This window comes from Odontesthes bonariensis, chromosome 3 (assembly GCF_027942865.1).
Source record: "Odontesthes bonariensis isolate fOdoBon6 chromosome 3, fOdoBon6.hap1, whole genome shotgun sequence".
Classification (NCBI taxonomy): Eukaryota; Metazoa; Chordata; class Actinopteri; order Atheriniformes; family Atherinopsidae; genus Odontesthes; species Odontesthes bonariensis.
In genome coordinates, this window is record NC_134508.1 from 22,360,887 (window position 1) to 22,505,065 (window position 144,179).

A 144,179-nucleotide genomic window follows, 5' to 3' on the forward strand; every position below is an offset into this window, starting at 1 on the left:
CCAAAGCCTGACTTCAGATCACCCAGATACTGTACATTAGGGATGGCCCGTTTGACACGGACGCTTCGGCGCTTGTTTCATCTTCGTGAAGCAGAGTGGTTCGGCACAATGTTCCGGGGCGTGTATCAGATGGCGGTGATCACGTGATTGATGACGTCCGAAGCGCCGAATGCATTGTTTGGTTGAACCACGGTTCAGAGGTCTCTCATCGTTTGAACACTTGGGCGCGCTATTCTCGAAAAAAAAGGAGAATGAATCCCAAACTGGTTTCCCAACCAGTTCTGTTGCCCTGTCAGAATTGAATTGAATTCATTGCTCTTTTCCATGGCTTCTGGCAAGAGACGTTCTGTGGCTTGGGATCACTTCATCTTGGTTTCTCCTAATAAGGTGATACTATTGTACAATATACTATTGTGTGATGAAAGATGTTTGCTTGTTTTCGTTTTTCAACTGTAAATATAAGCTTTATTATTATTATTATGGGTATGCATGCTAATATAGTTCTCTTCTTAAAATAAGGGGGCAGCACATTTAAGAATCTAAGTTATGTAGGACAATACATTAATTTTGGACTTGTTTATTTAGCGCACATCACAAACAAAGCGCTCACGGCCATTATTACACAGCTGTGTCCCGTGTACCAAACGCCTCTCTGTCTGTGTTCTGACAGAAAGGTGTGTTTATTACGCAAAGTGTCTCTGAATTATTTAAAACAACTAAAGTGTACTATTATTCTTAGCTATTGATGATGTCTTTAACTAGACATGATGTGGATGGTGAATGTAAATCGTCACTTAACTAATGCTCAGTGATTAGCTCAGGGATTTTTGCATCCAAAGGTTATGAGTTCGAATCCAGCATTTTACAAGTTTGCCCTGCGTTTATTTTCTTGATATGCAGAATTTTAGTTTTGTAGTGTCAAGGAAGAAAAAGCTTGATTCTGTGTTGGTGGATATGATTGTAATGGATGCGCAACTATTTTCCATTGTGGAAGATAAAGGTTTCAAGGTACGGTGGCTAGTAGTTCTATAGCATTTATAGTATCAATGCATGTTTACCTAATGAGCTGTATTTCATTTAATGTCATCATAAGCACACCCCCCTCTCACTTTATACTTATTATTCACAATGTAACACAAGCACTTCTCATATAAATCACATTTTTTTTTCTTTTACGCTTTTTATTTTGTACATATTAAAGTATAACAAGGACAAAGAGGCTGGTTGAAGCAGATGATACTTGCAGTGCACCACCAGATGTCGCTGTTCTGTGTGGTTTCAAAGCCCCAAAACTTTGGTTCATTTTCTGGCACAATCAGATGAACCCTGTGGAAGCTTCATGAGGCTTCACCGGCCATCCCTACTGTACATTACATTACATTAAAAAATTTCACTTTAAACGTTCTCAGTCATAGTTTTAAAAGTAAAGCACATTAAAATGTTAAGTTATTGATAAAAACACCGAAAACTGTGATAATATTTCACATCGACTATGCAGCTGTCACAATATTTCCAGTTACATATTTTCTTCAAAATAAAGTGTGCTACTGCACCGTGTTAGCTGAGGTAAACGTGCATTTTGTTTTCCAGTTTCCTGAGATTGTGAGAATCTTTCTATTGAAGTTGGACTTTGTTTTACGCAGTTAGGCACTTTGATGCCATTCGAGGACAAACTCCCTCCTTCACTCCTCATACTGCTCATTACCTTCAGTTACCTGAGAAATGACGTTTACAGGTACATTATTTTTTACGTCTGAAATGAGAACCTCTCAGTAATAAACAGCATGGCTGAAAGAGCTGGAGCTAAGCGATGGCTACACATTAAATCTATAGATAATATTATTTAATTCCAACATTTTCCAAAGGAACAAAAACCAAGTGAGATGAGTGAGAGTAAGAAAAGGAACAAAAGGTTATAGATGGAAACATTCCTTTCTACAGAAGCAAAATTAGAATATGATATTTGTTTCGTACGATTTTAGAGAGCAAATGGACTGAAGCTGCCGAGCTCTCTGAGAAGTAAAATATCCGGTGTGTATCAAATAGGAAAAGACCGCAGAAAGGTTGGATAGTAATACTGGAAGCTGTTTCCTGTTTCTTAAAATAAACTAATGATAATTAATTAAAAAAAAAACCTGTGACAGAAGTTAAAACACTAAGCCTGGTGTATTTTAGTAAAAACATTTTCTAATATTTCCAAAACTGCATTAAAAAAGCATTGAAATTTCACAAAAAAGAGCAGCTCTCAAACTGTTTAGCACAGCAGTATGTCACCAATCATGCTTCGGGTTTGTGTTGCTGCAAGTGCAGAACAATTATCCTAAACAATAATTAAAAATGTTACATTATCTGAAGCTCCCTGACTGCGACCAGGTGAATCCACACAATCTGTGGATCGAATTCGAAACAGAAATGCATTAAAGACGGCTGAAGAATCTCTCTGAAGAATGAATGAAAATGGAAGGTTACAAAGTATTAACAAGGCAATGTTTGATATTTTGAAATAACATATTTTACCCTCATGCTCTTAGTTATTCAGGTGATCTTATGAACTTCTGGCCGTAACAGAAATTTTGACCACTTTAGCACATCTTTGTGCATGGTGAGCTCTGTGGGAATAAATGAAGAGTTTATATTCAACAAGTGACACTAAATAGAACAAGACAAACCCTTTTTCCCTGTTCTAACATAGTAAAAGAGAGAATTGAATTCTGCAGGCTGCTGCTACCAGCAGAGGTGAACACACAGCTCAGCACAAAACCCTCAGTAAAAACAACTATTTGTGATTTCACTGTTTCTTGATAACAGAACGAGATGATAAGACAAGTAAATAAGTTTGAGAGGTGCCAGAAGGTAGACTTTGTCTACTGTCTAATCACAGGAAAGTTTGGTGTTCAAACACAGACGAGAAGGCAGCAACCCTCCACCACAAAGCTAATAAGCAGGCTTCTCAAAATGTAAAACTTTCGCTTTAATCATTCGCTAAGACGAAAAATCGAAATCAAACTCATTACTAAAAAACATAAAACAGCAGCAGCATCTTATACTGTAAGTCCACCTGTACAGTTGCACGTTTTTTCATGGTCTGAGGTGTGGGTTGTGCTTATGTTTGGACTTTGTCCTTTGGTTTTTGATGTTGTTTGAGTTAAATTTACTTCCTGCTTGATTTTTTAGATTGTGTTTTTTGTGAATTCTGCACCTTTTCATGATTCACATTTTGTTTCAGTTTACATATTGTCTTCTGTCAGTCGTTACCTTTCCTTGTGTAGATGCTGTCTGTCATTCTTTTTGACCAGCCAGATGGTAGTCGTACCTTGTGTCCAAAAACACCCAGTTTAGTCCTGTTCACATCTTCGGCGCTCTACCTGTTTGTTTTCAGAGTACATATATTTTCCCTGCCCTGTTTTCCAGTATGCTTTGGACTTTTGGATGAACTACCATGCAGAACTTTGTGTTTCTTTCTTTATATTCTCACTAAAGCCCTGTGTGTTTGGGCCCTCCTTTAAACTATAACCACGACATATTTATGTCAAACTAGCTTGCAAAAACTTTCTGAAAAAGCAATGGCAAAAGTCAAAATAAGCCACACATGGTAGAAAACAGTTTAATTGACAAAAACAGGAGCAGAGTAAAAGAGACAATCCAGTGTTTGGACATCAGTGTTATAACACCATGACTGACGTGGTAGTGTTGATCCTTATGGCATGGAATTTATACATTAAGTTCACATGGTTTGTAAAAATGGCGTCAACAAATATCACATCAATCCGACTGACAACGGTAACTCATGAAGGACATTTCCTCCCGAGCATCAATAGTGATTCCTACTTACATTTCAAGATGTGTATTTGATTCATTTACAGGCCACTCTGTACAGAAAAAAATGGATTACAGCTCAAATAGAATCGCAGCACAAGACTGCGTATTTTTTTTCTTTTTTACAAAAGACAAAGCTCTGCTTCTAATCTATAAAATACAGCTGTTTAGTCACTGAACTCAAAACAAATGATACAATGAAGAAATATGAGAGCGTCTGTAAAAAAAAAAAAAAGAAAGAAAAAAAAAAGTGCTCCCAGTGATTTACCAAAACATAAGGATGTATCAAAAGTCCTTTGAGTCCTCTGCACATGCAGTTTCGACCTCTTGAAAGCTTTCAGTCTGTGCAGCTGTTCCTTCTGGAAACAGCCCCTCAGTGACAAAGACATAGCTTACGTGGAGCGTCTGTTAACAGGCAGATTCTTTCTCCTGTTTTTCAAGTTCAGTTCACCGTTCTTGAACACAAAAAGAGCCTCGGCGTCTGTGAACGACCCGCACTCAACCGTCCTGTGCCTCTTTGACATTTCAGCCACGTGACATAACTCAATAACCTGAGTGTGACCTCCTCAAGCTGGCACAGACGCCAGCAGCTCACACAGCAACCGGAGAGACAACACAAAACGGTTCCGCATGAAAAAGGAAATTTCCCTGAATGTTTGCAAGTCTACGATTAAATGACCCAGGCCAACAGCACGACATCTTTACTGTTCCACGGCCTTCAAAACAATACATTTATCCTGGAACCAGAACAGAAAAAAAAACAAAAAATCTACAAAAATGGAAAATATCATTAATAAAAAAAAAATAAAAAAACGACCACCAACCAATCTGGGCAGTTAATCAAAAAAAAAGTGCATTGCTTCAAGTATGTAAACAAAACAAATTCTTTAAAGGGAAACTTTTTCTGTCAGTGTGCAGTAACTCCTGAAGTTTGGCACACACACACGGACTCACACACACACCCACTCACGGCAATCATGAAGACGAGGGGGAATTCCTTCTTTTCCTTTTTCCAGCAGACTTCAAGGAGAGGTCCGCTACTTGTGGCTTTCAGTCACTGCTGAGGAAGGATGCTCTATGACCTGCAAAGACACACCTCTCCGTCAGCGAGGTCACATGCAGGTGTTGCAGTGGCTGCTGGGAAAACAGGGAGGTGTGACGAGGTGAAGGAGGAGGGTGAGGCCAAGATGGAGGGAGAGAAGAATGCAGGAACAACACAAGGAGGATGCAAAAATAAATGAAAATAAATTAAAAAAAAAAACGTGAAGTGAAAGACTTCCACACAGACAAACACACATACACACAACGTGGGGGGGCGGGCGATGCACCGTTCTGAAGACAGTGATCCTGATTGTTTTTAAATGAGGATCAGAGCTTCATGGTATAAAATTAAAGAATAAAAATCTGTGATTTTTGGAAAGAGAAGGGGGGCAAAGAAGATTAATTAGTAACTATGATTTATACAGTATTTTACTGTTAGTACGACCATATTAGTGCATTGCAGGTACTTTAAAACACCTTTTTGATACATGTCATTAAAAGACACAAATACACAAGTTCATGTCGACAAATGGGGTTCACGCTGTGTCTCCACTACGCGTCTTCAGGAAGTCCTGCTCTACTTTATACATGCTGCTCATTTTTAACAAGACAAGCTGTAGCGAAAGGGTTTTGTGTGAGGCAGTCCTTTAGTTTCATCTAAATGTCAACGCAGTAAAACTGTAGCGGGGGCGGAAATTCTGGAAAAGGTTGGAGGACATTTCAGATACTTATAGACTAAAAAGTAAAGTAAATAAGTAAAATGATGCAAAAACATTTTTGTCCTGAACATTATATTTGTTAACAGATGTCTCGTCTTATTTTTAATCTAATCAGACCTTTTATATGAACCATAATTTAAAAATGTTAAGCTTCAAATGAAAAAAAGAGACACATTTGTGTATAAAGCCACAGGAAAATGTTCACATCCTGTCTGTATTTTTTCCTTTCTCATCAGTCTACACATATTCTCCACAATGATCTCAGATGCTACCCATGAATGACTCTGCTATGACTACAAATCTACACACAATTCTCAGCCATGGAGAACTGTATGTAGATTGATGAAGAAGACTGAATAAAAACTTTTTTAAACTGAGTCTGAGAAAACTTGTCTGTCTGCACTGCAGAATCTTAAACCTGCAGTGATAGGCCTACTGAGAGGCTCTGCTCTCTTATTCACAACGGGAAACAGCTCAGTTGTTTGCAACGTCAGGCTGCTTTGGTGGTTTGTATCGACAGCGTTGATTCAAGCTGCACAATCGATTTGGATCAAGCAGGTTCAGGCAGTGATAAAAAGCTGGAGCTGCATGTCCACAAAACCGGAACTTCTGTGTGCTTCATAAGCACGAAATACAAAGTAGACAAGTTCTGAATTATGAATAATACATTATTTGTCCTTTAAAATATACTCACATTGCTTCTAAGTTTTGAGTGCAGTGAAATTAAACCGTTATTACAGGTTTCTACACACTGGTTTTTAGTCTGTGGGGGGAGGAGTGCTGTCTTCATTTGGCTTCACATTAGGAGTATAACATGAAGATGAGACAGACTACCAACAAGTACAATCAAGGGGGGCGGCGGCACAAACTATATGACGCAGACAGCTGGACAACATTGAATGAGTGAACAGTTATACAACAGGGGAAACACTGACAGGCAGAAAACAACACTTAGGATTTAACGCTTTTTCTTGCAGTCCTCGTCTGATTTTGGTGTTTCGGATCAAAGCGTGTGCTGATACTCACTCTGATCCTGATGAGTCACCGTCCACCGTCCCCGCCTTGATGCGCAGGGCAACGCCGTTCAGCTGATCAGGCAGACCGGGTTTAGCCGGACCGGCTCGGTTATCACTGGAGGAGGATCCCTGTGGGGATGCTGATCCCGGAGCGCTTTCACACAGTTCATTGTGGATACGATGCAGACCGTTCCTCTCTACAATAGGAGAAAGCTGCTTCTTCTTTAGGATTCCTGGACAGGATTAAAATAAGATGCGATGTGTCAGTGCAAACTCAGCGGTAAGGTTTGGTTTACTTTGCATGTGTAAGAAATTCAATCTATTCATTCTTAAAAATCTATTTATTCCCAGTATTACAGACGTATCATGGGCAAAATCAGCCACCAACTGCAATGACTGAGAATTTGTCATCAGACAATCGAGGTCAGACAGCTTGTATGTTCTATGTTGACTGTTTTCAGGAAGCACTGTTGAGGTGGGGCTCTAAAGTTAACTTGCATGCACTGTGAGAAACTGATGAAACAAGAAGCCAGCAAGCTAGAAGGAGAAGTTAGCACAATCTGGATGGAGAAGACAGTACAAGCAAACCTGTGTAAGGAGCTGAGCGAGCCAGGCGAGCTGTGGGAGCCGGCAGCTGGAAGAGAGCTGGACTGCTCAGTCAAGAGCATGAGAGCCACGAGCTTGGCTAAGAACTAACTGAAGGGTTGTTAGCTTGTTGGCAGAATAAGCTGGGACCTTAGTGCTGAGTGCTCAGGCGGTAACTAAAGAGCGAACTGGCTCTGAAACTAGGTCTGCTCTTGGCTCTTGGCTGTCAAGCAGTGCCTTTTTAATACAGTTGAAAGTCAAAACTTTATCATTTTGATGCTTCCACTTGCACGTTATCTTGTGAAATTGAACTTTTTCTTGAGAATCACTCTCTTTTTTAAACATTACAGCTTAATCACCCCGATATTAGCAGAGATAACCAGAGGAGAGTGTAAAATAAACAGTTAAGAGCAGTGTGAGGGGAGGAGATGAGGGCGGGGCTGATTAGTATATTCATAGATCCCAGATCACTGAAGGACCAAGACGGTGAAGAGTTAGTGCAAATTACTAAGACCATGAGAGGGTTTCTTATTTATTTGTTTTTCTTTTTTTGGAAAAAAAAAAGTAAAAAGTGCAATTTCGAGGAGCACAGATGAGTTTTTACAGGGATTACAAACTGCTGGACAGGGGCTTTAATATCCATTGACATTGAAGTCCTGTCATCAAACTTAGTATTGATATTTAAAAAAAGGTTTGAAGCGTACGTAATATATTCAGGTGTTTAATTTGGGTGCAGATCTACCTCTGTGAGGGTGTGTGCTGAAGATTGGCAGGGTAGGCAGCAGCAGGGAGTCCTGCGACCTGTCGTCTGATAAAGTCCGAGAGTTTCGGCTGAGGATGGCATCTGGAGTTTCCATCTTAAGTCTGTCTCCACCTGCACGTTCACCGTCATCCACCACTGCTGTGTAATCTCCAGGCCAGTACATCTTACTTAAATTGTTGTCTGGAAAACATAGACAAGGAGTGAAATAAATCTCTTAATCTCAACAGTAAGAATCCAATTTCCTGAAGAATGAACATCAATCAGCACTTTTAAAAACCCAAAGAACTTGCTGCATTTCAACTGGTATTTACAAGCTCCTAAAAAAGTCTTACAGAATGTCTGCTGGCTTTGTAAAATGTAAACTTAACATTTGACTTTGCATTAAAAGAGGAAACATTGTGCAGCTTGCACGAAGCAATTTAATTCTGCCAAACTGCTCGAGAAATATTGAAATTATTACTATTTGGTTTTCCTGATCACTCAGAGAGAGTAACTATGTCAATCAGATGATTTCACATTAGAGATGATAAATGAGAAACAGAAGCTGTGAGAAAATTCAGATAGCCATCTTTACCATGTGGTTGGGGTCTCTTGGCACCATTGGAAGCCATGTTTTCCCAGCATTCCTCTGGTGGGAGTGGACCCTCGTCCTCACTGTCGGACGAGTGCGTGGAGGCGTACGAGCCGCTCTGGTCATCCTCTAGAGACAGATCACTGTCTGAGTCGCTGTCGTGATCTATGCTCGAGATATAAATAGGGATAAAGTGACTCCAGTGACAGAAACAGAGCCGGTGAGGTAATTCACAGATGACATATGGCAACGCTACCATTCAAGTGCTCCTTTGTTTCCTGGAAGAGTGACGTGTGGTCATTCAGAGCGATGTGCGCCTGGCTGTTATTCAATCCATCATCCCTGAATGAAAAGATTAAATAGACTAATGTTACTCCTTCCCTCAGTCAAATTGTACAGCACATTCACGTTATTCTGAAATGGGCTCCCCACCGGAGGACAAATGGCACGTAGCTCTGCTGGCTCTTGCCACTCTGCATGGTGCCGTTCAGAGATAAACTGGAGTCGCCAAAGGGAAGGTGGTACAGCCTGCCGTCCGTGTAGTTTGTGTTGGATTTATAGCCCTAATAACAGGATAACATTAGAATAACAGGATTACCATTTCATCATTTAGCAGATGCTCTTCTCATGAATGAGAAAACAGTGAGAAAACAACAAGTCAAAATGAATCTATCTAAATAAGAGTTTAAGTAGAACAAGAACAGAAGCAAGTCAAGTGTGTTAAGGTGTTGGAGTTGTTTGGAGAGGATGTGTTCTCTGAAGAGTTGAGTCTTCAAGAGATTCTTGGAGGTTAGGAGAAAGCAACGCTAACCCCTCCTCTGATCACTGAGCACTTTCTAACACTGTAGAAGCACAACTGAGATCAGTCTCAACTGAGACTGCCTTGTGCTGAAGGCGGTACCAGACCCTGTTCCTGAGAGGAGTGGAGTGGTATCTTACCACTGATGTAGAAACATCTTACCTTGACACTGATCTGTATGAATTTAAGTGGTTTAAAGTTTGCTGCCAAGTAAATAAAAAAAAGTGGACACTTTTCTCTCTTGTATCGTGTGGCTGACAGAACATAACCCGATTGGAGAAACGTTCACGATCACACAGACATGCAATCACATGGAAAAGTAGCAGCAAAGGTTTTGGCATTCTTTTTAACCGTTGACACAAAACCACAGACAGTAGATGAATGTCATTACAAATAAATTCATCTTAAATTATGTACAATTTAAATAACACAGTGTGTCACAATTAGATGTTTATTTTCTTGGAAAATTGGTTATTTATTAGTTTCCATTAATTTGATGGTAATAAAAACAATATTTATGGGTACTTTAGTGTTTTTTTTTAAACAAAACCAAATAAATAAATGAATTTTAAATATGATTAAAAAACAGGAGCAAAACTGTGTTTTCTCAAGGATGTTCGGGATTAAGCTCAAACCTCAATCTGCTTTTGAAGAACTGATACTAATACTAATGATATATCAACGCTACCTAACTGTTTGGTACACAACAGATCCATTTAACAGTTTTGATTTTTTTAACTGAAATTCCAAACACAGCTGAGCTCTACACCCAAAAAGTGTTGAACTGAGAATATTTCCTCAGCGTTTGTGGATAGGAACTCACAGAGGTTTTGGACTTGACCATGTGATCCGGGCGCTTGCGGCTGCAGCAGTATTTCATCGCATTCCTTGCTTCCTTATTGAAGACGACGCGGAAGAAGAAAACAAAAGGACCCTGAAATGGCACGAGACGAAACGGAAGAAAGTCAGCACAACGACAAATATCTGCCTTTTAAGATGCTCCAGGGTGAATCTGAGGGCTCACCTGCACACAGTTGAAGCCTGCGAACAGGTAGTGGAAGATGATCATGTCGCTGTTGACGGAGAGGAGCGCCAGAAAACATGTGACGGAAACCAGGAGGAGGATGCCGCCTGCGGTCTTCAGGCCTGAGCTGCAGGATAAGGATGAGGCACAGAGAATTTAGTGAGGAGCTGTGAGGAGGACTCATAAACACGTATCTGAAGATGGAGGCTGACGTTGAACGACCAGAAGGCACCGAAACAAACATCAGGGGTTCAGTAACATCAGACTGAAAAACAGCCGCATTATTATAAACATTGCAAATACTTGATATAAGTAATGTAACTTATTATAAATGCGAAAAAAACAACAACTTTTAAAATGAAAACAAACTAACATCCATGGCAGCAATGATAATCAGACAGGTAGCATGTCAACGGTGTTGGCTGCAGGGCTGAGATACTCACACACGGGGCTCTTTCTTCTCGATGCTGTGATGTCTCTGTGAGCACGAGGCTCTGGATGACAGGATGTATAAGAAGATGTTCATCTGTGGATACAACACCCAAACACATCACAACTTACAAAACAGCAGGAGTTTGTGACAGGGATGAACCATATGGATTTTGTACTACTGTTAAACTGTACGTGAATAATGACGAGTCTAAACTCACCGACACCACCATGGCGATGGGTCCAGCAAAGCTCCAGATCAGGGTGTCGTACATGGACAGCCAACAGAAGTCAGGGTTCCCGTAGCCTTCAGGGTCCAGTCCCACCGCCAAACCTGGAGACAACGACACAAAAAGCTTTAGTAGAACCAGACAGCTTACTTGTCAGCTTACATCTTGATAAACGGTTAGCTTAACAGCTAATTCTTAATAGACAATTAAACCCTGTTTTTTAAAAAATTTATAATGGAGCATTTTTCACACTTTCTGACTGTATATGACGGCTTGATTTGATTTGAACAAATGATCTATATTATTGCTGCCGGGAAGCATAAGCATAACTTTGACTAAATGATAAAGGAAAGAAAGAAAACTTCTCATTAGAAATAATGTTTTAAGACAGTTTAAATCAAGACAGTAAAGTGAAAGTGATAGTTAGTTTGGGGCACGATCAAACGTAAACAGGATTAACTTTTGATGTGGATCCGAATCTGGAATCAGGATTATTTTAATATCTAAATGCAGTCTCGGTCTCATGTATTAATTTTTGTTTTTTTTGTCTCATTTCTGCTCTGACAAGTATTAAACTAAAAGACATCTCCATTTTATTTTGGTTTACATTATATATTTCTGTCACATTTCCTGTCTCTATAAACCTGCTTGACTGTGTCGAGAGTCAAACCGTAACCTGCTGCTTTTATTTTACAGATTAAAGAAACTTTGCGGCAAAAACAGGATGAAGGATTTTTCCAGGCTTTTTCCCATGTGCAGCAGACCCATTACTTTGTTTTGAAGGGATATAGGGAGGGTCCAACCTGTAATGAAGGCTGGCACTCCCCAGCCAATCAGGTAGTAGAATCTCATTGGTCCATAGTTGATGTCTCGCACTTCGCTGATCATGCGGTAGACGTGCAGCCCCTCCAGGAAGAGCCAGGAGAAAGAGCAGAGGTAGAAGAAGTGCAGGAGGATGGCGATGACTGTGCAGAGAAACTGCCGGAAAAAAAGGAAAGATAAAAGTTTTCAGACCTGGAAAGTTATCAGGACAAGAGGAAGGAGAAACGAGCCGACAAGCTGAGTTATTACCGGGTTGTCAGCCTGGTTAATGCCCAGGATGAAGATGAGCTCGGAGAGGAAGAGAGCAGTGGCTCCGTTGTTGATTATACTTGTCTTGTTGCACTGCATGGCTCTCAGACACAAGAGGAAGATTGTGGTGAGGAAGAGGAAGCCCAGTGTCACACCAGCTGTGCTCCATGTCAAGATTTTGATGGGCAGGATCTCCCCGTTCTGATGCAAACATCACATTCAGCTGATCAATTACACAAAAATTAGAACAAATTTTGGTTATTGGTGACGTCTTGTTTCACTCACCTCCCTCCTGGAGATATCCATCAGCACAGCAAAGCTGGTCATGTGATAACACTGGCAGCTGATGTGGGTACTGTTTCTGAAAACCACCTCACAGCCTTTTGCTGACCAGCCGCCATTTCCAGCTCTGAGGTGACACACAAGGGCCACAGCACAACGTGAGAAGAACACAACTTCATACAGCCCACAGCCATTAATGGAGTGCGTGTCCTTGTACTCACAGTATGGTGTGGTTCCAGAAGACACAGATGGGTTTGGAGCGCTCCTCAGTGGTGATCAGCCGGAACTGCACATTGATAGGTTTGTCCAGTGCGTGTTGCAGCAGCTCATCGTTGTCGTGCACGGTGATGCTGACCACTGGTGTGTTGATGACCGGACGCTTTGGTACTCTGTAAAAAAAAAACAGAACAACATGTTTTAAATGTTTAATCTAATCGTGTGTTGTACAGTATTTCTACTTTATCATTTTGTTGTGTTTTGCACATCAGGTTCATTGTACATTTCCTCCAAGACAGTTAGAGGGCAAAGAATTAAAACAGCTCAAATTTTTTTTCGAAGCTTTAGAAATATAATTTGAGAGAACAGAACTTTACAAGACTTCTCACCGCAGACTTCTCTTGTCTGGATCATAGCTCTCTGGTAACAGCGAGGCGAGGCTGTGGAAAATGATGATGCTGGCAACGGCATCCTGCTGACTGTCATCAGGGTGGCGTCTCTTCCTGTTAGCCGAGCGGTTCCTCAGCGAGGACTCCGGGAAGACATCCAGGTGTCTGTGGCCCTTGGTATCCAGCGGTGGTTGAAAGACTGAATCGGGGAGGGTGACGGCCGTCTCCTGGTCGGCAGGACGCGGGCCCCTGAGGGACTGGTACCGTGGGAGTTTGGCTCCAGCAAAATTCATCTTTTTGAGACGGTCCACAGAGATGACTGTGGAAACAAACGTGTAGAATCAGCTTCAAAATGGACTCGACTGTTTAACCGGAGATTTCTTAGAGCGCTGACAAAAGAGATGCTCCTGGTTTATGTCTATTAATGTTGTGTACAAAATTTTACTAAATCAAACAATGTTCGAGCGATCAATCGACTTTTTATTTTGTGCCCATAATCTGAAGGAAAAGTCTGACAAACATTCAATTTACTGACCAACACAAATATTAGTAAGAAACATGCAGATTTATCAGCAATGAAAATAATCCCTTTACACTGCAAACACTGTGCTCACCTATGTTTGGTGTGACTATGGTGAAGGGGCTCAGGTAGGTCTTCCTCATGTTCTGTGCTAATGCATTTGCGTATTCCTCAAAGTGGCGCAGCAGAGCCGCAGTGCCGCCCTCCGTGTGCTGGATGAGCTCCCAGTGTGGCCGTGTGTCTGGAGACAGGATGGCGCTGCCCACGCGGACCAGATTCTGTCAGAAAAGCAGCGAGAGTTCAGTTTAACAGGATACGACAGCAGAGAGCGAAACGAAGTGTGATGTTGTCCCTGCAGATACTACAATAAAGGCTGTGATGTCCAACCAGGCAGGAGTTCTGTTTACTGCAAGAATCACAACAATGCAAAGTTACAGTTACAAACTGCGCGCTTGTTAGGGGTTTCATACGGTTGTTCACCTCAGTGAAGTGGACGTCCTGCGTAGCCGTGAGGTTGAAGCCCTGCTGGCCGCTCTCGTGCTGCAGCAGAGTCTGTGTGAGCCGGTAGGCCAATTTCACATCGCTGCCGTAGAACATCTCTGTGTGCAAGGTGGCGTTGGCCAACATGGCTGCCGTCTGCTGAACTTGCCCAGAGTCAAGGAGCGTTGCGTTACGGGAAAACCTTTCAGACTGGAGGAGGACATTTTAAAACAACCATTTAGTGTCTTAAAGGACAATTGTATCATTGGCCTAAAGAAGGACACTTTCTCCTTGTCCAATCAAATTAAAATATCTCAACGATGAATCCCACTCATTTTGATGACTCCTTAACTCTCCTCATTTCTCAGGTACACAATTCCAATAACTTTTTTTCTCCACGCCTTAAAGGATCATGACGCGGAAGTTTTAAGTTCATTCTTACACTGGCAGAGGGAGACCGCTCACCTGGGCTTTCAGCTTGATGAAGGCGGCTGAGGTACAGTTGAAGAGATTGGGAGGCAGCCAGCCCTTGTGCTCATCACAGTGTCGGATGGCTGTGCCTAAGAAAGAAGAGGCAGAGTCTTCACATGAGGGGTGAGGAACAGGCTGCGGCCGAGAGACGGCTTGAGGCAAGTTTCATATATTGCCATTATTATATGGTAATTAGAGGAGCTGCCAAAAAAACGTCATACCGACAGTTCCCTTGGGACAGAGGACCGCTGCGGGGAGACCAAACTTAGTCCTGGGCCACCATATTCCCGCCTCGATGGCCTGAGGGCAGCTGTCATAGATTACTGAGCAAGAAGGAGCAGGCAGGGTGGAGAGTTGAGGGAAAATAATGAAGATTCTCTAATATACATATGTGTCTATAAAGAAACAGTTCTTAAAACTAAGCCATTTCAGTGATTGTCAGTTATGGGTTCTGACCTTCGCAGCCGTTAGCAGACACCTCAGCGAACGGGTTGTCGCAGCGATCACACTGACGTCCGATGACGCCAGCTTTACACTGACACTGGCCCGTTTCTCTGTCACAAGCTCTGGAGAAAGAGCCGACCGGGTAGCAGTCACACAGCAGGCAGGTGTCACTGCCTTCCAGCCGGTAGTGGTTGTCCTGGAAACGAGATGGGAGACACAAGTTTTTCTTTTTTTAGGGCTGGCCTTCTTCTTTTTTATATACTTGTCAAATTTCCCCCTATGGGACAACTCAAGCTCCAACTGCTTGTTAAAATATATATATATATATATATACATATATATATAAATACATATATATATATATATATATATATATATATATATATATATATATATATATATATATATAAATATCAGATTTTCCCTCTGTTCAATGCAAAACAATATGAAGCAAGTCCAGGTGTTTCTGACTGAAAATGATCAGTTTGTGAAAGGTTGAAGAAGTTCAAACACTTGTTCAAACTACTAAATGTTTTGTAGATTTGTGCTAAAACAAAGGAAACCATGACATCGATTTGCATCGAAGTGCACTGAGATAAATCTATATAACGTCACCCATCATCTTATGCAGTGTGATATAATTTCTTTCAATGACACATCATTTCTGTGCTGATCTTTATGACAGCGAGCAGATCAGATTTGTGTGTCCAAACAACACCAGAGACATCTAAATAGGTTGCTGTGACATTAATAAAAGTTCCAGTAATAACCTTTGTCAACTGTTGACATAGCTTTATGACAAAGAGACTGGCACAGAGCCAGGAGACAATTTATTTTCACAATCTGTCAGTTTTCATGCTCCATGGCGTCAACCTCTGCTTGTAACCGCAAGACTCAGCACTGCTGTCACGTCATCGGTACATGTTGGGCTGCGAGTGACAGAGGACGCTCCAGCCAGAGTGGAACTATAAAAGTCCAATCTTATCCATGGTGAAGATCACCTCTAAACATGCTTCTATAAGTTCATGAATTCAAGACAAATGAGTTCAGACTCTTAAAAAAATCAATCTGGATTAACCATTAATTGTCCTGTTCTACTGTTTGGCAGATCACGGATTATTCAGTGACTACACAGTATCTTGTTAAAAATATGTGAAAGTAAACCGGGCAGAGACATCTCAACCACTCGGTTTAGGTATGCAGTGAGTATATGTTATGACATTAGTTTTTTTTTTATTTTGATCCTTTTATCGTGAGTTGACACCTCAATTAAACCAAAAAGTAAAAAAAATATATACATATATATTCATATCACGATTGCCCCAAGGAAATGAAAAAAATCCAAAGAAACATTTTCCTATTGCTTCTTTTCTCATAGAACAGAACAGATAAACATCACATTAAAGAGGGAATACTTCAGACATTCATATTGCTCGCCCTGTTGTGATATCTGTAACACATATTCTTTTCATATTGTAATTTTTTTCCTTTTCATTTGGGTGATGGAACCGGTAGTGTGTGTTACAGATGAATAATTCAGAGCAGCACACTGACCTTACAGCGGCACTCTCCACTTGTCTTGTTGCAGTCAGAATCAAACCCTTTGTCTGTCGGACAGTTACAGGGGCCGCAGGTCTTGTGACCCCACCAACCTCTTGGACATGGCAAGTCAGTCCTGTAGAAACAAACGCTCTCAGTTTACTCTATCTGTAGAGGAATGAAACACGCAGTGCATCATACATGTCCTTTGATATGAGTTTAAGATAAATGTGGACAGCTACTTTTTCTCGCAGTATCGGCCGAAGTAGTTTCTGGCACAGTCACAGTTGTAGCCGCGAGAGGAGCTTGGCTTCCTGGTGCACCGTGACCCATGTTCACAGGGGTTCAGTGAGCACACGTCAGTGCAGTTGCTGCCGTAGTAACCTGCAGAGAGATCAACATGAGCAGAAAAAAAGAGATTTTGCAGCCTTCCAGGCGTGGAAAATGTAATCAGTTTGGGAACATGTTGTGCAGACTGACCGCTGAGGCAGGTGCAGGAGTAGCTGTCCCAGTCGTCACTGCAGTAGCTGTTGGCAGGACAAGGGTTGGAGCTGCAGGGGTCAGGCACGCTGCAGCCCAGCTCCACATTCACCTTCCTCGCCTGAGACAAAGTAAGAGCCCCACCGACACGCAGACCCTGCAAGGAAACAATGGCACATATGCATTTAACTAACAAATATCCTATTCGTCTCTAATGACGTATGATCTGGCATGCTGGCACGCACTGGGTTTATGGAGAGGACAAACCTGTATACAGCCACGGAAGCCATGCTGTATCTTCCCATCAGGCCTTGCCAAACCACCGACGCTTACTGTCTTAAGCTTGGAGTCCCGCAGCTTCCCATCTACCTCCATACTGGCCTGAAATGGAACATGAGTGTATTTTTATGTATGAAAACTCCAAGAATTTTATTTCAAGTGTTTTACAATCACAAGTATTGAGCAACTCACTAGGTAGAGCCCGTGATCTAAAGACAACACTGCCTTGTGGTGGCTCGCTGCTCCTCCCAGACTGCTAATATCCAGCTGCAAATGATGCCAGTCTCCATCGTTCGCCAGCACCTCCTCCACACGGGAGAGAGTGGAGTCCTCCCCCCTGTGGAGCCCCATCAACACACTCCCACCACGTAGCTGCAAAGGAAATAAGAGAAGGAAGTGACAGCAGGAGGGAGAGGGGCAGAGGAGGATAAAAAGACAGCTCTGCATCATATGGTTTACAGAAACTGAGGGCTGACAGGTTGTTTTTTTCTTTTTTGCACATCCTGGTTCACAAGTTCAAACTTAGTACTGCTGCAAACCCTAGGTGTGAAGGAGGATATACTGTTGAAGAGTTAAAAGATCAACAACAAAGAGGTGTCAGTCTAGACGAGCTCAAAAGTAGCCAAGAACAGAGCTAAAAATGTTGCATGAGCCTTTTATCGTGGTGAATCTTTTCTCCAAACATCCTTTGTGATGCAACTTGGCCCCTTGCAGACCAAAGTGAAGCCAGAAAGTGTTTGTATCTTTTTTTTCTGTGTGTTTAACTATATGACACACTTACCTGCAGTGTGAGGTTGTGCTGAAGGCCAGAGGAGATGTGAACCAACGTGGCGCTGGATTGACGAGTGCGGAACATGAGCTCTATGTGCCAGAGGACTGAGGCCGCCACCGCCTCCAGGTCGTTCCACTCCAACAGGCTGTTACCCTGGAAACGCAGCGGGCTAGCCATGACTACAGAAAAAGGACAGACAGAGAGAAAGGATGATAAAAAGCACATCAAATACTCTGTGAAAAGAGGGAAAAGCTGGAGAAAGAGGTGAAAAAGAAAAATGAGGAAAGAGAGTTTCTTTTGGATGACATGAGATAGTGAGCCATTTCTGCCAACCAGCAAGTCCAGCGTGTTCTCATATCTTGTCCAAGTTGTCAAAGTTGAAGTCTCATTTTTTGAAGAAAGAGAGGAGACACAGAAAGAGTCCCTCATTTGAAAAAGAAAAATGTAAGTGCTGGTAATTTAGCAGGGGATTTAGATAGACACAGAATATATATATATAAAAGAAGGGGTAATTTGTCACAGCTTTTCTTGCACTTTCTTTGCATCTCTGATATAATTTCTGCCCAATTTCCACCGCAAATCAGAAGAAAGTTGTGATATTTGTCTGAAAGGCAAATTTTATGTTCTGAAAGAGAAGCTTTCAGGCTCTTATGCAAGTCAAGAAAGAAACACAAAAGACACACTTGCGTGATGCACTGCAGTTTTCCTCACATTAAGCTGTCTCTGTGTGGAGATCGAACTGATCGATTAGTAATGACAAATAAACCTGACGCACGGCGGCTGTTGGCTGGAGAGAGATGCAAAAGCAGGAACTGCAGTTAGTGTTTCCAGTTTACAGAAAAAGATTCAAAAGAAAAGCTGTCACACCATTAACACAGCTTAATTAGTTGCACACATAATAATAATAAACACACATCTTCCGTTTACATTTGATTAGTCACATACATTAGACGGGCACCGCAATGGAGCTACAGTAACAGCGAGGGATTATTTTTATTTCATTACCTCTTATCTTGATAAATGTCAGACAGTTAATAAGCAAAAATAATTGCAGCAGCCTATCAGATTAAAAATGTCTGATATTAAACATTTGTGTCATCTGATAAACAATTAATATGACGTGAAATTCTGAGTTATGATCACACAAGGCAAAGAAAAGCAGAAAATCGTCTCATATATTAAGCTGTAACCCCTTTTTTGCCTTTTGCTTTAAACTTACTCTACAGCTGTTTGTCTCCCCCTTCTGGCCTGAGAGTAAATACACAAACACTACTGATGGACCTGAGCTGCAAAAAGCAACAAGATCAAACAAGCACCTGCATTTTCAGAAATAAGAAAAAAAAAAGAAGATGAAAACATTTCTAAACAAATGTTTAAAAAGAATCTTTTCTGCTGTGTTTTTTCCGTTGTCTTGTTATGTTTTATATTATAAATTCAGAAAATCTGCTGGATTTAAAAAATGTTCCTGTCATGTTTTGCACCGGAGGATCACCTCAGTAACTGGACGCCCGTCTTCTTTTACTCGCGCCCCTGTATTCTGAATGTCAGACACATGAACATGAATGTTGAAAAACATTCACTAATAAGTCTTTTTGCTTCTTTACTTTACACTGAATACTACAGTCACGTCTCATTTCTCACATGCCTTCAAACCATAAATTAGCTCAAACAGCAGCTGCAGCAGATGAGGTGGAACAAAAGCAAAACAGACACAGGAGAAGAACCCGACACAAACACATCATAAGCTGAAAAGCAATTAGTCTGAAACTGGTTCAACACGATATAAACCAGAGAAAATTTCATTCACACAATGAGCTTGTATCACAGATTTGACACATAGCAGTCACTGCTCCGCACGCACTTGACCGTTTACTTCAGTCTGGTAGATCCCAGCTTCTCATTCACTGACAAATTAAGTCTCTGGTCACAAACAGGGAGCCAAAGTCTTGGGTCAAATTGGTCTTCGCAGTTGACTCACCTCTCTCGCAGTTCTGTCCTCCGAATCCGAGCGGGCAGTCGCAGCTGAAGGAGCCCCACAGGTTCACGCAGGTGCCTCCGTTCAAACACGGGTTATTGTTGCAGAAATGTCTCTTGGCAGAACATCCTGGGAGGGCAGGAAAGTAAAAGAATAATCTGTTTGATCTATCCCACCTCATTATTTCATCACAGAAGAAAACAATGAGAAGGTAATCAACTATTCATCGCAGGAACAGCCATAATTTCCCACTGACTCTACCTTCCAGCTGGGCTCATTACAGTCAGTGTTATTTCCTCTGCTTGATTTTCTTCACTTGGCTGATCTAACAGTAATCACTGTCTCACTGGAAAGAGATAAAGTTGAAAATAATACAAACATAACCGAGCTGCAGAACACTGCATACCTGGCAGAGTGCCGTTGTTAGCGATGAAGCTGGCCATGTCTATGTGCTGGTTGTCAATACGCAGATTCTTCATGCATCCCACAAACTGCTGGTTGCGAACAGGAAAATCTTCGGGGAGCTTAGGGACTCCTCCGAGGAGCAGGGGGCCGGTCAGGTCCAGAGATCTGAGAGAACAGAAAAAACTATTTATGCACCCAGACTCCTACTCTGTCTTAACCAAAACACATTATTCACGCTAATGCCTGGGAAATTGCATGAAAAATTCATTATTGATACTTTTGCTGTGCTATTTCCCCCCCAGGACATAGAGAACAGATAAACAGGATAAATATCACAACACAGGGAAAAATTCAGTTTCTCATCTCTAACTCCCTACAGATTAGGAAATTCCTTTCATAATGAGGCAAGTGAACACAGATAATCACTGAAGTCAATATTAAAGTAAAGGCAGAACACATAAAGCAGTTCAAAAAAATTGTTTATTGAATTTGTTTAGCACAATTGATCTTCCATTTTTTAAACTTTTGCTGATCTTAACTTACTTTTTGGATCCCGACTGGCTGCCTTGAGCAGAGCAGGTGTAGTTTTGGATCATGTGACCGAACCTCAGCGCCACGGAGGTGTCGCAGTTATCCACCGTCACCACGACGACCTTCTGGTCTGAGGGGCCCTGCGGCAAGCCGGCCTGGTTCAGAATTGGCTACGGAAGAAACAACTCATGAACACAGAGCATCTTTCCAGTGTTTACACAGGACATACGTCTTGGAGAACTTTCGAATGCTTAAAGCACTTTATGTGCAGTTCAGCACAACAGTCGAAACATTTTTCTTGACAATGGTTGATGGGAGAAACGCTTTAATATGAAAAGCACTTGAGAATTCTTGGGATCTGTCAGCATAAAGATCAGAAAACACTGAGAGGCAGCGAAAAAAGCATAGCCATGAAGCTATTTTTAATATTGTGAGGTATTTTTTCCCTTTTTCACTTTCAAAAAGGTCTCAGAGATGGGTTGTCATAAAAAAAAATCTCATTCTCTCTTCCTTATACAATAGAACTGTGGAACTTAACTGCACACCGATTTATGACCCAAATTCAAAACTCAAACTTTCAAAGTGAAAAACAACAGCCAAACAAATGATATGTTGCATCACACTCAGTTTAAACTACACCCACCCACACACACACACACACACACACACACACACACACCAACACAATAGAGGGGGTTGCTTTCTGCAGGTTATCCCCCCTGACGACAAAGCATCATCTTCATTGTCTGAGAAATCAATAGTGGGGAGTCACAAAAGGAGGAGGGGCCTGTGGGGGAGAGAATGATGATCCTGTCAATAAAAGGTCGTGACCTTTTTACACACAGGCCAGCTTCTCCGAGGTCACGCAGGGCTCATATTAACCTTAAGTGTGGGTTCAAGCTGATGTCGCGAGCTGAGCGCCCTCACACACAGTGGACTGACTCTACCATCGTTGGGCCTGCGAGGGGCCACAGAGCGGTCAGCTGGTCAGACAGGATTTAGACAGAATTAACTCGTCTCATGTGAAGACATAATAAGAACTGAAATTAGAACTTTACTGTCTCGATATTTATCTCTCTATAAGGTTCAATTAAAGTAGATTCCTTTCAAACCATCTGCCCCAGTCTGAGGAATTATAATTTCCTGACTGCTCTGCTGTTATGACTCCCTTTGTCTTTGCTGTCTGATCCCTTCACTTAAAAGACACTCAGCAGGAGATAGACTTTAGATATTGTTGGCCGATGCAACATATTTAGCAGCTATATCAAAGCAGGTTTATTAAGACCAAACACACTATCAGGAAATCCAGTAATGACTGATATAATTTTAGCTCAAGGCACCGCCGCAATCTCACATGATTTTCACATTGAGCAGATTAGATTAATTCTCTGTGAGCCTCCAGTAATGCAATCTGTAACTGAGACGCTGCAGTTGTTTGAATTCCTGCAGTCTTGTGATCGCAATGTGCCCAGTGTTAGCGATATGAATGGGATGGGGCCAATAATAGAAGCTTAAACCCTACGGCTGAATAATCCGTCATCTTACAACACCTCACCTGAAAAGCTTCACAACACTAGGTGGGACCCACGTGTCGGTTTCTCACTGAGCTGCAGTGGAGGGGAAGGACTGCAAATGACACTATGACCCTTCAGAGGGGAAAAGCAGCACAAGAAAAAAAACAAAAAACAAAACATACACGTCATAGGTACTTCAGTATTTACTACTACTCCACAACTGTTCCGAGTGAAATCCTTAGATTTATTTAACTCCTGGCTACTTTGCAGATAAAGATACGAAATATTACAGAAACCATCCATTAGGTTCATAAAATTCTACATCAAATTTACTGAAAGAAATTTAATATGATATTTATAACTGTGTTTTCATTTGGGTACCATTCCCTGAAAAAAAGGAACTGTCGTTATTATCTTTAACGTAGAACAAGCCCTTACCAGTTGGTGCATGAATTTCTTCTCTTTTTAAGGTTTTCAAAAGCAGAATGTGCCATAATCTGCCTCTGACTGGCTGACGACCTCTCATGAATATTGATTGACTTTCCCCATCCACCCCAAAAACAGTTAATTCACAAAGGTGTGGGTCCTCTTCTTGACATATGGCAGGCTGCACTGCTATTCGTGTTTTTTACTGCCACACACGTGAAAGAGGAGGATGAGGGAGGAGGTATTCAGTTGGTTGGGGGTGTCCCAGCAAAAATGCCCCAAACAGGGACACCTTTTCTGTGCTTGGGAGCATTTGTAATTCTGATAGACAGGTTCAGACGGTAAGAAATGTCCTTGGCCAGGTCCTGTATGCTCTTTCATACGGTGAAAAACGAGATTCAAAGGTTATTGAGCGTAATTTGTCTCCAAATTTGCATGTTTGCAGAAAGCTTTAAGACCTTTCTCAAAAGAGGCCCACCCCATGGAAGACAGGGTGGAATGGCTCACCTCCACACACTAAAACCGGCAGCTATGAAAAGAGCTGTGAATTCAGAATTGAAAAGGTAGCCATTGTTCTCCATCTAGGTATTTTGACAAAAGCATGCCACAGACATTTCATTATCACATCATGAAATTGTGTGGGCTTGCAAAAAAAGGGCCAAGTAGGCGTTCTTTAAGGCCAGATTTTGATTTTGAGTTAAAACTAACTTAGCTGTCAGCAGTGAGTGAATTGCATTTGATAAAATGTCCTAAAACAAGCCAAGTTGTTCAACTGTCATCATAGCACATCAAATCTGAGTGAGTAAATCTTCCTTATAAAGCTCTGGATGATCCATTTATACAAAAACAAAGCTAACTGGATTTTAAAACCCAAATATGAAAGATTACACAAGCATCAAGCTGCAGCTTTTTCAGTTTTCTAACCTTCTAACCGTCACATTTCCGATGTCTCTGATCCTCTGCTTAACCTAAGTTTTATTTTAGCTGATTAGAACTACAGAAAATGACAAAGATTACACTCTTCCCAGGAAACACTGACAATAGATTGCTCCCCCCTGAGAGTTTACAGGTAACATTGCAGCTGTTGAAGAAGACCGGACCAAATTCAGATTTCCTAGGAACCGATGAGCAACTGGCAATGCAGGACATGAAATGATCAACACTTCTTCGGTGATAAGAAAGAAGGACGTTCACTGAGAGGAAAAAGTGAGGCAATCTTACGTGGAGCAATAAATACAGTTTTTTTATAAAAGGAAATAGAGTATGCAACATATATGGTAATTAAAGATAAAGTTTGAGTGCTGATTTATATAAAAACCAAATGGCAAAATGTTTTGTTGTGCAGCTGCAGACAAATAAAACTTAAATTCATCTATCATCTACCAGTATAAATGCTGATTGTATCGTGATTGCACAATACAATGGCAACAAGGAATTCTCTACTTTATAATAATAATTAAAAAAAAAATGCAATTGCCAAAAATTCTAATGATTTTTTGAAAGATTTTATAATCTTTCATTCTTCTTTGTGTGCTTTAATCCAAGTAAACACTTTCAGGACCTCTTCTACATATGGGTATAATTATAAAGTGTTAAACAGAGCATATTCGTAAACAACACAAACAGAAAACGATGCATAAAAAAATCTAATACAACATAAAATGCAGCGGGACCTGGATCTGAATTGAAATGCTGACCACACATGGAATAACAGATGGAGCAGTACTTCTCAACCTGAGAGGATAAATGGTGAGAACTGTCAGTGAGGATGCTCAAAGCTTTAGGTCTTGTCATGAAGGCAAACACTAGGCTCACTAAGATTCATCAGGAGCATCCTCAGTACTCTGCCGGCCAATCTGCAGCCAGCTTTTTGTAGACCGACTGACTCCCTTTAAAAAGGTATATGGTGAAATATGAAGATCGAGCTATTGTGTGCATTTCTTGGGAATATGGTTAATGTTTTCAGAGAAGCTTAATTGATAGTGTAGAACAGCACAGGGCCTGTTATCGAGCACCTTTCCCAGAGGAAGCCACAATACGCTGTGAAACTCCTCATCACTCAGGGCTGAAATGTTGAAAAACAGAATCTGAGGCTGAGGGAGGTTTTTGCTTTGCAGTTTATACTCTTGGAGGCCAATTTGTTACAAATTCGTTGATGATGAAACAAGCAAACATGTTGTGTGAACTGCCAAAGGTGAAATCATCCGACATGCTCTTTTCCACGGTTTTCCTTCTGCACTGACAGCTCTGAACCAGGCAGCGCTCCAGCTTGGACGCTCCTTTCACTGACCTCTGCTGTCATCAGTCACGGCTATTGACTCGCCAATAATGACTGTCTGTCAGGACGTCTCTCAGCTGAACAAAACACCGTCCTGTCAGAGCTGATTGGAAAGCACATATTTGCTCTGCAGCACATTAAACACTGCTCTCGCCTGCCGCTACAGGGGATTATGGGAATATGAATTCCCTGCCACAAGGGTGACAGGAGTGCAGGCGCAGGAGGAGCATGGCAGTAAGCAGCACAAATATGGGATCTTAAGATTGACTTGAAAAACCATAGCAACTGGAGAGGTCGGTCCTGAAGCGCAGCGTCCCCGTTCAAGCCCGAGTCAATACTTCTCCATGCTTTTCTTTACGCTCCTTTTCGCAGCTCTCCTGCTCAGCTTTTCTGTCTTCGCTGGAGGACAGAGAAGGAGAGGGGCACCTTCCCCGGGGCCGCATCATTCACTGCCCGTGGTCTCAAAGGAAGCAGAGCCAAATACAAAGGCAGCGGTCATTGCCATTCTCCACAGTCCCCCACTATCCTGAAAGCCACATTTCAGCCTGGAATGCCCCCTCCCTGACTCAACCTGCCCCACCCCCTGCGGACAGGGACGGGTCAAAGTGGGCCACCGTGGGATACCTTCAGAAGGAGGAGCTCTGTTTCTACCTCAGCGACTCACAGGAAGTGAGAGGAAGGCAGAGGATTAGTTCAGCTAGAGCTGGAGGAAACCCCAGACACTGCTGGGATGTCTAGTAAAACAGACCTTCACAACAATTAATACACATTAAAAGGGATTTAACTGCACAATATAATAATCTCCAGTTGTTTATAATAACAAAAGCTGCAAAATGGTTTTAAAGAACCAACCTGGATATATCATTATTTCCTGTTGCTGGAGTACCTTGAATCATATAACTATCTAAAGTATGTCACCAAACAGGTGAAGGCCAGTTTCATGGAGAGGTGCATTTGAAATTAGAACAGTACCTGTTCTCATAGATATCTCAAACTATTTTTATCACCCTGGCAGTCAGACGTGGCACACTTGTCTTAAAACTGGCAGGTTAAAGAAACCACAGAGGAACCGGTGAACCATTAGATTTGGGTATTTTGTACCAAAGTGATTAATGAGTCTTTAATGTCTGCAGGCAAAGAGTCAACAAGTTTTCATCCAACGCTCGACAAGATTCTCCCCTTCTTCACTTCTGCCGGCTAAAATCTGACATGGTCATGTCATCATACACACTGAATAGAAAATGTGCACGGTAGGGGGGTTGCCTGGCAACATCTTTATGATGCAAAGTGACTTTCTCAATAGACAAAAATGTGACATCCTGTGTGTGAGTTGGTCCTGGGTGGGAAAGTAGCAAGAGAGCACAACAAGGGCTCCATACATTCCTGAACTGATTGAGCTGTTGGGATATGCTTACAGAGATATGTACCAGTTAAACATTTTTCGCCCAATCAGAGCGTGCGTGGAAAAACAATGTCTTCCCACTCTGACCCCCCCCCCATCTTTTCTGTCTTGTCTGAGTCTCTTCCTCAGCCGGAGTCTATTTGGCACGTTGGCTCTCTTCCAGATCATCAGCCTGTCAGCAACAATTCTTTCGTCTGATAAAGCAGCAGCACTAAGGAAACAGAACAACTAACTTACACAGCTCACAGTTTCTTGTCTGCACACTGGTTTACACCCACTACAATCGCCCCTTTATGAATATTCTGAAGACCACAGTGAAAGAGTGGCAGCTGCCAGTTATCCCTGCATAAAATGACAGCTACGGTCTGTCGTCTGCAGAGGATGAAAACTTCAGTGACTATAGTCTGGTATGATGCAGCCGCAGCTGACAATGAGTGCAGCTTCACACATATCCTCATATATAATTAACACAAAAGGTACCCTTTTTATGTCTCCTCAACTGATCTAAATGTCACGGTAAAATAACAATAAAATAAAATAACTGACAGAATCCGTCTGTTCCAGTTCTTTATTACATCTGCATGGTGATTTAGCAGAGAAACACTCAAGTAAAAGCTTTTACTTTCCACCTTTTGTTAATTTAATATTGCCTGATGGTAGCCGCGATAGGCCCCAGCTGTTATAGAATATAAATAGAATAAATGAATGTTCATTGAGTAAATGATTTGTACAAGAGAGGCAAATTTCTTTAAAGGAAACACACGGAACCCAATTTAAACCTAAGCACTTGTGTCTTTTAGAAAAGGAAAATCAAATAGAAATATGCTACACATCTACCATCAATCAGTCTGATCTATTTGGACGTTTTAAAAGCTTTACATTACAGTTTGCTGGCAAATATATTTATAATGATAAATCCACTGTTGGCCCACTACCTGAATGAGAAAAGAGATAACTTTAAATATTTGCTCTCTCTTAGCAGAAAGACTGGAACAGGCTTATGAGTCATACAACTTTCATGGTAAATACTATGTAAAGCTTCCAGCTACAACCGCAGCTCATTTAATGTTTTTTTTCAGTGCAAATGATCAATAATTAGTTCATTTGTCAGCTTCAGAGTACCTTCTGATATTGTCACTTTTAAATGAAACAAGCCCATAATTACTCTAAGAATATTAGAAAGACACCGATTTGATTTGAAAAAGTAAATTATCAGAAAAACATCTCCAAAAACAAACATTGTTAGTCCCCACTCACCTTGTTGTAGTAGTGAACCTCCACCATGTGCCACTGGCCATCACTGACACCTCCCAGGACAAACGGGGAAACTGTTGTCTTGGTTTCTCCTGAGAAACAAATGAAGAGATGAATGACTGTGCAGCACTCAAGAATAACGAGGTAGGGAACTTTAAACAAGACAAAATAACAGTAAAAGAAAATAAAATGAGAAAATTGGAAACCCATATTTATAATGCAGTGTTCTACCTGCAGAGAAAGTGAGCTGTATTTGTTCATTGATGATTTCCATGGCGATGAAGTCGTGTTTCTCGTTGAAACGGCCGTTGTAGAACAACAAACCATCAGACTCTTTGGTTGCGAATCTGAAAAAAGACAACTTCGGGTAAAAAAAAAAATTTCACTGCCTGATCCTGTCCAACAAATGTCCCACGAAGTTGATAGAGTTGGGACCAATGCATAATTGAACTGAAAGTAAAATAAAATCATTTGCAAACCGTTTAAAGTCAATGTAAAAATGGTAGAAAAAACCCCAAAAAACATTGTATCAAAGGTTGAATTTATTAAATATAGTTCTTATTTTAAAGATACGTTAATTCTATGCCAGCAAACGTTATGTTTCAAGAACTTTTGGACAGGGAAAGCTGTGTTAAAAATAACAACATGAAAGAACATCTTACGACTAAACAGAATAATTGGAAACAGTTCACTAATATTCTGTAACTCTTACAACAACAGCTTTAAAGTAAAAGAGTCTCGGTGCTAAACTGGCCTGTCTGCTGTCCAGCTCTGCTACACACAGAAAATAGATCAAAGGAGGTCCTGAAGTGTTCAGCGACTTAAATCTTACATCAAGCAAGGATGGGAAAACCTTTGACTTTCAAAACTCCATCAGGTGGTCCCCTTCGCTCCTTTTGTTAAAGGAAGAGGGGATGCAACACAGCAGTGAATACTGGCATCGAATTCAAATGAAGGAAATATTGAAAAAAAAAAATAAAATCCCAATTTCAATATTTAATGTGCTCCCTCTGTACAATATGTTAATACAATATAATTATGTATAAGGTATATTTGTGAGCTATAAATATAAGCGAATGTCAACAAATCCCAGCCGAATCACAACTAAGAATGAACTAACTGTATCAACTACAGTAGTATTACATGGGTAGTTTCAACTCAGTTTTGGGTGACACGTTTCTTTATTCTGAACTGTCGCTTGCAATTAGTTGACAGCTATAAAAAAAGATTAGCTCTTGCCTTTAAGCATAACAAAATAAGACAACAACTGATGCATAGTGTAAAAAAAAGCATATTATGCTGGCAGCCATGCGGGAGAAAGGAAAAAGGGCAGTGGTCTGATTTGACCTATTTACCAACATCTGCACTATTTTCTCCATTTCACCTTACTAGAGTGCACCTATCTCACAGAGATAAGTTAACGTCAAAAGGATGAGCTGAAGGTTTAAAAGAGCTGAGGTTTATGAACATTAACCAAGCACATAAGGAGGTTTATTGGGAGCACGAGTCAGGGGTTAAAAAGGGAATTTTCAGCACAGACAATCAAGGAATATGTGTGCCGTGGATAGATGTAGAGCCACATTAAATGTTACACTACAATACAGAGATGAAAACTAGGGCAAAGTCGAAGCAGCAGGAAGGGGGGGAGGGGGGGCAGTACTGCAAGTAGGGAGGAAGCAAAGAGTAATGCAGTTCAGAGTAATGACAAAAACAGCTTCAAAATATTATCTCCTCATGGAAGACGGTGCAGACATCTGCCGGTGCTCTAACCACAGCGTCTCAGTGTCAGATTTGTCTTTCAGTCTTGATGGTAGAATCAGAGCCCCTGGAGCTTTTGTGCTGGATGATCCTCGCATATCAATACGTATTTCAGTACATCTGAACACAGTTTAAAACGTAACAGCAGCAGCTTTTTCTACATGTGACCAAGGTGAGCTGTGAACATGCAGCGTAAAAATATCATCCTTTACAGGTCAGAGTGGGTCTGTGGTTGTGTATCTGTTAATGTGGAAATGGGTTTTATAAAAAAAAAAAAGAGTCCATACCAACCACTACATTTATGCACCCCAGAGGGGACCAACAATGTCTGTCCTATGCGCCTCTGCCAACTGAGAAGCATGTGTGAATTTCTGGCTTTTTTTCTTTCTGATCAGTCACTCCACTTCAATGCAGCTTCCTCAGAAAAGCTCATCAATTTCTCTCTCACAAAGGTCACTTTGTGACTGGCTCCGTAATTACTGCGACTCTTTTTCTTTGCTCTAATGGAGCTGCTGCCTCCCTGTGAGCTTTTTTTTCAAAGAAAGATGCCATTCAAACATCCACATCCATATCTATACTTGATGTTAGACAATGTGAGCAGCCTCACCTCTCTTCTTTTCCAGTCATGAGGGTTTGAGGGGACATTTTGCACGATGCTGTTAGTGCAGTATTCTTGGGAGGAAGAGCAGCCAGAGGGCATGGCAACACTGACCTGCTTATTGAGAAAAACTATAATCATGACCTCTGAGAAAAGAGGATGCCGATGCTCCAGCAGATAATAACGGAGGAGAGAGAACAGGCAGGGCAGTCGGGCTGCGTCCACACATGCAGCAAAAAGCACAGAACGCCAAGGAGAATTTTCTATGTCTGCCCTCCGGCCTTTGACGTATCAATTTAAAAGGATGCTCCACATTGTGCCCCCAAGCCCTCTGAACTATGAGGGTAATCAGCCAGAACTAAATAGTGACTTTACTGGCATCACTGTGTGTCACGTTAGGCACCCATCAGTAAAAATAACAACCAGTCTGCCCTTATGTGGGGAACCATGTCACGCTATGCTAACATGCTGTAATGCTCATGATGTGTGCGGTGGAGTGGAAAGAGAAAGATCCTTCGTAAGTGAGAAATAACACAGATTTACTGTATGTCAAGTGAAAAAAAATGGCTTTCCGTAGGTGTTCAACTCATATAACACTCACTATCATCATTTTGTGCTATCGTCATATTTTTTTGTCTTTAAAGATCAATGAACTGTTTGGGATCAAACTGAAATATCTCAACAACCATGGGATGAATTTCCATGAAAACCACCAGATAAGGAGGAGAAGATGAAGATAAAGATCCTGCTGATTTTTTTTCTAAAGGATCAGCAACAAGATGAATGACTTTAGAGGCCTCTCAACTGTCAGTGTAGCTCTGCCATCTGTTACCGTTACGACCATGTTAAGACTGCAGCTGACAATTTCTAAATTATTATCCATCAATATGCTCATTATGTTCTCAGCTAAATTATTGTAGTGTTTGCTCTATGAAATGTCAGGAACCATGGGGATAAAAGCTTCCAAGTCGCGTGCAATGTTTAATTGCTGGTATCAATTGAAACTCAAATATATTAAGTTTACAGTGATATAAAAAAGAAAACAGTCCTCATATTTTAGAATCTGAGAACAGAAGCATATTCCTCTTTTAGTTGAAGTTGAAATCAGCTACAATATAATTTAATTATATTTTAATCATTTGAATAATCACCGCATTCAGTAATATTTTTTACTGTTTGAGATTTCCACAGTTGTTTCACCCGTATCAAAATAGATTAAATTCATTTTTCCCTCATCAGAGTAAACACAACACTCCACAATGACATAGCAAATGTTAGTCCTGCAGAAGTGGACTGCATTCATTATGAATAAAAGCCTGAAATATGAAACACTCACAAAGAGGTTGAGAGAAATGTTTGCAGACCTGCGAGATGGGATTGTTTAAAGCACAGATGTGAGGCAGAGTGAAAGAAAACTTCTGCAGTATTTAAAGGGACCAAAAGGGCTCTAGCCTCCATCAAATTAAGACAGGAGACATTTGAAACCATCAACAGACTTTCAAGATCTGGCTGCCCAGGCAACCTCGGTAATATGGATGAAAGATGTGGTTGAAAAAGTGGTCAATAATCCAATTAAAACATTAATTTGAGAACTAGAGACAACACAACCTTATAGACAGATAACCATCAATGAAGCACAATGAAGTACATTTATAAGTTAAAAGGGAATTTTTGTACATTTTAAGGTGAACGTTAAACAAGCTGAACAATGACTTCCACATGGGTTCTCTCAGAGAACATTTGAAACCAAATCAAATATAAAAAATCAAAATAATAAAAATAAAACAAAACAGCTCAATAGAGGCCTCAGTGTAAGAAATATCTGTTTAAATATCTGTTTTCTTGATAGCGCTGGTCCTAAAACCCACTGTACTTTTGATGAAATCTCAAACATAACTTGCCACTCTGAGTGAACAAGATCACATCCCGAGCCATTTTGTCATAACAGATGCTGTCGCTTCAAGAAACTGGATCTGTGCAGCTCAGGTAACTGAGCCACTGGCTGACATCACCTGCCTCTAGCTGTCAGTATCGGCAGCTTCTACACTGCGGCTACTTCACAGCTTCTCTGTGCTGCCGGTGAAATCTAGTCTGCTTTCGAAACTGGTCTGAGCAGTTCTTCATCAAAAAAGACTGTCATCTGAGCCTTGCTTGAAGAAGGGCTGAGTCCGTAAAGCTTGAAAAGGGGATATAATTAACACCAGCAGCCACTGATGGACATGTCTAAGGTGACAAGAATCACAATAAGTGAGGCAAAATGTTAGGGCAAATTCCCTGTGATACCATCTGAGTGGTGATACTTGTCGTTGCGTGTTGTGACAGATATCAAACAGAACATATAGCTTTTATGACTGATTTAATTTCATCAGACAGATGGGAGTTCCTGCTGTCTTTGCCTGTGTTCAGTATCCACGGCTCCTCCTTCACAGTCCACCTCTTAATGACCACACACACACATTTTAAGCTTCAGTTTTTTAAATTCCCACCTCAACCTGAATCATAACTCCGAAGCTTGGTGGAACTGTCGTCTCGAGATGACTTAAAAATGTCAGACGAGCTTCAGACAGACTTGCGGCATGGAAGTTTAAATTCATGCATTTAATGGTGCCACAGTAACTTTTGCTGAGGAAAAGTAGAGCTATGTTTAGGTTAAATGCTCCCTTAGGGTGAAATAAAAACCATGAATCTTAACACAAAGAAAAGCTGAATAAAACCGTCTGCTCTATAACACAAAGGAATTCCCAAAGGCATTGCAGGTTTTTTTCTTTGAGTAAAAAAAAGAGAAGAAGCTGGGCTGAAATCTTTGCTATTTTTACACAATGCTAATGATGGAAGGAGACATCACCTCCAGCCCTCAGAGAAAGCCTTGGCACTTCCTCTGAAGGCTCAGAAGGTCTCCAACCTTTCTGAAAGTTATTGCAGTAGTTTGACTTTAGTTTGTTGTGGTTGTCTCACGGGTCATGTGGCAAACATGAGGCCAGAGCTTAGAGCTAGTTAACTTAGCATAAAAACAGGAAGCAGAAAGGAAATGTGCAGTCAAGCTTGTCATGGTTTATGGGTTATGTTCCTCTATTCTGTGTTTTAGTTTGACCTTTGCATTTTTACATTCTGTGTTTTAACTTTATTTCCTATTTTATTTTGTAATAGTTTCTTCCTTGAGCAATATGTTAACGTTTGCTTCCTGTACTTATTTCACAGCATTTATCCCTTTGTTTAGTACAGATCATTGTCGAGATCATTGTTTGATGTGCAGTGAATCATTTTTCCTGCCTTACTAAGCTCTGTGATTTGGGTTTCTGTTTTTTGACTCCTTGTCCCTACATTGCTTTTATATTTGTTTTGTTTTGTTTGCTTGATCTAAAGGAATCTGCCTGTTAAAATATTACCAACCAATTAACATTCATAACTTTTGTATGTAATACATCTAAAAACTGATGTGTTTACAGGCTGTTACAGTTATTGTAGGCTAAGCTAAGCTAAACAAGTGCTGGCTATGGCGACCTTTTGGAGATGAAAATCTGTGCCGATGCAAATATGTTGTTGGAATCAAATTATGGGGCTTTTAAATATGTTTGACCTGAATACGTGTCCATTTATACCTTGAAATACCACTAACAAGGACTTCTTGGCTCCAGGTTTATAGAGATGGCAAGAAGTCATTTCTATAAACTTTATAGTTTATAGCAAAAGCACAGTCACTACACTAAATAACTTGAAAAAGGAGTAAATTAATTGAAAGAACAAATAACTGAGGAAGAGTGGTTTAATATTTGTAAAACGCAGTGCACGTCCACTAGCTCCAGGATCTGGAGAGAATTCAACTGGAAGAATATGGTCAGATTTTTTATAACTCCAAAGATTAGGAAAGGATTGGTGTCTATTCAACAACCATGCTGGAAAGCATGTGGTCACATGGATGCTGACCATACACACATATTCTGGTCTTGCCAAAAGTTAAAAGGATACTGGGACAAACTATGGAGGGATTTACAAAAAATAATAGGATATGAGATACCAAAAACGTGTAAAATACTCTTCTTGGGTAATTTAACACAAGACATAATACAAAGAGAGGATGAGTATCTTGTTAAAGTGCTGTTATCAGCCAGTAAAAAAACAATTACGAGAATGTGGTATAAAGTAGATCCACCGACCGAGGAGCAGTGGATGTGCACTGTGGAAGAGATTTTTGTAATGGAGAAAATCACACACAAACTGAGACTACAAGAGGCACAATTTGAGGATAAATGTGAAAAATGGACTGACTACAGAGGACGAGAAGAGGACACCACCATTGCCACTGGACAATAAGGACATTGATATAAGGATGATTGTTTAACTATGTATGTACGTTGTGCCCTGACACTGTAATTGTTGAAAGAAAGATTAATAAAAAATAAGTTAAAAAAAAAAGAAAAAGGAGTAAATTCTCTAAAAATGACAGCAGTAATATTGTAAACGCATAAGATGGCTTCTCTTCAACTTGGTGAGGATGACTGTGCTGAAATAGGCCAAGCACTGACTCAAACTCCAAAGTGACTCCTGACACAGTGACAATAATAAGATGTGACTCTTTGAGATCAACATCCACATGGTACGCAAGCCTCCTATCCAAAAACACATCCTCAACACATCCTCTTCCCTAACATCGACTTCACAGGCTGCACCTCTGTATAAAATGAACACATCTAACATGTACTCCAGTAGCCGTGTGTTCATAGCACAGGCGCTTTACTCTGATTCTAAAGTGGCTCTACAGAAGATGGCCCTTGTTCAGCGATCCCATTATTGCTACATGTATTAAAAGCTATCATGGTTACATAAATGTGAGCACACAACAGCAAAGGTGAGAGCATATTGAGGTATGGTGTGGGGGTGGAGGAAGTGTGAATCCCAGTGAAGGGTGAAGGAGCAGGACGGGGGATCCATGTTACAGGGAGGTGGAGCTGCTTACGTGAGTGAGAGGGTGAAGTGAAAGCGCTGGCGGAGACCCTTGAAGGTGAGGAAGGAGTTTGGGGGGAAGTTGCGCGTGGTCATCTCACAGTAGGGCTTTTCGTAGCCGCCCGGCGGACACTCGCACTTGAACCCGCCGACCAGCAGGTTCACACAGGAGCCTCCGTTTTTGCAGACTCCAGGAGCACAGCGGCCCGAGCGGGACGACAGCTCGCACCGTTCTCCTGGAGATGGAGAGAAGAGGAGCGAAATGAAGATTAATATTGTTCGTGACAAGCCGCATCACCTCAGTCAAACCATCTGGGACTCCACGCTGCAATTTTTTTTCCCTTTTGGCACTGCAGTCGAGCCATATGTGCCACTATAGAAGCGTATCGCTGTCTCTTATATCAGGGGCAGTGAAACCGTTTCAAGCGTTCAGAACTGTGTGGTAAATAAATCAAGAACTTGTTGACAAAGTGTATCAGAGGATCTCTGGTTTTAAATTGTGAACAGAATTTCCTCTTGTCTGCAGTTTGAGGCCATTTCTCTGCTCCGTGTCACACCCAGCATGACTTCTCCCCCCTTTGGGAATAAGGCTGCAGTTTGTGCTCAATTCGTATTCAGCGGAACAACATGACGGCTTAAAAGCAGTGAGCTGGAAGTGTCTGTGCATTCAGACTCCGAAATGATTGCAGTTTCTGCAGACTGAGGCGGCTCATGATGATTTCTCTGGGCTTTTTCACACCTTACCAACACTTCATGACTTCATTGCTACATTGCCAGAAAAAGAAGCGTGCTGGTGTTTTGCTTTTATATCGGCCACTGCACACAAGATTTTTACCCCAATTATCGTGGCCAAAAGCGTTCATGATCACAATGTTATCATGAATGTCTTTTTAAAAAAGAACTTGGAAAAAAATATTGCCATCAGACTTGCTCACCTCTCTTTGCTGATTTTCTTTTTTTTGTCTCTGTTTGGAAATGGAATATCACTCAAATTAGGAGTTAAGGAACAGTAAGAACTCAACATCCACTTGGTGATATTTGGATTTTATCAACTGAGATCAAATCACGTTATTGTCATATGTCTATCATCAAATTGATATTTTCTTTAGTTTATAAATGAGTATTTGGCACATGGACATTTTCTATATAAAACGTTTTTGATTACTTTTATTTGGGAGACCATACAGACACTGTGGTGTTGAACGCTCAAGTTCAGCAATTTAGTGGCTCATTTTATAATATTGTAATTCATCAGACACAAAAATGAGTAGATAAAGTAACAACACTGTAAATAACTGCCATTGGTCTGTAGTTTTCTTTGCTGACTACCACTGGGTTGGGTCTTTACAAGAGTTAACTGGTGAACTGATTTTGTCTCATCACCAATGCTACCATCATGAGCTGCATCGCTGGATCTGAACCTGTGGGACGGAGGGTCACATGAGGCGAGCAAAGCCAAAATCGAACAGAGATCAATGAGAAGTGCAGGAGATCGACAGACAGTATATTGTGACCCCGTGAATGAGCCTTCACTCCTGCAGCCCCTCTCACATGTGCCGGTCGTCTGGATCGTCAGGATGGGAGGCTGCAGCAGTTGCTGAGGCGAAACTGCTCGCTCCCTCATGCGTGAGGGGGAATTTATGTCAAAGCCACTCAGTCAGCAGCGTGGAAGACTTCCGCAGCACTACTGTAACACACTCACACACACACAGCCCACATCTTCATCCAACAGCACTAATACACAGGCCTCTTATTTACTCTCTGACTATTAATCACTCCATTCACAGTCCGCTGAGAGAAAGCGTCTTTGTGTTATTGCTGTTGTTGGGCGAACGTCTATTCAGTCAAAGTAAAAAGATTGTATCTGTTTGTCTTAGTGAGGCATCCACGACGTGAGGATTTTTAATGTTGACAGATTATTCGTGTTCTTTCAGTTTAGTGAAATAGTTGCACAGTTGCGGTATTCTGTTTAGCAGGTTTGCACTCAACCATAATCCTTTGGTTTGATCTGTAGATCTTAGGTTGGGAGTTTCCCTGCTCAACAATATGCCAGCGAGCCTAATATATCAGAGGGTTTTACTCATGAAGGTGGTGAGAATGCAAACCCATGTTTGCTTTCAAAAACACCTTTTAATGTCTGTATTATATCAATATAATGTATAAATATGGTAAAATACTCTATTACAATTTATGTCCTCAATTTAAAATCCAGCACACGAGTATTAGAAGGTAAAAGTAGTTGAAAAAAGTAAAGGTTCTCCCACTGACGTTACTAAGAGTACAGAATCATGTAAGTACGAAGCCTTAAATTGTCATAGTCATTTTTCCATCATGTTAATATAGGTAAATTTAACCATTACAGCTCTAGTCGATAGTGTAGTCAGGTGGTTTCCTGATTCTAACTAGGCTCTTTCAAAGGGTCCAACATAAAAGAAAGACGTGATAAATTGAGGGAGGAAAGAAGAAAAAAATAAGATTAAAAAAAACCTGCTGCCTCTAATCTCAAAAAGATTGATTATATTCGGATCAGTCACGTCAAACTGACTGCAGGCAAAAACACTAACTAAATGTTAGTGTTTACAAAATGTAACTAAAACTGGAGACTGATTGAAAACTTTTTTGTTGTGGTGGTTGCTGAATGATTCATATGCACAAATTACAGTATTTTAGCTGTGAACTGAGTTTTTCTTTGCATCACACTGTCAGCATTGTTTGCTGCACCTCACGCAGCTCTCAGGGTAAAAACAGCCACAGAATAACATTTAACCGCGTAGCAAATCCTGGTGAAAAATAAAAACTACATATGACATTTAAAATAAATATAGAGAAGTAAAAGCTGCAATAATAATGCTCTTACCGATGCTCCCTGATAACAAACAATTACAGCTGGCCGCTTGGCTGTAAAATAAAGCATTTCTGTCACAGTACTGTGTGCCTTGTTATTAATTCAACAACTTGCTGGAGGCATTACAGCACTTTTGTTTCTTTAAGCAGTCGAGGCAGGTAAACACAGCGCCAGTAAACAGAGCAGCACTCCATATAGTCACAGCACCTTTGGGATATGATTCACTGTGGAAAAACATATTTACAAGACAAGTTTATTGATTTCCTCACTGATCTCAGGTAAATGTCTCACTGCTGTTCCCTGAGGAGTGCCCCCACCAGGTGAGCGGTACACCAACACGAGGACGGGCTCATGGTCACAATTCAACAGAATGAATCAATCAATAATTCAAACACGCCTCGTCTGCTCTATTTACACTCCTCTATAGGTCCATCCCAGTAAGCACACTCTCTGTTTGCAGCCAGCATGAATCATTAAGCAGCAAATTGCACAGACACCTCAGAGATCCTGCTTCTATTTAGATGAGAGGAAACACTTAGCTCTTTAATTTTCTGGTTTCAGTTCATTCATTTAAATATTATACTCTATATATACTAATGTTATGCAGTATGTACATTTAGATGAGCATTTCTATTAATCAGCAAAGTGAAAGGATGAAAAATACATTTCAACAATGACTAAACGCCACTTTGACACCAAAAAATAATATATATGTGCAAAATGGCATGCTTTTGCCCTGTCGGATCATCATAAATTGATCCCTGAGGATCTTCATACTGGGCGACTCAAACAAAACAAAACTTTATAAAATCAATAATGGCAGCTAAACCTGATAATTACAGATGATTTGAATGAACAGCATTCTGACATTTAAGCCTCCCACTGCAGGAACTATTCATAGACGGTTTTTACCGTACGTAAAAATTGAGCTGTTTGTGCATATAATTGCTCTCATTTATCAGAGGCAAAAATAAAACGTAAGCATGGTTTAATAAAAATGTTGCAAATACATAAAAAGCACATCTGACTGTTATATAACTGTTCACCACCCATGAGCGCAAACTGTTCCTGTCGGGATGGTTTCCTGAGGTGTCTTAAAGCTGAATCAGTGTTTCTCTGCTAATTTAACAAAAGATCATAACTCTGTTCGTGAAAACAAAATGGGTCGCTCCCTCCAGACACGCCCAAAAAAAGACCCAAACAGAACCCACACAGCTCAGAGTGTGGGCAGTCAGTAAGATCCACTTTCACAACAACACTTTGTACAAACATATATCTTCGCTTTAGTAAGGAGGAGGTCACTGAAATGGCACGCAAAGAGCTTCAGATGAAGCACGAACCACTCAGGATTATGAAGGTGAATACCGAGATAAGTTCATCAGTAAAGCAGCAGATACATGACCTCCAGCTGTATCTGTGATCCAGTCTTCTCATCACATTACAGGTCGTCTGGAGCCCGAAGAACGCTCAGACACTTCTGACACTGTGACACATCAGTAAAGATGCTAACAATGATTTCACAGCCGCAAGAATTGTGTGTTGTCCAGGGGCTGAGTACTGACAATAATTTCCTGAAACAACAATATTCAGATTCACAAAGTTTGAGTCAACATTGACTGAAGTTAGGAATACTTCTGTTACAAAGTAGTTTTCGCTTGCATGTTGAAGAGAAGAGCCAACGTCTCGAGCTGCCAACATGAAACTAACGAGGATGTAGCTCAATACATCCACAGGAAAAGGCTTCTGTTAATTCACTTTTTGGGGGGTTTTATGACTAAATTTAAAACTTTAAAGTTCTGCTACTCGTCTGCAAATCACAGAATGGTTTAGGTCCAGAATACATGAATGACATGCTAGCAGAGTATAAACCCAGTAGAGCTCTGAGATCTGCTGACTCAGGTCAGATAGTGGAGCCCAGAGTTCAAACTGGACACGGTGAAGCAGCTTTTAGCTGTTATGCTGCTCACAACTGGAACAAACTACCAGCAGAACTGAAATCAGCCCCAACTGTAAGCACTTCTAAATCCAGGTTAAAAACATTTCTCTTTCGGTGTGCTTATGGTTGAGTTTATATTTTTCTTTTTCCCTCTTCTTTGATTGCTTTTAACTGTGTGTTTTAATTTTTATTCAATTTTTTTTCTCTTTAAATTGCTTGTTTTTATGCTGCTTTATGCTGTTCTTTTAAATGCCTTGTCTTTATGTAAAGCACATTGAGTTGCCTGTGGTATGAAATGCGCTATATAAATAAAGATGCCTTGCCTCGCCTACATATCAGATCATTCAAATGACAACTGGTTTGGAAAGAATAATTTACTTTTTTTCATTTCCAGCCAGTGAAAATATGTTTGTTTCTCTACCTGCCTTTTCCCCCCTACACCTCACTATGTTACTGTAAAAAAAAGCATGTATTAATGAATTCACTCATTCATTTTCTATACCTGCTGTAGCCTATTCAGGGACGTGGGAGGGCTGGTGGCTATCCCTGCTGCCACTGGGCAAGATTCATCATGGTACAGAGTCTTCACTGTCAAATTTCCAAACACAGTTTGTTGCAGAGAAAAAACAAACTAATATTTTAGTACTTCAGTAAACAGTAAACTTTAGTATTTAATTTGGTTCAGACACTACTAAATACAAATAATGTGCAGGAAGGTTTTGACAACGATCTGACAGCTTTCTCTGAAAGCTGATCATGCGCCAAATTAAGACCCACAGAACTGTGTGTGCTGATGCGTTAATGTGACTGCAGCAGACTTTCAAGACCTGTGTTGTATTGAAAGTGATATGTAAATGCTACTAATAGCAGTATGATGTTGTTTTGCAGATTGATGCAGAGAAGCACCAGGGTGTCCTATCGGACATGACATCAACACCTTCACTTGCCGTCATTCTAACAGAAAACAGTGCATGTCTGAAAGGGGGCAGAAATGTAACAGGCTCGAATTGTATTGGTTTTCTTATAAATGAAAAGTAAAAAAAAACAATATTTGCAGTGCTGCTGTTATCTCATTTTCACAGTTCTGCTAATTAATCTATAAACTCAAACGGTCAAGCACAGAATCTTTTCTTTTCTGATGTGCAGTCATTTCAGTAAAAGAATGCTAGCGCTCCCTACATAATTATAAAACTGGAGTTAAATCCACTTTCTTCCTTCAGTCACTCTTGTTTGAAGTACATAAACTCAACACAGAAGCACAGAATCCCCCGTCACCAACTAGCAATTTGGCGGTCTAACCACATAACAAGGAACACATTCACATAAGTATAAATTTACTCCAACAAGTTTTCCAGTCTAGTTTGTTCATACCTTTAACTACGACCCACGACTGTGAAGTACCACCCCTAAATGCAGCAGAACACAAATACAACTTCATTGTCAAGGGATTTTTTTAAGATCCCACAAAGTTCTCATAAGGAGGCAGAAGGGGCGTTTGGATGGTGCGTTATATGGTCATCTGCATGAAACAACCACCTGAAACCAACCGCTCAACACCAACATATCAAAGCTTTCTTTTCACTTAAGAGTTAAGATGACAACAATTTTGTCACTTCCCGGTGGGTTCCAGTGGGACTTTGAACTAAAATATGAAGGTTAGGGTTAGAAAATGATGGTGGTTAGGGCTGAAATACATTCTTCATACAAGATTCCTGCTGCAGGGGTGGTCCGTGGCGTAGTGGGTACAGCAGGCGCCCCATGTACAGAGGCTACAGTCCTCACTGCAGCTGGCCCTGGTTCGAGTCCGGCATCGGACGTCCCTTTGCTGCATGTTGTTCCCCCTGTTTCCTGTCTCTCTAAACTGTCCTATCAAATTAAGGCATAAAAGCCCCAAAAAAAAGATTCCTGCTGCCATCATAGATGCAATTTTGGTGCCTTGGTTACACGACATGTTACAACAAAATGTTGTCAGTTTCTGGTTGAATTTGGACAATAATAGCACATGCTTAGCATATACATTAATCTCACAACACCGCTTTTTACAACATGGACGCCATTTTTACACTCCAGATGCAATTGCTCTTATGACCTCAAGAAGTCACCTATTCTTAAAACTTATTTATTGGTTGTTCTGGCCTATAAGAGCAAACAACCTATGAGGTCGTATGTGGGAGGACAGTCTCACTCACTCACTCACTGGCTTCTTGTGTAGGCTTCACGAAAACTTAATGCTGGAGACTTAATAAAGTTTTAGAGGTTGCTTTTGTTTCTGGACTTTCTGTTATTCATCTGCCTTGAAATGAGGTACATACTGCGGCTTTTACATCTGAAACACAGAGCAGTGCTGTCTGTTTGGGAATCAGAATCTGCTGGTGTTTCGAGACACGTAGGATGCCAGGAAAGAAAAACGGAGGGAGTCATATCTTTAAAACATGCAAATGCTCTGATTTTAGGACAGTGCATGAGGCAGGCAACATTTTTTATTCATGCCATCTCTCAGCAGAAAATTGTGGAGGCTTATAGAGTCTGGCAAGTGTTCATATCAGACAATGTGAGATGGGTTGGTGAAATGAGGGTGTGAACGATTGTTATTTTTTGTTCCAAACTACACATGCACATTAAACTCCCACAAATGCGTCGACAACACAAATGGAAGAGGAAAACATGCTGTCATCACAGAGAGATGGAGGCGAGCAGTTAGCTGGTGAGTAATAGTCACATTCATTAATAGACGGAGGACGAAGTGTAAATCAAAATCAAGTGTGTTGTAAAAGCTGAGCATCTCTCTGGCTCCGCGTATTAGGAGAAATATGTGCAAGAACTAAAGCAGGACAACATCTTGCTGTTCAGCATCTACAGAGTGATTCAGCCGGACCAAATCAATCACTCCATCTCTTTGCATTTTCCTTCTTGCTACCATCTGGCAATGCGTACGGTCCAACAGTTTTCTCAGCACACACACAGTAACACAGAAGCATTCCGCAATTTATTCACTCATCTTTCTAACACACATAATCACAGCTATTCGGGCACTTAACCACCCACCTGAAACACATGGAGTGAGCATTTTAGCAATCACACACACTGAGCTCCACCAAGAGCGGAGAGTGACAAACTCAACGCTCATGGAAGAAGAAACAGTGCTAGTTGTAGATCACAGGAATGCACATCAATTAAAACCTGCCTTGTCTGATCAGACAGTCTGACAGTGCGTATCAGACATCTTAAGTCATTTGCTCCAGAAGCACTTTCAGAATATTCCTCCAAACTGGGTCTCACAGCTTCCAGCTCTAAACTTAACTTTCAGATGTGAATTAATTTTGCAAACTGTGGATGAAAATACACCCGCTGCACCCACTCACACATTCCTCCTCCCTTGCTGCTGATTCATGTTAAAAGCACCTGCAGTCCAGCTCCAACACCCACAACCGTGCACGAATATGTAAGTGCCACTCAACCTGGACTCTGTGCGACTGAGCCCACTCTCTTAACAGCTGACACTATTTGAGCCTTTATAAATAGCTCCATAAATGGGAGAAAAGAAACTTTGTTTGATTAGGTTTAATGGAAACAATGTCAGTGTTGAAAGCACAAAGAGAAGAGTGTGATTTTGTGCAGTTTTGACTCTTGGCTTTTTTAGGCAGCAAATCGTATTAGTTGTTCAAGTAATCATATTTGACGTAATGAGAAAATCAAATTTAACGGAAGGGGAGAGCAAAGTTTATCTCCACAAGGTGTGGTTTCTGCTGTTTGATTTGACCATGTCCCAGCCTGCAACACTGCAGAACATGTGCGCCTTGAACAAACGATTCGGCCTCTGAATGACCCCCTTTTGTGACATTAAAGCATAAATGCGTAATATACATAGCTTTAACAGTCTATATTAATCACAATCTGTGATATTTTATGCTCCAATGGAGTTAATAAAAGAAGAAGGATGAAGTCGAGTCTATAATTGATAGGGGAGCATGTGAGCACTGAATAGAAACAAGTAACAACACACTGAAAGGCAACAACCAACAATTGATGCTGTAACTACTGTGAAGCCACAGTGGACAGTTGTCCAGATAAATGCCCAGGTCGAACTCTAACTGTTGCTCGACTCAACTGTGTGTCAACTGTGATAACCACTGCATAAGTGGAGTTAGAATAGAATAGAATAGAATAGAATAGAAAAATACTTTATTCAGTGGAGTTGTGGAGACGTCAAGACACATAGTTCACAATTTAAAAAAAAAAAATTTTGGGGGGCTTTTTATGCCTTTTTAATGATAGGACAGTGTGAGAGAGACAGGAATCAGAGAGATGGGGAAGACACGCAGCAAAGGGCCGCTCGGTGCGGGAGTCGAACCGGGGCCCGCTGCATCGAGGACTAAGCCTCTGTACATGGGGCGGCTGCTCAACACACGACTACGCCACCGACCGCCCCACAGTTCACAATTTTGCTTATGCTGTTTAGTTCTGTCATATTCCCTCTGCTCACACATTCTGTATATTAATATAGCCAAACATCAGGTCTGAAAGAAGTGACTGAAGAACGATCCTTTAAGACTACATGTCAAACCCTGGTCACTATAAATATCAAAGCATCTTGTCACTGCTGCTTTGCTCTAATAAAATCCTAATTCTATTAACCACAGCGTCATCTGACAAAAATCACAATCCAAAAAAATCTAATGTAATATATGTGCATTGATATTGATTATATTTACATATTTAAATCACAATTAATGTAAATACGACAGAAAATCGAACATTGGGTGAGATTTCATTACAACAACATGTCTGCCAGTGGGCTAGCAGCAGAAAAATGTCACTGTTGCTGGATGTCAGCAAGACTCCCTGCACAGCATATAAAAGGATTGTAATATAACAGAGACATTATTTTACCTTTTTTAAAAAAAAATACTTTGGTATTTTGCATTTAAATTATTTAAGTTTTCATAGCATTTTCCCCAAAACAATAGGAAAATCCTTATATATATCACAGGCCATGGCTTATAGGGCTATTGATGGCATTAGCTTTGATCTAATGCCCACAGGCCAAAGCTATGTAACAATTGTTATACTGAAGGATGAGCAGACACTGGGCAAACTAGAACTAATATGAAACAGATAGACAAGGACTGTGTGTAGATTACTATATTTTCATATTGCTTTTTCCTGCTTAAATGCAACCTAAAAACAGTTTTTTGTTATCTCATCTTATCGTACAGATGTAAAATATAAATGTTTACAAATCAAGGCAAGTCATTTAAAAAAATTTGAAAGAAAACATTATTGTGCAACACAGCACCAAGTGGCTAACTTGCTCATATTTGAAGTTAGTGTTAGGTTTTAGCTGTAAATATGGTGCTACGGTTGAGATATTGTGTTTTTGTTTTTAGTCATGTTTCTGCTCTCTTGTTTTCGCTTTGTTTGTGGCAACTGCAGAAGAGGCAAAACCCTTCCCTGGAGAAGGGTGCAGGCAGCAGCAGCAGCTCAACTGCATTTACTGCTACAGACACTGAAATATCCTGTTTGGGATTAGGCTAAAACTGGGGTATTGTGGTAGAATCCGCACTGTGTGGTATTTTGAGCTGTTGTGTTTGTGAAAACACATTGTGGGGACTAAAACCGAACTGAAAAACAGGTCCCTTGAATATGGTAACAAATAACTGAAGTCGTTCATTCAGTTTTAATGTGCAACTACGGACAACATCAAATTTGAATTTTTTTGGAAGTTATAAAACAAATACTGTGTGAGAAGTATATTTACAGCTAAAAAAAAAAACTATGAACAAGGCAAGTGTTGCCCTACAGTCACCAACAAGTCACTGACCAGGGTTCAGTTTTGTTCAAAGACAAGATGAAACTCTAAATCGCATTAAAAGTCAAGGTTTGACCCACTTAACCTCTCAACAAAAAGAAGTGTGTAATTACCCTAATATCCATACGGTATAAATTAGCATATTTTAGTTCTCTTTTCCGTTTTCAACTTCTCACTCTTCCTTTCAACCAAAAAACCAAATGCTGATGGTCTTTAACCCTTTGAAGATGTGAATAATTTTTGGAGCAATGAATAAATAACAATTCCTGCAACTGGTTTGCAATTTTTCTGCCAACAGTAATGAATTAAATCATCATAATCGCTTACAAAGCTGCTCTCCCCTCTGTCTTGATGAGCTGTGTGCTTTGTGATGTATTTTTTCATCTTAGGTATTTTCACCACGGGGCATTTCACATTCAGGGCAAACACTCCATCTGTAGCCATCCATAATTAATTATTTCCTTAGTTCCACTCAGCGATACTACTCTGGACAGGATTTTATTTATTTTTTTTTGCTGCAAAACACTTGGGACAAAGTGTAGTTCTTTCTCAACGTCCCAAACCTCAAACATGGACATGAGCATGGACACAGAGCTACTATCACCGCTCTTACTGTGAAACACAACCCACTCCTGCGGCTTGACATGAACTTTGAGTGTAGGTGTGAGCATACAGAGAGTATAGTTAATAAGGCTGGAAGACACACAACAGGAAATTGGTTTTGTGCCGCAAAATGAAGATTAAATATACCTTTTCATTAGTCAAAAAATATATTATTTGATCTTGATCAGGTATATGAACCTAAAGGAGAACAAACACTCTGTAAAATGATGCATCCGCCCCCAGGTAAGGCAACCTAATTAAAGAAACCTCACAGATAGGTATAGTCTGAGGTTACTGGGTCGTACTTCTGCTGTGGCTTACAGCAACATGGATAAATCAAATCAATAACTCATCACTCAGCCTTCGTCGGCAGAGCTGCTCATTAGTGTAGTGGACAGTCTGTGTCTATAAAGAGTCAGATTCAATAAGAAGCTGAGGAGTAAGAGGCCAATGGGACAGATGTAAACATTAAAGCCCCCATGGGATACTTAAAAGAGGAGAAATCTACATTTGGAAGGCAGCATGCAAACAGCTTGATAGAAAATTAGCTCTTTTACCTTCTAGCAGCACTAAATACTTGAAGACAGACATATCCAAAGAGTTTAGGGTTTCTTTTTTGTTCTTTCTCACAAAAACCAACACAAAAGCCAGTTACTAAGGAATGAATTTTACTGTAACTGTGCATTTACTTGCAATAACTTACGTCCTCAACACCCCACACCCCAGTACTACAGACTCAACCATAAAAGGAAAGGAAGGAGGAAACATAGCAGAATATGTAAGCATAAGAGCTCCCACCTGTAAAATCCTCATAGCACTCGCAGGTGAAGCCTCCCTCCCTGCTGCGACACACACCGTGGGCACCACATGGTTTAGAGTAGCAGAGGTCAATCTCAGTCTCACAGTAGTCTCCTGTGAAGCCGGTGGGACAGCGGCAACGCAGCCCGGCAATGGGGTGGATGGGTCTGAACAGTATGGTATCAGACGCGACAAACGGGGCCAGGCTGTCAAACTTCAGCACAGAGACACACTTCATGTAGTTCTCACATGGCTCTCGTAGACAGATGTTGTCATCAAATGGAAGAACTTCCTGGGAGGAGATCTGAGCCAGAAGGCTGCGGTTCAAATACAGCCTCTCCTGGAGTTCCTCTGAGCCAAAGAACTCTCCGGTTTCATGGCCTCTCCCAGGCCTGTCCCCTCCGAGCCCACCGGGTCCCTGGTGCCCCTCTCCAAATACAGGCACAGCCACGGACAAGCTAACATTGAGAATGCGAGCGCTGACATCTGTATCGTCTTGGATGTTGAAGATGACAACATCTTCGGGGGCAGCAGACAGGACCCGAGCCACACCGTCCAGGAACTGCGCGAGCAGCAGGGACAAGAAGTGCTCCTGGGAGGTGTTGGCCAGACGTAATGTGATGCTGTTGGACAGCATCTCATCTGTGATGATGGTGACTTGGAGAAGACACTGTGCTGACACAGAGTGGATGCCATCTGAAACAGACAGGAGGCAGAGAAGGTTAAAGCAAGTCTCGTGGAATCATGGAAGGCCTCATAGCAAGTCTCCTGTGACTTTAAGTTTCTTACACAGTTTATGGGGATGATTGCAAACAATTGATAATTAGATGGGAAAATGTTCAATATCTCCTTACCAATCCTTTAAACAACAGAATTTTTCTTTCTCTAAAATTTTTTGAATATATTAAAAAAAATAAAAGGGTTGAGTGACACACAAAAATAAAGTCTGACACACGGAGCAGCTGTGACAGCAGGACTGATGCAGGTATATGCTGGTGGTCGATTTATGCAGCTGCTGCAGTGACACTGGGGTCAGCGGGCCTCACTTTAGAAAAAGAGTAATGACACCAGACACTTTAAAGACTATAATGATAACACCCTCCTTCTTGTTTTTCTTGGCTCAAACGGGTGTTTTTACATTTTTTTTTGCCAGAACGGATCACAGATGAGTGTCAAGAGAGAACAAGTGTATGCCTTTCTTTCAGTACAGTCCAACTCACTAATCAGCAATTTCATGCCTGTATTCACAGCCCATCTTTGCTTTCTTTGTCCGGAAGCGGAGATGCTGCTTCATTATACATGCCATAGTGAAAGCCTTAAGTCTCATTTCCCAGCTCGGCAAATCCCTTGTTTCAATACCAGATCATGTTTTATCCTCCATACCTTCAATTATTTGGCTGTGAATGCAGACATCCAGTGTTTGTCTGCTGTTGTACAGTAAGTGCAAAACATCAATTTGCTTCTTCTTTTTTTTTAAACGCTTTTAGTGGCCAAATCTGACCTTAAATCTAGCAAAAAAATGTAAAGGATTCTGTTTAATCTTGTTAGGGCTCACATGGCAAACCCACCACAGCCGATGTTTACGCTGACTCTTTCTTCTCCCTTATTCTTCCACTATAGCTGCATTTAAAACTACATAAAACTGCTTATCAGCCATTAGAATCAGCTGAACATCCCTAATGGGAGCAAAAAGTGCACTGCTCACTGAGGAGGAAAATGATGTTGAATTATAGTATTGGTCTCAATCAGAACAAAGTCATGTAATGTTGCTAACAAGCACAAAACACACAGTTCGGAATATGGTTCTCCTGCATTTAGCTGAAAGAAACATTTTGAAACAAATGCAAAACTTAACCTGGATCATTCGGCTTCCTGCCCTGTGACACAGACTCACAGTCATACCATGGTTACCAAACACACAGCGGGACAAAACTGAAACCATATCCAAGTTTGGTTCAAAACAGCTGTTGCACAACCCTGTAGCATTTGAGCGCATAAGTCGAAAATTTTTGTGCCTTATATCTTACTTCATTCTATCATTAGTTATCACATGTTCATCTCCTTATCTGCGACTTTAACTCTTTAAAAGAGTCTTTGTTTGGTTAATGAATTCACTTATTCACCTCATCTCAACTGCCAGCACTTAACACCAGCCTTCACTGTCTCTGCTAAACAATGACCAATTCTAATAATGGTGTAATTCAGTCATACATTTATACATCCAGTGTATGATGACTGTATTTTAAATAAAACTCAAGTAAAAAATTCATAACAATAATAATAAAAAAATCAGCTAGATATCTTTCAACCACAGAGTAATTCTCAGGAAAGATGAAGGAATTAAAGAAGGTCGTATGCACATGATAATGATGCTGATCTCACTTTGAAAGCTTTTCAACAGTTCAGGTGCTGCTTGCTCCAGAAAGCCAGACTTCTCCTTCCTAACAGTCATGTCTGGTTGGTGCTGGTTCCTCCAAATATTCTACATAAAACACACAGGCTGTCTGAGACTTTGCAGATTTAGAGCAGAAATCCTCTGCCATCCCACTGATGGCTGATTTTGCTCAAGGTAGGTGTTGTAACGTGTTGAAAAAGTTAAAAACTTCTATAGAAGAGGATTTCAGCAAGGAAAAGCTCATCATACAGCTGAGCTCAAACACTTTGAGATACATTCTTAAGATGCTGAAATTTTTATCACTGAAATGAGCCTGAGTGGCTGTTGCTGAACAACAGTTAACACAAATCAACAATTTCAGAACTATTCTCAAGTCTACTGCTTCACTTACAGGAACTAATAATAACTATTATTAATTTTGTCAAATGGAAGCTTGAAATAAATTAGTTTTTCCGAAGTAACATATGCTTTATGGTCATGGAGAGAGACCTTTTTGTCTATCTAGATGACCTGCAAGTTGCTGTAGCCTCAAGAGCAAACACTGAACAGGCCTTAATCAAATCAAATGTGTCGTGAAAACAAGCCTCGGCCTCTCCCTCCAAAATAATCAATAAGATGCTTTGTTTGGGGCGCCTGGACGCTAGCCAGGAAGCAGAACGTGTGAGCAGAAATTCACAGAAACAGCACTTCCCAAAGTTACCAGATCCCTGAATTGGCAGCGGGCGAGTTTAAACACAGAGTGCCAAAGGAGGGGGGAGGAAAAGGAGGGGTGGTTGTAGAGGAAGTGAGATAGAGAAGCATGTTTGACACGGCTTTAATCCCCCAGCTTTCAGTCAAGCGATTCCAGCACAGTAATAATACAGGGCCTGAACAGAGGAAATGGGGGAGAAAAAAAAATCAAAGCCGGGTCGCACCTCTAATTCACACTTTACTGTAAGCACACATACACACAAAACATACACCTGTGTACGCAAGGAGACACATGCATATAAGAGAGGAGAGCATAACAGTGAGAACACCCAAAGACTACTCAGCCTTCATGCTTGTTTTCCTTCATGTTTGATCAGGGGCAAATTCCCAACATTTGAATGGGTGATGGGTGAGAACTTGTGGTTCACACGATGAAATGAATAAAAAAAATAGGACATTCGCGATTTAAACGGGGATGTGGTCAAACTGCTTTGTTTTTTCTTGTTTTGATTGATTAAAAAAGCTAGTCTCCCTTGACTTACTTATTCTCTCAGGTCACTCAGCTGTGATGTTTACATCACTGCCGAGGAGAGTTGGAGCCCATAAATACACAACTACTGCAAAGTGATTGGATGTGACACTGTGCGGACTGTAGGTTTTCTCGATCAAGGCAAAAGGCAGATAGATGTGTGCAGATCTTAGCGGGCTTTTCATCTAGCGTAAACAAACTAACTGGTGAGAACAGCATTAGACCAGGGACTTCCATGCCCCATGTTCCATGTTCCATGTTCTGTGCGGTAACATAACTGTCTCAGTTAGTCTGGAGGTTTTAAGACAGCAAGATAATGGCAACTAGGTGTGTAGGAGTTAATTCACTTTACGCTAATCAAACCTAACTTTTAAACTAGGTCTTGTAGATCTAAGATGATTGATGATTCAGCACTTTGTATCTGTTGAGACACTGATTTTGGCAGCTTGTTTTTGGTGGAATAAGTGGTGTTTAAGTGTGTTTTTCAAAAAAAAATATTCTGTGCTTGAGATCTAAATCTGAGTGTCTAAGTCACCACCAAATAAAAACACAACCCTGGAGTTTGGTTTTGAGCCCCTCAAAATGTGACATTGAGAGAGCGGTTCAGATTTGCAGGGGAAACTCTTATCCAGCCTCCTGACTCTTTATCTCAGTCTATGCTGCATTCTGCTCTTGCTTTTTGCTTTGCATCGACATCAAACTTCTTCATTAGTTATATAGTTCAATATTTCAGTTGAATAGTTTAGTAGTAGCTAAAAATACTAATTTGTTTAATGTTTTATATCCCAACAAAGAAATCTGACTTCTCATAGGCCCAATTTCCTCTTTGTGAACGGAACAGTGAAGTCCAGAGTTCATGAAACTGATATGTGTGATGGAGGAAATATGGTCCGAGTTCTAAATGGTGCTTACTAACCAGCCAAAAGCCATTACATTCTGCAGTGCATGTGACTAGTAAAGAGACTGTACCACAGCTATCCGTGGTCCAAATGCGGAATAAAATCTGTTTTAATGTGTGGTCTGAGGCTATTTACTCTATGCTCTCTAATCATGTCTTCAAGGTCTACAAAGTACAACAGGCAGACCCCGAGGAGGAGAGGGATGAAGTGAGGTTGAGTGAGTCACCCCATGCCCTAAAATGATCCAATTAAGAAGAGATGTAGATCAATTGAAGAAAAAGGAGTTGCTGTCTCTGTGTTATTCTGACCGAAGTGTGTTATGGACATTTCATTACGACCTCAAAAAATTGAAATTATTTAGGAAATTAAAAAACATGTCTCCTTTAAATCCTTTACTGCAAGTAGAATCAGGGTTATTCTCGGTGCTCTGGGAGCTACAAAGCCTGCCACCACACCAACATCAATGGACAGCATGGCTTTGTATTTTAGAGGCTGTGTTACAAACACAAGTTTCTCTGATAACTAGACTCGTCTGTTATTTCTGACTGGGCCGCTCTTTTTGATTGTGAGTTGCTGCAGTGACAAAGCCTCCACATGAGACATCACACTCAGTGAACCTGTTTTACTGTAAAAGAAAAAGGAAAACGTGTTCACGCTTGTTGTCCAGACTGCAAAACATGGATTGAAAATCAGCATGTGCATGTGGATGTTGTGTTCCAATTAGGGCTGATTGAAGCTGAACCTGAGTAATACCCACAACTACATGTGATAAATGCAGGGATGCCTATCAAACACTGTCTCGTTGCTTTCAAATGCCAAGTTAGTGGGTGTTTTGTGCATTTACAACTTCAGGGCAGTTATGAGTCTGACAGAAGTTGGATGCCTTACTGCTGAGCATCACTTTTTAAGATTTTTCCATATTTTTTTTACCATATCATAGTTGGTCTTTTGAAAGCAGACAAGCAAAGTAATGGGGGGATACGTTGGGTAGCCACCATACATACAACGATGCAGATTAACATGGGTGCTCTTATTCTGACAAAAAAGTGATAGAGTAAGTAACCTTCTCATGAGAAAAGGAAACCGTGTAAAATTCCCCACAACATTTCTTAGGTTTAAGTTGGTCTAGTTGCCAAAGCATTTGCATGTTGAGAAGTTAGCGCTGACCGTTAAATGGCTGATATCCTGGCGAACAAAATGCAGTAAACAAATATGTGTCCACTGTGTGATTCACTGATAAAAGCAGGTCTTCCTTATCGCACTATCCAACTCATCAGTAAAACATTTCACTATCAGCATTTAGATCAGCCTGGAGATCATTTCTGTTTCCTCCAGCAGAGAGGAGTTTGAGAATGGATACATGCAGATATCAGAAAGGAAAAAAGAAATGCAAATACTTCAACTAACAAACCTCAAGGGAGACTAACAAAGCTTCTGTACAGCAAAGCACTTGTGTTACCACACTTCCTCATAGTATAAGACTTTAATTCCAGCAACAACACAAGCAACAAATTACTTTCTCCCTCATCTCTTCACCTATTCAGTTCACTTAAAAATTGATTCTTTGAAGCAACAGTATCAGGCAAAACAGTGCTCTAAATGAGCTGGGGCTTTTAAAGGTTAGGCCATGTATAAGGACAGACATCGCCTTAATTACGTCCTCTGCCAATTCACATTCTTGGATGGGGGCTTGGGCAGAGGTCCAGAGGTAGACGCAGCGCTGGGAAACTGAGCGCGAGGAGAATCTCCTCTCAAAGGAACCAGACCATCCTTCAAAGAGGTCATTCTCCACGGAAGTATCCCGCGCTTCAGCAACTGAGGGTAAGCGGTGCCTCTGTGGGCCAAAAAGGAGGAAAAGAGGGATGCTTATTTGGTAACGAGACAAGGTGCCAGCTCTGAAGTGTGACGCTGTTTTCAGCCCACAGTTCGACCCCTCTGAGCCTCTGGGTGCCAGGAATGCTCTCAGCTAGGAGGTGGCGCCAGGGGAAAGATTAAACACACACACTGTGGATGCAAGACTGCCAAAGCTGTGCACAGCATTGTGTGTGTGTGGGCGTGTGTTTGTGTGTGTGGGAGGTGGTGATCTCTACGTCAATATGCGCAGAGTGGACACTGAAACAGTTGAGGTTTAGTCAACACAGAATTGGTAAAGAAAACAACAAGGTCTGGTGTCTTGGAAAATCATGTGTTGCACAGAGGGTGAATATGAGTACAAAATACTTAATCATTTTACAAATGCATCACAAGACAAGCAAACATAAAGCTGGTTCAGTGTATTTCGGATTGCCGACGAGCAGTTTTCACCTGACAACATTCTTTTGAACAACTTATCGTTTTCCAAATGTATCATCTTGGCCAAAAGATTCCCCTGTTATATAAACCGCATGTAAACAAGCAGGCTCATTATGATTTACAGAGAAGTCTCTCAAGACAAAGGCAGTCCTTGTTTGAGTGGAAGGGGGGATGTGAGGCTTTCTATCTTTGAAATATAATATAAAACAAAGCCCAGTTTGAACCCCCAGCAGAAACATAAAAAACAAATAACCCACTGACATAATACTATGTAAACAGAAAAATGATTCGCCATAAAGAAATATGCAATCAAACCAAGTTGGATATAGTTGGATTTCTGCTGAAGCCCACTCGGGTCTCAGAGGCTGGGATAGTAAGGAGGCAAAGGACAAAGAACAAATCGGTGAGACTGACCTAATTAGACCACAAAGTCGGCATCAAATCTCCCAGTTGAATCCCAGAAAATGTCAACAAAGTCATGGTGGATAAAGATCAGAAAGACCAAATCACTGAGGACAGAGACATCACCCAGCAGCACAGCATTAACCCCGGTCATCACCCTCTGCGCTTGTGACAGTGATCAGTTATTCACCCTCTTCTCTTTACATCTAAATATTTCTGTGTAGAAGAGAAAACATTCTTGGTGAAATGGGTAACAAGACAAGACTGTATAGACTGCATTGCTGCCTAGGTTTGTTTCCTGCGCTCGTGGGCGGAGTAGGAGGGAGGTGGGTTTGGCCACGGTGAGCCAGGTAGAGGCACAGGTGATATATGTTAGTGGGTGATTTAGTTCAGTTTTTTGAGAATCCGGGGGAGCCTCACGCAGCAATCTTTTCGATCGTGAGTCGTGAGTTGTGAGAAAATTAAATGTTTGTTTTGAGTTAAATGAAACCTTGAGCCCTTGGAATAAACAAGCATAAAGATGACGGCATGCAGTGATTGATGTTTTCGTGGACACACATCGAAACCCTACTGAGCCCCCCCAGATAAGTACCACTTAATTTTTGATTGTGGAAAGTGCTACTACACAAGACAAAATGCTGCAAGTTTGATCTGAATCCATAACTAGTGCGGACACGTTGACCATGAGCTGCCTTCACGAAACAAAACAAGCACAGCATGGACAGGTATCGCCTCCAGAGGAGAGAGGGTCAGCGAGCTGAGCCGTACCTCCGCCAACGATGGTGCGCAGAGCATTAAGGCTGAGTTATACTTCTTTTAACTGCCCTTGCGCTTGCGTCTTGCGCTTGTGTTAATGGCTCGAGACGTTTATGCTTCATTTAGCTTTGCCGACGCTTGCGTGTGCTGCGTGGCGATTCACCGACAGGACAGTGGGTGGAGTAGCGGGTTTTTTCAATGACAAGCCTACTATGATGAAAGCAAATTCACCGCCAGGACCTCTTCGGCAAGTTTCTCTTCGAGTGGATTCATCATAGACTATGTCTATGGGATTCATGCTTCTTCTTCTTCTTCTTCGCTTTGTACCTTGGCGTTTGAAAACAGCGGTCTTTTATTAGGGGATGAAACTGGAAAATGAACACGCCGCCGGATGTGATGTAGATAGTGGCTTGTGCTCGCGTCCAGAGTGGCTACCACAGCCCTCATAATAGAGACTCTCTGGTGGCTACTCTATAGCTCTGCTCGCGTCTTGCGTCTTGCGTGAAGTTTAGAAAATTGAGGTGACACACGGAAGCACGCAAGGGGGGGGCTTGCAACCGCGCAAGGGCTTGCGTTGCGTCTTGCGTTACCGACTATAAACCAGGCTTTAGTGCAGGTTCCTGCTGCGGAGACACTAAAACCAATGTCGATTTAAAGCATCACTCATTAACTTAACTTAAAGAGCTTAGAAAGCAGTTTAGGAATTTTTTAATCTGTCACATTGGAAAGGACAACAGGACCGAAATGTTCATAGTTAATGACATATCAGTCATAGGAACCATCAGCTATTCACTGTAACGGCTAACAAACAGCAAAGAAAAACAAGCCTTAGCCAAGTCTCCAGCCTGGAAGTATTTCCGCATTTTGTCCATTTAATACGAAATCGTTTTTTGCACATAAGACCAATCGATCTGTAAAATCAACTAAATTCAGTGGTTCTGACATCGGACACTTTTTTTTTTTTTTATGTTCTTCCCCCCTCAGACAGGTCTATGAAAGTGACAGGAAGAGACATGGGGCAGGTGCGATATGTGTAACTGAACAGTCAGTGTTACACTGTGAGAGCTTAATTGTGATGCAGTAGCTGTGTAGCTATATTCAACTGGAGAGAAACGTCTGTTTTCTTCAGCTGAGGACATCTCCTCCACACAGTGGAGCAGTGGTCAGTGCTGTCGCCCCACAACAACAAGGTTCCTGGACCTTTCCGTGCGGAGTTTGCATGCTCGCCCCGTGCATGCCATGGTTCTCTCTGGGTACTTTGGCGTCTTCCTACCATCCAAAAACACTCGTGTTGGGTTGAATGGTTATTCTTAGATGTGAGTCAGTGTGCGTGGTCGTCTCTGTTTGCCCAGTGATGGACTGCCGCCCTGTTCGGGGTGTGCTTTGCCTCTTGCGCAGTGTGGCAGCTGGGAAAAGCTCCAGAAAATGGATGGATGGCACGAAGATAAGATGCTGAACTTAAAAACATGAAAATACTGTCACTGCAATTATGTTAGCAGTCTGACGTTATTTTGGTGGTGATGTTCAATCTCAAAGCTGCGAGCGTTGCTGTGGGCTCTTAGAGCCTGTTTCCTCTGAATGTGTCATTTGTCAAGTATAATGTTGGGCGAAACAAACTCAAACTCCTTCCATTGGATGGGGGCAATTCGTAATGTCAAAATCTATCATTGAGCATTGAAGCTCAACAACCCCTCAAGATAAAAAAAAAAAAAAAGGAGACTTCAGTGACTGTGCTAAATTTAAACACATGATAGTGCAGAACAGCCACTGTTTTCTGTGACTGAGCAGCTGGCACAGACACACAATTAAAAGAAAATAGAGGAAAGAAATGTGCCACTTCCACTACTATACACTTCTGTCATCAGCGTGTGAACAAGCTGACAGCCCATTACTTTTGTGGTGCCTTCAGCATAAACAAAGTAGAAAAAGACAAGTCATGCATGTGAATGAAATGCTAATATCTTAACTGAACAAGTCATCTTTACATGTCAAAAAGAAGCTAATTATGTCACTTTCAAATATTAAGTTTGATTGCTTTTTTTTTTTAATGACAATTTCCAATTGACCTCCTCTTGAATGCTGAAATATTCATGATGAACTCCCATTATATCAAGATTGTACGTATTAAGGACTTAATGCTCAGAAACACAGGTTCAAAAACCTGGTTGCTCCGTCTCCCAGTATGCAAGTAGAGCACCGTGCCAACAAAAACATCTTCAGGTTACTCTAAGGAGAGGAAACACATCAGATCCACCGTAAAATACATTAATTATCCTGACAGTAGAGAGACAATAAATAATCCCACTCAAACAGCTCTCTTAAACAACCATTCATCACACATCTAACGATGACACATAAAGAGGACCTCACTCAGTCACGGCCACGTTCAATCTGTGATCTGCCTCAGAGGCAGCTCATCGTTTTGCAGCAGAAGTGTGTCATGTTGGGGGAAACCTCGGGGTAAGAAGGTAATGAGGTTGAACAGAGCCTGTCTTAGCTGTTCAGCATCACTGCCGTACAGTATGTGCAGCACGCACTGGGTGCTCAGAACATCAAAGGGCACAAAGCCGTGGTCCCATTTCCAAGATCAATAGGGAGATCATGAATTAAAAATCGCTTTGGAGGGATAAAGCTGTGAGTGTCTTTGCAGTTCACAGCCCTTACAGCTCCAAAAGTTGGGCCGCTCTGCAAACTATACGTTTTTAATGATTTTTTCATTTGAAATGAGAATGCAGAGTGAGATCTGGGACAGAAATCAACAAATAGCTGAGAAATTCAACGTAAAAATAGCCCCAAATAGACACAGGAGTAACAAAAAAGTTCTTCACTGAGTGTGAAGAAACAGTCGCAATCATGAAGTGGTGTACTGCCAAGTATAAGCACATCAAGTGACATCAGACAAAGATTTACTTCACACAAGTCTTTTAAAGACTCCTTAGATTTTACTCTACCGCTTCATGAACACGCATTGACTAGTTTTATTGATGTGACTCCCTGAATGTCTGATGGTAAGAAACTTGTTAAATGAACAATTTTCTCATAGTGACGCAATAAAAAAAATATGGCAGAAGCTATTGATGCTAGATGTGGCGTGTTAGAGAAAACACAGTAAGGAGAATTAAGTTAGTGCTGATGTTGTCGTAAAGACTGGTGTCATGGCAACCGTGTGCACGTAAAATCCAAACAAGGTTCAGTTCAAACAGCAGTTTTGAACAGAGTGAAGCTACGGTTGGCAGTGCTACATTTTACAGGCCAGCACCACAAAGTTGACAGAGGGACACCACAATGCTGCAGCCTGTCAGTCAAACAAGCCACATGTCCATCACCTCAGTGCAGATCAACAACAGCACACAGTTTAATCAATTTGAGCTGAATACTCTGCCTTTGGAGCTGCTGATCATATTCATTGATTAAGTGCACCCTGCAGCTCCATGTGTGTTTGTGGCCTGGACTAATTCATTAGCTTCCACTTGTCCAAAGTACTTGAGTTTGACATGTTTATGGCCAATTTAAGAACAAACCTTTTAACCTTGCAGGTGAAGAAGCTTGTCATTACAAAGCCAAGCGAGTAAAAAGTGAATAAGAAGAAGCTGAAACTATTGTTTGAGACGACAAAAGACAACTGGAGCAACAAACTGCAGCTAGTGACTTTTTTTTTTTTTAAATGTTATTTTTTTTTATTTGGGATTGTTTTTTCTGGGTGAATTTCAGATTTCCAAGGCCTCAGATAAATTTAGTATCCAATTCAGTTTAATTTGATTCAGTCTCCATTCAGTCAAGGAAATTTCAGTTACAATCCCAATTCTGTCCTGATATGAAAGACAACCACAGGCTTATGTTAACATATGAGACTACGAGATGAAGCTTCTGACGTCCATACGATTACGCATATATTATGTAGGTTTTTTCTCCCAGGTGTGGACAATAAAGAACAGAGTAAACCCAGCAGAACAACAGATGTAATCCCTTCTTTATATCAGTCAATGAGCTCAGGTTCAGTTAACTTTCCAGTAAGGAAGAATGCAAAAACAAATCAGTCCCGGACAGGCACTAATGACTACTGATGTGAGTTAGAATTGAGTCAACAGAACTTTATCATCACGATGATAGAGTCTTATGGCTCAGAGCTCTGCCAGCATTAGAAATTGTGTAATTAGATCAAACTTATCCAATGTCTCCTTCATTAAAGCCAAGAGCACTCTGTTTGGCGTCCGTTTAATTTAAAAGCCGGAGTCTCGGGTTCTGGTGATCAAAAGGGATGCAGTAAAATGTGGCTGGGGATCGGTCCGTTTGAATTAAGAAGGACTGAAAGGTGAAGCACACTCAACTGCTGCCTGAATGGAGGCCAATAGCTGGCTGGGAGGTGGAGGTTACACGTTGCAGGGGAGTGGAGGGTGGGTATTTCATCCCATTTCCTTTGTCCCCCCCACCTCCACCACCCCCCACTGCATAAAACACTCTAATGACTCTTACCAGCCCCCCTCCCAACACCAGCAGCTCACATCACCATCTCACCATCACAAATCAAGTGAAGCTTCCCAGTAAGGGGCAGAGCTCAGTCGATGCTGCACGGCTACATAGGACTACAAGTAAGATTTTAGAATAACTCGGGTTGAAACTTCCCAAAACCACCTCTTATAAAATACATTAGGTTTCCTCCCTTTTTACACTTTTCAAGGCTTTTTACTGCATCTGTTTTTTGTTCATGCTACTATGATGAAAGCTGCATTGCAATAGAGAAAAGAGCCATGGAAACGTCGTCATTGTACGACTTTTCCACTTTTAGATAATTTATTGTGAAACTACACTGTGTTGCTGTGTTGACCAATATAGATATCACACTCTTTGTCACGCTTTTTTTTTATCTTGTTGACCAAGCTGCTCGTATGCCATTTCTCCGATGGGTTTGTTTAGTTTTTTCTTTGATTATGTACTATTTTACTTGCATTCAGAGGTCTTTTTTGCATAATCCTCTAAATTTAAATGCCACAATTTGAATAAACTTCAAACCTTTTACCCATTTAATTTATTAAGGAGTAACTAAAGAGAGTCCTACACCTGCACGTTAATCTACTTTAGTTACAACACATCATCATAGTGCTTGACTTAAAAGTAGAAAAGGAGTGGAGAAACTGGTAGCTTAGTTAGCAAAACACACTACAAGGGCTTCTTTAATCATCATGATTTTCAGAGCAGACTGATGATAGACTGAAGCAGATTTGTGTTTGATTTGAGATGAAACTCCTCACCTCCTCCAGACTGAGAACGCTATTGTTGAGAAAAAGCTAAAAACAGCTGAGCACCAACAGCTCGTGTTTAACTGAAAACCAACTTGCATCTCTCAACTGTGCTCTGTGAGGAGGGAACAGACAGCATGCTGCAACTCCTACACAACAGATTTCCTGCTATCTGAATCCGAACAGTGTTGGGACCCGCTCATACAGCAACACAAAAAAACAAAGAGTATCATAACTATAATTCCACTGTGCGGAAGTAAATGCATTTATATTTTCTTCTGTTCTGGCACAAACAGGTCAAATAAATATTTTTTGGTTTGACCTTGTTCTTGAAATATTTGGTGTAAAAAGTGTTTCCTGGTCTTCTGCAGAGTAATTAGGCTTAAAAAGGGAAGAGAACTGAGATCAGCTGTAATAACAGCCACAACACAACAACACCTAATTCCCACACTGCCTGTGGAGTTAGTAATGGAAAGTGCTTGCGTAGCTCAATGTCAAGTGAAGGATTTCAATCTATAAGAGTCAGATTAGACCTGCAGTACCTCCCCTGATTTCTCCATTCGGCAGGACAGCTGACGATGCTGGACAGAGGCCATTCATACTCATTTGCAGACGAAGCTACAGCATCCCCTGATGACACTTTTTTTGCTGCATCTGAAGTCCTTCACAGCAGGACATTCCAAAGATTGTTCTTCTTCTATAGAGAAGCAGCTTTACAGCCACAGAGACAGACCTGCGCATTTCCAATCGAAACATTTACATATCAAAGGAAAAACGTTGTCAGCGCAACAGCAAAGAGACATTAGCATGCAAAAACATGAGCAAGCATGAGGCCGTTCCTCAGATATACCTATAAGTCATCTGAGAGATACTGAACATCTAGCTGCTCAATAACAACCGCTGTTTACTGACATGTTTTAAAACAGAGAAGTCAACACCTCAGGGTCCTATTCCGGGATCCAGAGCAGTTAAAAAAAAAAGACATTTCATTAACGTGTCCTAATAAGTCAGTGTATGAGCATTTATCACTTTCTCCATGAGGAAAATTACTAAACAGTCAGCTCAGAACAGCGAAGAACATAAATGAAATAAGGGGAAGAAATATATCTGTTAAAATTGGCTTTGATCTTAGACATTATGAATGAAATAGTCTCTGTACTTTTCCACGATGACCTAAAGTGATCCAGGAATGGGGAGACAAAACAATTAGCCTGGGAAAACAGGTGCAAGATTCACACACACACACACATTGTTTGGCTGATCCAGAGAAGATAACGAAGCATGTTGAGCCTACTCATGTCCAATCATACTCGGTCGAGTATGAGTTCAACCTATGAGGCTATAAATGCAAATGATACCCGGAAATCGAGGCTCAATCTGATGGATTTCCTGCGGGAGCCCTGTTCCACTGAGCTCAGCGCTGATATGCTTGACAAACTACCAATAAACACTTTATTTAACTTGAGATTCCTCCGGCTTGTTCTTGAGCTTCCAATGAAAGAATCGAAACATCATAAACTTCTCAACTCCAGAGTTAGCAACCTCTACCAGCCACATTTTCCACCCTCGGGTCTTAACAGAGGGCTGAGAGAGAGTCGAAGCATAGGAAACCAGTTTGCTGTGAAGTTTCAGGATGCTTGGACACTAAATGAGCGCAACAAAGCGTAAAGGTTTAAGTCTGTAAGATAAACATTATCTGTCATGTTCACAAAGTGAGACACATTTTCTTGCAGTGATTTTAGGACTTGACCGGAGCTTTATTTTTACTTCACAGCAGAAGAGAAGATAGTTACCTCATCAGCCCAGTGAGACGGACTGAAGCACTCCACCAAAACCACCTGTCATCTTCCAAATGTTTTTCATTCAGCTGAATTCAAGATGTATTTAGATGCTATTTAATGGTAGTAATCATAGAAAGAACAATTTTTACTTTAAGTGTGAGGCACATCGTTGTTTGATCGTTAGCTTAAAAAGTAAACACAAAAACTCTTTAAAGATCTTTATCTGCCGTTTACTTTTCGCATTAAGCTTATTTAGTTCTTTAGTCTCGTGAAAATGACGTAACAACACAAACGCGAACTCAGTAAGCAAAATGTGCAGCTCAGCTTCTATTTTATATCATTTAGTTTTTTCTGACACTGCAGAAAGGAAACTATTTTCATTCCAGTTACTGTCAGTCTAACTGATCCACTGCCGAATGTAAAGTGTTCAGACTTTACATTTGGATCAGCACCTGTCCCAGTAAATGAAGCGTGGCAACGCCAAAATATGTTATGTAATATGTGTAAAAGAGGTATACTCTGAAGTAAGCATGTCAAGTAACAAATCCTAACTGTACCCTTATATAAGGCGACTTTGTGACTCAAGATGGGACAGTGAGCACAACATGAGGGGAGAAAGAAGTGGGACTGCTCAGACAGTCTGCTTTCCAGCATATTTTCAGTCAGGATGACACTTGGTCAGTAAATGAAACGCCAAAAAATCAGATATTCCTGGGAGGTGTGCTAAAGGTTCCTTGGAACATCAGCAATACTGCACTGTGTCAGGTTCTCTGGCTTTTTTTTTTTTTTTGATTGATTCAAAATAGGGGTGTTAAATCAGAGCCTCGAGCCAACTCCCTGAGGTTTCTCTGAGGATCAAACCCAATTCTGATTTTATGTATGTACATATGAACACACCCACACAAAACACATTTGTCAAATGACACACAGAAAAGTCATAATGCTTCCCTACACAGTTCGTCAATAAAGAGAATGTTATCTGGGGAACCAAAAGGGTCATTCCCCGAAAGCCAGATTTACATCTCAATGAGATGTCGCACAGAGACCTAACAGCAACTCGTAACAGATGCCAATGAAGTCCCGCTAAGAATGATAGCGGGAACCAAAAGCAGAAATCATAAAAGTCTTATGGATGTCAAAGGGATGTCCTTTGTTTGCTGGGAAAACCAAACGATGGCTGAAGGCAAACTGCCCCTCTTCCTCATACACAGCTTACAATTTGGAAAGAAGGTCTCTTCTGCAAGCCAAGCAAGCATATCAACATACAGCCTCATTGTTGGATTGTTTTAGGGATGCAGCAACACTGATAGCTCCAATGTACTTGTGCCATAAATGTGACAGAAACTAAATTCGTAGAAATGTTACCTTTAACTATTTCTCCATGTGACATATTTCAGTTTTAACTTATGTACTCACAATTGTGACGTCGGCTGCCTCAATTTGTGGACATATTTTTTTACTCTTACTATATCCTCGTCAGGTCTGTTGAGCTGCCCCACATTCCCTTCCACACATCCTCTAACAATTAGTACCCCACACTGTGAATCATTGTTCTTGACTTTTAATATTTGTTCAATTATCAATTCACTGAAGAAGTATCAGACAGTGAATTTGGTAATTATGGGATGAATAACCGGCCTGCTGAAAGTATTTAAAAGACAGCAGCACCAGGGGAAACAAGTGGACACAAAGACACAGGGGGGCAGCTCCAGACAGAGCCCACTCCCATTGTCTGCTGGGATAGTGAGGACAAAGCAGGACAACGCTGAAATATATGCGAGCACCACAGGGCCTCACCCTAGCGATGCGCCGACCCTAATCTCAAACATGATTTCCCCCTGCTAACACACAGATGATGTCATCCTTCCCCCACCTCACCCGCACCTTCACCCCACCACAGCTCCTCCGGACATGCAGTGAGAGTAGAGCAGCGAGGCCCACAGGAGGATGTTGTGCTGCTGAGAAACATGCCGGCAGCAAGAAACCAGATACCCTCTGAGCGCATCTGTGTCGCAAATCAAAGGGCTTAACAACGACACTATCATATCACCACAAGCTTTAAACTCACTTGTGCTTTCAAAACAGAGCCTCTGAACTGAGTCACCTGCAAGACAGGGTTCTATCCGTTGAAAACACAGCATATGGAAACATTTGATCTGCTTTTATTTGGCGGCTGGCTGGATGCGTGTCCTGCAAAAATGTTGGCAGAGTGAAAGCACCCGACGGGACAGGTCAGTGTGTCCCGGAGCATTACAGGTCTACAGAAGGCCTTACATGCTTCACTGGAAACAGGGAGAGGGGGACAGTTTCTCTTTAGAACTTTATGTGCCTCTCCTCCCCCCCACCTTCACTCCACAAAGGAGGCCGTACCCCTTGTCTCCACCCACAAGGAATTTCTCAGGCATTGCTGGGTTCTCCATGACAACTGGGTGCTTAATAAAGCATTTCTCTTAGGCATTCTTCCTTTCACAAGGGAGGTGGGGGAGTGAGGGGGGTGGCAACAGTCAAAGGAGGAAGAGACAGCGAGGGAGGGAGGACCGGGATAAAAAGGGAGGGAGCTCGAAATGATGGGAGGGAACAGTCGAGGTTGCAGGGGTGAGAGCCATAGACCTGAGTAGATAGGAGAAAAATGGGAAACGGTGACAGGCAAACAAAAAGAGAAACAGTATCAAGGTGATGGGTGATGTTACAGAGAAACAGCACCATAAACATTCCACACAAGCATACAAGTGTGACTAACGCCATCCAGGGAGGGCAACGGAGGCACGAAGAATGAAAGGATGACTCTAGTCGGGCGAGCATCGCAAGCTGTGACTTTGAATCCTATGAATCAAGCGTGAGGAAAACTGACATTTATCAACCATAAAGAACACTGAAATCCAAGGTGTGCTCCGCTTGAGGGAAATAATTACAGGACAGCGCTTGGAGAAGTAATCAGAGCAGTCCAGCTGTCAGAGGTCACACTTAGACACATACAAGATGTGTGCAGCTTGATGGGTTAATGTTTCAGAAGACAACCCCCTGAGAAAGCCCATCCACTGAAAGCTTAATGGTTTGATAGATTGTAATGAAATTACTCTGGCTGTGTCTTACTTACATCGTAAGCCATTTAAACGCTAGTCCTGTAGCTTTGGGTGACAACCTAAAAACACATGAAGCAAGACAGATTTCTGATCATCAACAAAGATCATTATCTGAATGGAAAAGAATCCGATCTTAAATTGAGCCTCAAATCATTTCATTTATAAAGGTGCCAAATAATCTGAGCAAAGAGTAAACATGACTCATACGAGCATATTTGTTGTCAGCCCCGGGTCACTGGGCTGAACGCCAGATGGTTTGGCTCACAAAAGTTTGACAGCAAGGTAGTTTGAGCATCTGCAGCCACTTCAGACTCCCACCAGCCTCTGTAAGTGACCTCAGAGACAAAATAACTGCTGTCCACCAACCTGAGCGGCTGAACAATCTGCAGTACGATGTGAGCTGAATCAAACTGCCGTCATTAGTCACAGCAGTGTGTTTTGTTTTTTCTGCAATTTCTGCACCGGCATTTTCAACGTGAGCGGAGGAGCGCGATATTGGCTTGAACTCAGCATTTGATCAGGAGAGGACAAAATGTCTTGATGGTGTAGTTTTGGTGAGGTTTCAAGTATATTTTTGCCATATAGGGAATTCAGCGCTAACTGTGCCACTCCTACGACAGTCACTTTACTGTGCAAGGAATGTGCAAAATTGACATGAAAACAAAACTACTAACTACACAACAAACTCTCAAACCTCATATTTCAAATACCAAGAATAATGAAGGCTTCAGAAGTGGAAGATGATGATTAGCTTTAATCTCTATATGAAAATTATCAGGGCTTTCCGGATGAAAGAGAAGCAGTGGAAAAAAAAAATCTCTGCCATCGAATGCAAACACCTACTTATGCAAGCTCATGCTTGCCTGGGAACAGTAGATGAGCCCGTGAGTATGTCAACACTGGTCTGACAGATCCCAGGATACAGATGCAATAGATCTAATCCTGCAGATGAAAAGCTGCCTCTCACCCCGCTGTGTGACTAGACCTCTTCTACTGACACTGATGTGTGACATGGGATGAAACAACCCAAAAAAAAAAAACAGTTTTGTCCTCAATGTGGCAGAAATGATAGGCTTGGATTTACAAATTCCCTCAGATTTGAAAGCATCAGGTAAAATGTGTGAAATGTGTTTATTATGAGACCAGTCTCTGTATAAGTATGGAGGCTTGCTCAGCACCTGCACACCAGTGCTTAAAATCTGGTTCCTTAACTGGCTAACATAATTCATTTCTATTACTTATTCATGCATGTGCACACAAACAGTACTCAACAGGCAGCAAATCCCCAGGCTATGTGACTGTGAGACGTATTATGAAGTACCTGCTTATAGCTGTGAATAATTGCAGTGCCGAATCCTTTCTCTGTATCCTCTGCTGGAAAACGTGTAACTCTCACATCAAACTCACCTTAACAAATCTTAGCAGGGGAATGTTTATTGCTACCTAAAAAAAAAAAGGGCGTTAATCCTGGAAGTTCATCGTAATCCTTCATGGGTTATTTATTGATCTTTTATGTTTTTACATAGATTCATTTTTTTCAGTGTTTCCTTGACTAGTGGGGGGTGGGAAGATGAGAGAGGCTGGGTGTTGTTAATGTATTTAAGACTTTCCTCAATACTCATGCTTTTAATGCCTGTATTTGTAGTGTTGAACTGCTGTGTAGAGTTGCAGAATTGTGCCATTAGATATTGAGCGATTTGAGAAAGTATCACTCAGGCCGTACCATATAGTTCGATTTGAACATTTAACTTTATTTCAGAATACTTTTATGCCCTTGAAAGAACCAGCTTATCTCATTTCATGTACCGTCATGCGACAGGAAGTTTTATCAAATCACTGATGCTTTAGTGCTTGCTCTTAGGCAACCAGCCTCGTGGTGCTGTAGAACATATACAATGATTTTGATTGTGGTTGGTTAAGTACATTACAAAGATGATCAGTGGGATTGAGGTCTGGACTTGGTGGTGGCCAATCCATGTGTGAAAATTATGTCCCATGTTCCTGTGAACTACTTTTCACAGTTTGAGCACAATGAATTCTGGCACTGTCATCTTGGAATATGTCTGTGTCATCAGTGAAGATAAAGGTATACTGACGGAAACACCTGGCCATTCAGTATATTCGGGTAGTCAGTTGACCTGATGTTTCAGGTGCATAGCACTGCTGGACCCCAACCTGACCAACTGAAACAATCCCAGATCATTTCTAAGTTAAATCTAGGTGGTGTTTGCCAGTCAGTATTTCATCATATCGCTTCCTGCTTATTGTTATCTTTATTTGGCCTGTGCATGCGACTAGTTTTTAAAAATGCACTTTGTAACTATGGTTTGAAAACGCAATACAAATAACTTCCAATTTCATTATTTTTTATTGATAATCACCATGACTTATTAGACTAAATGGGGTATGCATGTAGATCAATATCAAAATGAAATATAGAGAATGTAGACCTAACAGAGTGGAGCTAATCTCTGGCATTTTAAAATGATTCTATGATGACCCAAGTCGAAATGTAATGGAAGCTAATCAATGTACATCTTTCTTTTAACATTTTAAGACAATGTAAGATTCCATTTGATGGGAGTTGAGCAATGCAATGGATATATATAATTACCAAATGGATTTGTAAACATCGAATTTAACTTTCAAATGAAAACAAGCTCATGTCCCCACATTTCAACCATTACATCAATTTGAGCATGATGAAGAGCAGAGCTCAGAGAATATGTTAATCACAGCCCAACAACATACAAAAGAGCCTATCAAAAATCGTCCATCATAAGGGGCCTCTTGAACAGCAGCTCAAAGAAAAAGATAAAGGGAAGACTTGGGAGGTCCCTGAAGGGAGAGGCCTCGGAAAATTGGGGTCAGCAGCATGTATAGGGGGAGCTCATCTTCCATCCCCTTCACCTCCTCCAACAGCTCCTGCCTAATGACTTTTCCGCTGTCTTACAGTACGACTGAATTTTCCGTCATGTACCCTGTTTACACAACTTAAACTACTCCCCTCCTCCTCTCTGTCCTCCTGTCTCCCTCCGTCTCCTTCTGTTTCCTGCAGGGGTGCTGACACATAAACCCCAGCAGGTGCTGGACGCGCTGGGGAGACCTGGCCTCTAATTGGTCCTCAGTGGAGTCACAGCTGTTGCCCCCAACCACAGCCTGGTATGAGTCTGAGCGCCTGCCTCTCCATCGACAGCTTACTATTGTTCTCCAGCGAGACTAAGCCGAGCTCCAATCTATCATAAAAACTGCCCACGCTAACCACACATTATCTGCTGCTCAGTGTCAACTCATCACCAAACAGGAAATCACTTTAACATCCACTAAATCTATGCTTTCACCACCTTCAAAGAGGCCCTGTACGGTTTCTACCAGTGTTAATCCTCATTCTTCTTGTCTTATTTCACCTTTATTCTGGATTTTCAATCCCTTAATAATGCTTCCAGCTCTCTGCCTTAGATTGTGCCAAGGTCAAAGAGAAGGCAGATTTACAGCAGATCACACTGCGTCAAATAAGCTCCAAGCGCAATATCCCTTACACACTAAATCTCTGTGGGTGCAATTCAAGTTCAGCCACATTTTTGGAGCAAAAAACTCTGTAATTATGTGCTGGCATGTAAGAATTAATGGTTTAGGACATGGTGAATAATAACATTCTTTAAGCAGCAACGAGCCAGCATCATCTGCCTTCAACAAATCAGAATCTATCAAATTTAAGCAAAAAACAAGAATCCTGCCAAACAAAAGAACACTTAAAGGACGTCAACTCTTCATTCAGGCTCTACACAAGCTATAGAAATTGGTCATAATTGAATTAGGTCGTTCATTATAGGTGGGAGAGAGGTTATGATAAATAATTATGGAGCATGATCAGTCTGCCCACTGAAGTGTGGATCCCACAGGAGGCAGACAAGCTTTGACAAACAGTCTAAATCTAGACAAAAGACAACACTGGTTCAAGCATGTGAAATACAGTAAGTGCCTTGATGAGACATCCAAAACAAACTGCATGATTGACAAGAAGTTACAGATGTTCAATACATTATTTAAAGTGATTTGCAAGGTGTTCCTTACAATTATTAATCCTCATTTATGAATATTTCTATTGCATGTAAATCACTCTGGAATAATGAGGTCATGACAGGCATACTTAAGTCATCATCACTGCCATTATTCTGTGAAGCAAAGCTAAAGTATAAATGAAGAGAGGAAAAACATTGTAGGAAGCAAGGTACACTTCACTAAGCCTGGCCTCTTATTACTGCACTGTGTTTCACTCACTGGGTGGAGCCTGCAGTCTCACCTGACACCGAGATCCTCATGGAAGCCTCCAGGGGCCGGTTGTTATCCAGGGCCTGGCTCAGTTGGATCTCCCCCGTGCTTTGGTTGAGGAGGACTAAGTTCAGCTCGTTTCCCACCTCAAAGCTGTAGTGGAGCTGATCTGAAACATCGGGGTCAGAGGCAGGGATGCGCCCGATCACTCCAGTGGGGAAGCTGCTCGACTTTTCCGTCACATAGTTGTTGAAGATGATCTGGAAGTTTTTGAGCACAGGCACGTTGTCGTTCTTGTCGACGAGTTTAATGTGAATAGTGGCTCGGCTGACCAGAGGGGCAGAGGTGGCCTGAACCACGATGACGTACTCAGACCTCAACTCATAGTCCAGGTCTATTAATGAAGTCAGTTCTCCGGAGAAGATATCCAGCTGAAAAACCTCTGGGATGTTTCCTTCCACGATCTGATACATTATCTGTGCATTACTTCCTTCATCGGGGTCTGTGGCTGATATATGTGCGACCACAAGGCCTATGGGGCTGTTTTCCTCTACCATAATGTCAAACTCATCTCTCTCAAACACAGGAGGGTTGTCATTCACATCCAGGATTGTTACCTGTATGTTTACAGGTGTTTTCAGAGCGGGAACACCTTTATCTACAGCAAAGGCCTGCAGGCTGTAAACAGGCACATTTTCTCTGTCTAGTCTGCGCAGCGTACGAACAATGCCAGAGGTAGATTCAATTATGAAGTCCCCATCGCCATCCTCCCCACCCTGGAAAGTGTAGAAAACCCGGCCGTTGAGCCCAGAGTCTCTATCAATAGCAGAAACCTGCACCACGCTGGTGAACACCGGCACATCTTCCATCACTGAGCCTACATAATGGTCTCTGAGGAAACGGGGGGAGTTGTCATTGACATCATTCACCAGTATCTCAAGATACGTTGTGTCAGACTTCTGCGGGATGCCGTTGTCCCGAGCAGTGATGGCTAATGTGTAAGAAACCTGGTCCTCATAGTCCAGCTCCATCTGTGTGGTGACAGCTCCTGTGTCGGAGTCGATGTCAAACTGAGGGATGCTGTCGTCCATAAAGTAGGTAATGCGTGCGTTCTCACCCGTGTCTTCATCAGTGGCACTTATTACCACCACAGTGGTGCTCATAGGTCTGTCCTCATTGATGTTGACGGTGTAATGTGAGCTCTGAAAGACGGGCCGGTGCGTGTTGGCATCCGTCACATTGACAAACACCTTGGCAGTATCAAAGAGAGTACCGTCACTTGCGGTGACAGTGAGGACATATTGTCGCTCCAGTTTGTAGTCTAAAGGCAGAGCCAGTGTAATGAGCCCGCCTCCACTCTGACTTGTGATGGAGAATCTGTTGCGGGTGTTTCCGCTGGAAATCTGATAAGTCACCACACTGTTGATGTCCTGATCCACTGCTGAAACTGTCACCACACTGGTACCCACAGCGGCATCCTCATTCAGTCGCATGAAATACGCCTTCTGAGTGAACTCTGGGTTGTTGTCGTTGACATCTAAAATCGTCATGCTGATGCTGGCTGAGGATGACATGACAGGGTAGCCATGATCACGGGCCTCTACACCAAAGTTATAGAAGTCCACACTCTCTCTGTCCAGCTCTGCAGCCACTACAATCCACCCTGTGCTGTTATTGATGGTGAAGGGGAAGTGTGGCATTGTTTCAGTGAGGCGATACTCAAGCCTGGAGTTTTCTCCAGAGTCTGCATCCACGGCTTGGATGTGGATGATGGAGTAACCCAGAGGCACATTCTCCAGCACAGTGGCCTGAAACGGGGTGCTGACAAAAATGGGGGCATTATCATTAACGTCCAGCACCTGCACTGTGACCAGGCCACTGATGTTGGACAGTGGAGGGCGTCCTCCATCCTGAGCTCTAATTCTTAGCGTGTATTCTTTGTTGGCTTCATAATCCAGGTGGCTCACCAGGTCCATTTTACCCGTCTGAGCATCAATATAAAACTGTCCGCGTGTGTTTCCGCTCATGATGCTGAAGTGAACGACAGCATTGCTCCCTCTGTCTTGATCTGTGGCGGTGACGTGCAGGATCTCGGTGTTAGGGGTCATGTCCTCGGGTACCTGAACCACATAGCGTTTCTCACTGAACTGAGGAGCGTTATCATTGTCATCCTCCACCACAATGTAAACAGTAGCTGTGGCGCTTCGGGGTCCAGGGTCACGACCCTGGTCATTTGCCTCCACTAACAGCATATAGGCCTCTACCACCTCTCGGTCAACCAGGCCTTTAGTGCGGATTACACCTGACCTGGAATCTATCTCAAAAACATCATTGGACCCGTTACTGTTGAGGATGTGGTACAAGATGTTACCATTAACAGGTGCATCACCATCTGTGGCCCTCACTGTCAACACCTCATAGCCTATCTCTAAATTCTCCCTGATGCTTTCCTTATAGTCTTGCTGCTCAAACACAGGGTCATGATCATTGGTGTCACTGACTGTGATGGTGAGGGTGGCCATAGCTGTACGTCGAGGCATGCCATGGTCAACTGCAGTCACACGAAAAACATGCGTGTCTTTTGTTTCCCGGTCCAGCACCTCTACTGTTGAGACGGCACCACTGCCTGGGTCCACAGCAAAAAGATTATTGGAGCGGCTGTCAAAAAGAGCCTCTATGAAATACTCCAGCCTGCCCGCCTCCCCCTCATCCACATCCACAGCTTTGAGGACAACAACTTGAGTCCCTGCTGGCTTATTCTCAGCCACAGACACCTGGTACATCGGGGGCTGAAATTGAGGGCTGCTATTGATGCTTCTTCTTCTTCTGCTCACAATACCTGAATCAGACTGAGCTGCCTTCTCTAAGAGCTTCTGTATGTGGCCCTGCCTGAAGGGGCCATGCCCCACACGCCAGTGAATGGAGATGGGGTTAACATTCAGCCCATTTCCTGTGAGCACATCACAGAGCATGTCCAGCTCCAGGAGGGTGCCCTGCCTCCAGCACAGCGTCGCAGACACAAACAAATACCCCTCTGAGAAGTAAAACTCTCGACTGTTGGCGACCTTGCAGCGGACCGGGGGGCCAGGCAGCAGCCCCCCCACTGGAAATAAAGTAGAGTCTGCTTGGTGGCACTCTGAGCTGTGGCGACTATGGGTGCTGAACAAACTAAGGACCTCCATGTCCCACTGTGTTTTCCTTTTACGCTTATGTGAACAGTTCCTACCGTGAACATACACATCGTACTGACTGGTGAGGAGGTGCCTATAGCCGGAGTCCGTGCAGTCCTCCACAGTGTACAAAGTGAAGGGGTTTGAAGGCAGCGAGGGGCACTTTATTGAGTCCTTCACAAAAACGATGCCCGCTGCTGCTTCCGTCTCCAAGAAGCGCTCCGTGAATTTTGGAGCGAGCACCTGATCCAAAGTACACCGTGCGCCGCGCTCCACGCCGGCCACCACTGTCCTTTCCTCCGCATCCTCACTGACATGAACGCTGAAACAATGCGCCAGCGAAACCAGTTTCCACCACCACAATATCTGCAACAAATCACGTTTAACGAAGTGCATCGCTCCTCAGTTTGTGTTTAGCCGCGTCTGAGAGTGCTATATTCTGCAGCTCCTTATTTCTTTAAACTTTCCGCCTGCGAGTTTCCCTTTGTTGCAGAAGAGCCATGCTCTCAGCGGGCGCACTTCTCTCCGGTCACTCCGCTTGTTTGGAAGATGTAATCCCGCAGTAACCTTGGCACGACCGGGGCTGTTCTCACATTTACGCACACGCTCACACAAGCCTGAACAACTACAGCAGCAGCACCTCCGCTCAGTCCGCTCAACTTCGTTTGAATGATAGAAAAAATGGCTCCTGCTCCCCCTGCGCCTTGAGGCTCCTCATTATCATAAACCTGTGTGTATGCGTGCTTGTGTGGAGAGAGGGAGGTCTGAGGACTTGACAAAAACCCTGCCACTGGAGATAAATGGTAACTTCCTAAAAGCTTCATTAACACAGGACAACAGCCTAACTTTAGAATTGGATTAATGAGTGCACTTGACAACATTGAGTCAAATTTTCTTCCATGTTTGAACTCCCACATTTCGTAGCTGTAATCTCCATAGTGCCTCTGAAAAGAGCACAAGAATTAAAAAGCAAAGACAAAGACAGCTGCTCACCACCAGCTCAAACTATCCTTTTCTCACCCTACACCCTCTACCCACCTCCTGGATAGCTTTACCCTCTCATTATCCTCAAATTGTATGTTCTGAGTGACTATGTTTGAGACAAATTGCTCTTTTACTGGTTGCCCATGTTAGAAATTAGCTCAAAAGGACTGAAATCCCATCAATTTAGGCCAGTGGTGCTATGGAACTTGCAAACGTTCTTCATTTCTTATTTTTATGGAAGATGTTTGTCAAGCACAGGATAAATGCCCTGTTATTAACAATGACACGTGAAAGTACTCTGCAACATTTAAATCCACCACTTAAGTTGTTTAGGTGTGCCTATTCTGCATGACATATTTTTTTCTCAAAACACAACTTAAATTGACGCTTACAAAACATTCCCCAAACCCACAGCTGCTGCGTATGCCTGCATTCAGATGATGGCAGGCTGAATGGGTTATTAGGCTGTTAATAAAGGTTAATAAAGAAAAGCACTAATGTGATTGAGCTAGTTGCTGAAGACATTAAGTAAACTTATGAAGTTAAGGTATCTGTCAGAGGCATCTTAAAAAAGTGATATATGTATAAAGCATGGTCACACCACCTCTATGCTTATCAGAGGGAGAGGTGTTGTTGTTTCTGAAGTGCAACAGACTTGTACAGACCCTCATGTGCAAACTCCTAATGATGTATGTTGTGGAGAAGAAGCAACTGGTGAGTCTTACATTGTGGTTGCATTTGTTAAGGTGACGGCAGAACAGTGCACCACCTCCAGAGTCTAATAAATCATCATGTAGGTCATTTGCAGTGAAACCGGTATTTAGAATGGTCTTTCTTACAATCCTTCACAGAGTCCACTCAGTTAACTGCCATTTTTCACGCATTAAACTAAAGAGATGCCAAGCTGAAAACATTTAACTCTTTCCCCCTGGCCCTCTAGGGGTTTGTGGGCATCAATTATTTGAATATCCAGAGGGCTTTGCGGCCGCATGAAGGAGCCTGCGGCTACTGATTTTTCCAACAACAAGAGGGGCCAAGTGCTATGAAAAATCACATCACAACTGACTGTGAACAAGCCACATTCTAATTAAGGTCTAAGACCATGGGAACAAAACAAAAACTGTAAGTTAAGTTTGATTAAAATGTTTAAAATAACATTTCATATAAACCTTATGGAGTCCAGCTTATTCATTACCCTCTTATTCATCCTCAAAATTTTATTTTTATGAACATTTTTTATTATCTGCATTGAATACTTCAACTTTTCCAGAAAATAGCCTTATTATATACATTTACTTCAGGAAATGATTTGCAAGTAAACTTCACAAGAACAACAAATGTAACCTGAAGATCTCAATGCATCTTTGAGTCAATGTCCCTTGTTTTATTGTGAATCTGAAATAGACATCATTCATTCATTCATTCATTCCCCTGAAAGGATGAAAAGGTTCTTTCATGAGCACTGTGCTTTAACTTTAGATGATTTCAAAACTATAAACTGTGTCCACAGAAATATAGTTAAATCTGTGTATTAAAAACTTGTTTTCAGTGTTTTGTCACTTTAAAAAAAAATCTAGATAAACTTTTGAAAGGTGTTTTAAAATTAATTCATATTTGGAAATGATTTGAGAAAAACATATTGAAACATTAAAAAGGTTAATTGAATATGAACTTGTCTGAGTTTTGATTCAGGGGTAAAATAATTGTTTAAAATAACTAAGTTGATAATTGTTTCATAAACATAGGTTTGATAATAAATGAAGGGAAGAGACAGTCTTTGATTCTGGTTCAAATGTGGCTGGAAAAACAAAACAAAACATTTACTTGATAACAAGCTTTTTCAATCTTGTTTCAACATCAGGTTCAATGTTGATATTTGATTTTTTTAATGCTGTTTCAGTCTGATTTTGCTCTCTGCGACACATCTCAAGACTCGGTCATTTCAATTCTCTATTTGTTTATTCCTCTCCAGCAGATCCTGTTTCAAGACTGTGGCAGTCGTGAATCCTTTGCTTTGTACGCTGGATGATCACAGGAGGCGTTTTAGCACAGACCCACCAGAGGTCAGGATCTCTTCATATAATCCAAACATGGGAGAGATTTACAGCCATTCACTCGAGACAAACTCACATTTAAGGCTAACAAACACAGACGAATCTGGAATAAAAATGTACTTTACCATTGACAGACTTGGACTCTGCTGATATGCTGTATGCCACTGACACCTGGTGGACAAACTGCAGCCACACTGGGGCTGATTACTAACATGATCAGGGCCTGCTGGGCAACGTGAATGAATGGGGTTCTTCTCAAATGTCTGTTCAGAAATGTAGAGGCACGTTAGACATTGTCGAATCATCATCAAGTCATGCCGTCTTTCCTTTCTTCCTTTTTTTGAACAAAGAAAGTACAATCTGATGCTTAGGTTATACAATTAGGTAAATATAACCTGAGACTAACAACAACACATGACATATTTCAGGGTCAATATTTATCACAAAAATTAGGCCAAAATGCAGAAGCAGTGTGCAAAATATTTAAGCTCACCCTCTGTTTTCATAGGAACTGAGAGGCTAAGTAGCAGCCAGGTGCTAATAATCAAATGCACTTGATTAATTGATCAGCCAGTTTGACCAACTTTTTAAAAGCAGACTCAACAAGCCTTAGTTTGTACCTTACGGTTTAAATTCTCAACGGGAAGAATAAGAAAGAGACTGAACACGTATGACTTGTTTGGAAGGGTTGCCAGGAATAAAACGCTCCTCTCTAAAAAGAACACGACGGCACAATTTAGGTTTGAAAAGTTACATTTGAACAAACCACAGGACTTCTGGAACAACGTCCTTTTGGCAGAGGAGACCAAATGGGAGATCTTAGATCGTAATACACAGCGGCATGTTTGAAGAAAAACCAAACAGCATATGAGCACAAACACCTCATACCAGCTGTAAAGCACTGTGGCTGTGGCACTTCTGTGGCTTTCTGAACAACCAACATTTGTAATGAAGTAATATTTCATCGCTTGTTATTCAAATATGTGTTGGTACGATAAGAACAGCTTCAGTTTCACAGCTTAGTGTACACGCAGTCAGATTCTTGTTGCAGTGCAGCCGTCTTTTCCTGCGACACTGAATTTAAATACAAGGCTGAACTATGTGTTGCTGGTTGGTCTGGAAAATGCTAAATTAAGGGGCACTGAGAAGAGAAGAGCCACAAAAACGATCATTTAGTGGCTGTCAGCAGCTGCTAATAAGCCGACCACCTAGTTTTGAAAATCCTTTGGTAATACGTCACTTAATACTCTTCTTTAACATAAATTGAAGGTTTTTATATAGAAATGTTTTTAAAAAATTGTTTTATGGCACACTTGATATAATTACAAGATGCACGGGCAATCCTGAAGTACTTCTTTCATTTAGTTTTTTCTGCCCGCTTCCTGCACAGCATCACACCAATAAGAGAAAGAGAGCAAGTGTAGCTTTTTTACAGTTTTTATTGTTGCTGGAGGCTCTAATACAATATGAATCATAAGCTTTACAAAATAAAAACAAAACAAAAAAGATTCCCCTCCAAAAATGGAAACGCTTAAAGGTTTCCAGTGAGACACAAAGACAAAACTGTGACCCCCAACAAAGACAGAATAGGTGAAGAGAGGAGAGCTGAATGAGTTGAACATAGGGGGAAGCAACTGCCATGTTATACACAGTACTTGTGTGTGTATTTGTGTGTGTGTGTGGGAGGCCTTTTGTGACGAGGGTGATAACAGTCCATCCCCATGTTTGACCCATGTCCTCCTCCTGCAGCCCCGTGCACCCACACAGACACACATGCATGCAGACAGAGTGGAATTAAGTGTAAAAACCTGTTTGTGCATACAGAAAGGCCATCCTCATGTTTACAACGCCCAGAGGGCTTACAGTTATACATGGACAGTTATAATTCTATACAAATATATCTGAGGGGGTGTCATAGGCAAAACAGAGAGCAAGAGATAAACTTAATGAACATAATGACACCACTGTCTACACCACTGACAGCACAGTCTGTGTCCGCTTCCTCCACCCAGAGGAAGAGCGGGGCCAGAGCTGCTAGTTTCAAACTGACTGAGGACGCATCAGGGATCATCACTACAGTGACCTTCACTCTGTGAGATTATCATTAACTGTGGTAATAACATCATTAAATCCATGACAGGAGAGATGGAGAGAGGAGAGGGGAGGAGAGAAACGGAGCGCGAGTGAATGGCTTCATGGCAGATGAGATGCATGGAAACAGAAAAACAAACAAACAAAACAAAAAAAAAAAAAAAAAACAAACATGAAATGCTAAGCGTTTTCTCCTTTTTCGTTTTCCACAAATCAACAAGAGTGCAGCACTGAAACAGGCATGGAGGGAAAGACGTAAAGAAACAGAAAAGATGGCAGAGATGAGGCGAAGAGAGTGAGACAGAAGGAAAAACAAAACAAAAAAAACAAAACAACAGTAGCATCTCTAGCTGTTATGTTTGCGTTTGAGTGCCTCCATTAAGTCGACCTTCAGAGCCTCCTTCTGCGACTTGTCGGCCTGAGACTGAACACTCCTGTGTGGAAGCAAAGAGAGGAGAGTCTCAGTGTGAGCAAACATGGAACGTGAAAACAGCGGGGGGGGGTAGATTCTCTACTGAGGTAAAAAAGCTCGGGCTGTGAGTTCAAGAGAAAGATTTGAAGGAGTGGGTGTATTAAAGTGTTACTTATATATAGTCCAATTCTACTTCTGTGGAGAGAAGATCGTGAATAACATGCTGCATCATCATCATCATCATCATCATCACACTGCACTCACGAACATTAATGACACAGTCAGGGTTACTCGTTATCATGCAGTTCAATTTTTCTTAACCTATTAATCTTTAAAATCCTATGTGCACATATACAACAAAACAATAAAAAAAAAAGTGCTTTTTTTTTTTACATTCAATTTCATACACTCTCTAGATGTTCCTCTGCAGCATTGTGCCTCGCACAAAAAAAAACAAAAAAACACCATCTAAGAAAACCTTATTAGGACGACAAACTGCCAAACAACACAGCTAGTGACTTATATATAAATACACTGACATGTTTAGTGTGTTGCCTTCTCAGATCATCCGTTAGTCTAAAAGTAAACAAAACCTGCACAGCGCGCCTTAAAAAGCTGCTCGCTTTTCAACACTGCACGAGGGGCATGCAAATCTGTGTTTAAAGGCATATATACAAACACAGTGTTAGAGTGGAAAAAGGACAACAAGGCTGTATATTTATTCAAGAAGATGCTTTTACTTTTAAATCTGTCGATGTTGCAGTCCCCTCCCAATTCAATCTGAGGGCTGAGTTCCCTGCTCTCTGCTCCCACATGTCCCATCTTGCTCATATACATGAGCAACATTTATCCAACACCGTTTTCTAACTGGGGTCAATGTTTTAGTGGTGGACACTTGAGTCTTCACCTTCCGTAGAAGGTAGACGCAGCAGTGCATACACACCCACACACACACACACACACACACACACACACACACACAAACACTTGTCCATGCCAGGGAGTACCTCTGACCCTAGTCAATGAAGATCTGACGCTGGGTAAGGACCTGTGACAGCTCCCTCTGGAGCTGCCGGTACTTTTGATTATCAGGCAAAGACTCAATAGATCTGGAGGACAGAGAAGAGGCGGCAGAGGAGGAGAGGGGACAGGCTTAACAAGGGGAGAGACCCATATGAGAATGGCAGCAGAAATGTGCTATTCAAGGCACAAAACAAGAAAGAAAAGATAGAAAAAAAATGGTGGGAGGAGTTGAATAGAGGGCAAGGGAACAAAGGAGGAGAAGAGCGAGAACAGGAAGTGTTGGGAAAAAAAAAAAAAGGGCAGCTTTGAACAAAAATATCACATAAGATGGTAAAAAAACAGAAGCAAGAAAGGTGGAGAGAGAGTGAAACTGACTCTGATACTGTAAGAAGAACAGAGCTGCTGCTGGCTGGAGGTGCTGTAAAAAAGAAGAAGGCGACCCTGTCACAAAGACAGCTCATGCAGCAGTACCTGAGGCCGTTGACGATGTCCTTGGTCTTGCCAAAGTAGATTTCATTCAGTGTGGAACGAATCTTGTTCTCCATGTCCTGAGACGAGACAGTAACAACTATTAAAGTCATTCCTACCACTATTTTCCATTTTGCTCTAAGACGACTGCTTTAGTGCCTAGATGTGGAGGTTTGTGCTGATGTTCTTGTGAAAAGAGGATTTCCTTCACTAATAAAAATAATTTAACTGCCTACATGCACGTACAAAACTTTGACAAGATTTCTCTTTTACAATTCTATGCATTTCAGACCCCCCCCGTTATATTTACAGTCAATGCAATGTAAATTGAGGATAGTACGAGTAAAGACAGCTACAGCTCAGTTACAGCATGGCCACTTCTCCACACTGTGTGGACTGACAAAAGCTGCTTCCTGTTGTTGGTCCCATTCTCAGCCCTGCTTCTGTTCAGACAGACTGCAACCTTGAGGCACTAACGTGTAAATCAGCTGACAGAATAGCTTAGGCCTAAAGTGGCTTTTAAAGCTCTTTAACTATAAGTAACATCCTGCACAGGAGACCTGGGAAACAACACAGTGCTGTCATTTTACTGCAACGTCACAAGCAGGCAGTCCGAGTTACACTGACTTCAACGAGGCGGCCGATGTTGGCGATGTGGGGCGAAGACTCTCCAACCGTCTCGTCTTTTTCCATCTGCACAAAAAAAGAAACAGGAAAAGCCAATTGACTTGGTGAGTTACTCAAGCACCGCCGGACAAATCAATAGAAGTCTTTGTGGAGTTTAGAGACATGTCCTGCCTGTCTTGTAAGGCTGCCGCCCAGGTTCATGGTACCAGAGCCGGTCTTGGTTGTCTGGAGCCACAGCATGACGGTGGAGGTGAGTTTGTAGTGAGCAGTACGACCGCTGGACTTTTCCTGCTCGCGAAACAAACAAGACAACCCATGATATGCATAGTTTTAATCAATTTTACTGGGATTTTTTTAATTACCGTGAGCCGTGTTTGTAACTGTGTTTGACTACAAATCAATTTGTCCATTAACACAGTCTGAATGCGAACTGAAGAGATGTGTGAATGTGCCTTCAAAAAACACTATTCAGTCACAATGTACAGCAGAGAGAAAACAACAATTAGTTTCCATGTCCTGGTATTTAAGCAGGACTTTTGAGAGTCGCAAAACTTCAGTCGGCTCACCTGCACCTCCACCACATGAATCGAGTCCCAGCACCCTTTGATCTTCTTGGATCCATCTCCTGCCTTTTTAATGAGAATAACTCCAGCAAAGCCATGATCCAAGTCCCAGAGGTACACGGAGGACACGCCACCCTCAAAGTACCTGAAAGTAACAGATATTAGAGGTCACAGGGCAGAGGCCGATGGATCACAGCAAACTCTCTTTCAGATAGTCTGGCTGGTACTCACAGGTCTCTGTACTGATCGAAGGCGTTATTGGCTTCAACTTCAAGTTTCCTCAGGCGGGCTGAAGGCATCGCACCATCTTCAATGGGAGGTTCATATTTATTACTCCACGGGGATCTGACGAACGACAGAAGATACAATAGATTACAAGAATGTTAAGTAAGAGCAGCAGCATTACGACTTGTGAACTGATTATCTGCAAAAAACTGAATATTAACGTGAGACTGCAATTATGTGGATGAAGGCAGGTTTTACAGGTTAATTGATAAACAGAGACCCAAACATTCCAAAGGTTATAGTCAAAGTTGACATCACAATCGACAAACTTCTCTGTAATGAAACAAAACAGAGTTTAAAATAACAAATCAATGACGAAGGCAGTCACAAGCCAGGCTTTTACACTTGTTCCAGTTAATCTTTCAGCCAATCACCACTTAACTTACCAAAGGCGTTCTGACACATGCCAAAGGACTACTTTTCATTGCCTTGGTTTTGGTTTGAATTTCTGTCCTCTCCATGAGCAGAGAGCTATGCAAATGCACACAGATATGCAAATATGTCGTCCTAAAGACTGCAAAAGCAAGCTGCCATTTCAGGTGGGAGTTGTATTACTCTCTCCACAAGAGCGCGGTTTCGTGATCACCAGTGGCTTTTATTTGAATGTTTCTTGACAGAAAGCTGGGCAGAGAGAGAAGGGGAAAACATGCAGCAACAGGCTCAAGAAGCGACCCTAACCCAGGCCGGCCGCACCGAGGAGATTTTGGCTTCTGTGCACTGGCTGCCTGCTACCTGGCACCACTAAAAAACATTTTTTCTTTACTGAATTACACTTTTCCTCTTGGATTGCAATGACCACAAAACTCCCAACCAATAGAAAGCCAGGATATGATGCCAGGGCTCTAGACTAACTTTTTACACTGGTGCGCCTAACTTTTTTTCTTAGGTGCACCAGCACAAAAGTTATGTGCACCCAAATTTTCAAACGCATTGCATTTAACACTGCAGTTTTACAGGTTCACTTTATTTATTTATTTTAAAATCGCTGTCCATATATGTCTATTAACTAGCAATCTGGTCAAAATAAAGTTCTTTATTTGAAGCACAATTCTACAAACTTACTGAACTTAACTTTCAAACTACTTACTGAAACTTACTGAAAAAGTGTTGCTGCTTAAAGTGCTTCACTGACTGGAAATTTAAACTTAAAACATCTCAAATTAAATAAAAAGAAAATCTAAATTAAAATTGCAAGTGTTTTAAGGGCTTCAAACTGAACATCTCATGGCTCAATGTCTTATGGACTATCCTCCATTGCAGTCACATGCCCCTCGGATGGCCAACTCCTGTAGTTGGGTTAAATATATATATCAGTATATTCACCGGTCTTCCTCTCCTCAAGATACGGCCGTACACAATGACGCATTCCTGATCATGTACTCACTGTTCGCAATTAGCACAGACGTCTTTTTTTTCAACGTATCTGCGATGACTCCTATAAATTGTGCGCACGCGACATCATTGCTGTACGTCGGGTTTATGTTCAAGCTATTTTTCTTCTGAAGAATTATTTCGGACTTGAACTTAGTGAAGGGAACTTTTGCAATATGGTAGGCAACGTTAAACTTGATTATCATCTCGGCCTCGTCTGATGATGTGTTTGCTGCTGCCTGCCACTGAAAGGCAGCGGGGAGAGGGGACACTGAGCAGGTAATGTGTTTCATAGATGCGTTGTGCTTTTTCAGCGTTTCAATTCGAAATGTATTAGAACCAGTCACAAATGCACTATTGCCACATTTTACAGTAAATGCAGTGCATTATATTATCGGCTTTACTGCATCTTAGCCAGGGAAACTGGTCAAGCCACTCTCTTAGAAATGTATACACTTTACCCCTTTTAATTTCAGTTGGTTCTGGCTCGGATGCTGATGCTAGCTCCGGACCAGGGCTTGACATAAGTTAACGTGGGAGGTTGATAGCTCCGTGTCAGAGCATTGGTTGTGGTTATTTTTGGACGAATCAGGCCTTAACTTAACCAAAAAGTTGTCAATAGTTCTTTTCATCTTATCATCCACTATACATCATCCACTGTTTATCTGACGAGCCGAGGTTCATCACCTCTCTGTCTGACTACAGGATGCGCGTGTTCAAACTACACACGTACACGGGCCAATCAGATGGGGGTCCCGTCCTTCACCATCTCTGATTGGTTTAGACCACGATATGGATCTAATGTGTGTCTGTTGTTGAACCACAGGGAGACTTTCAGAGTCGTGTAGACTTTTTTTTTTTTTTTCTCGAACGGGTGGTTGCACCTAGCCTGGCTCTCACGCAGACCCTTCGTGCTTCGTGCATCTTCGTTACACTTCGTGAGCTCGCACGAGGGTCTGGGCGCGCCTTGTTGAGCCCGAAGTCTTCGGTTACCCCATAAACGGGCCCGCCTCTATGCCTAGATCCAATCACAATCGTGGGGCGGGGTGTTAACAGGTATGACGTAGCATCCGGCGCGACAACGAACACATTCAAACACAGTACGACAACAACAATGGCGGCACGGATGCACAGTTGTAGAGCAACTCGGCTCCGCTTCGGCTTTTTGCCATGCCCTTAACGTGGCTAGCGATTCTTCCAGCCTACATATAGAGCGGTGGCATTTCATACACACACGGCATGACCGTTGCTGGACGTCTGTCAACGTCAAACCAAGTTCAGAAAGACGTTCACTTACGGATTTCTCGTTGGTATTTTTGTCAAAAAGCTTCTTGCTATTTGTGAGGACTCCCTTTATTCGCAGATTTTCACTGCACAGTCGACATCTATCATTTACCGCCATTGCCGGACGATTAGCTGCTGCTAGCTCCTGCTTTGCTCGCTGCTGTTGTGTTTTGTTTATTTTCCACCACAGACCGAGAGACTGGTCGCGCTCCAACGCGTCACATCCGCTTTCGATATGATTGGTCGAAGTAGTACGTGACACACACATTGAATTCTCCAATCAGGTTCGAGAGGTTTTTGAATACAACCCCCGCCTACTCACAGCAGAGAACAGCTAGGCAACCGACAAAATTCCAGATGGATGAGAAACATCCATCTGCGTGAGAACCAGGTTAGGTTGCACCTGTGCAACGTCAGATTTTTTTTTTTTGTCGCACCATTGAGAAAATAGGTCGCACGTGCGACCAAATTGGCCCTGGATGCTGACCGACAATGTCATCATCCCTGCATCTGTGTAGGTGTGACTGTTTTACTTCACAGTGTTCCAAAATAAAAAAAACTCAAGAGTTCTTTGAGTACCCCTAAACATCCTGCTGGCTCCAGGTTTGAAGTGGTCCCATGTGTCCGTTATACCTCCCTTTGAAACTGAATGGCTCCAGTGCTGGCTCAGAGCTTATAACAACGAGTTATAAGTGAGTTTTTATTAAGAACCAGCTAAGAACTGGTTTGATTTTCCAGTCACAGCTCCATCACAGAGCCACTTTAAAAGTCTCTTCTGGTAAACGTCCCCACCTCCCTCTGTTATTGATAGTGTTCTGCATTTCTGTAGAAGCCCAGAGTGCAAAGAGAGTGTTTATCTTCACAGATGATAACAATATTTGTCTCATTTCCCCTGAACGTCTTAACATAACATGTCTGGTTTGAAAAGGCGATTTTAAACAACAGTCTGTGTGGATGCTCTCTGAAATGCCGACTGGCATTTCCTGACACGGCCCAATATTTATCAACGGCACCCCACCCACTGACATAAAGGGCTCTTCACCCGTTGGTGCCGCTACAAGCAGAGCTTTGGCAGTCAAAACTAAAAGAACTGGTTCTACGTTAGGCTCTAGCAGCGAACAAGCAGAGGAATGACTTTTGTAGAAAAACCCCATTATTTATATAGAAAGTCCCAACCATCTGCTCCGTCGACAAGCATCACTCATTTCACCTGTGCCGTAAGCTTTACTGTCCTCAGTTGTTTCTTGGTGAAGTCTTTATGTTTAAATTCTTTTTCCCTTAACTGAGTTAACTCAGTTAACTATGGCCCTGGATTCCTCAGTATTATACCTATTCTTGTATCAGTCTGTTTTTTCACAAGCAAACATTTTCTCAACGAGTCAGAAATTCACATCACACTGTCAATAACATGTCGACTCTCACATGATAAATGAGATCAAATATGAAACGTTTGAGTTTTCCTTGAAGTAGATATAACAGCGCTGAAATCAAAGCTTAAAACATGGACTTCATTTACTGTCTGCGGTCTCTCTTTCATGCAACAGATTAAATGACCGCGGCCTAGTTTGTGCTCCTTCTCCACAACTCCGGTGTAGTTATGAACTCAACCTGTAGGAGTCGCCGTCTCGGTTGTAATCACAGAGCAGGTAGTCTTTTCCCACCACTTTGTCCCGGGCGATCTTCAGGGGCTGGTCCACAGAGGAGAGGAGGTCCTCACACAGACTGGGCACCTGGATGAAAACACAGAGGAAAAAAAAAAAGCTCAGCTCATGAAGAACACAATATCGGCTGCTGTGTGATTAAATGCAGCTGCTGCTGTTGAACATCTGGACCCCTCAAACATCTGACTACAGTTCTGTATGACCCGAGAGCAGACGTGAGACATGGGAACGAGATATTCTGGTCATTTAGACTTTCTGTTACAGATGGTAACATTAAGAAGAAAGAAAGGTCAAAGGGAATTGGTGGAACAGACTAGAAATCAAAACATGAGGGACCTGGTATTTGATATGTCTTTCTCTCGCATTCCTGTCTCACCCAATAAACAGACGAGTTAGAATATCATTGAGAAACATAATATCTGGAGGATTTTATGGGTTACAAATTAGTTCTCACAGACTGACATGGAGCCCCCTCCCTTTGTGCTCCTGCCTCAGAGCACACACACAAAGGAGGCGCTGTTATCTTGAAAAAAGCCCCCGTACCCGAGAATACACACACACACACACACACACACACACACACACACACACACACACACACACCTGGAAGTCCAGACTGACTCGAACAACAGGGGAGGACAGGGAAGACTAAGATAGCCCAGAAAGCAGAAATAAGAGAGGAGGAGGTGAGAGATTTGGGATAAACAGGAAAGAAAGGGGGGGATTTCAGGTGATTTGGAATGGTGAGGGAGAGTTTCAACTGAGAAGGAGCCAAAAAAAAAAGACTTGGCGGTGGAGGTGATTGGCAGCTGCAATGATAATCACTAACAACCGGACACAGTGGTCGCTGTGAAAGAAAAGAGCAGATGTCCAGGGGAGAGGGGTTAAAGGTGAGAGAAGAGGAAGGTGAGCAGGTGGGGGTCCGGCTGAAAAGGAACGGATATGACCAGAAATAAAGGTGCAATTAAAACAGAGGCACAAGTGTGATTTGATTTATGTCTGATTGAGCTTAATTTGGCTCGCTCAGAGGGAACTGCTCTGTTGAAAGGCACAAAGCACAACAAAGAAATTCAAAACCGAAAACTGTGGGAAGGAGTCGAATGACTCATTCACAGGTGTGAGTGCACTAAAAATTCACTTCAGGCACCAAAAGAATTGCAAAATAAGATAATAACTTTTTACACGGTATGCATAAATACTACATGTGGAATTTTACACATAAAAGCAACAACATTTGGCAACTTCAATGTAAATATGAAATATCTCCCAGTAAGTCAGGCTCTACCTTTTCCAATGTAAGTTTATTTTGCATCGTTATATCACATAACAATATAAAAAAAACTGTTACTATTACTGACATTTGTGTTTATTGCTACCATCTGTCCAGGCTTAATTAGGTGCTAGGGTTTTCTTGTGGGTTTAACATGTGAATTCAAGGACTTTACCCATCATGAGGTCTGACTGGTTATCAAAGGCAGGAACTCACCAGGTCGATGAGGTCACTGAGGTTCTTCTCGATCTGCTGAGGAGGCAGACGCCTCATCAGGTCCAGAGCACAGTCCAGCTGCTGGTCATTCTGAAACACACAGTCAGCAGAGACAGGACTCATTATTTAGTATCATCGCGTGGCTCTTTAACACACCAGTTAACTTCTGCTCCTGGAGAGCTTTGGCCTCAATAGAAGACCAGTCATTTTTTTTGTACGTGATAACGAAGCGGTTCGTAAGGCAACATAGTTTATATACAATCCTCAGACATCATAAAAATACGACCTGCACAACATTAAGGAAATCTGCTCTCCAATTTTAATAAACAGAATATTAGTGAAACGAAAAACAAGCAAACAAACAAAAACACTGTTTTCCAAACTATATGCTCGTCTTTTCTTCCGATAGTTAAAGAAACTATGAAAACTTCCCGCAGCACCCAAAGATAACACACTGTGTAGGCACTAAAACACCATCATTGAAAACTAACAATAGTAGACCCAGAAATGATTCCTCATAAATCACTAAACAGATAAATGCTTCAGTGGATTATAATTGTCTGTAAAGCAGCTGCTCTCAAAGCACACTCTGAAGCAGCCAGTGTTTAATTAACTCTTGGCACCCAAAGTTTCGATTACAGCAAATAAACCTCACATGTTTTAACTGATTGGGACTGGGTATTAGTTTGTTAGGTTTAATTAAATGCTTTAATATTCTAAACTAGGTAACGAGCTGTCAAAAAATAAAAAATAAATTTAAAAAAAAAAGCCCCATATTCCTCACAGAAACACTGTGGCCTGACATATAATGAAGCAAGTGTGTCAAATTCAGTGAGGAGACAAAATATATAAAGCTGGGTAACAAATTAAGTGTCTTAGTGAGATGCTGAGCAAACAGAACAGCTACACTGCAGCTCAGTATTATTTCTACAAGTCTGCGCAGCTCTGTGTAGGAGGAATTTAACACCATTCTTCCAAAAGATCATGATGATGGTGTAGAAGAGAGCCGTTTAACACGTCTGGCCAAAAAAACCAAAACACTGATAGTTGTTTAAATAGGACTCGATTAGTTAGCTCGCTTTCTCAAAAACAGCCCAGTGTTAAAGTGCTGCCACATTCTGTACAAGGGTATGAGAAGAGTCGAAATGTTCACACCCTCGTGGGCAAACTCCTTTCTTGCACTGTGATATTACAGAGACCGCACCAGGCTGAGGAGCGCTTATGACTTGTCATGTGACCCGTTTTTTTTTTTTGCAGGGAATAGCGAGAGAATGGCCAAAAGTGTAGAGAATCAACCAACACCAACACGTGGCTCTTCGGGCTACGTCTAAACAAGCTATGTCAGTGCAGATTTAGTCCATCAGCTGTTGAGGCATGTGAACTGTTTGGCAAAGGCTGTGTGAGGAGTGTCATTTGGGAGAGGGCAGGGACACTGGCTTAAATGGAGAAGAGGTACCAGATGTCAGATAAAAATCAATGACTTCCTTTTTTGGATGGTGGAGAAGCAAATTGAAGTGGTGTAGCTTCTCAGGTGAACAATGTCGAATGTAACAGCTGTCATTAAAACTCAAACATGTTTCCACTCTGAAAAGGCAAAGGGCTGAAGCACACATGTTTGTTGACTGATGCCTATTAGTCAGCCAGATGAAACAAAACAAAAAAATACACCAGGCCAAACTTTAAATATCTTGATGGAGAGATGTGCATTGATCAAGGACGAACAACTGAATTTGAAAAATGGGCATTAGGAGAGAGAAATTTCTCACAATATGGTAAAGACAGACAACTTGGAATAAGCCAGTACAAGCTGAAAGATTTAAAAGGCAAAGGTTTCTGGAAGCTTGTGAAACCGTTCACCGCACACAGTGAATATGTATAATTTTGTTGCTATTATTTGGCATTAAACTGTGAAGTTACATCAGCAGAAGCCACACCGGCTGCTTTACTTGTATGTGCTGGCTGGCCAAAATGTAAACTAGCTGCTGTGACTTCACTGACTGGGTGTGGCCACAACACGTGTGGCACTTTCAGCTACACATTTAGTTATAAAGCTTGCAAACAGATTTTTGATACAGTCCATACACTGTATCATATCCGATCCTCTTCACACAAGCTTCCTGACCTAGCGGGATATGTCAATACCGCTGTGACATAATCCCCCAAAGCCAACAATCTTATCTTTAAAATCTGAGAACAACTGAGAGGATAATAAAAATGGACACACAATCAGTTCTGAGCTCTTAATACAACCTGCTGTTTGAGATGTCTACAGAGGCTTGCTTAGTCAAGAACTTGGTCACTAAACATATCGGACAACATGGTTCTTGATCCCAATAAAGTTCAGCTCATGTAGTATCAGTTCCAGACCTGTAACTTCCTGTATATTAACATCCCTTTACAAAAGTCGCCCCCCAATCTACTGCGATGGCCCTTTTCATGTCCATCAGTTTCAGGAGAAACTTAAAAAAAAGCAAACAAATGATCTCATACTGAATGGAGACGTTAGTAACTACAACTAAAGAGCACACAGAACTAGAGCGTAATCTTCCCTCTGGGTTTTCTTAAATATGCAGTGAGCGAGAGGACATTAGTGGGCAGAGGAAAGCAGACCAGTCACAACATGAAACTGTAGGGAATGTGTAGGAGGATAAACTTAAAAACATAGAGGAAAAAATTCTGTTTGTCAGCCAACTCTTACAGCTTACGGGCTTTATGCTACAAAAAGTTTCATCCAGGCATCAGACAATGGCATCAAAGTTGCCTTATCCGAGCTTTAGTCCCACTGAGATACAAATCTTAACTTATTATTAATTCAGTATTTTTTAGAGCTTGAATAACGGCAACTAGACCTTTTAGTTTTTTTTTTCTTGAAGACAATTTACCTCTTATCAAAAAGGTTCAACGCTTGTAGTGGTGAGAAAACTGTCCACAGACAAGTTCTACAACGGAAAAATTAAGTCCAGTTGCCCTCATTCAAGCTCAATCTGGTACAACAACAATGACAGAGAGTAGTTCAAGAGTAGAGAACCCTCATCTCATAAATATTTCCTTAAAGGGTAAGCCTTAACATAACAGAAGTTTCATGACAAAGTCTCGCATGTCACTTCCTCTCCTCTAAATCGCTTTCTGTTCGTCCAAAAAACTTTCAGCTGACTGGTGAATCAGTCTGCACCATCAGACACCTGCATTCCTTGACACCGCATTTACAGGCGCTGCCGTCTCCGCGTAAACACCAGCTCAGAGCAACAACCCCCGAGGTCAGGGGAGACCAGCGAGGCTGGACCGGCAGGATGGATGAGGTGACACCAAAGAAAGAAGGCGTCTCTGGAGAAAAACCATCTGCTCGTCCCTATTCAGGCACGGCAAGGTTTAGATCATGGGAAAGTACAAGAGAAGTTGTATTTTTAAGAAAACCGTTTAGACACAAGATGGTACTCATCTTGTCAGACATCTCTAGATGCCTTATCATTTGCCATCACCCCGTGACACAGACTTCATATAGACAAGGTGGACTGGATTTGTTAGGATGTTTTAAACAATAAACCCCAAGCAACAGCCACAAATATTTCACAGCTGTTGCACAATGCTAGACAACACTACAGTCATTGCCTAAACAGCAGAGGTGCTGTATTAGATTTAAATTTCTGAGTAATAATACATTAAACAACTATATTATGCATTCATTTTATGTAAAAACTAAGTTATAATAATAATTCATCCTATGTAAATGTCATCTTAATTTCTTGGACATTTTGTCCAGTTCTGGTTCAAGCTGAATACAGTTTTTTTTTTTTGTTGAAACATGAATGCCCATTTAAGGGGGACAATAATACCATATAAGCTGAAGAGGTTATTGAATATACAGTACGTGGCGATAGTCACAACAACTGCTGACATGATTGAACTGAATTGTGACATTACTCTCAGAATATACAGGCAAAGTCATGATCAAACCCTCACAGCAGATAAATCTTGCAAAGAAGTCTGACAGCTTGTCATGGTTTGGAAATGGAGGAGCAAGCAGTCTTAATTTAGCTACAGGCACTTGACTATTTTAGCCTAGGCTGAAGTGTGTGTGTACGGCTGGATGGATTGTGTGTGTGTGCTATAACAGGAATCCTCGCCACTGCTATTAGCAAACTTGTGTCAAATCCAAAACATCCTGTGCTAACTTCATGCCTACGAGGCATGTCGCTTGACAAGCGACTAGCTAATAGCTTACTAGCAGGAAGAAGCTGAAGCTAGCATAGCTACGAAGCTAATTCATTCTCATCGCAACGCAGAAGTTTTGCTAACAGTGCATGTTAAATGTAGCGGTGATTTATGTTCACTGGTCCTCTCAGGTTACAACCCAGCTACTTCAACCAGCATAGGCGTATCTTAGCACCTCTAGCCGATAAGTTAGCAGAAGCCACACCAAAACCTTTTGCTTCGTCCCCGTATCTCCCACCAGCTGTACCGCGGCCCTTACCATGTCTGCGGCGGTCTCAGCGGGGCAGGGAGCTTGATTTCACCGATGACTGTAGCTTAGCTTGAGTCTTATTTAACAGCTCGCTCCTCTGGTCTCTTCTTGTTTTTTAGTCCCCCGCGGAAGATGTTTTGTTCTCCTCTCCCTCACTGTGAACCCAGCCCTGTCAGCGAAATTCACTTCCTCAAGCGGGCTACAGGAAGAAGGTTGCGGTGAGAAAACAGGCCCCGGTTGTGCATCCGGGTCACTCTGGGCCTTCTCTGCAGCAGCCAATAGCAAAGGAGCAAGAAAGGCATTGCCAAGTATGGAAAGAGAGGAGTGGTACAGGAAGCATAGTCAGAGAGGGCAGAAGATAGACAGTTACAGGGAAAAAAAATATCCCTTGTGTAAATGGAAACAGACATCAATGTGATGTTTAGAGGGGTAACAAAAAAACAACAACCCTACAAAGTATCATCTGCTCCTTTTATAAACAGTGGTGTTTGTCAAATGACCTCAGTCTCTTGTCGATGTAATGCTTTCATTGTAAATTCTAAGCTATATTTCTAATTTTTTTTCTCATGCACATTGTCAAAAAATGTCAGTTTCCTATAAATATTTTCTTCTGAAATACCATCCCTCTAGAATAGTCTCTGTCATGTAAATTGCTTCATTTGTTGACAGATGTTTCCGATTATTAGGCATCAAAGTTTTTTTTTTGCTTTTTGTTCCATTAAGTAGAACATGATTGCTACATCAACTATGTTTAAAAAACAGCTAAGACGTGTGAATTAATTATAGATTGCCACAGCTACTTTGTGGTGATGCCGGTAACGATTTGCACTTCAGAAATGGGAGAAAAATAATGTATAATATCTGCAAATATCAGTACAAATATACCAATTTAGCATTTTGATATTTTTGACAAGATATCTAAAGTGGGCTGCACGGTGGTGTAGTGGTTAGCACTGTCGCCTCACAGCAAGAAGGTTCCAGGTTCAACTGGGGCCTTTCTGTGTGGAGTTTGCATGTTCTCCCCATGTATGCGTGGGTTCTCTCCGGGTACTCCGGCTTCCTCCCACTGTCCAAAAAGTCATGCATGTTAGGTTAATTGGTGTCTCTAAATTGTCCTTAGGAGTGAGTGTGAGCATGCATGGTTGTTTGTCTCCATGTGGCCCTGCAATGGACTGGCAGCCTGTCCTCTCACCCATTGACTGCTGGGATAGGCTCCAGCCCCCCCGTGACCTGACCGGCAGTATAGATAATGGATGGATGGATGTCTAAAGCTATCTGACAACAAAAATAAGGATAATGAAGTAGATACAAACATTGCTTTGATTAATATTAGCCAGTTCCTCAAACTAGAATAAAGAAAAAAATGATCTGTGCTGAATTTTGTTTGTTTGTTTTTATGTTCAAAAGATGAATGACAGCTTCACTGCATCAGTAGGGTTTTATTGTTTTTGCCAGATGAGGATGAGAAAACTCTCTTAGAGCACGCTATTATCAAAAACAGACGAACTTCAAAAGATCCAAGTCAGTATCCACATTTCTGTTTTAGATTGTAAGGTTGCCAAGATGTTTCATTATCATAAAACTGTGAAAACGCTTCCAAGTTGTGGTACCGAGAACAAAATCAGCGAGAGGCATCTGCAAAGGTTGAACAGAAACTGGCATAAACCCATGTAAAACATCTAAATAGCTTCGGGCTGACCTGCAGTGGTGACTCAACAATGAAAAACAAAGAAGGCTAAGAAATGTAAGTAAAATAAATTAAAATTCCATAGATAAGCCACAGTGTTTCTGAAATAATATTGTATTGACTAAGGAAACCAAAGTAGAGCTTATTAGGAATTAAGTAAATCAATTCATAGTGGACAAAATTAAGCTTACAAGGAAAAAAACACCCTACAGTTGAAATATGGAGGAGGTTCTGATGTAAGGCTACCGTTTCTGATACCAGAGGTGCTGAATGTGTCAGAAGAAGGATGAAATAAGACAACTGTTGAAGCATTTTAGTGTCAGAGAGCTAGTTTTGAAGCAAAGGCCTCGAGTCTTTCAGCAGGACATGATGCACACATCTAACTGCACAAAAGCATGGTAGAAAAGGAAATGAAGGAGTGTTTTAAACTGAAAGGAATGAGTCCTGGCCTAAATCCCCTTGAAAACCTATGATGAGAGCTGAAACCTGCTATGGCAAGCTTTGAAGAGCCTGAATAGATACTAAAAGAGGAGTGGCACAAACTACTCACAGACGAGGAGCTTACACTCTAAATTGTTGCAGGAAACCTTTAGTGGATGTCAAAAGGTTCTGTAGACAAATATAAGGGAAGGATAGTAATAATTGCGTCCAGAGTACTTTTGTGTAATGTGTATTTTTTTTTTATCTCACTGTAAACAGGCCTTTTTTTGTTGTAGTTGTTCAAAGATATTTTGGATCCATCCATTCATTTTCAATACCTGCTTAATCCAACTCAGGGTCACTGGAGCCTATCCCAGCTGTCATTGGGTGAGAGGCAGGGTACAACCCTGGACTGGTCACCAGTCCATCACAGGGCCACATGCACACTCACTCCAAGGGTAATTTAAGAGTCACAGACACCCTGGCATGCAGGGTTTTGGGTGTTGGGAGGAAGCTGTAGTACCTGGAGAACTCTGTTGCTGTGAGGTGGTGGTGCTAACCACCACACTACCATGCAGCCCCTATATTTTGGATGTTCTTCCAAAAAATTCTGTTTATACAAAACTGTTTCATTTGCATTTATTTCTCTATAAGAGGGATGATTTTCGTGACCAAGACTCTGCTCGAAAAATTAAATTTCTCAGGATCTTTTTTATGAATACTTTTTTTGTGAAATGCTCAGCTGCTCGATGAAATGTTCCTTCAAGTGTTCACTATCAAAACTATCACGGTATTAAACAAATGTGTTTGCTGCTTAGACCCCTTACATACATCCTGCATGGTTTGCAAAAGAGAAATCTGCCTGTAAAGCAAATGACCATCTGTATACGATTGACTGTGTGAGGGCAGCAGCACTTTGACTGTGGTCTCCTGAAATTTCATAGTCAAGCAACAATCCCAAAAACTATGAGTGTTACTAGAAAGACAGTTTACTCCTTTTTATCTATATTTCAAGACAGGCTCGATTTGTTCCTCCAGTTAACCTAAATTTGATAATTACCTGACCAAAATATATCAGAAACCAGAGATTTGGTCAAGAGGCAAATATTTTCCAAATACTTATCATCCCTCAGGAAACCCTTGACTTTTGTGTTTAGCATCACATACTTTGTATGAACGTAAAGAGGTGAGATGACAGACACTTACACACACAGTGAAAAGGAGAATCAGTAAGGAATAGGTTTATTTTGACCAAGTCATATGTATATCATTAAATATTTAAATAGTAGAATTACACAGAGTAATATGTCGAGGAAACACACTTAAGCATGTTCAAACCAGAAATCTGGCTGTAGATTGACTGCCCTCAAATCCAATGATGTTTGACTGTTAAATGAAATAGAAATAGAAATAGAAAAATACTTTATTTATCCCCCAATGGGGGGAATTCAGAATAAGAAATCTCAAAGTTATATTACGTAAATTAAACTCAAGGTTAATAACAGAGAAAGACAACCTGAAGCAAATGTAGAACACTATGTATTTCATCAATCTGAGAGCGTGAAAGAGCAGACTGGTGACGATCGTAATTCACGTGACTTCACATTTCTCTCGCGATGTTCTCTGAGACTTCCTGACAGCAGGAAACATGGCAGACGAATACGGACGAAAATGGGACCGTTGCCTTTCTGATACAGCACTGAAAACAGGTTAAAATCATCTTATAATGTGATGTCTTTCTTATTGCTGTATTAAATAATTCAGAAGGGGGTCATATCTGGAAAATAAGGTGGGCTACAAGGCTCAGGCTTTTGTCGAAGTCCTTTTCTTAGTGGGATAGTAGTCTGAACATGCTGGGACAGCTAAATGTTACTGAGGTCAAAGTTGTCTGCTGACTGGATACAACTATACATTTGTTGATTTTAAGGAAACGTTTGATTGTGAAAGCACACATAGACTGGGGATATAAGTTAATTTCCGTATATTGATTCGGCTGTGGAAAAAAAAAATCGCCCATAGAGTATCATGTAAGTCGTGTACAACAGCAGCAGGATGATTCAATGACTTTGAGTTGTTTTGAGTGTTACATTTATTTCTGTAGCTTCCAGGCTCTTCTGTTTCAATTCCCCCATCACACATTGCATAGATAAACACTTATGGCAGTATATTCTGGAGCATACTGCTGGAAGGCCTAGCTACGAGCTGGGGCAAATTTAAGGCATGTGCCACGGACATGATTACATTCTTCCATTAGAATATTACTATAACACGTTCACTTTGTCTGCATGTACTGCAAGGTATTTAATTTATATGTGTTGGCATGTGTTTGATTATCGTTTTATGGAATTGCACTTAAACCAAAATGGAGATTCTGTTTCCTAACATTATTTTTTACGATATACTCTAATTCGATTGTGGGTGCTCTGAATAACTGCAGCCGTGCGTAACAGCAGATGGCTGCTCTGGCCACGTTGGAATACCTTGCTAATTCGACTTTAAGAAGATAATTGATGATTTTGGCACGTGCACTGCTTTAGTTTTAAGGGTGTTTTTCCTTTTTAGCTGTGTGATGAGCTGGGTCCAGTTTTAGAAGGCCAGAACTGAAACCTCAAAATCAAATGAATTTAATTCCCTCAACTTCACTGATGATCTTCTCAGTTTGGCATTTGGTGAAAATGAGCTTCTTCCTTGTTGTTGTATTAATTTTTGTGCCATTTTAGTTGTGGTGTAAACAATGTATCTATATGGCAGTTGTTAATTAGGGGAATGCCTATATCCATTCATCGTGCACTTTGATCAAAATTTCACCATGGTTGACATTTAAAAAAGAAAAAAAAAGAACAGAAGCATAAATACATGTGGTTTTATAAATCTTCTGGAAAGAATGCCGAGCCACATTTCTGTCTTTGCGTTTACATGAAGTTTCAGTCTTGAAGCTACACAGAGTTTTATACATCTGGCCCGTGGTCTCATAATGCGCATAATTGTGCCCACATGGAGCGTCCCAGGTCACGAGAAGCATTCCTGCTGAATGAGCTGTATTTTTATTTCCTTTTTCTGACTTGGAATACATGCTACTACCTGTGGCTGTTATGGGGCTCGCTTGAGTCAGGTGACCTTTGTGTTCACACTGCATAGATTGCACTTGTTAATAACAGCATAAGCTTTTGCTCAGACAGATGAGTTCATATCAGATGACCAGTGTTCATTCAGTCATTCATTTTGTTTAAACCCCCTTCATTGAATTCAAGGTCTTGGAGGCTGTAGTCTGTCTCAGCTGCCATTGGGCAAGAGGCAGGGCACATTCTGGACAGTCCACCAGTCTATCGCAGGGCCTTTACCGTTGCTTCTATTTGTTAATGCTTTTCATTTCTCTAGCATATCTCATTAGAATTTTTGAAAACTCTTATGATATCACATCTTAACACATCTTTGCGACAGATGCATTGGCAGTTCCAGCTCAGATATGATAAATCTTCATTTCTATATCTGCCCTACATATTTGACTTTGAAGTTCATGTTGTTAGTATTTACATTGTCGTGAATTTGACCCATTATCAGCTGGAATAAAGATTGATGAACAAATTGACACATATTACTACAATAAAAACATAACTTTTTTTGTTGTTCTCCCGTTCACTTCACTTCACACCTCACTTTAATTTTAGTCCACCATTTTAAAAATTCCATGCAATAGAACAATGGGCAGCACTGAACAGTTTACAGCACACATTTGACTTCTGATTTAAATAACAACGTGAATATTTATTTATTTGTTCCACTGATGGATGATTCGCTTTCCTCCATACGCTCTTCCTCTCACTCATGGCCACAGCAGAATTGACTGTGTTTAGAAAGGTTACACGCTGCACTTTACACGACAAAAGAAGTGAGAGGGAGCTGCTGTCATCTGGCAGTACAAGATCAAGCTAAATGGACTTTGGTAAAAATGGAAAGACCATGAGAGAGGTCAAATCCAGCTCTTTTTTTTTTTTTTTTTTTTCTTTTGGGACTGAAAATTAGCTGCATGTCAATTGATGCTTCAGAGCGAAGCAAACCGCAACATCCTCTGTGTAACAGGAAGCAACTTTTTCAAGTCCCGCATCGGACGGCCATGGGCTGCATGTCGTTCCCCCTCTCTCTGCCCCTTGATTCCTGTCTCTCTGAACTTTCCTATCCATTAAAGGCACAAAAGCCCCCAAAAAAGTATTTAAAAAAAAAAAAGATTTGATGCACTATAAATAATATCCACTTCAATTTATATGTGCTTCCTTTTGCCAACTTCTCTGCATACTAAACCACCAAAAGAGGAACTTTTAGGGTCCCTTACAATGATGTTTGCATGTTCTCTGAACCATAGAGAAAGGCTCGGGTGTATTATGATGTAAAGGACAACAGCTGGTTGTGGAGAAGCAGAAGCCAGGTCACCAGAGTTCCTGTTGACCGCTGCTGTGTATGATTGAGGCAGGCTGCGGCTAAGCTGTGTGGTTAGCACTGTGGCTGTTTTTCAAAATTGGGTGCAGCACTGATTACTTGCAACAGTCGTGTCGGCAGGGATGATTGTGCTTGCTTGGTAATGTATCGAAACTACTGTTTTCTTGAGATCCTGCTTTGAACTGGTGATGCATCTGTCCTGGAAGCACCAGGTGTTTTGAGGGAATGTATAGGACATGTACACCAATGACTTCTCTGGGCATCAATGATCATGAATAATATTGTTCTTTGCAGTGGAGAAAATAACAGTTTTCTTTGTGAATTAATCAGAAACTACATGTGAATGGTTCTACAAACCTTTGCACCCCACAATCTGCACACTTCAAAACCTTCATCCATATCCTATTAATCCAAAACCAGTAGAACAGCTATATAGCTGTGCTTTGCATGGACAGAATGTCATGCCAATCTGTGCTTTTTAATATAATCAGTTAGGGTTGAAGTGGTGAATCAATGAACTGACTTGGCTGTCTATGCAGCCAAGCTAAGAACTGGAAACGGAGGATTGGTCACCTGTCAGTATAATGACCTCATCATGATGTGACAGATGTTTCTTTGTTTGAAAATAATTATTAAAGCTGACTAAATCCTCCCAAAAACTCATCTACCTGAAGGAACAAACACGCTTTTACCTTGTGCTTCGTGTATCCTTGTCTGTGCATCAACATTTTCACAACGTTTAATTAGCCATTTAAAATGATATCAGAGACATGAGGACAAAGGGCAATAATTCCCAATAAAAATCGAAGGTTCAACTTATATTTGGGCTAATAGTTGCAACTTAAACTCAAAAGAAATATGCCGTCAAAATAATTTTAGAATTTAGGCAATAAACATCTCTTTAGATAACTTGATTGGCACAGCATTCAAACAAAATTATTTAGAATTGCTTTCTTATTGTCTGCCATTTGGTGAAAATACTCTGGATTTGATTTATTGGAAAAACCAACTGAGTCGTTTCAGCTCTGTGGGTTTTTCATTTCTTTCCACTCGAGCACAAAAGTTTTTGTTATAATCCAACCTCCTTAGAGATGTCCAGACAAAAGAAAAGGAGGCCAAAATGAGATATTGATCTGCCCTCAGATTTTGCCAGAGGTTTTATTGTGTTACTGTCAGTGGAAAATCGGTGGTTTAGAAATGCTCTGGCGGGGGAGCAAAGGGAGACCAGAGCTGCAACATGTGGAGAATTTGAACTGAGTCACTGCTTGAAATTGAAGCAGAGATACATGAAATATTGTGGTGATAATAAAGATGAGCTGAGGTTTTTGTGGTCTTGTTTGACATTTGTAAGTTGTGTAATAAAGAACAGTCTGAGGGTACTGGTTCAGGAACATTGGTCATGCTGCATAGTTCTCTGAATCCAATTAGGAGTCGGAGGGGCCCAAATGGCTGTTTTTATGTGTTTGCTGTGCTGGCTGGCCTGCTGTTGGGTGTGGTGTGGCCTGCAGCGAGGTGAAGCTAAGCGCACAAACACATTCCTCCTCAAAATCCCACTCTGGTCTCAGGATTTTGAACAGCTTTATGTCACTGACTGACAATCTGCTCGGTCTTACGCGGTCATCGCACTCATATGTGCACTTACTGACTCCTCACCCCTCCTGTCACCTGCCTCGTGGACACTGTCATCGTCCCTTTGTAGCTCAGCTACCCCCTCGTCGGCCCCCCCATTCACTGTTTTACTTCTGCCTGGGATGCTTTCTTTTTTTTTTTTATTGCTCTAATTTTGTTCTTGCTACTATAACTTGAGTCACTTCTTAAATAGTCAAGCAGTATTTTACTTGAAGTGCTTCAATCAACTATATTGCTATTTAATGTAACTGCAGTGATTTTTGCACAGTTTTCATTATCTTTGCAGTCTGACTCTCTCACATCCAGGCATTTGTTCCTAATGTTTATTCCTTTTGTATTTCTATTTGTTAGTGTACCTTAGATTGTGATTCTGATCTCTGTGCCGTCTGGCTGCTCATACCTTTCTTTTTTTCTCTCTCTCTTTGCAGTAACAGGCCTAGGCGTTGGCATTGTGCTCTCCGTCCTTTTCTTTAAACGTAAGTATTCTTAAATAAGACAGGTCGTCGGTAATCGCTCTTTTTAAGAACACGCAGTGATCCTTGTTTATTTCCACTAGGTCGCTCGTGGCCTGTGTCACTCGGTTCAGGCTTAGGGTTGGGAATGGGATACAGCAACTGCCAGCATGACTTCAGATCACCATATCTGATTCATGGCCGCATGGTTAAGGTTAGTACACATAGGAAAATGTGTTGTTTCTGAGAGGATTATGACACACGAATGCGTCATTCTCAGTCATTTCTCTGTGCAACTTCACAGGACCAGTAATGAAGGAGTGAAGACGGCCGCGACTTTCTCATCTGTTTCTGTGCGTGTTGTTCTTTTGCTGCTCATCTCCTGCCTGGCGCTGACATTCAACGATGCACCCATTGTGTAAATCAAAGGGCAATAAAATGTATATTTAATAAAGTCATAGTTGAAAGCTCTTTCTGCCCCTCTTGTTTTTTTTTTCTGTGAATGTTTGAGAAGAGTGAAAATGTGGTTTAGGGGGTGGGAGGTAATTCTGTGTGTTAATGAGCTGGGAGAGTTGAACTCCTGCTGTTTTGGAATGAGGGCCAGGCTCAGCATCTGCAGCCCTTTCAGAGTGTGGGAGTATAATAAGTTGTACTGAATGATGGAATAAAGACTTGCAGTCGGACGAAGAACAAAGTTGGTGTTGAGAGAGCTTTTAAAGAAGGAAAGAAAGTTATGTTTAAATTCGTTTGTGTGACATGAACATCCACTGGTTTTCCTATCTGGAGACGCTGGTGTCTTGGTATGATACGGATGGGTAGATCTCTTTCAGATATCGAGACGAGACGGACACCAACCATGATTTTATGTATTATAGACTAAACACAGTAAAGCGTGCATTGTAGTCCCGTTCAGGGTTGTGAGAGAAGTTGAAGAGAATTTGCCTCGACCGTAACTGTTTTCCTCTCAGCGGGTTGAAAAGCATATGCATCTACATATCAGGAGAAATCTCTCATATCCCGTGTATCTTTTGGCTGTGTGTTTCTTAGGCAAGATTGTTTTCGAGTGTGATTGATTACGTTTGTGACTCGTGTGTGGTTGCACGGGCCTGCTAGGTGGTTGGTGTGAGATTGCGCACACGTTTATCCAGCCCCCTGGTGGAGCAGAATCCGTGGAATGCAGAGAAATGCCTTTTCTGGACTGGAGCTCGGTCTTATTACTAACAGGTGAGTTCTGCACTTTGCACGTCTGAGCATAACACATGTTGAACACTTTCACATCAAAGACGAGACTGCCGCCCTCTCAATTACACAAGACGCTCATATTTTCCCTTTTCATCAGTAACAGTTTTTTCAGTAATGTAAGCACATACATTCCTGCACACAAAAGAATCAAACTTGTTCCAATGTGTTCAAAGGCCTGTTTCCTCAGCACTGGTGTGCTGCGATGCATCAAGCCCAGAGCAACCCTGTCAGAAATTAAGCCGTGTCACTCGTCCCCTTTCCATTAGAATATTTGTTTGCAAGTGAAGCGTGAAACAGATAGGGGTGTTCGTGGACGTGAGCCAGGCTGAACACCTGCGAGCAAAGGTGCACTGGTCCAAAGCAGGGCTGGAATGGGATTTCGCTTTGTGTGTCAGCCAAAATCCAAAGAATATGCCTGTCTGAGAATTCTCCACGATGAATTAAGTCCCATAACCTTGTCCCAAGTGTTCATCTAAAGGCTAAAAACTGTTAAATTAGTAGTTGTGAATTTCGTGGATGATACCACTGTCCCAAAGTGCTTTCTGAAATTAATTGTGTTGTGTTATCTTCTATGTAAAGTGAACTACGAAAGGAATATTTGCTAAGTGTGCTTCATGCACATTTGGCTCTGCATTTAACCCACGTCTCAACTATGCAAACGCACCATGAGGAACAGACAGCTTAAGCACCTACACCCTGCAGGCAGTGGTCATTCTCAGAGCCTGGCACTTTGGCTGTGGGTGGGGATGGAGTAGCTGCCCCCACATAAAGATAACCTTATTTTGCTGTGAATTAGCACTGGAGGTGTATTGAACGACAGGAGCAGACATTACTCCGGCTCAGCAGTGCTATCCACTCTGTTGCTTTGAAAAGGTAATGACCTCGAAGCTACCGGAGGTGATTAAGTTAAATAAACTGATTTAATGAGGTGCTGTACTTAAGAGCAATTATGTGGCATATGCTTTACCTTTCATTTTGTGCAACAACCTAATTTTATTATAGCCTGTGCTCTACCAGAGCCCTTTATATCAGTTTTACTTACTTTAGATGACATCTGAACCATAATGACGAAATAAGCCATGTTGCTTCAGCTCAGTTTAGTACTTATGAAACAGTTTGCCTTGGCACCACATTTTACAACTTAATTGTGAAGGCAGATCTTTAACTCAAGTAACAGTGGTGATAGTAGATTGGTCCTCATTTTAAGTAAGTTCTCACATATCATATAACTGTTATTATAGAGTTGATATCATTGTTATTACTTATGCATTAATGTGTAATTAGAGTATTTCCACGGTTTGGTACTCAGTGAAACCATTTGCTGAGGCAGCTAGCAGCCTGTCAAATTTTTAATAATCACTGTCTTTTATTATGTAAACTCTTAAGTTTGTAAAGTATCATTTGGAGCCTTCAGTCTCATATAATTGTTGAATAAAAAGTACAATACTTTCCCTCGAAATGTACTGAATGCGGAAGTATAGATTAGCAAAAAAAAAAAAAGGGTCTTTAATGTAAGCAGTATAGTAGCCTATACCACATAAGTTGGAGTTGCTTATGTGGCTTTTAGTTTTTATCTCAAGTGAGCCTTTCACTGTGGAACTCACAATGAAGCCGGTTCTAGCATCCGAGTTTGTATGTTTTCCATTTTCCTTGAGAATCCACATAGTTTATTCAGCAGAGAATGCTGCTCCATGCTACTGTCGGTATTTTTGTCTCAGAAAAGACAAGAACATTTATCACTATAGAAGACTTGGCCATCAGATTCAAAAGCCCAAAAGGTGGGTTTGTGATTTCCTGTAGTCTCATTTAAATAGAATTTGAAGGAGGTTCACTCAGATCAGCCAAACCAGGGAGCATAATGCCTCTCAGCAACACACATGCTTGTGTGAGTCTCAGTGGTTTCACTCCAGACCTCAAATAAATCAATTTGTCATGAGCTTCTGTTTATTAACCAGCTATTCAAGTCATTTCAACATCCCAAAGTTGTTCTTAATGTGCCTGTTGAGTAACAAGGGGGTTTGAGAAGTAAGGGAACATTCACATCTGCTTTCCAGTTGTGCATCATTATTAGACTTTGTTGTTAAATGTTTAAATTGTAAAATCTAACAGCATGTGTTATCAAAGCAATGCCAGATGTGTGTGGATGATTGTAAACATGCCCTGTATGTTTAATCTTGTTATATTTGCATATTTGTATAGTAAATATGATCGCTCCTCTATGGGGAAACATTTGAAAGCTTTCCAGCAGTTTCCCTCCCTCCCCGTTTCGTTGCGCTCAGAAACGGCACAGCGGGACGCCTGTCTGAGGGCTCCACCGCGCCTAACCCTTGCATGAGAGTTTTACAACAAAAGACAACAACTCGGAAAGTGTTTTTCAGTGAGGTTGCAGGGGAATTTAACACTGCACGGGAGGAGAACAAAGGGGAGGGACGGTCTGCGCTGATGGACTCTGAGCTGAGATAGTGTTCTACCCTATCTCCCCATCCTTCCCCCGCGGACGAACGGACGGTGCTCTCTCTTTTTCCGGATGATGTAACTGTTTTATGACAGGCTGAACTCGGATTATCTGTGCTTCCCGCGACGTGCGCACATTTCCCTTCAATCGCAAACTCACAGGGATACCCTGCGACTACCCGCATCCTCTGTTTTCTGGAGCCCATCGTCCAGGTTTGGGTGACGCGGCTCGGCTCGGCTCGGCTCAGCGGGACGTCGCACAGAGCTCAACAGGCTGTTCCCGGCGAGGATGAGCGGAGGTAAATGCCTCAACTAACCCGCGACCTCTGCTGGGTCTACTTACCCAGAAAGTACTCAGTTACTCAGAAAAGTAAGCCCGTAGTGCACATTGCACTACACTCTTTCGTAGTTAGCTTGAAAATGTTACACTTGTTGACAGTGACGGTCGCTGCTGCCAAACTACGCTAACGCTTCAAACTCGATGAATTATTTGACGCCGAAAAATCCCGTGGACTACATTCACTCAACTGAGATAGCGGGTGTTAATGTGTTATTAATGGAGAGGGCAAAGGAGGAGCAGGAGGAGATTTTTTTGGCGTCTTGTTAGCCTTTTTCTCTTGTAGCCTACGTTTATACGGATTTGTATGTGTTTACTGCATTCAGGTAAGACACTGATTTAAATGACGTGCTTTTATTCATAAGCCCGAGGAAATGCGAAAATCCTCTTTGTGGAAAATGTAACCACAAAGAGGTCAAATTATAAACAAAAAATCTGATACTGAACCTCAGATCATCCACATTTGGATGAAAGTGGCTTCCACATGTGAAAGTATCACGAAAAAGACCAAAACAGGACACAAAATAAGCACAAGAGGAACAGTATGGGAGATGCTAAAGGGCCATGACTCCTACGCAAAATGAAACATTAACACAAACATCCACAAAGCGCCATGGAGAGAGAAAAAGTTCTTCTTGTGACATCCACAGTCAGGCATGGTCACAAATAGACACAGAAATTTGGGCCAAAATTGAACACAGAGACGAACATTCTCAAGATACTCATTTAGACCCACTAAACAACAGCAAATCATATATTTATAGTTTGTGGTTTTGTGCTGAGGTGGAGAAAGTTGTCGGGTCTGATATGTAAGCAAGTAGTAAAACCGACGTGTAGAAGTGCACGTGAGAAGTTATGCATTCAGATTTGTATTCAAGTAACAATATGATAGCGTCACAAATAAAAGAGCATGATATAGCACAGCACAATTCAGAACAGTGCATATCATTGGATTATAATTACTGACACATTTATGTCTTTACTTTAATGAAGCTAGTGACATATCACCTACTTTAGTAAATATATGTATATGCTTTGTAGCTTGTCAAATTCCTTGGGGATCAACAAAGTTTTGTAATCAATAGTATTACACGATTTATTTGATGGTTCAACTAATTCTGCTAGTAACTATTCGCCAAAGTTAGGAAATAAATGCAGAGTTCCTGAAAAAAGTTTGGACACGTACATTTATTTCCCCAAACTAACTGGTACTAGAGTTTGGCAGAAAGTACTGTTGTTTTATACTCCATCCATGGCAGCAAGTTACCAGTTTTCTGCTTGTATCTTCATCTTTGTCTCTATCTTTAAGTGACATGTGACGAAACACGGTTAACTGACAAAATTATTCACTTAAGTGAACAAAATCCAAGCCTGAACTCTTGAGGTTTGAGCAGTACTTCCCTCCTCACAACACCGTGTCCTCCTTTATGTCTTAAATATGTGCACATTATCATTTAAAATAACGGTGTCAAATCTTCTTAAACAGTGTCAGTAAGAGGCAAATGGAAGCTCTGCAAAGCGTGTGAAGCAGTGGATGTGGGTGACCACCGGACACTTTTTATATGCAGCAGGAGAAAAGGGTTTTGTAGGTTGTAAATGACGTTACTGGTTGAGGCATTTTTAAAGAAGTATGTGAAACAAAACAGAGGACAGCCACGGTGTAATAGTCAGAAGGTATGCAGACATTTGCACCCGTCCCTCATCCTTTGAACCCAAAATAATCCTGTTCTCACTGAACAACACTTAAAAAGCTGTCTCTCAATCATTCGAATAGCCATCCCTGACAGCTGGGCAAGATCTGATGCACAGGGACCGGTTTCAAGCTGGTAATCACCAGGAAGTTGTCAATCTGCAACAGCGGGGATATGTAAAATTCCAATTTCATGTTCCCGGAAGAAGCAGTCCTAATCTGACCTGAAGAAATCAGGTGACATTTCTTTCAAACAAAGTTAACGGAGTGCTGACACACTGTGGTCTTCTGCTCCTTTAGGTGCAGTCATGTGGCAGAGGATTCAGATTTGCTGCGCACTGTTTGCACTGTATTCAGCGGCACCGCCTGCACACATCAACCGTCTGGCGCTGTTCCCTGACAAGAGCGCCTGGTGCGAAGCCAAGAACATCACACAGATAGTTGGGCACACGGGATGTCAGCCTCGCTCTATTCAAAACAGGTCAGGATGAAGGCCCTCTCTGTCTCTGTCTGACAATCTCTCTGTGCAGCTGGAAAAAAAAAAGAAAGAAAGACTGATGCAGAAATGTCAAGCTATCAATAAATTTCATTCTCTGATTCCTCCCTCATCCACTTTGTAGGACCTGTCGGGGTTGGTACTAACTAAACTTCTTTCCACAGCACCATAGAATGTTACACAGCAATTAGCTAATGACACATTCTCTTAATCTTAAGCACTTCAACAATCCCCCTCCCAAAAAAAGAGAGAAAAATTACCACTACTATACCAAAAGCCCAAAATGTGTGAATAATCATAAATGATCATGGAGCAGATGTTTGCTCTGACTGTTGATTTCCATTAGGGCCGTCACTTTTATATCAGTGTTGGACATCCATTCGAATGTGGGAAGCTTTGAACGCCATAATCCCTTCTAAATTAAAAGTCATAGTCTTAGTGTGGGCTTCAGACCACAGAGTATATGGATCTGTTCCTCCTTTAAAAGAAAATGTCTTTGCTAGGTTGCTACGAAAAATAGAGGAAACTAGCAGCAAAGTTGTCCCAAGAGGAAAATCACTAGAATAAATCATCTGAGAAGTGCTCCGGACTCTACGTTATACACGGCGTAGTAGCAAATACAGATGAGTCAGTCAGTCATTTCTGTGTAAAACAGCTAGCTTACTTTATGGCACCAAATCTGTGGCCACGCTAAACATAAGTAGGCCATTGTCATTGCTCTTTAGCACAGTCTGCGACAACGAGCCCCTTGCCAAAGGCTCATAGAAATGCCATCACTGGCAAAATAGCAAGACTTTACATGCAGAGACACAAAGCCCATGGGTATTGTGGACGACATTCAGAAAACATTCAAAGAATCGAGTGTCCATTTCGAAATCATTCGAACTTGATTTTTTTTTAGAAAAAAGACTTTAAAACCAATTCTTTAACTCATGGTGACCTTGTGGTTGGAAACTGCGTTCAAATATCCAATCAAATCATAGCTAAGACATGGCTGGAGAGATTCAGGTTTAATTTTTGCCAGCTAATCCCACGAAAAGACCAACTCTGTACTCTGTACTATTTTCCAGCACTCAGCCACAAGCCCATTGGTTTCCCTCCAAAGACATCAACCTTAGAACAGAAAGTCGTGCATTTTTAAGAAAGGCTAAATTACTTTTTTCAGTTTCAAACGGTTGACACCAGCAATTATTTGGAGAAAGCAGGTCTGCAAACTACATATTTTACATGTATTTGTATGATTTCCTTGTTGTGTTTTTAACTATACTCCCCATGTTCATCTGAAGAGAGAATAGAGGGTTTCCCACCTCAACTTTAGTTTTTTTTAGTTGGACAATTTTTCTCACTTAAGGGCTTCTATGTGCAATGTGATGGAGAAAATATAATGCATGTCCATATATGTGGAATGTCTAAATATATGTTTGTTAGACAGCAGCGAGTTATGGAGCACATTTATTGGTATCATAGTGCTGCATGACATAGCCTAAATGAGTCTTTTTGAAATTTTTCATACCTGATTGAAAGGTTATTATACCACGTGTCCCACGTTTTAAAACACAGACAGATAAAATGTCAACTTTTATTTGGCTCTAATGTTTGGGTTTTCACCAGAAAGAAAGAAAGAAAAAGAAGAAAATAATGAAAAGATTGATGAAAAAAGTTCAAAGTAAAGCTGTTGACACGGATCGGTTCAGTGTTTATCAGGGGGAAGACGAGCTTTTCATTTCCGATTACAGGTTGGCAGATGTTTCACCGGCACTTGTGAACAAGTCTCCATTTTGTGACTGTGCTTTTGGCCGGAGTTTGTGAATCAGTTCAGATTTCAGGCTTTCTTTTTCCCTGCAGCTCCTGCTTCCACAGGCATGAGCCCTCCAGTCATGCAGCCTAATCAAGTACATTGTGTTTGTATCCAGGCCCATTTGAAACCATGCACTCTCTCCTCCTCGTTTGCAGAGCTTGTCTGGGCCAATGTTTCAGTTACAGCGTCCCCAACACATTCCCACAGTCGACCGAGTCTCTGGTGCACTGTGACTCCTGCATGCCTGCCCAGACACAGTGGGAAGTGGTAAGAGTTATTGCACATTAGCTCATGTAGCACGCACACACCAACACTTACTTGTCAAACTAGGACACAAACCGCAAGCTCCACACATGAAAGATGGTGTGGATTTGCTGCTTACTACCAAAACAAAAAGCCGAAGAAACTAAGCAAAAGAAGTGAAATAGAAACCTGCATTCGATATTTTTTTTTTGAAGTTCATTGTCTCTTTTAGCCAGAAAGGAATTCACTCTTGTGAAAACAAAGGCTTTGTGGTGAGGTTATGTAGTTTGGTGAGCTGCCAGGTAGACAAGGCGGGTGGGACCACAGGTGAGGTCACCTCATGTTTCAGTGGAAAATATTGTATCTCTTAGAGCCGATAGCTGCTGCCAGATCTTTGATTCATTTTCTGTTGCACAAGAATGGCAAAAGAAAGTGGATTTACACCCCGACTTTACTCTTAATGATCTGTAAATGGATGTTTATGTCTGTGGTTATGATTGTTGTTTCAGGACTTTAAACAAAATTCCGTTTGAACTAAAGCAAAGTCGGCTCTCACGAAAGAGGATACTGCTCCCTGCTGCTTTGGCTCTTGATAGATTTGCTGAATGACCATTTTCAGTGGAAAATGGAAACAGTGAGGGGGTATTTGTGTGAGGTCTGGAGAGCGGGCTGAGTTTTTGTAACACCAAGGTTTATGGGGGTTGCATATTTTCTGTTAATTTTTATTAAGGGTTTTCCCAGTATTTCTTTGTTCCGCTGAATCTCAAGCATTCACGGCACAAACCGTTTAGAATGAAAATACAGCACTAACAAAACAAAAGGGCAGCACTCGGGACTGAAAATCAGCTGGTAAGGGGGGGATCAAACACACATTTATCTATTCACATGTGGCACTGTGTACTTATTGTAATAAGCAGCTAAACATCTCGTGAAATGTGCCAACACGCTAAGAGATGGTAATTATTAAAAAGTGAGGAGACAAACATAGAAATACAGTTCAAATGAACATGAAAAGTATCAATGATAAGTAAAGAATATGGACAGAGTAATCCACTCTGAGCATATTCATTAGTATCTACATGCTTTAAATGTTGGTGTGTCTGCTCAGGTGACTCTGGATTGTCCGGGCAGTGAAGAGTCTCCACGGGTGGATAAGTTGGTCGAGAGGATCTTCCACTGCAGCTGCCAGTCATGCAGTAAGGAAGGTGCCCAGGAGGGGGCAGTGATGCAGCTGTATCCAGCAGACAACACCCTGGATTCAGCTCCGTCTTTGTCCGACACCCTCAGCGGAGCTCAATCCCACCCTTTGCCTCACACAGATGCACACTCCAACAAGCATGTCCTGCTGCACACAGACCATCACACGCTACCGCATACATCAGACGGAGGGTAGGACCGTCACCCGATTGTCCAAACTTAGTAACTGAGCTCATCTCTGCCGCCCTCTCTGCTCTCCTCCACACTGCATCTTCTGTACGAGTCTGTAGTATTGTTAAAGCACTTTGAAGATATGGCTTCACTTTGCATTAAAAGCTTTTTCTGAAGGCACACACACACACACACACACACACACACACACACACACACACGCGCGCTATCAGAATGCACTCAGTTGTTTATAAACTCATACAAACACACTCATTTATGCACTCTTGTTTGCTAATCATCACATGCATTATGCGTGCGTTTGTGCATCCAGACATGACTGTAGCCTGTGAATAAACTGTAGGCTTTTAATCTGCTTTCAATGCAATAAATTCAATTGTTGTGATCGTCGTCTCTTGGGTTGCATTCACACAGTTCAGGAAAGTTCAGGGAAAGTTTGTTTGTGTGTTGTCTCAAAGCCCTAACCACAGTTTCCCTTCAAAAACAAAGCTGTGTTGTTTGGCGCCTGGTCTTGATCTTTTTGATCAAATGAACTCCAGCCGTGGACAGACATGTAGCAGATAATTGCAAAAACACACTTTTGCATTATTGCAATTTTACATACAGTCAAACTGTATGTATTATAGCATATTGTGCTGTTGAGCACATAAAACTCAGTCAATTCAAAATATTTTTTAACCTCAAACCTTAAAAGAGAAAACGTAAGATTAGTCTTTCTCAGAGGGAAATATGTGTGCACAATCATTAGGCAGCTGCGCTGTTAAAGAACAGTTTCTTCTGTTTCTTCTATATTTTTGGAGTAAGTGTAACAAAATAAGCAGCAACAAAAAAAAAGGCCAACACTTTTGGGATTTTAGAATCGGGGGAAGAAGGAGGATATATCATTATTCTGTCATCTTTGAAACCTTTACAAGCTACCCGAACGATTCACTACTTTGACCTGCGTGATGGAGCATCGTCCCTGCATAAAAATCGTGGCCTTGAATTCCTTGTCGCCTTCCCGTGCAACCGTTTGAATAATGTGACTTTCAGCTGCTGGCAGGAGGTTTTTCACAGCCAACCTTCAAACCAACAAGGTCCATAGCTCATCGTTATTGGTGGCAGCCAATACCAGTACCGGTCCAGCATGCTGCGTCCTGATTTGATGTAGTTCCCATTCGCAGGCCCATCAACCTGCTGCATTGAGAGTCCCGCTCAGCTCACCCGTCCATAAAAGTCCTGGGTACTTCTGTCTTTATGTGATTCTTTGCTTAATTTCAGTGCTTTAACATGTTTATCTTAATTCGCTTGTATTTTTTTTGCAGATTTACAGTATTTTGTAAACTGAAATAGAACAACAAGTTGATTGACTAAAAACTGATTGCCAATTTTGATCAAAATAGAGTCAAAGTCTAAGTTTAACACCATATCTACAAACAGAGTCAAAATGATTATTTTTCTTTGGAGTAAATTGCTTACTGATATAATTCTATTTAATTCAGTTGAAGCTAATATCAAGCAGGTATCTGGCACAGTTACTGTCTTTACAGTGCACACAGCTGAGCTATCATGAGAACTGATATCAAGTGATATCAGTGATGATATACTATTCTGTTCTTACTTTTTGTTGAAATGGTTGATTTTATTAAGATTTATCATTAGACAAATCGATAGATAGATAGAGAGGGAGAGAGAGATAGTTTCCTTTAAAATGACCCATAGTTGCGGTGCTACTTGCCGCTGGATGAAGATGAATTACCATGGCAACCGGGGTTGTTGCTCCGTCAATGGGTGGTTAGTGGCCTAATGCATGGCTTGAGGCAGAGTGAGGGAGCCAGAGACAGACACAAAGCTTCACAGTCTTAAAGGAGTCAAAAAGAACACGTGTGCCGATTTAAGCCAAATCAGTTTCCAGTTACTGGTTACTGGTAGAAAGTCATGTCCATCTATATTACATGCTGGTTAAAAGGTTCCCATCCAGTCCAGCAGATGTCAGCAGATGGTGGAGTCTTCAGTCTGAGGAGGTAAATATTTACGGCACAGCTCTTAGCTCACTTACAATTTCTTCAAAAAAATGGCATCACCTTTCTTTCACTTCGTCGGACAGTCCCTCGTCCCTGTCTCCACCCCCAGGCGAAGAATTTTCTCCCAGCTCTGTCTCCATATCCTCCCATCTTTGTCTCTTGCTCTCTGTAATTGAATTTGATCAGCAAAAGGTTGACTGTCTGTCTGAGCAGGAAAACAAATCGATCATCCTCTTATCTCATAGTCACACAGTGGACAATGTTTTCAGGTTGGTGAAGGCTAGAGTATGGAAGAAGAAACTGACCATGACATTTCTGAACACAGCACAGTTTACTGTGATATTTATTTATTAGTAAACGCAGATTTCACGTTTCCCCCTTCAACTACAAGTTCTCCTGCTCACAGACTCAACCGGCTTCATGACTTGCATGCAACATGTTACAACACTTCATTTTGTCCTTATGATACACATTTTCTGAACTACTTTAGGTTTATCGGGTAATGTGGGGATTTTTCTTTTTTTGATCTGTGGGGGTATACAGCCAAGTACATTTCGCAGCACAGGTTTCTTAGATTTATCTGTTCCGTGAATTGACATTATGTTTGGTCTTTATGAATTGAGTTACACTGATCTAAATATTCTGAGACAATATCTGATTAAAGACAAAAAAAGCAAATCCTCAGCAAAGGCATATTGATCGGACAGATAAAAAGATATACAGGTCCAGGCTGTAAGGATCCTTTATAGAACATAAAGAGCAACAAAGAGCAACCCAACAAGCCTTCCCATCAATGAATTTAACACTTTCAATAAACAATCCCACACCTCTCATTGTGGACGTGGTCCTTCCTGGTGAATGTGTATTTCAAAAATGAGTTTATGGCTCAGTGTGTTTCCACCTCAGGTGCAAAATTCCACATAAAAACATGAAACAAAAGCACAAATATAAGACTAACAGGCACAGAAATAGAAATACTGTTGACACACATACATGTCAAGCTGATCAACTGAAGCTCACAGTGAAATCAGAACATTCCACAGGTGTAAGCTCATGCTGAGAAGTGCTGGAGTCATAAGAGTTCAGATGGAGATTTAAGCAATAATGGAGGAGTCTGTGTGAGGTCAGAGTAGCTTAGGACGACGAGGGGGGAAATCTGCAAAGGAGCAGATTGACAGGGAATAGTCCGGTTAATTAAATTTTTTTTAAAGCCTGTATATTAAAGTTCATTGTCTCTTCTAGCCAGAAGGGAATTCACTCTTGTGAGAACTAAGGCTTTGTGGTGAGGTTAGATTGGAGAGCTGTCAGGGAGACAAGAGACCACAGGTGAGGTCCCCTCGACACTGGCACAAACTACAACTTGTTTAAAAAGATTTGTGACCTCTGACAGGTGCATGTAAAGTTAAGCATCACCTGAACAACCAACATAATGGAGTGCTATAACATAACGTAAGCTTTGTGAAAGGATGTATTTCAGCCCAAACTATTTTTCTAAACCCAGCAAAGAAGATGTAGTGCATAAACAGTGAATAAGAGACAAGGGTGGATTTATAATAACAAGGAAGTGAAAAGAAAGAGTTGTTTCATCATGAACTCAAATTAGAGTCCTGTGGTTTACCGCACAGTGAGCACTGTTACCATCTACCACCTCCACTCCTTCCTCTGTATGAGGACTCAATGACTTGTTCAGGGACAGATTTAACAATGATGTTTGCTGTAAATGCCCTGTATGGTCGTTTGGACTGGAGGGCTTGTTGGTATGAAAACTCAGCATAAAACGCACAATAACATCAACTGTACACAACACTGATGCATATTCATCTAATTCAAAAATACAAAACAATGCCAGCGAAACAATGACAATATCACATCTGCTGTTGAAAGAGACAGCACATGCCAGCCAGCCGGGATAGAATCCAACTGCACTGTAGCAACGTTAGAGATCTTTTTTATAATTCACAAAATCTGCACTTGTAAATTCTCAATGAATTGATTTTAAAACAGATTCTCTGCAGCCCCGCTGACAAAGCAGCTGTTGAATTACAGGAGCTCCTGTGGGGAGAGCAGGGCCTTGACACTGCTCAAACCACATGTTGTTTAGGGCCAGAATGAACTATGTGTAGATCATGACGAAGATGTAGTAGAATTCTCAGCCGGATAGGGATTGGGTTTGGGCCACATACACAGAATGATATCAAGAAGAAGATCTCACAAACTAAGGTCATTGGGAATTTCCGTGCATTCACATGTACATGTCTCTATGTAGAGGCTGCAAAGGTGAGTCCGACTACTCTTTTCTCCACAACACTCCAATGTCAATACATGAGTGACAAGAAGATTAATCCTGAAACTTTAAAGCATTTACAGAGAGCTTTGTGTTGCCTACATCAGACTCTGTGGTCCAAACGATTCCAATTTAGTTGTTTTGTCCTTTTTCTATTAGAATTTTAGTGAAGAGATTATGTCTTCTGTTCAAATCTTAAACGAAATGCTTCAACGAGGAAGACTTTAAAAAACTGTCCTACCACCGTGTGTGTGCGCGTTCTCAAAGCGCGCGGCCCATGTCACTCGCTCGCTCCCGCAGATGCGCAGGGATCCAGAGAGACAGCAGCATCATTTCATCCGCGCAGGGTTTAAGTCACAGGTGCCCGTCTCCGCCGCAGTTCCTCAAACTGGCACTTTAAGTGTTTGTTGACTTAACACAGAGACTAAAACTCCGCGTCGATTAGTGGGAGAAAAATCCAACAAACACAGGGATTAACGGGATTTGTTGTTCCTCGAGGTAGGCGACCAAAATTCTTTACATGCATTCGGTTGTCACATGATTTAACAGTTTTATATATTCTGGGGGGGGGGGGGGATTCTACTTAAAGAAAAAAAAAGAATGAAAAGAATATAGGCTACATATATGTAAAATATTTATATATTAATGCAGGCTTCATTTGGCCATTTCAGCCATAAAAGGTCACGGTGTCTGTCTTAAAAGGAACTGAACTGAGGAGCAGAACATACTGCTTTCCCTGTAGGTCTGTATCTTTAGCTCAGCAGCAGCTTCCTCAGGTTTCTGACTCACTCACTTTCAAACAGCATGTAGACGAGGCTTTAGGGACAAGCCCTGATCAAAGAGATCAACCAGAGGAGTTAGAAAGGCAGCCAGAAAGAGTGTACACACCTGTGTGTGTGTGTGTGTGTGTGTGTGTGTGTGTGTGTGTGTGTGTGTGTGTGTGTGTGTGTGTGTGTGTGTGCTAGAATCACTCCAAGCTATTGGTTTCTCATATATGTTGTATAATAAGTTTGGCTGCATGAATGGAGTGAAGAGCTCCATCTGCTGCTCGCTGATTTTAATATGCATTCCTCAGACAAATATTATACAGCTGAAGCAAACAGTATCCACTCTGGAGAGGAACTCACTACTTTTAAAAAGATGTTTTAATTGTTTGGCCTCAACAGCAGAGTGGGAGCAAACTAAGAAATTGACTTATAAAACATGCAAATATTTGCTTTCAATATAAATTTTCTAACAATATGTACAATTTTAAAAGGCACAGGGATACTTACAAGACTCCAAAGTAGTAAGTTTTTTTTGTAACTGTTCAACCTCTTTAACATTCAATTAGGTACATCATTAAGACTTCAAAGAGCTGCTCTCCATCCCTTTGTCTCTCAGAATGTGTGGTGTGGACGTGGACCTGGATGATGGGGGCTCGGCTGAGGAGGAGAAAGAGGAGGAGTTTTGGATTGGGGACGGAGTCAAAATGTTGCCCCCTCCAATGGCCCATAGTGAGGGCAGCGCTTGGGGCAGCCGCAGGGGCAGGTGTGGCTGCGTGGCCTGTGGAGCAGCTGTCATCCTCTGGAACCTGTGTGTCATCTCGGCCTGCACTCTGCTGCTGGCTGTGGTCTTCTCTGTTGTGCTGCTGCCTGCAGTGCTGCTGCTGTATGTCGGTTTTCTCTGCCACTCCAGGGTGAGTGGTCTGCAGCTGTGTGGTCTCAGCTTAACCAATGTTGTTCTGCTGTTTATTCTATTACCAGCAAGGGCAAATTAAACAGAAAAGCATGCTCATAATGCACTTCACAACTGAAGAAATGATGTGAGTTTTGCTCCAGAATTGAAAGTTTTAAAGGAGCTAGTCTTGCCTGTTCATCATTGTTCAGAGAGTACTGGGCAGAGCTCAATAAAATGATATGATTCAAATTTATTTAATTATTAATTTATTACTTTTGTGATTGCAGAGTTAATCTATTAAGACATGGAATATTTTACAATTCGTATAATTCTCAGTCTTTTATTTAATGCATTTGTTTTTCCTCCCACAATTTTGTAATCGATACAACTACGAAGAAGACTGAGAGCAAAATCTGGATTCTGAAAACAACTACTATCAACATACTTAACACACATTTCTGTAGAAATGTCAACACAATCGTGTTTTATAGGACACCACCTAACATATAATGTAGTTACACCCGATTCTCTGCAGTTGCACTGCTTTAGGCATTCATTACAAGTGTTGATGCATTTTACATGCTGGTCATCACAAAAACAAGATGGGAAATACAGAAATGTTTTCCCGTATCGATCACTGGCTGCTGAACAGAGGAAATTTATTGGCTAAAGACACTGATGTTTGACTTAGGATTTGGTGGAGAGTCTCCACTGGAGACCATTAGGAGCTAAATAGATTATAGATATCATATACTAGAGTAAATATCAGCAATAACCTAATCAAAATAGCTATAATTAAGGATTATTTGTTTTTAGATGATTCAATAAGCACCTGTTTACTATTTGATAATGTTGCAGTTTAATCTTTTAAACGGGTTAAACACACGGGAGTGTTGAAAATCGATTAGCTCTATTTTTCAATAGTTAACACCGCAGGATGGTTTGCTGTCTTTTGTTGCCAGAGCAACGTTGAACATAATGGATGAATGTGACACGAAGTGAAAAAATATATGTTATTAAAACAAGAAACGCACGGCTCCAAAAGAGATGCGCCAAACTAAGAAATCGTTTGTGCTGAAACCCAAAGATGATTGACAAACGAGGTGACAGCATCTGAAATAACCAGCATTTATTACACTGTGCAGCATTCACAATCACAGAGGTCAACAGGATGCAGTACTAAGCTGACACAGGCCATTTTTCCAGGAGTCCACACATTAGAGTCTTCTGTCCAGGAGCTCTTCTCTTTTTTCAGTTGTTCCCACTTAGGAGAGAAAACGTAAGCTCTTCGTACTTCCAGTTGAAAAAGGAGTTGGTGCTTCTCCTGTCGCTCGTTTACAGGTAACCTATAAAACGAAGAGAAATGAACATCATGAACCATGAAAATGGACAAGTAGCAGTCTTTGCTGTGCCTGCCCATCCTCAGCTGTATTCGTTCGCACCATTCAGCCATAACATTGATACCACCTGTCTAATATTTGTATGATTATTGATTATTTTCTCTCATTGTGCAATAACTGCTTTTGTTTTTGTGGTCACTAATTTTTCTCAGTCATAGAGCAAAACTTCAGTTTTTTCTTGAATTTTGTGTACTTTTCCCCTTAATTTAGTTCCTTCTTATTCAAATATTCCAATTTTTTCATAGTTATTTTTTCATATTTACTCCATTGCAAATCTCATTGCAAATCTCAGGATGTGGAGGAAGAACTAAAGATGATCGAGGTGGGGTCCTTGTGGAATGCGCTTCCTTTTCACAGATCCCATCAGATCCCATCAGACTGGAATCTGGGGAGTTTGAAGGCCTGCTGAACATCTCAGGCTCTTTGTTGGTTTTTTGAGCCATTCCTAAGCAGTTTTAGGTGGGCGGTCAGGTGTCAAAGTAACATCTACGTGAATACCAAGATGCCGGTTTTCCAACGAATTTTTACCAGATATGCAGTGATTCTCACATTACCTGGCAGTGATTTTAATGATGTAGCTGTTTGTTTATGTCAGACAGAAAGACAGACACACCGATATGTCTCTACAATAAAGAAAGAAACGCCCTCTTGTGGGAGAAGACAGTGAATTTTGCTGGTGAATGTTTTATAAAGCATGCACGTTGCAAGTTTGCTGGGAGCCTTCTTTGATGATGCACTCAAATGAAATGCTCCACTTGTTCTGCAAGAATCCTGCCAGAGAAAAACACTTCACGGACCCACGCTATCAGCTCCCAGCTCTTTAAAACACTTCTTATTTCCAGGCTGTAAAATATATTTGATCTTGTTTGTGGGGAAGTTCTGACAGAGAACTATTAACTTCCTTGAAAGATAATATCTTGCTCTAGATCAGAATCGGAAAGCTCTCAGATCCATCTGTGCACATTTTAGCTCAAATTTGATGTGGGATTTTACAGTGGACAGCACAAACATCCGCGTCAATAAAGATCCCAGTGAGACGTCAACACTCATTACCTGCTTAGTGATCAATTCACCAAGATGGCTGTAGTATGGATTTGTGGTTGTGCCATGCCTGGAGAAGATTTCCACATAATAAAATCTGTTGAGAGTTGATGTCAGCATCGCATTTTCCCTTTCATTCAAAAGTTTATGCACTCTTAAATTTGATTTTTCTGAATTCAGTAAGCAGTAACTGTAACATATAAAAGTTTGTGCACTCTTATAAAGTGTCAAAGCCTCATTTATAAATTAAGCTTTCATTGAAGCGGTAGGACTCGTGGACAGTTTGCCAGCTTAATAACTTCTCTGATGCTTTTTGGCAACATTGAACAACCAAGTGCGCCTCTGAACTATTTAGTTCATTTGAAGGATCTGAAAATGAACCAAGTTGATGCCAAAAAAAAAAGATTTTTTTTTTTAGGATTATAAGAATAAGAAATTTGCAACTGTCACTTCTGTTATCTGGAGGTGTCAGCAACCAAGGAAGCCAAGAAGAGACATAGAAAAATTAAGAAAACCTTGAGTTGAAACTGCATGGGCAGAGAAGTAAAGCAAAACACCTTTATGATTGCAGGACAGAATAGTGTAGCTGAACACAAGAGCTGGTGTATTGTTCCACTGTGCAGTGTACATACACAGCAACCCAATCTCCCCTTAAAAATAACTGCATTGGTGGACAGCACAAAACATTGCAGCTTTACAATGAGGGGCTCAAAAATGGCATATTTCGATGTTTTTGTGACTTTTGTCTCTTTATAAGTACAGAGATGTAGATTACATGACGCAACGTGATGACATAGATGTTTGACACCTCGTTATGTGAATATGTAGAAGTTTAACACTGCTGACTTGGCCACAAGCACTTAAAAGGAGAAGGAGGAGTGGTCGGATTAGTCGGCCCACCGACTGTTTCCATACAACTGCCATCCACTATGTGGGCTTTGAGGGTTCCCTTTATTGTATGTCATTGGAAAGAACTACTAAAACCCCTGGTGAAATTTTGCCATCTAATCATGGATTGACTCTTCACTTTTTCTGGCAAGACTGGGTTGTCCACAAACATGAAAGAGAGATGACATTTGATGAGTCATCGGAGGGAAACTTGCGTGTTACTTCATCACAAAAGTCAAATTGCTTGTTGTCTATAATTACCATAAGTATGTTTGGAGAGAAAAAGTTGCAGCATTTGATGTAAAGGTTATCTGCTGACAGGGAGAGATTGTAGCCTGTGGCACAACTGTGGGGGCAAAAATCTTATAGTCAGTCACGAAACCAGCTCAGGAAAAAGGTTATATTCCTCTTAAAGGACAAAGATCTGAAGCAGATCTTTTTAGATGTTAAAAACACAAGTTCTTACAGGCCCCTGGCCAAAATATTTGACAAAATCTGAAGGTTATTCAAAAATATGCGGGTTGACTCTTAGATGTCTAATGCATGCATTTGCAACAGACGATGAAGTCACATTAAAAAAGAAAGTACTTGCTCTTAGTATCAGGACAAAATAAAAATAAAAAATCATCTTCAACGTGGTCTTAAAGTTAGATGAATACAAGCTCAGAGGAACAACACGAATGACATTTCACCATGTCTTTATGTTTCTAAAGTTCTTTTCACCTTGTTAACATGTCCATGTGGGTTTTTTATGGCCACAAGATGAATCCTCTATCAACACTATGGCTGAGGCTTGCTGATTGGATTTGCTGAGCACCACCCTATGCAAAAGAAAGGTGAAGTCAAGAAGCCCAAATGTTCCACGTAGACCACTATATTGACTATTTGGAGGAACCAGAACTAATCATCACTACTTGTTAGATGGAGCTTTTGAAAGTTATAAGAGGAACTAACACTAAGTGAGATAGAGAGGCAAGTGTGTGTGTTTTACTCAGGTTGCTTAAATGGCATATGATGCATGTTTTGTTTAAGACTGTCATAGCATGAAATGAGATTCTATAATCCTTCATGTCTTATCCAAAGATGTCAAACTGCAGAAGTCGATTCAGCTTATCAGTAGCCTGATAAACCAGCCTAAATGGATTGGATGTCTAATTTAGTCTGGCACCGATCAATGGATACAACGGAACATTGTTGATGAGCACAACCCGTTGTCTTTCAAACCGCGTCTGTGCCTATAGGCCAACGCTCTGACCAATCAGCGCAACTGACTGTGACGTAGTAAGCGCGACAGAAAGCTTTGGTGGGAGGGGACTCTTCCAAAACTGATGCCAAGCACAGATTCTATAATAGGACAGATACGCCACTCACGGTGCATTTCCGGTTTCCAACGAGGCGATTTTGGTTGCAGTTCCACCCTCTTTCCACGTGGGGCGCCCAATTTTGGAGACCAGAATGAATGGAGTCCTATGGAGCTATACGCCCTTTCGTGCCCTTATCTCAAGATATAATTTTTTCTCTAGTAATTCGAATGTTGTTTTCGAAAGAGGGTGTTTAGAAAATACCCATGGCTGAGTTTTAGATTTTTAGAGCCACTCATTTGCTTAAAAAAAGGATTTGAAGTGTATATGACGTCATACATAGCTGGTCGACCAGCTGTCATTAGCACAATGCTAGCGCGTTGTGGACAACAAGAAGCCAACCAGTAAGAAATCAAAGGGATATATGTACTCGTTCAGTTGATTTTTTACTTGAAACCCATGTTGAGCTCTCAGAAACTACATTCAAATCTGAGCGCTCTTGAGGAGACTTAGGTGAAACTGACCATTTGTAGCATCTAGCTCCATTGGGCCCCATTCATTCTGGTCTCCACCGACGCTCCCAGTGGAATTCTGGTGGAACTGCAGCCAAAAAGCCGGTACAATGGGGCTTAATAGAGAGTGGCAAGGCTGTTCGTTATAATGGCTGTGTGCCAAGGCTGAATCAAACGAGCACTGTTCCATTGCCGCCGCCATCTTTCTTGTTGTGCTTTCGCTTGTCTATGTTCGCTTCCACTGCCCAACGTCGCACTGCTCTGTCGTCACTCCCTCAGAACCCTCTGGCCCGCCCGCGTTGATTCAAAACACATCTCTGCGTTGTGATTGGTTTAGTTGCCATCTGCCAGATTCAGGGCAGTATTTTCAAAATGACAAGTGGATCGAGGCCAGACCCAACCGCAGGCAAAACATTTTGCCGTCCAGCAGTTGGCGCTGGTTTTCCAGGCTAGCTTATCAGTAGACATTGCTGTGTCCCAATTAACTGCAGGATTTGTCACTAAACCTATGATGATGACTGACTTTATTCCAGCTCGAGGACCAGGCGAATATTTGAGGGCATGTTGATAAGTTTATTTTTCCGAATGTGGGGGGCTGCAAACTTTATCAGATTTCTGCCAAAAGTCAGAGCGGTACGTGAAAAACTAAGTCGACCCTTACTGCTTCCACAGGAATTAAGAGAGTTTGTAGCAGCCAAGTGCTGACGATTGAAAGCAATTAACTGATCATCAGCAAGTGCGAGCATGTCTATAAAAGCAGATGTTTTGGCAGTTTGCTGGTCTGGAGCATTAAGGTGTGTGTCAACACAGTGCGAGCACAACTTAGGTTTGCAAAGTTTCATCTGAACAGATGAGACCAAAGTGGAGATGTCTGGTCATGATGCACAACACCTCGTTTGGGGAAAACCAAACACAGCATATCTGCGCAAACACATCACTGCAACTGTTAAACACGTGGTGGAGGGGTCAACCTCTGTATACCAAAGCGTTTTTTGAGTTAAATGTGAGGCCATCTGTCTGACAGCTAAAGCTTGACTGACAATGATCCCAAACACAGCAGCAAATCTACAACAGAATGACTTAAAAAGAAAATAATCAAGATGTCGCAATTACACAGACAAAGGCCAGACCTGAACCTGATTATTATTGGTGGGACCTCTAGAGAGTTGTGGATAGATAAATGCTGCAAACCTCAGGGAACTGAAGCGACGCTGTAAGAAGAGGAGTCATGTCCATGGGGTTTTCCCCATGTTTTCAGTTCTTTTGTGTTTTATCATGTGTTAGTTTATTTCATGTCTTGGTTTTTAAGTTCATGTTTAGTTAAGTCTTGCCATGTTTTAGTTTTGCCATTGTTTTTTCCTCAGTCCCCATGTTCTGGTCATTAGTTCACTCACGTCACCTGTGTCCATTCTCATCAGCTGCACTCATTTACCAATCACCCTGTTCAGTATTTAGTTTCCAGTTTTCCCCCATTCAGTTCGTGAAATCCTTTCACCATACTTTAGATTTCTAAACGTCTAAGAACACAGAAAAGTCAAAAATAAAAGTAGAGGCTCATTTTAAGATCCTCTAGCTTCAGTGGTTGTGCTCAATTTTGTTCATCTCGAAAATCAAAAGCACATTTACCCTGAGCTGCCCAACTATTTGCATACAACAATAGAAGTATGTTCACAAATCATTTACGGGGAGGAATCTGCTTAGAGGAGGAATCTGCTGCCCGCTCTGTCTTGTTGAACTTAACTGGAAGGCAAGTAAGCCCATGTCGTTTACAGAAAATGGGAGGATTATCTATCATTATGGTTGGCAGGGGGACCTCTGCTGAGAGATGTAAACAGTTAGCCAGTTAGCCTCTAGGGAAACTCTTTTTAGAGGAACATGTTATACCTTTGTACATGAAAACCTCTTCTGAAGGAGACACATCATTTGTGCTTGTTGAGAACACACCATGACTAAATGTTGGAGCTAATCAGCTTGTCTTTTCTTGCAATCAGCAGATAAGAAGGGTGTGGCTGGCTCTGTGTTAGTCACATGTGGTGCAGAAAGATCCTGTTGTCATGACAAATCATCTGGAGGATCTACATTTCTGTCCTAATCTGACAGTTCAAAAGAATCACCGCCTGCCTTTGACACCGTTGTTGTCAAAACCGTAATTGTCACAGTTACGAGTGGTTTGATTTCTGAGAGAAATCTCCTGTACGACAGATGGAGAATCTGCTCAGCATGTGCACGTAACAATACCATAATCATGATTAGGGCAGACAGCTTTGTCAGTATAAAGCAAACAGTTACCCTGTCACTCAAAAGTCTCTTTATCGTGATGACAGACTGCACGTGGAGAAATGGACTCTGAGCATATAAGTCTGCCTGATTCGGCTCCAACACCAGCTGTGCACAGAGATGAGGAGGAAAATGTACTCAGCAAAAGCACACTGTGAAGTACACTGTGTGTCACACAGTACTGTTGCTTTGGTCCATTTGCAGGAGGTGAGGTTGGTTTTGAAAGGGATTACAACGGGAACCTGTTGAGCAGAAGAGCCTCTGAAATCATTGTGTGGGTGTCTGAGAGTTTGACGGAGAGATTATGTTCATTAGTGTTAGATTCGATTATATTCTGGTACCAGTGTGTACTTGGCCTTTTTCTCATCCATCATTCCATTTCTTGTCTTATTTACTTTTGTCACTGGCCCTCTTGTGTTCACCTTTTCCCTCTGCTCAGCTTTCACAGATGAATGATATCTCAGGGGTTTACTGATAGCTCTGAGCCAGTTTTGTCGAAGGAAATAACTCTGTGACACCTCCCCTTTGCAGCCTGAGCACACATCTGCCTTCAAATCTTGAATTACACTCTCTGAAAAGCAAACTCATCTCTTTGCTTTGACAGATGTGAAGCTGAAGACAAACTGTCCCTCATGACTTCTCTCTACTTACACTCTCCCTCTGTGTTTGCCCTTGCAGGTTCTTGATGCCCCATCTGCCATCTGTCGTTACCTTGACGACAACAGCTGCTCCGCCCTCATCATCCTGGGCTTTGTGATGATGTCGCCACTCGTGGTTGTAGCCGCGGCAGTGTTCTGTGGGCTTCTCCGAAGGTTTCGGCTCCTGCTTTTCATTCAGCCGATCACTCGTGCCTGGTACCGAGGAAGGCTGCTGGACTGGGCGGGCAGCATCCACGCTTGGGTCTGATCCACACAGAGAAGGAAGAAGAGGTGATGAGGGTCCATGTGACATGTGAAGAGTAGGGATGTACCAGAGGTATATCTGTAAAATCAGCCAGAAGGATGCAGAGGGTGGACAAAAAAATGAAAAATATCCTTTTGTATTTGTTGAATTTAAAAACATCTGTGACATTGTACAGAAATTAAATTCAAGAAAGAGTTGTTCACACTGAGCTAATGTGGATTTTCAGCTTTTTTTAGAAATGTTCTAATTTTCTCTGTAGCTGCACTCACCTACGTAATCACCCTAATCATTTTAAAGCAGCTCAGTCTCAAGGAAAAACCTAAAAAAATTCATGGCATCCCGCAAAATTTTCCACAGCAAGTCTTCATGTTTTTGTTGGACAGTTTAGCTAGTTATACAGGAGAGGAATATTTTGATGTGATATATTATTACAGGGTCAGTTGTAATGCAAGCCTAAATGTTTTCCTTACCTTACACGCCTCATCTTTAACACCTACAGCTACATAACCTCGATCAAACCTTTAGTTTGTAATGTATAATGAAAAATGAGTGAAAGCACAGGGGAACAGCAATTAAATGCAAAGAAAAATAAAGTTTACCGAAGGTATTTGAAGGCACAACTGGTCAGGATCGGACCCGCTTCAACCTCCAAAGTGAACTTGTTTGACTATCGAATGTGAAAACAACGGTCAAAATTACGATTTTTCAAAATTTATCAGCAAGAAAAGATTACATTTACATGACTAGTTTTGCCATGAGACTGGGTTGTTTAAATTGATTCCTTCTTTTTAATCAGTAATTCCTGTGCTTTTTATTATAAGGGCAGCATGCAAAAGAAAAACGAACTATTGCCATGTCAGTTATTTCTTGTATTGTGCAGAAGATACCTGAAGACACTGACTGCAAAAGCGTGTTAAGTTAAGTTCTTGAGCTCAATTTCGTCATTTTAGGACACAGTTGTATTTTCTAAATGTCAAAATATGAATTCAAGAACAATTTCCTTGGTGATGTTAAACTGAGTTGCATATTGAAGGTTTTTGGCATAGTTTTGTCTACCCCCTGCACCTGTTGGGTCATTCTGGGATTTGTTTCAGTAAAAGATTGCACTTAAGTTAATGATAGCAGGTTTCGCACAAGTCTTGTTTGGCTTTAAAGCAAAAACAGATAAACATAATTTCACATAAACATTGCACAAGATATTCTGCAATTATTTTATTTGAGGGGCCATTAATACACATGAGGACAATCAAAGAGGAAAACAAAACTCAAAGAATTCCCACTTTCTTTTGAACACGCATCAGAAAATGATTGAATCAATTGATGATTGATTGAAGTGATGAATTAATTTGATCTGCTTTTGCATATCTTGTGATTTTGTGTTGCCTTTCTTCTAACTGTGGTTATGTTATGGATGTACTCAGATGTGTCAAATAATGTGAGCTTTATATTGGAGGTCTTGTAGAATGTCATTACAAACATCAGATTAAGACTGCTTTGAATTATTCACACCCACAGACCCACACATGTGTGTGTATTTGTATATATATATATATATATATATATATAAACCGGCATATGGTTCAAATCTACAATACTGACAAATGACCATTAGAATATGAATAAAGAACAATATATGAAAAAAAGGAGCACATGTGTGTTGTCTTTCTTAGAGTTGTATTGTGAATGCAATGGTGATGCCATGGATTGTTTCAAAGCCATATTGCATTCTCGCTGTTCTGGGGCTTTTTGTGTGTACAGTACATACACTGCAATTTAAGCTTCAAGATGGTATTTTTACATTGCAGGATCAGCCTCTCAAATCATATCTCAATTAATTTTTATTCCTCACAAGAGGAGGTGTATGTGCATGCAAGAAATTACATACTGTCAATACATTTAAAGAATATTTGACTTCCAGTGCTCGTGGGAGCAACAGTGTTGCAAAAGAATGTGTTTCATCCCTAACTGCTTTCCTTTTCTAACCCTCACCAAGTGATGTAGTGATGGCCTGTAGCCAACTAGGAAATGACAAAGTTTTTTTGTAACGTGTTCTGTTTACACTTAACCGTGGCAACCTGTAAGATGGTATCCATGAAGGCGATGGTCACATTGTATAAAGAATCTATTTTAGCATAAACCATTACCGTTTTGTAATTGTACAAAAAATTTTTTTGCCTAAACTCAATGAAGAAGTGAGAGTGTTGTTGTGGCACTGATGGTTGGTCTCACAAAGAACTCTGGTTGAAAGTGCTGCACTTAGCTGCTCCAACCACTGACCCTGTATGCTGACTTTGTGGCTTGTTAAATTAAAGACTTAACAATGGCTTACGCTGAATGGGAAACTCTGATATGTGGCATATGTCCCTCACACAGCTTGGAGATGAAGTACTTTACAGGACTGATTTATGAGTCGGAAAAGAAAAAATTCTAAAATCAATTTATCCCAAAAGGTTTGATGAAACAGGAAGTTACATTAAATGATAACTTTCAGTTAATTTCACAAGGGGGTTAACCTCTGTGGAATAAAACAGAAAGCAAGGTAAATAAGTTTAAAAATGTAAGTCGATGACAAAAAGTAAACAAGATTTACTGAACGTTGCGAGAAACTCCAGACCATGACAAGATATTACTCAATTTGATTTGATTCCAAATCTGGACGTCAGGGTTTGATTCAAAGCGATTCTTGATTTGTTTAGTATTATCTGATTTTAATACAACAATTGCTCAAACTGCTTTTTTTATTCATCACAGTCTTGACAGTTTCAAAAATGAAATTATACACAGATAAAATTAATTGAATACATATCGTAATTTTTTTTTTGTCTTGAACGAATCACATTCACTTACTGAGCTGTGACTGTGTGTGTAGGATTGACGTCCATCTGGTACAATACAGGTCCAGCTCCTCTACAATATGGTACAGTTAATAAGTAATCTGGAATGTGAGCCAGAGGAGGTGCACAGGAAGTCCATTTACCAGAAGAACAAACAATGTTTAACAACAGACAACGTGAAGTTGATGTCACAGTTTGCTTAAAAGCCATCTTGTATTTTTGCTTTGAGGGAATTTGTTTGTGCACAGACCCTGACTTCTACCTTTGGGATAGTGTTTCTACCTGCAAACCGTTGGACACTAAACTCTAATCTTAGATCATATCAGTCCATTTCTATGGTTCGTAAACAAATGCTAAACATTCATGGTGACAAAAGGACACAAAGGTGGACTGCATCTTTATATCCTTTTAGTTATCCATATACACTGCAAATGACTCCATACATAGTCACCTCTGTTTGTATTTGGAAGTATTTGTTTATTTTGATAAATTTGACGTTAAAAGGTTAGGATGATCTGATGCGAAATTATTCTGAATCTTAGAAAATAAGAGTTGGGATTCCTATTTCAATCTATTATCTACACCCCTGTGTGAAACAATGAACAATGATTTAGGAATAATTTCTTGTTACATTTTTTTCTTTTTCATCTTTGTGGCTAATTTAAAACACCCTGTCTGATGAAAATGGCCTCCGTTATAAAAGCAAAAGAAGTCGACAGCACTGCAGAGTAATTGCTGTTTCGTTGGAAGCTCGTGTTAGAGAGAGATTCAAGTCATAGGCTCAGGAGCCCATTCTGCTGTGTTGATTATAAACGCAAGTCATCATTTTTGATTATGACATTTAAATTCCTCAGTGATGCACACACCGCACACCCTTTCTTATCTGTGTTCTTGCTTATAATTAGGTTTTTCATTCTCGAGGTTTCATTCTTGTCAGATAAAAGCATGAAATAATTGTTTCAAGGAACAAGTTTCTTGCACGTGCCATTATTTTCACATTGAAACATGTTTGTTTTTATAATTGCATGTTTAGCCTTCAGTTCAATTTCTGAACTGAAATTTTCTATTTATTTTTCTTACCATTATTTAAGTATTAAAGTGTACTGGGAAGATAGTACCGGCTTATTCAGGTTAATCTTTTTTTTTACTGTGATTTTCAGCTCAATTCAATCAACAAAACAGCATACCCTGACCTTCCATCCATAAAAAGATCATCTGTGTTGTGGCCTGTTTCTTAAAAGCTCCGATGATGACATATCATTTATGTCTGACATTCTCTCAGGAATTTTTGCCTGGCCACAATGACCTCAAGAAAATCACTGGAGAAACGTTCACCACGGTTTACCTACTGTTTTACTGATCGTATCTCTGTAGTACAACTTAGTAAATCACTCAATTCCAGGAAATGTTGCCCCCGATTACACACTTGTCTGTCCTGATGAGTCATATAGTTTATTAATGCAGCCGAGCACAGTTCATGTTAACGAATGAATTATCACTGCGGGGCAGACTGCAGTGATGACTTGTTTGTTCTCAGTATCAGCCCAAAGCAGATTTCTTGTGTTAATCTTTCAGTTTACAAAAGCTTTCTTTAATAGTTAAGGGACATGACTCTGAGTAAAGTATCCTAGTATCTTTTCAACCGTGTTTGTGGTTTAGTTTTATCATGATGGCGCCAGTCAGCTGATAACTCTGTAATGAATTGCCATGATGTGGTTAAGTCTCTGAAGAACTCCAGAGGCTTGAAGTTTTCATTCATCCAGTGAAAGATCTCTGTGTACTGTATATGAACAAATTAGTACAAAAATACAAGATGAAAAATCCCCATCAGCCTCGTCTACACTTTGTGTTTTATGCTTTTTTTTTTTTGCTGTGAATAGAGTAATTATACCAGCTATCATCCAAATATTACAATATTTATAATATTGTGAGCACGTTGAGAATGCTGATTCTTTCACTGCTCAATATACACATTCCTTCATTTTCAAAAGTCTTCATTATCAAATAATTTAGGAAGCATATTCAAAGGAAGTTGACAAGGTTTACATTTGTTCTCAGTGACTTACCCACCAGTGGAATGCTGCTTTTTCTAAAAATACTAAAAAACCAACACAATATAAGAAAGAAACAATCAGTCCTTTGAAGAGAGCCACCATCGTTTTAAATATCTAACAGTTTTTTGGGGAAGTTTTGTAGAGTTACAAGGTCCAAATTCTACTTACAACCTCATCTTGGATGTCCTGAGGGTTTGAACATTTTTGACAAATGCTTTTTAAATGGTCAGTCTTGAACGAACATGAGATGCATCTCAGAGTTAGGTTTCTCAGCCTACGAAGTATGTGACATTGAAGCACCCATCCTGCTGAGGAAGCATCCTCGGCTTTGAGACCCACCTTATATGACATATGTCAGACATGCTCGGTTTTGTGAATGCATGCGGTTGGCCGTTACATTTAACACATAGACCTGCAGTGCTACTGGTGAGCATTACTTTGTCATATATCCTTGACACTGAGTGACTCATCGTAGAAAGCTTTGACATTATCGTCTGCATGTACACTCTTTTATTGTCATTTGGTCTGGCATGCTCCACTGATGCAAAAAAACGAGTACCAGACTGGAAACTTGTTATCAACTGGTTGAAAACTGACAAGTAAAATAATCCTCACTGGTATTGATTTAAGAATATGTGATAATTTTGTTCATATATATAATCAAAGCCCCCATATCACCACTTACACTTTCCATTCATTAATGCTGGCAGCACATCTTTTCTCATTAATTCTAATAACACTCTGATTCAGAGTGTAATTTTGTCTAATACTTTGAATGTGAAGATTTTATTTCTAGAGTTGTAATGAATGAATAAAATGGAGATGTTTGCATTGTGTGAAAATCATAAATCTAAGGTGTTCCTGCTGCTACAAGACACAAGGAGGTATGACAAGAGCCTAACTAGCTGGAGTCAGATGTTGCAGTTACACAGTGTTTCACCCTCACAATGTTAAGACAGTTTGTCTTTGTGTTCATAAAAACAAATGTCGGCCATGCAGATCAATAAATAAATAAACGTACTATAAGATATAGGGAATAAACTATTTTTTTTTCGAATAATGGCATTAAAGATAATAAAATAATAAAGGGATAAAAGATTTACTTCCCTGTTGAAAGCCTCTAGTGCCATGTTCAGCATGAGAGTCGACTGGACATGATAAACAGAATTCCATAATTTTGGTGATTATGTCTAACTGACTGGGAGTGACTAATTGGATGTCCAGAATTTAAAGTTAGCTGTAATGTTTGAGGTCATTATAATGTGATTTACCTCAGTGAACTAAAATGTCTCTGTGGTTAAAATGACCCTCAGTTATATGATGATACTAAACTGATCCAAGCATCAGCAGTCTCAGAAGCACGTTTCCTGCAGTGAATATGGACATTTATTGATTCTTCTGCAAATAACACCTTCTATATTATTGCTTTAATGTGTTTTTGTGTTTGGATGCAGCTTTTAAACAGCCCCAGACTGATTCATCTCTATGGCAACGTGGACTTTTCAATTTCTCTATAATTAAATTGTTTGACAAAATACTGATTATGTATAATTTAGAACCATAGGAGCAAAAGAGTGTACAACAAAGCTGAATGTGTTAAATTCATGTAATTTCTTTCCTTTACCAGAGTCGACTGCAGGAAGCAGGGACATTAGATGAAAGTGAGAGAAGCTACAGCTTCCAATGCTGCAGGCAAGTCGACTGAGTGACATATTTTAATGTGAGACTTTGCAGAAACAGTTTATTCACTGCCTAAAACAAGCCGTTTTAGTTTCTATCTCTTCAGGGACTTCCCTCCCTAAAAGCCCTTCTATTGATTCTTGCAGGTTTTTGTAGAAGCCTTAGCTTGTGAGCACCGCCTCATCCCCCTGCTAATGGACAAGCTGCAAAAGCAAAATATAAACTTACCAAGTAACACAATTTCTCATCTTGACTGTTTGATAAATAATCTGCTGAGTACTTGCTCACTGTGATGTAGCCATGGAATTAGTCTTTTAACGATAAGTTGTATATAAACTATTTCCATAGTTAAATATGTGCGCCCCAGCTGATAGTCTAAACATTTTACAAGGACAAGCAAAAGTACTTTTCATTTTGAACTCTTCCAGGTATTTCAGACACATGCCCTCAAGTGACAACAGGGAGCCAAAGAACATAGTTTTGCATCTGCAAAGCTGTGTATAGCAGCTCAGAACAGATTTGCTGGGATGATACGTTGATGTGCTGCTCATTATGAAAGGGCATACAGATGAAGTGAAGGTGGTCATGGTCAAGTTCCAGTAGAATTGCATTTGTTCCTCACTTGCTGGCTCACCAGTTATGAGCAAACAAAGTCGATTTCTCATTTTCTCAGTACATCCTGTTGTGCCCAGCTGCTGGTGATAAAGTGAAGGAATACCAAGGAACGATTACCAGCAAGGTACAGCGTCTACAGCAGGCATTCAAAGAAGACAGCGTTTCCAGGGTATGGAGAGATGATGGCTTTTAATTAGTGTAATGAGCCCTTTCTCATATAGGCTTCATTTATGCACACTGATCAAATTATTCTCCGCCTCATAAGAGGTATGAAAATGCCCAAGGGCTTTGGAAAAAAAAAGGTAGAGAGTGGTATAAAGAGTTTGAGATCAGAGCACTGAATCCTAATGCTGCGTGTACACCAAGAGCGACCTACGCTACCTGAGCGCCGGAAATCATTATTTCTCTATGGAGGGTGAGCTACCTGGGCTACCAGAGCGGATTCTCCAGTGGCGAAGCTACCTGAGCGACCAGAGCGGATTCCAGCGATTAAACTCAAGCTAACTTTATGGTAATGAGCTATGACGCGTTTCGGCGAAAACCAATGACAATCCACAGATTGTAGGGGTCCGACAATCCGCGGGGTTCGCGGAAACAAACGTGTAAACTTTGGTTCCTATCCAAACAATAGTCGTTTAATCCTGAGACTGTTGGAAGCAAATCGTAATCAAAATTCAAATTCAAATGCATTATCAGAAATGCTTTTTCATTTTAAGAATGTGGCTGCATTATTTGACTCATAAATAAAATTACTAATCAATCAATCTATTGCATTTCAATTTTCTTCTTCAAGACTGCACATTCTATGCCATAATCAAAAAGAAAACAAAGCGGACATTGCTTTTTCGTTTTCGTGGTCTGCATGCAAAATACTGCCCACAATTCGATAACGAAAAAGCAATCTGAGCGGCGCAGGAGAGTGACGTCATGCCTGCTGACCGTGCTACCCATCATGTAGGCTACGGTAGGGGGCGGTGTGCATATTTGCTGTACAGTTTAGCTGCCCAGGTGGAGTCAAACAATATATCTGATTCTGATGCCCGTGACCGGGTTGAACGGGTCACAGAGAGCTTGGCTGCATACTCTGCCGTCACAGATTCAGAGGTTAGTGCAGCAAGGGCTTGCGCGCCGAGGCCTTGGCCACGACCGGCCATGACTTTCTGGCCGCGGCCATTACTGAGGGAGCAGCCATTAATGAGGCTGAGACAGACGTTGCGAACAGGAGTCGGGGGATTACCTTTCACAGGTAGGATTCAACATTATTATTGGTTGTATTTTGTCAATAGAATATTATTGTACTGTATTTGTGTCTGCCGGCGAAATCGTAGCCAGCAAACGTTAAACTAGGATATGTTTATAGCCGGTGTTATGCCGAGAAGTGCACCCCCTGCTGGTCGTACTTTAAAGAGAGTCTGTGATGGAATGATATGATATAACTACATCATAATTTGTTTTCTGTTCTCATGTGTCTATGCATGAAATATCTTTTAACTTATCTAGACTGTTGCCTGTTTTTAAATTCATTTAAATGATTTTATTTGTTTCTTTTTATATTCTTTTATGTATTTTTAATGCTTCTTGCACTCCCTGCTGCAATGCTTTTATTTTATGTAAAGCACTTTGAACTGTTTGTACATGAAATGTGCTATATAAATAAATTTGATTTGATGATGATACCTAATTGAATTAACGGATGCAAATCTCAACAAGTCCAAATTTGTATATAAAATTAAAATAACCAAATTTAATAGTTTCAGGTTCATTTTTATATCATTTCATCTGGGCTATAATGAGTTGAGATTGTTAATAGAAAATGTATCCAACCGTCTTTCGTGTTGACTACAAAAGTATTAGTCACGGCCCTTACTTTTGAATATATGTCCAATAATATAAAAATAGTTAGGAATAGGAATACTCTAAACTCTACAATTGTCGGATTATCATAATTGTACACGTATTATTAATTTACATTCAATTCAAATTCAAATTCAAAAATACTTTATTTATCCCAGAGGGAAATTAAATGTTGAAGTAACTCAATTAAATCAAGGAGTTATTATAGATGCTGATGGCTGTGGGCAGGAAAGTTTTCCTGTAGCGGTCCGTTTTGCATCCAAACTGAAGAAGCCTTTGACTGAAGAGACTCTGTTTTCTGATAACAGTCTCATGGAGAGGATGTTCAGGGTTGTCCATAATTCTCTTGATTTTATGCAAAATCCTTCTTTGCATTATTGTCTCCAGAGGTTCCACAGCCGTCCCCAGAACAGAACCAGCCTTCCTTATCAGGTTGTTGAGTCTTTTTAGGTCCCTGGTTCTGCTGCTGCTGCCCCAACAGATGACGCAAGAGGAAATGACGCTCTCAACAACAGACTTGTAGAATATCTGCAACATCTTGTTGCAAACCTTGAAGGACCTTAGCTTCCTCAAGAAGTACAGTCTGCTCTGTCCTTTCTTGTAGATGGCATCACTGTTGTGTCTCCAGTCCAGTCTGTTGTCCACATGAACACCAAGGTATTTATATTCCTCAACCACCTCCACTTCTTCTCCCATGATGGAAACAGGGTTTGATCTGACCCTGTTTCTCCTGAAATCTACAATCATCTCCTTTGTTTTGTTAACATTCAAGATGAGATGATTGTTCCCACACCATGCCACAAAGCGGTCCACCAGCTCTCTGTACTCAGCTTCTTGTCCATCTCTGATACACCCGACAACTGCAGAGTCATCTGAATATTTCTGTAGATGACAGGAGTCTGACTTGTACTGGAAGTCTGAAGTGTACAGTGAAAAGTGAAAAGGAATGGTGAGAGTACAGTCCCCTGTGGTGCTCCTGTGCTGCTGATCACCTGGTTAGACACGCAATTCTTCAGTCTGACAAACTGTGGTCTGTTTGTCAGGTAGTCATTAATCCAGGTGATTGTTGAGGCCTCCACCTGAGTCTTCTGGAGTTTCAGACGAAGCAGATCAGGCTGGATTGTGTTAAATGCACTGGAGAAATCAAAGAACATGATCCTCACAGTGCTGCCTGCTTTGTCCAGATGACAGTGGGTTTGTTGAAGCAGGTGTATGATAGCATCTTCAACTCCAACTCCATGGCGATAAGCAAACTGCAGGGGGTCCTGATATGTGCTGGTTTGCTTACACAGGTGGGTCAACAGGAGTCTCTCCAGGACCTTCATGATGTGGGATGTCAGGGCAACAGGTCTGTAGTCATTGATGTCTGAAGGGTGAGTTTTCTTTGGTACCGGAACCAGACAGGATGTCTTCCACAACAGTGGTACCCTCTCTTGGGTCAAGCTAAGGTTGAAAAGGTGTTGCAGAATCCCACAGAGCTGCTCTGCACAGGCCTTCAGGACTCGGGGGCTGACACCATCTGGACCTGCAGCCTTGTTCCGGTTCAGTCTCTCCAACTGCCTCTTCACCTGACTTCTAGAAACAGAAAAGTGGGAGGGGGAGGCAAAGGGGACAGCAGCATCTCCTGATTGGGTTGAAGACAAACTAGTGGAAGCAGAAGAATCCATGACTGAGGTGGAGGTGGAGATGTTACAGGAAAGCTGTGGGTCAGAGGAGGGTGGGATGTCTCTTTGGCTGGGAACAGGAGGGGAGGATGGTGAGCTTGTTCCTGAACTGAACCTGTTGAAGAATGTGTTCAGCTCATTTGCTCTGTCCAGACTTCCATCCATCCGATCCTCCCTCTGCTTGAGGCCTGTGATCTTCTTCATTCCTGACCACACATCTCTGATATTGTTCCTCTGCAGTTTACTCTCAAGCTTATTTCTATACACCTCCTTGCTCTCTCTGATCTTGACTTTGAGCTGCTTCTGTATACTCCTCAGTAACTCCCTGTCTCGCTCCTTAAAGGCTCTTTTTTTCTTGTTCAATAGTTCCTTTAGCTCACTGGTGATCCAGGGTTTGTTATTAGGGAAGCATCTCACTGTTCTGGTGGGGATGGTGTTGTCCACACAGAAGTTTATATAGTCAGTCACACACTCAGTCATGGCATTACTGTCCTCTCCATGTGGCTTACAAAGAAAAATCCAATCGGTTGCATCAAAACAACCCTGTAAGGCTTCTTCAGCTTCCTGTGACCACTTTCTAACAGTCCTTTTTGTGACAGGAAGTCTCTGGACAAGGGGTTTATATGCTGAACAGAGAAAAACAAGGTTGTGATCTGATTTACCCAGGGGAGGTCTTGATTTGGAAATGTATGAATCCTTGACATTTGTGTAAAACAAATCCAATGTCTTGTTTTCTCTGGTAGAGCAGCTGACAAACTGTTGAAAAGTTGGCAGTGTAGCAGAGAGTGAGGCATGATTAAAATCACCAGATATTGCCACAAAAGAATTTGGGTGTTGTGTCTGTATCTTAGCAACAACAGAACTGATGACATCACATGCAGTGTCGGCAACAGCTGAGGGTGGAATGTAAACAGCCACCAAAACAACACTGGTGAACTCTCTTGGCAAATAATATGGACGAAAGCTTACTGCCAATAGTTCAATGTCAGGACTGCAGAGACGACTCTTCACAGTAACATGTCCTGGGTGACACCATCTGTTGTTGACAAGCACTGCCAATCCACCCCCTTTCCTTTTCCTGCTACTCTTTAAATCTCGATCTGCTCGTACAGTCAGGAAGCCCGGCAGAGAGACGCTGGAGTCGGGGATATGATCCTGCAGCCATGTCTCAGTAAAACACATAATGCTACATTCCCGATATTCTTGCTGGGTCCTTGTCAAGGCTAGAAGTTCATCCAACTTGTTAGCTAACGATCTTACATTGCCCATGATGACGGATGGCAGAGATGGTTTGAACTTCTTCTTTCTTTCTCTCCTCTTTGCTCCTGCTCTGCATCCACGACGCCTCCTTTTCAATTCCAGTGGGATTTCTGGCTTCAGTTGTCGAATTATTTCTGCTTTTCCAATGTTAATCAGCTGCTCCCTGTTGTAAACCACCTTGTTGCTATGGTTATGCATCATAACAAAAGAGCAAAATATACAAAAGTATTGGGAAAAATCAATCCAGCTGCACAGCATCCAAGGCAGGAAGGAACAGTTGTCCATCCATCCATCCATCCATCCATCCATTATCTATACCGCTGAATCCGTCGATCGGGTCGCGGGGGAACAGTTGTCCAAAAAATGCAATTTCTTCCAAGAAATAACAGGAATGAAATTTAGAAAAAAGAATAAATCTCAATGTGAGGTACAGAGCTACTCCAACGTGCTGCCACCCTCAGCAGCGCATTCTAGAACACATGAAGAGATGTGGAAAAAAAGATGCACGAATGAAACACCATTGTCAGCTCAATATTATTTTTTTTGGATAAATGTAATAATCCACACCTGAAACGGTTTACGCGCGCTCCGTGAATGGGAATGCACTTTAGGCATAACACCTCTGTTCACACGGCTATTAGGCCAACGGAGACTTCATAAATCATATATTCCATAACACAGGCTTAGATTACAACTAACACAAGAATGCTACTTTTGAAATAATGCAAATATTACTGTTATAACATTGACCATCAGATTTTACACAGGTTTATTAATGACGTTTATTATGCCTGTATTATTCACATGTAATTCTTTCATCCTAACAAAAGTATTTACCTCATGTCTCATACCCACCCCTCAGATTGTCGACCGAGAGTTGGTGTTATTCCCTCCATCTTGGGCTTACAGGTTCACCTAATAAGAGTAGGTGTATCATCATAAGGCTATTAGCATTCATAAATTTAAATATCATCAATAACAGGGCGGGGTGAAATACTTATCCCTGTGTGTGTGTGTGTATTTTTATATATTTTAATATTATGTTTCTTCATTTTAGCCAGAAAAGGGCAGGACTACATGTTCTTCCAGAAAAGCTGAAGAGAGCCTGTCTGTGACAGTTATGCACAACCTGTAATACTGAATTTTTGTAAGCGTTCTAGGTATCTATTGCTGTACTCCTTAAAAATAACACGCAGACAGTTGAGCTCGTTCTCATAACTTTGTGTGACCTAGATCAATGACCGCCTAACGAATTGCCGGCTTAACTGGAACTTCTTTCATCCACCATTCTTCTGCTTAATCTAATTCAGGGTCACCAGGTTTAAGTCTTTTTATTGGACAACTGCACTTATCATTTATTACAGTTCAGGATGCAACAACTTCATAATATCCCTCTTGTAATTACCATGTTATTAGGAAGAACTTTACAAACATGAAAGTAGATAATGACAGCTTTGTGATAATTCAAGCAAAGATGATGGGATTCAAGAAATAGAGCATGAAAAAAGAAACACATTTCTGGTCACATAAACAGTATGGTTCCCAAATGTATACACATGCTGCATATACAGTTATAACAGATACTCATCTAATATGAATGTAAACAGATTCATTATAAGGTAAATGAGTCTATGTTATTGAGGGTAACTGGAATACAGCATGATTTAAAGACTCAGGTGCGGGTAGATCTTCAAATTTTGAAAAGACTCAGATCAGCTGTTCCCCCTGCTTATGACATCAAGCTAAGACAGTCAATAAATGCTTGAGTGACAAAAACATTGTTTAGAGATGCAAGTTATTGACCTCATAGTCACAGTTTCATTTAGAAAACTGCTATTTGAAGTGTCCTGATATTTTTTGACTACTTTGTTATTGCTCTCTTTGGAATTTTCCAGTAATATCATAACTTTTTTATTAAAAACTCTGTCTCTGGTTTGTATGTATGAAAGTAAATAGGCAGTATTGAGTTTGTTTGTGGCCCTCCTCCTTCTGTATGCCCTACTTCTACAATCCTCTTCTCCCATCATTTTTCCATCCGAGCACTATTTCCAACTCAACTGCCATCATCTCTATAAAAATAAATCTAAAATAAGAGCTTGTTATTTCCCTGTGTGAAGCTACTGAAGGGTAGGATTTAATGCAGCATGGGCACTGTTGTTGCAGGTGTTTGCTGATTGTGTACTTACTGAGTTAACAAGGCGTCCTTGTTCATAGCACACATGCTCTACCATTTGACGTACTTACATTATGTGTTCAGTACAACGGGATTGTATGTTTTCGAACTGTACCCTCTGCATCTCTGTTTTCAGCAAATAACTACTCTGTAAGTCCATGGATGTTAGCCGGCACGAATGAGCAAACAAAGTCAATTTCTCATTTTCTCAGTACATCCTGTTGTGCCCAGCTGCTGGTGATAAAGTGAAGGAATACCAAGGAACGATTACCAGCAAGGTACAGCGTCTACAGCAGGCATTCAAAGAAGACAGCGTTTCCAGGGTATGGAGAGATGATGGCTTTTAATTAGTGTAATGAGCCCTTTCTCATATAGGCTTCATTTATGCACACTGATCAAATTATTCTCCGCCTCATAAGAGGGATGAAAATGCCCAAGGGCTTTGGAAAAAAAAGGTAGAGAGTGGTATAAAGAGTTTGAGATCAGAGCACTGAATCCTAAGAGAACAGCCAGCTGCCATCACTAAACAGGGACCGACTCAGCTATCCAGGAAGAGGAGTTTAAAGCAGTAGATCTAATATCACATGTATATTAAATATTTATTAGTACAGAAATGAATAAAACAGCAAAATAATGACGAGACATAAAACAGTAAAATGCTGTTCGATATCAATCTAATATCAAGAGGTGTTCAGCTTGGTCGAGATTAGTTTACAAGCTGAACACAGAAGACAACAGATAGTCTAACCAAAGGTGACAAACTACACTCAGCAGGAAGTCTGAAGCAGAACTTCAGACTTCAGAGGTCTGTCTACTCGTCCGCTTTAAAAAAGAAAAGAGGACCTCGTCTGTTGCTGAAATGATCTGAAGATACATTGCTTCAATTTGCTTACCATAGAAAGTTGAGAAAAGTTCAACTTTTCACACAGCAGAACATGTGCCAGCCAGTCAAACAGCATTTAAGCAAGCAAACAAGGAGAATGTGGGGTGGGTGCTGTTGCAGCTCAGCCAGTGCTGGGATCAAATGACCATTTTTTTGTGTAATCACACATTTACTTTCTGGGACAAAAACTAGCGAAACCATGCATAGAAAGAGGTGGCAGAGATAGTTAGCGTAATAGGTATGGATTCATCTGGTTGTGAAATTAATGTCGGCCCTACTTCCTTTTAACAATGCATTTTAGCATTGCGTTGACATTCAGCATTGGATGTCACAGCATGGAACACATGTGATTGGTTGAAACCTCTAAAGGAGCTCCTTCTTGTTCAGGGCTCAACTCCAGTACAAACTGATGTGGTTGCATGGTTTATTCAGAGTGCAGAAGTTATCGTGATAGAGAGAAGCTGTCGGTCTCAAAAGAGGCACAACCCCAGGACGAGAGGGACTGAGAGGCTGCTCACCCCCTACTCCCCACCCCTAAAACAGGCTGTTCTGAGGAGGGTTATTTCTTTTTTTTTTTAAATTTTGTCTTTATTTAGGATCGTTACCTGTCAATCATATTATTTATCAGAGGTTACATCCCTTTACAGTCTGATCCTTTTTCCTATATATATATATATATATAACTAGAACAGAAACACGAGGTGATATACAAAAATAAAACCACAAAGGGAAAGAAAAAAAATGAAAAATAAAAAATAAATTTAAAAAAAGAGAAAAACACTAACACATTACAAGCAAGATGTTAATAAGCTTTTTCCTGCTAAACAAAGGCTGGGCATCTCGGAAGAATGTACACTTTCCATCTATTCCAAATTTCCTCAAGTTTACAGTCCTGGAGCCTCACAGAGAAAGTAATTCTCTCCATTTGATAGATTTCATTTATAATATCATACCATTCCCTAATAGTTGGGGTATCTGGTTTAAACCATTTCCTTGTGATTGCTTTTCTAGCAGCTGCACTCAGCATTCCAAACAGTTTCATCGTTGTAATGTTTGTGTTTGTTGAAATTTGGAGTCCAAAAAAAAGATCGTACTAGTTAAAAATGATTTTTGTTCCGAATATGATTTCTATTTTGGAGTGAATCTTACGTCAGAAAGTGTGTACCTTTGGACAGTCCCAAAACACATGAAAGTGATTAGCATCCTGAGAACCACAATTCCTCCAGCAGCTGAATGAATCTGAATAGTGAAATGATTGAGCCGGAGTGATAAAATATCTACTAAGTCTTCCAGCCAAATGTTCTCCAGAAAGGTGAGCTTGAGATCCTCCATTGGAATTCATAATATTTAGTCCAGGCTTCCCCTGGGATGCACATGTTACTCTCCTTTTCCCATTTTTGTTTAATATATGTGCTATCTACTTTTTTGATACCCTGGAGTCCCTTATAAAGTCTAGATATCACTTTATTCCCCGAGTTGTTTTTATATGCACTAATAAAGATCTTCAGTAGGTCATTTTCAAAAGCATCTCTATTCTTTATCATGGAACTGTTTATGTAATGGCGTATCTGCAAAAATCTAAAAAAAAAATCACTATTTTTTAATCCATGTATTCCCTTGAGTGTCTGAAAATGATTAACTTCTCCCTGATCAAAGAAAGTACAGTATGACGAAAGGCCCCGCTGTGCCCATCCCTTAAAGCTTACGTCCAATTTGTATGGGGTAAAGTCAATATCGTGAGAGCACCATCTAAGAATCTTTATCTCCTCCAATAGGCCATATTTAGTTATGACATTTAACCAAACCTTCAGAGATAAATTGATCGTATAATACGAGGAGGGTTATTTCAACAGGGGTGAGAAGACAGCTGCTGTGCTTAAGCCGTGTGATATTTCCCCCAAAGCGTGTTTCGTGCAATTTAAGTAACACCTCTGGAAATTATTCCAATGTGTCCTTTGATTTTCTGCACGTTTGTAGGGTTTGGTACTCATGAATTCAAGTCTTTTGTGGTGAGTTAAGGTGGTTGTAAAACTATATTCAAATTTGTCTGGGCCAGGCTCTGACTCGTACCCCGACTTCAGATGCCAGCAGTCTGTTACCAGCAACTTGCTGACTGTTATGCCACCTCGGCGATCACATCCACAGTGTGAATGCAAATGGGAAAAAAGTCCTAGACGGTACGTTGTTCTTTGAGGTGCTCCCCAGTCCCCATTACTCTTAGCAAGTCCCAAGTACTTGGTTCTTTCTAAAACTTGTCCTTTCAGACCAAAAAACAAAGCAACAATTGTCACGATGACTCAGACAAAAACTGTTATGACTGGTCCACCTGGAAGCAATCTAAGAAATGATGCCTTTGTGATACAAATTGATCTTGTGCCCTGTATCTCTGCTTCTTATTCGCAAATACAATAGCTACTTCTCTGTCACTGTAGCCTTGTTTCCATATGTCTGCTAATCAATTTAGAGTCTCACTTTTAGGTTGTACCTAAGTTTTTAGGCTCTGCTGAAGAACAAGTCGGAGACTCAAAAATGGCCTACAGTGTACCTTTTCTAACCAAGTAACTTTCCTTCAGCGCCATCCATGAGACTAACATTATTGGCTTGGTGTTTAATACCATGACAGTAGGATAGCCATCACACTCTTGTCCTTCATGGAATGAACTAGATTGAAATATTTGCATGCTAAACCGTATGTTTTTAACTTATAATCGGAATCACTCTTGAGTAAGAGAAAAGTAGAAAAGTGAAGAGACTGTGGGCGATGTTGCTTGGGATGTGTGTCAGCTGTTGATCTCTTTCATGGAAGTCAGCAGACTAACACCTCCCACCAAATGTATCAGTGTTGGTAGCCACACCAACAGCATTGAGTGTCTACATCTGATAACCAGATGTCAAGTGCTGACAATCTCAGGTACTCAGACATATTGAGATTGTTGTTGGTCATGAAATAGTGAGGTGTAAGCTGTGTGCAAAAACCTCATCTTTGAACAACCTTTTTAGCCTTTCTCTTGAAACTGTAACATTTTGTACTGTGGACCAACATAGCTATCACACATTCTGTTGTGAGATGTGGTTTAGTGAATCTAATGCCAGCCCTCTTGGTTACATGACATCATTTATTTTTGTATGTTGAATTCCTGATGCCCTGCTCTTGTGATAAAGGTTTAATTCTGCACAGATGACAGCAGGAGTCCAAACCTGAGAGACTACATCTCATCCAGAGTTCTCCAGATTTTAAAAGAAGGTCTGCTCAATACAAGGTGACTTCTTCCTGCTGCTTATAATGACAGGGCTGTGTCATCCATTTTTATGTTACAACAGTAATCACTGCTCATCACTGCTTAGAGCCTCTGTATTCTACTGCATATCATAAACGGAGTTCACAATCACAGGCAATCATGCAGGAGAGTAATCACTTGACTTGATACCCTTCGTTCCGATATGAAGCTCTGTCTGCTCTGTGAAACTCAAAACTGTTATCAACGTTCTGAACCAGCAGCATGGACGGACAACACATACATGGGCTATAAAAAAAAAACCTCAAACATGATTATTTTTTTCCCCATTTGTCCTTTTCACACACTCTCTGTTTGTTTCTCTGCTGCTGTCAGAGGCAGTTTTGTTAAAAATCAACGTGTCCTATGAACCATTTCCACCCAGCTCTCAGAATCCTTTTTCCAGTTGTTCCCTCTCGCACACCCTCGCTTTCCTGTAACAGAAAATGACAAGTCTCTCAGTATTTCTCATCCCATCAACCATTTTTATTATCTCTCCTTGTGCACCTCCCTGTTTTCCACATGCTGTTTTTCTCCATCATCTTGTTACTTTACACCATATAGAAAACCACAGCCATTCTATGTTTCTGTTATTTCTTTCCTTTTCATTTTTTAGCTGTGACAAACACTTGAGATTTAACCTTAAGCTTTTTTTTTCAGGCTTTGCTGTCATTTGTGCTTATTGTCAATCAGTGATATAGGCTATGAACATGTTAAACATTACAGGCTATTCTCAGACATCCGTAGATAAATCCTGCAGCTTCTGAGATTCACTCAGACAAACCATAATGCAAATGGATTTTTATCCAGTATGCCTTGGGCTTACGTTTTATTTGTCTTTTAAATTTGCAGCTTTATATTTTTTAGATGCAAAACCTTCCAGACAGCTTTCTTTTTTTCTGCCCTTGTGTCATCCACTCATTATCTCTCATTACCCCCCTCCTGTAAGCAGGAAAAAAGAAACCTCTTCTGCACAGTATTCTCTTCCTCTCCTTCAGCTTATCTCTCATTACTCTCCTTTCAGTTCATGGCTTAATACTTTGGGTCTTTACCCAGCGCTGCTGCTCTCCCCCGTCCTTCAGAAAATTAAATCCATTTTCCAAGGCTGCATCTTTGTCTCATTGCAGCTCATCCCCATCTCCCATGGCTTCCGAATAAAAAGAAGAATTAACTCAGGGTTTTTGTGAAGACTAATTCCATCCTCTGAAAAATACCTGAAATCCCTGAAATCCCAGAAATCGTAGAGGTGGGAAGTCATTTCTTGGTATCACGCATGGACAACTTTGCGATATTCAATGTTTCTCCACAGGTCTGTTGACTTTGTGGTCAGTATGTTTTCACTCTGATTAAGTAATTCAGATTATAGCTTATAGTTTAGTAGCTTATAATGATCGGTTGATCTGATTAGTAAAGTCTCTTTTGAATGAGTGTCTTTAAGCAGGATACAAACCATTATCAAACAAATAGAAGCTTACAATGTTTAAACAAAGCAAAAAAGGAGGGTTTAAAAGGGTTGAAAAGCATGGATATTTGCTCCCTTAAGGTTAAAAACAACGGTGTTTATTGAGACAACTGATCCATTAGAGCCTCCCTAATGAGTCGTAACAGCTGCGGAGATGAGAAGATATGCAGTGAACGCGTACTCAAGTGTCTCTGGACTATCAATTTGCTGCAGAAGATTAGATTATGGTCCATTTAATGAGGGTTTTATCTAACAATAATTGTATTTTAAGGTTGAGGGACACAGTGATCACTGCTAACAACCAGCCCTTTGGTGTATTTGTCAATGTCTGGTTAGCAGTGGCGTGGCTACGGGGGGGCTGGGGTGGGCACTGCCCCCCCAGGAACAAGTCCTGCCCCCTTGAGAAATGCCCTGTCCATCCAAAGAAAACTGGCCAGAAAAAAGGCCACGATTTATTATCTCTGTTTGTATCTTGTATTGATAGAATAAATGCAGGTGGTGATTTAAAAAAAAGCATATATCTGCAAAGTTTATAGCTTTATTTTTATTTTTGTTATCGTGTTTCCCCCCCTCTGTAACCTTAACCCCTTTCTTTTAATGTTT

The 144,179-nt window shown here is 41.1% G+C and overlaps 5 protein-coding genes across 11 annotated transcripts; 3 read left to right on the forward strand and 2 right to left on the reverse strand.

Moving 5' to 3' along the window:
• Nucleotides 1–3,590: 3,590 nt before the first annotated feature.
• celsr2 (cadherin, EGF LAG seven-pass G-type receptor 2) lies at nt 3,591–73,157 on the reverse strand. Of its 2 annotated transcripts, none has more exons than XM_075461024.1 (34): nt 69,377–73,157; nt 47,010–47,705; nt 35,032–35,254; nt 27,953–28,068; nt 27,725–27,813; nt 20,860–21,017; nt 20,318–20,481; nt 19,915–20,040; nt 17,946–18,115; nt 17,357–17,536; nt 17,153–17,266; nt 16,886–17,042; nt 16,648–16,789; nt 16,421–16,541; nt 14,879–15,062; nt 14,644–14,745; nt 14,417–14,511; nt 13,952–14,161; nt 13,566–13,749; nt 12,952–13,270; nt 12,568–12,735; nt 12,350–12,473; nt 12,065–12,265; nt 11,797–11,971; nt 10,985–11,097; nt 10,778–10,860; nt 10,335–10,461; nt 10,134–10,244; nt 8,944–9,074; nt 8,768–8,853; nt 8,515–8,676; nt 7,920–8,120; nt 6,603–6,825; nt 3,591–4,898 (listed from the first exon to the last, which is right to left on the reverse strand). In XM_075461024.1, exons 1-34 carry the CDS (start codon nt 72,909–72,911, stop codon nt 4,892–4,894), a joined length of 8,997 nt encoding a protein of 2,998 aa, XP_075317139.1. In that variant the 5' UTR covers nt 72,912–73,157; the 3' UTR covers nt 3,591–4,891. The 2 variants fall into 2 exon arrangements, with proteins under 2 accessions (XP_075317139.1, XP_075317138.1); XM_075461023.1 differs by having other exon boundaries at nt 3,591–4,950.
• Nucleotides 73,158–76,974: 3,817 nt separating this feature from the next.
• Nucleotides 76,975–91,535, reverse strand: capzb (capping actin protein of muscle Z-line subunit beta). 3 transcript variants are annotated; one of them, XM_075461019.1, is made up of 10 exons: nt 91,296–91,535; nt 86,825–86,914; nt 85,286–85,407; nt 80,969–81,082; nt 80,741–80,882; nt 80,346–80,462; nt 80,175–80,240; nt 79,551–79,627; nt 79,071–79,165; nt 77,989–78,078 (listed from the first exon to the last, which is right to left on the reverse strand). In XM_075461019.1, exons 1-9 carry the CDS (start codon nt 91,296–91,298, stop codon nt 79,072–79,074), a joined length of 825 nt encoding a protein of 274 aa, XP_075317134.1. In that variant the 5' UTR covers nt 91,299–91,535; the 3' UTR covers nt 77,989–78,078; nt 79,071. The 3 variants fall into 3 exon arrangements, with proteins under 3 accessions (XP_075317135.1, XP_075317134.1, XP_075317132.1); XM_075461017.1 differs by having other exon boundaries at nt 79,064–79,165; XM_075461020.1 differs by lacking the exon at nt 79,071–79,165 and having other exon boundaries at nt 76,975–78,078.
• A 3,475-nt stretch (nt 91,536–95,010) lies between these two features.
• On the forward strand, nt 95,011–100,379 carry LOC142377816 (MICOS complex subunit Mic10-like). The gene is made up of 4 exons (XM_075462137.1): nt 95,011–95,102; nt 99,885–99,932; nt 100,013–100,122; nt 100,213–100,379. The coding sequence occupies exons 1-4, from the start codon at nt 95,042–95,044 to the stop codon at nt 100,219–100,221; spliced, it is 228 nt and encodes a 75-aa protein (XP_075318252.1). The 5' UTR covers nt 95,011–95,041; the 3' UTR covers nt 100,222–100,379.
• A 3,050-nt stretch (nt 100,380–103,429) lies between these two features.
• Nucleotides 103,430–109,939, forward strand: nbl1 (NBL1, DAN family BMP antagonist). 3 transcript variants are annotated; one of them, XM_075462140.1, is made up of 4 exons: nt 103,430–103,903; nt 105,932–106,112; nt 108,081–108,192; nt 109,277–109,939. In XM_075462140.1, the coding sequence occupies exons 1-4, from the start codon at nt 103,894–103,896 to the stop codon at nt 109,559–109,561; spliced, it is 588 nt and encodes a 195-aa protein (XP_075318255.1). In that variant the 5' UTR covers nt 103,430–103,893; the 3' UTR covers nt 109,562–109,939. The 3 variants fall into 3 exon arrangements, with proteins under 3 accessions (XP_075318255.1, XP_075318253.1, XP_075318254.1); XM_075462138.1 differs by having other exon boundaries at nt 103,886–103,974; XM_075462139.1 differs by lacking the exon at nt 103,430–103,903 and adding an exon at nt 104,051–104,267.
• Nucleotides 109,940–114,158: 4,219 nt separating this feature from the next.
• On the forward strand, nt 114,159–125,468 carry tmem88bl (transmembrane protein 88b-like). Of its 2 annotated transcripts, none has more exons than XM_075462142.1 (3): nt 114,159–114,339; nt 115,175–115,519; nt 123,598–125,468. In XM_075462142.1, the coding sequence occupies exons 2-3, from the start codon at nt 115,226–115,228 to the stop codon at nt 123,823–123,825; spliced, it is 522 nt and encodes a 173-aa protein (XP_075318257.1). In that variant the 5' UTR covers nt 114,159–114,339; nt 115,175–115,225; the 3' UTR covers nt 123,826–125,468. The 2 variants fall into 2 exon arrangements, with proteins under 2 accessions (XP_075318257.1, XP_075318256.1); XM_075462141.1 differs by having other exon boundaries at nt 115,225–115,519.
• Nucleotides 125,469–144,179: the final 18,711 nt, after the last annotated feature.

Coding starts and splice junctions, on each gene's coding strand:
- celsr2 (XM_075461023.1), bottom strand. CDS start 72,911: ATGCACTTCGTTAAACGTGATTTGTTGCAGATATTGTGGTGGTGGAAA. Junction 10,245..10,334: donor CAGGCTTCAACTGTGTGCAG/GTGAGCCCTCAG, acceptor GTGCCATTTCAG/GGTCCTTTTGTTTTCTTCTT. Junction 6,826..7,919: donor CAGCACACACCCTCACAGAG/GTAGATCTGCAC, acceptor AATCCTGTCCAG/GAATCCTAAAGAAGAAGCAG.
- capzb (XM_075461019.1), bottom strand. Junction 80,463..80,740: donor TTCATGTGGTGGAGGTGCAG/GTGAGCCGACTG, acceptor TTTCGCGAGCAG/GAAAAGTCCAGCGGTCGTAC. Junction 80,241..80,345: donor GCGGCAGCCTTACAAGACAG/GCAGGACATGTC, acceptor TTTTTTGTGCAG/ATGGAAAAAGACGAGACGGT.
- LOC142377816 (XM_075462137.1), top strand. CDS start 95,042: ATGGCAGACGAATACGGACGAAAATGGGACCGTTGCCTTTCTGATACA. Junction 95,103..99,884: donor TGATACAGCACTGAAAACAG/GTTAAAATCATC, acceptor CTCTCTTTGCAG/TAACAGGCCTAGGCGTTGGC. Junction 99,933..100,012: donor CTCCGTCCTTTTCTTTAAAC/GTAAGTATTCTT, acceptor TATTTCCACTAG/GTCGCTCGTGGCCTGTGTCA.
- nbl1 (XM_075462138.1), top strand. CDS start 103,908: ATGCCTCAACTAACCCGCGACCTCTGCTGGGTCTACTTACCCAGAAAG. Junction 106,113..108,080: donor CCTCGCTCTATTCAAAACAG/GTCAGGATGAAG, acceptor CCTCGTTTGCAG/AGCTTGTCTGGGCCAATGTT. Junction 108,193..109,276: donor CCCAGACACAGTGGGAAGTG/GTAAGAGTTATT, acceptor GTGTCTGCTCAG/GTGACTCTGGATTGTCCGGG.
- tmem88bl (XM_075462142.1), top strand. CDS start 115,226: ATGTGTGGTGTGGACGTGGACCTGGATGATGGGGGCTCGGCTGAGGAG. Junction 115,520..123,597: donor GTTTTCTCTGCCACTCCAGG/GTGAGTGGTCTG, acceptor TTGCCCTTGCAG/GTTCTTGATGCCCCATCTGC.